Below are 144,179 nucleotides of genomic sequence, written 5' to 3'. Positions count from 1 at the left end.
TATTTGAAATGAATAATTATCAAAGCAGAAATAATAATGATAACGTTAATTCAACAACATTTATAACAGGAATAATACAAAGTATGCTAAAATGAAGTCGTAAACAAAAAGTACAGTACCTATATGGAAGTTTAAGTCACAATTGTGATAGCAGATATTTTTTCAAAAGAAATATCAAGTTCTGTAGATTCGTGGTGTTTTTAAACTAACAAGCTACTCTACTATGAAATATCGAATTCATTCCATATTTTGTATGTACATAATACGTGTGGAATAATCACGTTTCGTGTTGATCAGTTATCTGAATCTCATGAAACTCAACATTCGAATGTTTCAAATTCTTCTTCACAGCTAAACTGTTGAGGAGTTTCACTGATAATTATAATTTTATGGGAGAAATTCTTTAACACGAATCTAAATTTAGCTGAAGAAACGCACATCGGAAAAAATATTTACTATACTAATAAAAAGCAAACGAATGAACTACAAAAACGGCTGCACATGATCAGGTGAAAAATATCCAGGGAATAATATTTCTTTCACAGATGTTGACAAAAAAACCTTTTAGAAAGTTTTGATAAAAAATGAGAAACTGGAATGCGATTTTGTTTTGTTGAGTGGTGCGTTGTCATATGACTATCATTGTATTGTCAATATTCTATAGGATATTTTGAATTTTTTTGATATGGCCGAACAGTTTACATTCAATGAATATGCGGATATGCATGTATTTTATGGACGAGCATTTTGTAATGCTGCAGAAGCTCGTCGTCTGTATTCCGAGCATTTTCCCAATCGAACGGTACCGTCAAGAGAAACATTCGAGCGTGTCGATCGCAGCTTGAGGGAGACAGGTATGTAATAATTGATAATTAATTTGAGCACGTTGTTTATTTCGATATTATTGTAGGTACAGTTTTGCCAAAACGAGGTGGTGAGGGCGCTCCTAGGACTGTACGTACCGTTGTATTGGAGGAAAATATTTTGGAAGCCGTCGCTGATGATCCTTCAATGAGCATCAGAAATCTATCAGAACAGTTCCATACATCCAAGTCCACTATTCATAGAATAATTAGGGAACATCTGCTCCACCCATTTCACATCTAGAAGGTACATGCCATGACACCTCAAGATTTTCCAGCACGACTGGAATATGCCAATTGGTTCATGGATAGGCAAAGAGAGGATATGACTTTTATTAATCAAGTTTTATTCACTGATGAAGCAGGTTTCAGTAGAGATGGAGTTATCAACTCTCATAATCTCCATATATGGGCCGAAGAAAATCCCCATGGGATATTGCAAACCAAACACCAACGGAAATTCAACGTGAATGTTTGGGCTGGTATCATAGGAAACCATCTTATAGGACCATTCGTTCTACAGGACCGATTGAATGGAGAACGTTATTTGGAGTTCATACAGAACGATTTGAATGGACTTTTGGAACATGTTCCATTGCAAACCCGAAGAGATATGTGGTTTATGCATGATGGCGCTCCTCCTCATTTTAGTTTGATTGTGCGTGACCATCTGAACCATATTTTCCACAATAGATGGATTGGTAGAGGTGGGCCATATTCATGGCCATCGCGGTCTCCGGATTTAAATCCATTGGATTTCTTTCTGTGGGGGCATCTAAAAAGCCTTGTTTACGCTACACCTATTCACATAAGAGATGCATTGTTGAATAGAATAACATTACATTGTGAAGCCATACGAAACGACCCTGGAATGCTATTTCAAGTACAGAGAGGGTGTCTTCGCAGACTAAGAAAATGTATAGAGAGAGAAGGTGGTCATATCGAGCAGTTTCTGTAGCGGATTTTTCATTTCTGTTTGCTCTTGAGGCTCTTGAGTTTCGTTAGTTAAACGTGTTTGCATTATAAAAATTCGTTATGAACATTTTACCTATCATTTCCATTTTCCTTAAAAACTAATATTTTCGAATAATGGTAGACATCTCAGGATAAATCTTGTTGAATTAACGTTATCATTATTATTTCTGCTTTGATAATTATTCATTTCAAATAATGGTGGACGAGCGGGTTTGATGTCGAGTGAAACTACATTTTTATCAAGACCCGTTGCTCCGATCGACTTTCCACACGAGTACTTTTATTCATAAAATTGTCCAAGTAACCTTAATTTGTTGAAAACTATTGAAAAATATCTGTCATTTCAAAGTTTTGGGGTGTGGACCATCGGGGGTAGTCCGTTCCTGACTTTGTAGCAAAACAACTGACTCCTGCATGAAACCTCATCGAAGGAATTCATTTGTTTAGTCAATTACCAAAATTTGGATGATTTTGAATATTCACTTGAAAAGTTATCAAAGAAAAACATTTTTCATTTTGTAACTTCGAGGGCCCGTTACTTGGTAACGAAGGATTTTAGGAAAAAAAGTTATATGAAGTACTGGTGATATTTTGACCCCATCTATACATTCCCGAGAGGAAAAGAGGAAGTCCAGTGACACCCTGTATATGAGGTAATAAGCTAAAGGGGGTCAGTTCAAAACATGCTCGAAATGTTCGACTTGAACTTCTTGACATAAGAACAGCCAATCCGATATTTCACGCCGAACATTTTCGAACACAGTAACGTCAATATCACAAATATTAATTATTCTCTGCCGTATATCCAATATATCCAAGCAGGTTCAGTTTCGTACACATTTCGTTTCAGAAAACCCTATAAAAAAAAGTCCAAAGGTGTCAAATCTGGCGAGCAGGCTGGTCATTCGGTAGGACCTCAACGGCCAATCCAACGACCGGGAAAAGTAGTATCCAAGTAGTGTCTTACTTGTGTGTAGTAATGTGGTGGTGCTTCATCTTGTTGGAGTACAATATCCATATCGAATTTATTAGGATTCACTTCGACGATTTCAGTGATGAGAGGCTCAACAGTAGTTTCCAGCATATTCAAATTCAGTTCCCCTGTTAAATTTTTATCAATAAATAGAGGTCCTACAATATGGTTTCCCAATATTTCTGCCCAAACGTTAATTTTTTCTGGATATTAGATATGTATTTTCTGGAAAACGTGAGAGTTGGTGTCACTCCAATAACGGCAATTTTGTCTGTGAACATTGCCGTTTGAAAAAAATGTACATTCCTCACTAAAACAAATATTGTGGAAATAGGTAGGATGCCTTGCAATGGTTTCCGTCATGTTTTCGCAGAATTCTGTTCTTCGATCAGGCTCATCTTCAGTTAAATGGTGTAACATTTTAATTTTGTATGGATGATACCTATTCCTCTTCAGTAGAAGAAGACACAGTAGTGTTCAGGATTTACTACCATCTCACCAATAATTTGCACTTGCTGTTCTTCCGGAAGGGAAGGATGACTTGGGGCATTTTGTTATGTACACTACCGGTAGTTGTGAATTTGGATACAAGTTCCCTCAAATATTTTCTACAGATAGGACGAATCGGATTCATTGAAAATCCTTTCGGTCTCGTGAAAGTTATGCGTCGCATCGTGAATAAAAATCGCTTCAATTTTTTCTTCTAATGGACAAGAATTGACCATTTTAGAGATTGTTGACGTGGTACCTTTTTACTAGTGAAACCGAAAATTAAATGAGAATATTCTAACTGAACAATGATGTTCATTGTCGTACTGACATTTTTTGACAAACCTTATCGGGTTGAAATTGACATGATAGATAAAAAGGAATATTTCTAGAAATATCGATATTAATGTGTTTGTCTTCAGGAAATTATTAAATGTTCCGCCATTTTGTAGTAGGTGAAGATATTGACTTCATATTCTAGGGTTGTGAAGTATTCGTCAGGAGCTTCGAAAAGATGGATCACAAGACCCTCTTTCCATTTAATTTTTTTTCCCAGATGGCGCCCAGTAGCCATCTTGAAACTTTCATCTGTCAATTTCACTTCAAATTAAAGTATTCATGCATTAATTTCATTATCCCAAATTTCAATTTTTTGAGTTAACCCGTTCAAAAAATGAAAGGGGGGGACATTAAAGAAATGTACTGTATAATCTCAGACAAAATAATAGAGAGATTAGGATGGGGATTCGTTGTGGTACCACGAAACCTATTAAATAATATTTGTTTTGTCTCTTCTCCATCTCAGTGATAATTCTCACTAGCTTTTAAAGTTATAAATACATGAGTCTGCACAACACTCAAAACATTATTCAAATTTGTGAAATCATAATTGCTATCGAATATCCATTCAAAATTGATTTTACTTAGTATTTCTAAAACATGAAATTCTGAACCCAAACTAAATTTGTAGAAATTCGTCTTCATTTCTTTCTCAAATTATAGGTATTCTAATAATTCTATAGTATTATAAACAAGAATTAAACCATATAGAAACCTAAACGAAGTAAAATTTCTCGGACTAGTTGCCGATGAAAATATGAACTGGAAAAGTCACTACACTTATTTGAATAAAAGATTGAATTCTTTGTGCTATATGTTCAGAAGTCTCAAGCAGGTCCTGGCGGAGCCTCAATTACTATCCTTATATCACTCCCAAGTAGCATCTCGAATCAGGTATGAAATTTGTTTGTATGCCAACTCCACTTCAATAAATGACGTTTTTATCATGCAAAAAAGAGTTGTAAGAATTGTGGCCGGCGTTTCCTCCACGAACTCTGCTAGAGGACTGTTTGTTAAATATAACATATTGACATTATTTTCACTCTACATATATGAACTTTGTAATTATGTTCATGAAAATAAATTTTATTCAACAGAAATGCAAACCTGCATTACGTTAACACTCGTCAAAAAAATCATTTTCACATTCCATTTTGCAAATATAAAATCACTTATAACTCACCTGATCATATGGGGCTGAGAATCTATAACAGACTACCCCACGATATAAAAAATGTCAATGAATGTAGGAAATTCAACAAGATACTGAAAAAAATTTTAATTGAAAAATGTTTTTATTCATTGGATGAATATTTTAATATGTAGTTGGTGATAAGCCTGTTACTGTCTAGCTTATCAATCTTTTTACTTTTTTACCTTTTGTTGTCCCCACTATTCCTATACATATTGTACTATGTCTTTTGGAAAATAAATATTATTATTATTATTAATGAAATTATAATAATGGGACACCAATGAATAAGCGAAATACTATGAAATACATTGAATGTGCTATAAATCAAGTGGACATTGGACTCAGAAAAGCACACTACATTTATAAAAGAGAACAAAATCTGGGTTGATGGGCTGAGGGCGAACGGAACCAGAAGTACCAACTGAACGTTTGGTACCCCTGGTTCTACTCGAACACGGCTTATAGCAGCCCGATTTTTTTAAATCGTGACTCTAGCCGTGGAAACCTTTATTGCCAAACTATATTCAGATAACTAACTCGATTACATACATTTCAACCAATTCGTAGTTTTGGAAAATAATCTACATTCATTTGCAGACTACACAATCAAACATTTACTCAGAAACATGTTTCTGAATAATTCTAAAACTTCATATACATACATACACATCTAAAGGACGACTATCAAATTGCAATAACTCGTTTTTAGGTACTGTGATGGATGACTTATGTAGAGGAAGGAACGAGACATATATTTATTTTATCTCAGTTTGGGATTCAGTGAAGTATCTATTCTAAGTTATAGTATTATACAGTGTCACAGATAAAGTTCGCGACATACGGAAGTTTTTATTATTATTAGATAGGACAATTTGAATTCGTAGTTAGTTTGTGCTTGAAAAATGAGTAGAAAACAGCCTCTTTCCTTTTGTCATGTGAAACTCTATACTTGTCAAATTTGACATTTTTTTCGAAAATCCTCAAAAAATCTTTTTTTTAGAAACTTCGAAAAATGCCAAAGAAAAAAGTTCCTCAGTTTCCAATGTTCTACCTTTGTTTGCAAATGGTCTGGGCATATACATTTTTTGTTTCAGATAACCTTATAGAAAAAGTCCATCGGAGATGAGTCCAGTGATCTTGATGGCCAATAATCTCAATCACGTCCTATCTGACTGAAACACTGTTTCTCCGTTTAATGGATCGGTGCCCCGTCAAGCTGATACTACAAATTTCGTCTAACACTCAGAGGCAGATTATCCTAAACTTCAGACAACTGATTTATAATGAAGTTTCTGTGCATGTCTGCGTTCAAATCTTCTTTAAAAAAACATAGTAAAATTATTTGGTTGTGTAATAATCCACACCATACATTTGTATTGAATGAATATTGATCACGGCATTCTATTACAAAATATGGCTTATTGTTGGGCGACAATTTTGAGAACTAGATTTTCCGTTCGACATGAAAGTTGCCTCGTCTGTACATAAATCCTGTAGGAAAATGCGATATCGTTTTCTCTCTCTTTGAAACCAAAATGAAAATACTACTTGAATATGGAAATCTCTTTTTTTGAGAGTGCAAAATTCCTTTCACAGTTTCTTTGGCAACCCCTGTATCGTCACCAATACTCCTTATATTAGTTTTTCCGTTTTCAACAACACTCAAACAAACATTACATGTTACTTTATTGAATTATGTGGTTTCTCGAAGCGATTGTCCACAGAACCAGCTTCTTTGAATGTTTTCAATATCCTTCCTTCCTTCCTTCAATATCCTTGAATATTTTCTTCCTTGATGCCTGTGATTGAAAATACAAGTAACATCTTGATATGGCACATTCTCATTACATAAAGAACAATTTCCACTTTGTCTTGTGTGAATAAAAGTGTTTAAAAAAAAATCTGTTTTTCCGTTAACCAGCTGTCGCACCCCTACGAACAACAACCCTCAAAAGTCGAAACTTGTGCGAGGTCTTACCTTTTAACGTGTGATTCCTAACACGGGTTGGACGATAGCAAGTGAAGATCGATCGTTCAGACTAGGGCTTGAACCACCGACCAACACGGCAGTCAATTCGAGTGAGTGAACAAAGCACCCACGCCGAACCGCTTGGCTACCGACCAAGCGGTTCGGCGTGGGTGCCGAGTTGTTTTGTTCACACAAAACAACTCGATCCATTAATCGCAATAATTTGACAATAACCAAAACTAAAAATTTGTTTCAAATGCGTATACTAAGGGAACATTTTATTTCGATTTGAACAGTACCTAATATATTCTTCCCGACATGTTGCATTAGTCTTGTAATGTTTAAAATCACGAAATTTTATATCATGTTTAGTACAAATCACAAGAACGAAAGTCTTTTGAATAGTTCTGTAGGTCAATGTTTAGTTTCCAGAAAAGTATGATATTTCGGGTTAGTTTGTAACTGTTAGAAAAATAATCAAACTGAATAAAAGTTCTAGTAAAAAAGTAATACGAGTGTAATGAGAATGAACAGAAATATGTTCATTGACATTTTTCAAAATCCAAAAAAAAAGGTTTTTTTGAGGATTTTCGAAAAAAATGTCAAATTTGACAGGTTTAGAGCAACACATAACAAAAGAAACCGGGCTGTTTTCTACTCATTTCTCAAGCACAAACTGTGTGCTTGCAGTAAACTGCTGTGTGCTGGCAGTAAACAAATCTAAAGCAAATGAACTTTAAAAGTTCAAGCCAGTCTCGATATACCTACACAGTAAATTGAATAGACTGACGCCTATCAGAAATCAACTACTCCCCTGGCTAATACCACGAAGGGCGATGGATTATATCCGACAGGCGTCAGTGCAGGAATCTTCCTGCAGTTCATTTCTTTAGATTTGTTTACTGCCAGTCTTCAAGCGTAGTCCACTGACTAATAAGAAAGTTTTTCTTCCTTATTCAGAGGTATAGGGCACATTCCGGATATGCAGTTGGTTAGTACCTCGTCCACTAGATGAAGTGACATTTTGTTGTTCGCTCCAACTTAGGAAGAGGAATGAAATACTCTGAAAGAATTCCGATTTTCAATTATGGAATATCATTGACTTTAGATCGATGATGGCCACTACCTTGCACTGATGAGTGGCTAATGAGCCCGAAACCGGTCTGCAAGTGTGCCCGTTCCAAAATTGAAGGTCGACTCTTTCAGTTGTATTGCCAATTGCATATGCAGGAAATTTTCTGTGAATATTCCTGCACTGACGCCTGTCGGATATAATCCAACGCCCTTCGTGGTATTAGCCAGGGGAGTAGTTTTCTGATAGGCGTCAGTCCATTCAACCTACTGTTTAGGTATATTCGAGACTGGCTTGAACGTTTAAAGTTCATTTCTTTAGATTTTAACTTCCATATGTCGCAAACTTATGTGTGACACTGTACATCAACCAAACTGATTTCTCAATTTGAAAACTTTATACAAATATAAGGTAACTCCATTTGTTCTCAGCATAAAATATAAAATTAGTATTTCAATCTTAATATTGCCACGAACTCATAAAATCACACTTTTTCAACAAGACAGGATTGCACACCACTCAATCAAATATTAAAATTGTTGATCACATTCCAACGTTATTTCAAAACAAGGGTGTCCCACAGGGATCAATCCTTGGACCTATACTATTTTTGATATATGCAAATGACCTGATGAAATATTTTCAAGGATTGTCAACTATTCACACAGTAGCGTATGCAGATGACACAAATTTCATAGTGAAGGAAATTGATGTAACGACCCTACAGGAAAGAACCCAGGATGTACATAAACGAGTAAACATATGGGCAGAAAAAAATCACTTACCACTCAATAAATCTAAAACTGTGATGATGAAGTTCACAATTAGTAAGTGGCCCGAACATTTTGTTATCCATGAAAATAGGGATCTGCCAATTGAATCTTGTACTTCTACAAAAATGTTAGGCGTCACCTTGGACTACAAACTCACATGGACTCCTCATATTGAGACCCTCTGTATTAAATTGAGAAAAAACTGCTATGCTCTGAGATTCATGGCTAATTTTTATAGTGAAGAGATTTTACTGAGCTTATACTATGCGACCATAAACTGCCACTTGAGATATGGAATTTTGAATTGGGGTACCGGATCTGCTGCTGAAAGAATATTCATTTTGCAAAAATATGCAGTAAGAATCATTGCCGGTATTGGTTGGAGAGAATCATGTAGAAATGCTTTTAAAAATTTCAAGATACCACTGTTGCTGGTCTCTAAATTTATGAATTGTGTATATACGTTTATAGAAACAAGCATAATACACCTTTCCAGCAACATAATTATCCAACTCGTTCTAGAGGCAAACTGATGCCCAATATTCATAGAACAACTCTTTATCAGAAAAGTTTTCTTTATCTTGGACCAAAAATGTTTAATAAATTAGAAGAATCAATTAAAATATCACCAAATCTTAACATTTTCAAATCAAGACTAAAAAAGGCACTTATTGAAAAAAATTGCTACACACTTGACGAATTTTAAACTGTTTTATATTTTAATGACAAAATATCACAACTATGTGATAAAATTGACATTTCATTTTTTTTACATAATATGTATCATATTTTTAGATTATTGATTACTACAAACATTATACTCTGTAACGTGTCCTACCCTCAGACGTTTTCCTTGTCACTGTACGTATAACAATGTACTTTTTAACAAGGAAATAATAAAAAATTATTATTATTATTAAGTTTACCATCCTGAAACGGGTAGCTACCAAACCAATGTACAACGCATTTTTTTTTTCAATTCAAACCTTCTCCACCCAAGTGAGGTTTTTGAAATTTTTACATATCAATACTCGTGTAATCTATACACTGTTCGATTTTCGTAGTGAAAAATGTTGCTGAGTCATCCACAAATATTTTCAAACGTCTTAATTGATGTATGGTCTGACCAGTACTGATGAGAAGTGAATTGTTGGATCGGTCTGCAGGTGATCATAATTCAATTCATTGAACGCAGGTTCAACAACATTACCATATAATAAATCACCAAATGACAAACAAATTTCCAATACAGAAAAATTCAAAATAGTGTTAAAGAACTATTTAAATTTTACTAGTTTGGACTTCCATTGTCTAATATGATTCGAAATCATTAAATTAGAATGAATAGCTGAAATATCAATTATGTATAAGCAATAAAACGTGAAATGAAAATACAATAAAACAATTAAAAAAAAGTCTAGATAAAAAATGAAAATGACGACATAAAAAAAATAAACAAAAAATATAATTTCAAACCAAGTTACTTCACAACGTTTCAATTTTCATTATCTACAAATGTCTTCGGGTGACAACTGGACTATTCCTCCGAGAGATGACTAATTATTAGCTCTTGTTTTCAAGATATAGTATCATTATATTATATATATGTATATTGAGTTTTCAACAAATGAAATATTTCATTACCAACAGTTGGTACACATGTTTGTTTACATAAACCCCTCTCATCAGCTGTTCTTAAGTAGTAAACATAACCTATGTGAGTTTGTCAATTGTACGCACGTGGTTGCTATTGAAATTATCGTGTGAAGTTGATTTTTAAATTAATTTAAGTGCTGATCTGAAATGCTTCGAAAGTGTGTGAATTCTGTCGATAGCTTTTGCTATATATGTGGTGAAATAACATTTAAGGCTCAGAAACGTAAACTGACACCTATCGTTAAGACAGCCTATGAACACTATTTTGGTGTGAAAGTTGGGGACCAAGATAAATTATGGGCTCCTCATATATGTTGTAATTTTTGTTCCGTCATATTGCGAGAGTGGCTGAAAAATAAAAACCGGGCAATGGCTTTTGCAGTACCTATGGTTTGGCGTGAGCCTATCAATCATACAGACGACTGTTATTTCTGCTTAACTCCTCCCATTAAGCAAGGTTTATCTATGAAGAAAAGAGGAACGGTTAAATACCCTAATCTCCCATCTGCTCTTCGGCCTGTATCACGCTCAGACAATTTGCCAGTCCCTTCTCCACCCCAAAACTATGAAATTTTAGAGGAAGGTGATGAAGACTGTTTAGAAGGAGCAACCCATCCTTCTTCATCCTATGACCCTGATTTTGAGGTAAGCGATAGGTCTAGTGATCCGCACAGAATTAGTCAAGCAGAGTTGAGTGACCTTATAAGAGATCTTCGCTTGTCTAAGGAAAAGGCTGAGCTGTTAGGGTCAAGACTACAACAGTGGAATCTTCTAAAACATGATGTGAAAATATCTCAGTACAGACAGCGTCAAAAAGATTTGCTTCCTTTTTTTGAGAAAAAAGAAAACCTCGTAGTTTGTTCTGATGTTAATGGTTTGATGGACTGCTTGAATATGGATCACACTCCATCTAAATGGAGACTGTTTATAGACTCTTCAAAACTAAGCTTAAAAGCTGTACTTCTGCATAATGGAAATCAGCTACCCTCTATTCCTATAGGTCATGCAGTTCACATGAAGGAAACGTATAAATATGAAAACACTTCTCCAATCAATCAAATATGAACAACACAAGTGGCACATCTGTGGTGATCTGAAAGTCATTGCTATACTCCTAGGAATGCAATTAGGGTTCACCAAGTACTGTTGTTTTTTGTGTCTGTGGGACAGTCGGGATAGAAAATCTCACTATAAAAAAATGAACTGGCCTACACGAGACCTAAACCCTAATGAGAAAAATGTAGTTTACGAGCCTCTTGTAGATCCTAAGGATGTTCTCCTTCCCCCATTACATATTAAGTTGGGACTAATGAAAAACTTTGTGAAGGCCATGGACCAGGAAGGACAAGCTTTTAAGTACTTGAGAGCAAAGTTTCCCAGGTTGAGTGATGCTAAAGTCAAGGAAGGCATCTTTATTGGGCCTCAAATCCGTGAAATCGTAAATGATCCTGCTTTTGACATGATTTTAACAGGAAATGAAAAAAGAGCCTGGGAAGCCTTTAAGGGGGTTGTACATGGGTTTTTAGGTAACAAAAGAGATGATAACTTCACAGCATTGGTTAAAGAGCTTCTTCAAGCTTACCACCAACTTGAATGCAACATGTCCTTAAAAACTCATTTTCTTCACTCTCATCTTAATTTCTTCCCACAAAACTGTGGAGCTGTGAGTGACGAACATGGAGAAAGATTCCATCAAGACATTGCCTTAATGGAACAGAGATATCAGGGCCGTTGGAATGAAGCAATGCTTGCAGATTACTGCTGGTCTGTGTGTAGGGATGCTCCAGAAGTGTTTTGTAAAAGACAAGCTAAACAACAGCGATCTTACAATGAATCGGATGGACTTAATTGAAATTTGGTGGTACAAACTTCTTTTATTTGTCAAAACACTAAGAATAATGTTTTTTTATTTATTTTGTACTTAAAATATTCTAAAAGAAACATAACAATATTATTTTATGTACTTTCACTTTTCACGTATAGTATAACTACTCTTTAAGATTAAGTACTGTGTATCTCAAAAACCAGAGATAATAAAAATTTTTCATTGTTATTTTCGTTTTAATCACCCCAAAATTAGTAGAAATTGACTAATTTAGTGTAGGAAACATTCAAAAAATATTTTTTTGTTGTCTTGTGATAGGTCCCTCTCACCGCTTCACTGGTTGAGCGGAAGTTGTCCGTTTTCCGCTTGTCTACAGGTTTCAATATATTGCGTATCTCTACAATAGCTCGGCTGAATGCGTCATTGGACAACATATATGCAGCTTCTTTGAAATTTGTCTTAAACCAGTGTTCCTACCTGTGGATGATATCAGCTTGGAATCACTTGATGTTATGTTGATGAGTCCAAACATGCTCTGCTATTCACGATTTTCTGATTTCTTCTCGCTTTTTGTTTCTCTTGTGCTTGGCAATGCGGACTTTCAAGGGCCTCTTAGTTTCACAGTGCATCCGGTAAATACAGTTCTTAGAATCGCAGTCCGCGTTTGGTGGCTTGGTTTTCGTGGGGCTGTTACGGATGGTGGTTCCGGATCTGAAGAAGGTTCTGATGTACTTGAATCCAATTCTTCTTATCCTTTCCGACAATTATCTGACGTGTAAAAGAACAAGTACTGGTTGTAACGGCTTCTCTTCCTTGCAAGGCTCTTGCTATCTTCTAGCCAAAGTCTGTTCTACTTTGGAGTAAACATTCCCTTGAAGATCTTTTTGATGATGCCTAGTTCCTTCTCGAGACCATCCTTCGTATTACAGAACCCAAACGCACAATCTACTAGAGACGATTCCTCTTTTGGTAGATTGATGATGATTGGATTCGTGATTTAGATACTGTCACATATGAATAGAAGGATTTGGAAAAGCTGAATACACTTATTTGAATTAATGAATCGAAGAAGTTTTGTATTAAAGTGTATAATATTTTAAAATTCTTGAAAAGCGCTTTCGACTTTCGTCATCATCAGTGCTCACCTGAAAGTAAGTGATCTAGTTGAAAAGGGGAATTTAGTGAAATTGAAGTTGTAAAATTTTTTAAGGTTAAGAAATTTGGAAAAATTGTTTGAGATTACTTACTTGTCAGGCAACAGGAAGTATCAAGATAAGTGAATTGTACATTGTAATATTTGAATTATATAAAACAAAATAGGCTTATAGCCAAGAAAATACATTTTTGGATTGAGGATTATGAATTATTAATTAATCACAGTTTATTAATATAATTTATTCAATATTTTTCCTCTACATATTTAAGCAAACCCTTAATGGATCACTCCTCAAGTTGGTACCATTATTTTAACATGACACTTGACACATTCTGTCTCAAGTTGTCCTTCTTCATAAGATACTTTGACTGAACCAATCGTCTTCGGGTGATGAAGACGATTGTAGAAGACGATTGTAGATACCAACAATCGAAACGTCGTGAACTATCGTGACTTGGAATCTCTACACTTTTTTATTTTTATTATTTTCTTTTTTCATTCCTTTAATTTTTATTTATTCAATTATTATATTTTTACGTGTAGGTTATTTCACTATCATTTCATTTCATATCATTTTATATAGTAGACAATGGAAGTCCGAACTAGTGAAATTCATCACGAAACATTGTCAATCACCTTCAAACAAATATTTCTTGTATAAATAATTTTCTGTGCGAACCATTGTGGTTTCTTGAAATGAATAAATGAATAAAAAAAGGACGGAAAGGCCTGAATAAACTGTTACAAAGCCCAAACACTGCACTTTGATTACAACAATCCAGAATATATTCAAAACTTTTTTTCAGGCAGCTCAAGGATGCGATTAACCAATCCACTGTAAATAAACTTAATGAACCAGAAAAACTAGATGCCGTTACTGATACTAATGAAACTGATGAGAAGCATATTGCCAAATTTTCTGAGTTATCTTTGTTTGCTGTGAACAACGGAATATTGGAAAATGAAGTGAAATATGAAAAGCCAGTAGCAGTAGAAAGTGTATCGGAAAAAAGTGACGTGCCGAACAACAAAGAAGACAGCTGTATATGCCTCAAACAAAAATATACAAAATGTGGAAATTTTTGGAGGAATCTATTTGGAAAGGAGAAACCTTGTCCAAAGAAATGTGACTGCAAAAATAAGATACTGATAGGAAAGTGCAAAAATATTCTTGAGAAAAAGGTTAAAGGTGAGATTTGATTTTTTGAGCTTGTATATGAAGTGTTGAATTTTTTTACGAGTACATTATAGAAAATGAAACTCTTCTCATTATCATCAAATGGTTTGACAAAAATGTTTATATTATTGAACGTAGGTATGTAGTTTAATAGTTAGAACTGGAACCTCTGGCATACACTGAATTTTTTAACACCTATTGAACACAATAATTTCATCAATACCATCATCAGGGAATGATTAGTCTGGTAATCTACTGATGTGGGTCTAGTTATCTCCTGATAACTCCTCAATTAGCGAAATGCGTGTTGAGCATTAGTATTTTGTTCTGGTGTGATGACAGTGTTTTTAATAGATAAGATATACGAGGTGGTTTTTATTTTTATCAAAAAAGATGTAGTTATCGATCAATTTCTATTTTGTTCCCTGCAAAGTAGTCCCCCTCAGATATAATACACCTGTGTCAATCCTCAAAGCAGTTCCAAAATGCACTTTTTGGTATGTCTTCAAGCTCTCTCAGCGATTCAGTTTTAATCTCCTCAATCGTCGCAAAAACGCCGTCCTTTCATAGGTTTTTTCAGTTTTGGTGACAGGAAAAAGTCGCAAAGGGGCAAATCTGGTGGATATAGTGGCTGAGGCAAGAAAAACTACGAACTCAAGTTGTTTTCCAAACTACCTGAAGTTTTCTTTGTATTGCCTCTCGCAGGCGGCGCATAACTTCAAGATAATACTCCTTATTGATAGTAGGACCATGTGGCAAGAACTCCTAATGCACTATGCCACGGTAATCGAAGAAAACATTGAGCAAAACCTTGACATGTCATCGAACTTGGCGTGCTTTTTTTGGTCTTGGCTCTCCTGGGCTCTTCCATTGGGACGAGTAATTTCATTTCAATGTCGTAACTATATACCCATGATTCCCCACTAGTTATGACCCTTTTGAGCCTTTTTAAGTCAAAACCCAGCAATTTTGGAACGAACTTTGCTGCCACACGCTTCATTCCCAAAATTTACGAAAAAATTGCATAACATGAGTCAACCGATATGCCGACATCCTCAGCAACTTCATCTACTTTATATCGGCAGGTGTAGGCCAAGACTCGCCGAACACACACTCTTTTATTGACGATAACTCCGGGCACTCACATAGGACATGCCTGACAGTCTCATCCTCCTGTTCAAACATCCTGCATAAAGGTGATCCACTAGCCCTATATTATGGAGGTGTTTCCTTAGTTGACATTGGCCAGTCAGAAATCCTACTGTTGAGCGTAGATTTTTCCTGGTCATTGCCAGATATTTCTTCGGCGCCAGCTTACCAGGGTCGCCCAGGGTTATCCTGGCAAGATTTCATCCTTTGATTCCATCCCATCTCTTTAGGGATTGAGCATGGGTGTAACATTTGGCTGGTTTCGCAATTATCGAAGTCATCAGGCCGTAGATGCCACTAGGTCCTAAAATTCTTAGTCCAGCCGCTTCCTTGACTAAAGAGTCGGCAATGCGATTGCCTTTACTCCTGTCGTGCCCTCCAACTCACCTCAGGATAATGTTATTATCCACCGAGGCTTTGGCTTTTCATCGGTTATTAATGTGCTGGGACGTCAAGGGCAAGGGTCGCCATTCACATCTTCTCGACCTTCTATGAAAAGTTTGTACCACTTGTGAACAATTTTGTGACTCAGAGTACAATCACTGTAAGCCTCTGTCACCATTGCAAGTATTTTTGGGCACTTTATTTCATTTTCACACAAAATTTGACGCAAATTCAATGATCCATTTTTTTCAATAGCTGAAAATAGCCGAACCCCTCTAAATTTTATGCCTCTCGCCAACAACAAACTGAACATGACAAACATCTGAAATTGTGAACATATGTTCAGGACACGTCTACCAACATAAAAAAATTGAACCCAACCCACATTCAAACATTCACTTTATTTTTTTTAACAGACCTTGTGTGGTATTTCCAAAAAAAATCATTGGTTTATCAAAATTGTTTATAAAAATATATCATTCAACGATTTCAATTTGGCTATGCAAGATAACAACGAAATCAAATAACTACTGTGCCATTATTTTCGTAGTGAAATGCCACTATTTTTGGCATCAAAATGAGACTTATTTTCTGCTTTACTGCGGTACTGACGAGACTATTTTTTTTTAACCCAACAGTTAAAAACTAGAGTATTCAGATAAGGAACTGTCGCTCCACTGCAAACCCTCAAAAGTCGGAAGTTTTGTGAGCTATGGATTGAAGAGACCTTATCTTTTAATGTATCATACCTTGCACTGATACGTTGATACTCACTGATCTCGAAATTTGCATCCAAGTAACCCACATAATAAATTCGCCTAGAACGTACGGTAAAAGTCTCCCAATTAGTCCCAGTCAACCGTATATCTTTATTTTTTCTGAAAATCATCGGAAATGTGCTAGGACTAAACCTGCGTTCAAGTAGTATTTCATGAGGAAAACCCTGACCCACACTACCAGCTGATCACCAGCTTCAGATCTACCGTAAGATAATAATGTTACGTTTTTTCCCTCGGATTGACCAATAATTGACTACACCGAACAATAATCAAACTTAACTTCATTTCACTTCAAATACAATACAACGAACACTTCGATAAAACTTCAACTATTCGAATGTCTATCGCCTTACTGAATCCTTCGCGTACCGCACTGTAACTTCCCCTTGACTGTATCAATATGCTCGTGGCTAAGCGTTTATATATCGTAATCGAAGGCGGTAAAAAATTCGCCGAAATTCCATCGAAGTCGGTAGAGTAGCCGCAAGATGTCGGTGGGACTGGGCGCGCTCTTCGCCACGTCTCAATTGGTTTATGGCTACCAGTGGCGGCCGGCGTTATTTACTTAAGGGCATGATTTACAACAATGAAATACAAATTTTATCGATGAATGTCTTTAATGAAACGGACTGGAAGTGTCACAAAAACCTCAATTTCCACACGAAATAATAATTTTCTGACTATTGATCGAATTAAACTCTTCTGGAACTAAATTTATGAGCCGTCACAACCACTCACACTCTAGCCATGAGCAAAGAATTAATCAATAATAGTTGATCCCTGAAAATGTTCAAGGCGAGGGCGGTCTGATAAATACTTAGCCTACAAAAGAAACGAAAATTTTGGAAAAGTGGCGACTTATTTCCCAACATAGTCTCCTCTTAGCTCGGACACATTCAACTAATTGGATGCTAAAACTTCTTTAACCCGTCTACGGAAAACGTTTTCTGGAGCTCTGCAAAGTATGCCTCCGTGGCGGCGACAACCTCCTCTTTCGACTCAAATTTCTGCTCGACAAGTGACTTTATCAAAGTTGGAAAGAAATCGCACGGGGCCAAATCTGGAGAATATGGCGGATGAGGCAGCAGTTCGTATACAATTTCACCAATTTGGCCATAACGACGACGGTATGTAGTCGATATGGATCACACTTTTGTGAATCACAGAAAACGGTGGCCATCACCTTTCCAGCCGATAACATATTATTCGCCTTCTTCGGAGTATGTTTGCCGGGAAATTTCGTACAGGATATGACTCACGTGCTCTTCTGAGATGCCTACTGTGTAAGTTATCTCGCGCACCTTCAATCGGCGTTCTGCCAATACGCGATCGTGGATTTTTGTCAAGTTATCCTCCGTGGTAACCGTTTTTGGGGCATCTAGGCGTGGCTTATCAAAAACCGGTCACCATCGAAGGAGAAAGAGGGTACACAGCATCCAAAAACTATTTGATTTCGCTGAGCGATTTCCCTTTCAAAAACAAGAATCGATTCACCGACCGATTTTTTTCCATTTTTGTAAAATTCTCGGACACACCCGCTTCCACACGCGGTCAAAATAAAACTACGTGATCAATTTAGTTGAAATTTTGATAGTATTTATTGCACGATAGTAAATTCCTCTTGCGATAGCGGCGCCATCGGGAGTACCTATTGGACCGCCCTCATAGCTCATGGGAGATTTGTAAACGAATTGCAAATACTTTCGACAGATTACAAATCTATGAAAGATTAGAATTACACTTCTTACAGTTTTTTTCTATTTTTTTTAATTAATTTCATTTTAACTAACCCAACATTTTCGTAAAACATGCTGTAACTCAGTAACGATGATAAATATCGATATGAGCTTTTCACCATTAAGTTTGTCATAAAATTTGATCCACAGCCATCAGTTTTCATTTTTCTAGTTTGAAAACAAGAGATTCCCTTTGAAAGTGTCTGATTTGGCACACTCTGTGTCATCCTCGTCGAGAAATAAAACATATAAATTATGTTTTAAATATGTTTTCTCCGTCAACCAGCTATCGCACCTCTACGAACGACAACCCTCAGAAGTCGAAACTTGTGCGAGCTAAGGACTAACGAGGTCTTACCTTTTAACTTGTGATTCCTAACACGGGTTGGACGATAGCAAATGAAAATCGAGCGTTCAGCCTGGGGCTTGAACCATTGACTCACACATCGGCCAACTGACTTGAGTGAACAAAGCACCCACGTCGAACCGCCCGGCTACCGACCGGTTTGTTGTTGAATTAGATACTTATTCGACATGCACACATATCGTTGCAAAACAAATAAACGAAATTATGATTTGAAATTTTGTACTTCTCTACCTTCACAGTTCTTTGTTAAGAAAGAACCTGCGAAGTCGACGTCTCTTATAACCCGTGCCTTTGAGAAATTTATACATAGAATTTTATACAGAAAAGAAATGTTTTATTGACTTACTTCCTGCCGTATAATGGCCAATATTTTTCACGAATACAAAAAAGAAATTGTTGAGATCCATAATGATGTAATCGTTCATTTTCAAGAAACTCTTTCTGCAGGATCCAGAAAAATATTTGCTAATAAGATAGCAACTCTTCAAACAATTTGTGCAAATGTTTAATTTTTTGACTTATTCAATTCTCTTTGGAATGGACAGTTACAGAAATTCAGAATAGTTTGAAATAAATTTTCATATTTTTGTAACCGTGTCCATCAAATATAGTCAAATATAGTTTGAGGCATTTCTTGTATAGGCAAATGATGGTCTATCATACCTGACGTTCAAAGCTGACACGACTGTTTCATAATTTTTCTACTTATTCTTTACGAAATTCCCGAAAAATCAATTAAAAATTTCGTCAGGCTTCTTCAAGCTCCTTCTCAAATTTTCTTCTGACTCATTCAAGCTCCTTTTCAAATTTTCTTTCAATTCCTTCAAGCTTTCCATTGAATACTTTTTCGAATTCCTCTTTCGTTTCCTCAGATGATATTTATTCATGTGGGAGTTATGTTTATAGAACGCCATCGAACTCTTTCGAAGCCGGTGGAACAATTCCCAATAATTCGCGGCATTTCAGAATTTTTGGAGAAATACAAGTAGGGAAGTGTTTCTTAAAGGGTACGCCGCGGAGCCCTGGGGCGCCGTGGAACCTCTACTGGGGGGCCGTGGCCCACGGGTGTCTCAAGGTACAACATTTAACAACATAGATAACTGAGAGTAAAAGTAATAATAGGGGAGCCCAAGCGGGGATTTCGGGATTTACTAAAACGCGGCAGATTAATATACAGGGGGATACCTTGTATGCGGTTAAGTACCTCCACCAAATATGAGCCCCATATATAAGGCCACCTGTGAGGGATAAAGGATCAGATTAGTAAAAAAAAATTGATCATCAGAAATTCTCGAGCGCGTCAGATTAAGGTAGGGTGAGTTAATTACCTGCTAAAAAATATATATTCCAGTAATCTGACAATTTGAGAGTGACGTAAAGAAAAGGGAGGGCAGCAAAGTTGTAGAAAAATAACGTCATTTTGACATTCTCGAGCGTAGCAAATTTTTCTCTTATCTCCATTAATTGATCAATTGATTATAAAAAATTTAATTTTTTGAGCATTTTTTAAAAATTATTTTCTTATAAATACAAGTATTCTACTTAAAAAACATTTTATTTGCATGTTATTTTCTGAGCTTTTCAATTATTCAAGTACAATGAATTAAAAAAAAATTAAAAAAATATTGTTTTTGTCAGATTAAGGGAATCCCTCTAGATAATCGTCAGATTATGAGACAGCACGTCTAAAACATAAAGATGAACCATATATATCTTAATCTGACGCGCTTGAGTATTTCAAAATGGCAAATTTTTTTTGCACATTATAATAATGGCCGCGAGTTTGCGTCAGATCGAAATCGTCAGATTAATAATAATAATATTTTATTGGCAAGGATACATTGTTCAATGATACAAATTGTACGAGTCAATTTCCAAATAAATATAGAATTCCCACAGAAGGATATACCTGTGCGTGGGGTCTGCAGAAATTTGAATACTAATGAATACAATTTAAAATTTGTATACTAATGAATACAATTTAAAATTTGAAATATAAAATGGTATGAGTAAATAAATAAAAGGTAAGACGTTTTAAAATTATCAGAGCTTTTTTTTTGTTGCACTCAACATCCCCTTAGAAAATCTGACGCGCTCGATTGATTTTTTTTCCTTTCACTTTTAACCCTTACGTTCAGCCACCCACATCATGCAAACGATCAGATTAACATACCAACATTATTAAAAATGCGTAGGACATTGATGCTATCAATATCTGACGCGCTCTAGTATGTCCATGCATCAGTATTTTTTTACATATTTAAAAATCTATAGCCGCTTCCCCCACCGATGAAAAAGTATATATTATATAACATTTTTTTCTTCTTATCATCTAAGCTTTGCAACCTAATATGTCTCAATGACGCTCGAGTAAATCCTCATTTTGCATCGTGGGCTCCCCTGCTATAATACGTCGGTACTTATTAATAAAAATCCTCTGATAATATGATAATATCGGTAATTGTAAAATGCAATCCGTTCAGACAGCCACCTACCTACTTTTATTAATTAAATATCTAGTGTAGTCTTTACGTTCGGGACACCGCGATAACCTTCAAAAAACATAAGGTAGCCGTGAATTCGAAAAGTTTGAGAAACTGAAGTAGGGCTAAGTCCTTGACCAAGTCGCAAAACCAAAAATTGTTTTTATAAAAAGGTATGTTTTCAAAACTTCAATACTTTACTAATGGTGGAAAATTGTAGTTTATATCTTTCTTACAGATCATGGATCTTCCAGATCAATAAAAACCAAAAATGGTTTTTGTTGAATCGGCATATTTTAAAATTTTCAAAACTTTATTAATGGTGGAAAATGGTAGCTTATATCTTTCTTCCAGATCACATAATTGGTTTTATCTTCCAGTGCGAACCAAGAAAAGCAAGAAACTAAAGTGAGAAAAACTGGACCATATACGTGAATCAACGTCATGTTACATATTCAAACCAAAAAACACGTAATACATTATTTTTTTATTAGTTTATTTTCATTATAAGAGAACTAATGTGACTTGGCACATTTGATTCCAGCTGTACATATCAGAATTACGCGACAGACTGTGGCTGCTCATCTTTTTGAGGTTCAACTCAGTACACCTCGGATTTCACTGTTTATGAACTCTTCCACAAAGGAAAATCGAATCTCATTGTTTGAAATAAACAACAATACGACACATTAACAAAAATAGCTTGCCTAGTGCCGATAATCGAAATTTATACCCACCAAAAATCAAAATTTTAATTAAGTAATCATGTCGCTCACTGTTTCCACATAATGAAGGACTCAGTTTACAAATACACAAACAAAACACGAAATATAACTTTCGGATGTCAAAGTCCTTTTTTAAAAATTAATTTTATTGACAGAAATTGATGTTAACAGTATGAGAGCAAAATTATAACTGAATTACAAAAGTATTCTTCCCATGAAGATAAGAATGCTTGCACATCAGTTTCCCAGAATCGCGAGATTCTGCTTCAGCATGGTCAACGGTTCACATGGGAACGGGCGATATAATTCACGGAAACCTTTTGATCTTTCCACCTGCCGACAGGACATTTCATTGTTGACAAAAAATAGTCGCACGCGACACAAAGTTTTCAAAACGTTGCAAATTTTATCAACTCAATACATCATGAGTATTACTGGAGTTTTTTCTCCAACACCAAATCGTTATATTTAACACAAGAGGAAGATTAAACTTCCTCTTGAAGATGATCACTTGGTGATCGAAACACGTGTCGAGGTGTTAAAAATAACGATTTGGTGTCGGGGGAAAAAACTCCAGTAATATTCATTACTACACCAAACAGTGCATCATAAGTCAATACATCATGTTTGTGAGAATTTGCAACACTACCTAGAAATCCTTCTATTCCACCTTTGTTGATGAGTGGGTGGCTAGAAAACCGTGGATAACTTCACGTAAATAAATGCAGGTTTTTTTGTGTTTACTATTTAGTACCTGTCGATCATATTAGATATTAAACAATGTCGTGTCCAATCCTATAATAATGAGTCCAATATGGCCGGCATCTATAAAGGAGTACAACCAGGATCGCAGAAAGGAATGAGCTGGCCGAGTTCGTGCCGTGCTTGGCACTTGTAGGTGTTCTGATATGAACTTTTTGGTATGTCTATCAACTCTCACACGCCGTTCTTTCATGGGTCTCTTCAATCTTGAGAACAGGAAAAATCACAGAGGCCAAATCTGGAGAATACGGTGGCTGAATCATGATTACGGTGTTGTCTTTGGCCAAAAAATTAAGAAGAGGCAATGGCGAGTGAACAGATGCAAAAGCCGTAGGTTTTCTTCGTATTGCCATTGACGTCATTCAACAATTACTGAGTTTTTTGGTAAAAGTTTGACAATTTTGGAACGAATTTCGCTGCCACACGCTTCATGCCCAGAATTTCTGAAGAAATTGCATGGCATGACATCGCCAGCAACTTGTCTTATAGTAATTAGACGAATCTCCATTGCAATTTGTAAACATTTTTCTTACTCACATTACAATCACCGTATGCCATTGTCAACATTTCAAGTGTTTTTGAGCACTTACATCCATTTTTTAAACAAAATTTTATGCAAATTTTTTTATTAGCTTTTTTTTAATAGCATAAAATCGCCGAACATGCAAAACATTTCTAACTTTCACGCCTCTCACCAAAAAACTAGACATGGTGAACAGTGAAACTGTGAACATATGTTCAAAAGGAGTCAATCAACATAATAAATGAAAAAATAGCTAATTGAATATACTAGCCCGCGAAATTTGAACATTCTTTTAACTGACCTCATATATCTCAATCTACAAAACAAGAAACAAGACATCAGAACTTTTTATAGAGAATTTCATTAAAAAAAGAATAAGATAAGAACTAATTCATTATATCTTTCAGTATAATTCCAAAATTTTGAAAAATTATGAATTCAACAAAAAAAATATAACTTTTTTTGTATAATAGCAAAAATGCATCGAGCAAAACTTTTTTCATACTACATTGATAAATCCTGAGAATAAGTTCAATTTTGATACAGTAAAACTTTTTACTTCTTAAATTTGTTTTGACTTTCCATAGGCTGTTCTTCACAATAAAATAAATATCAGCAGATAGGACACTCAAGCATGTAAAAATAATGAAGTAGAAGGGCATGAGCCATATATTTAGATGTTCAAACATCTGATTCAACTTGCAAGTGTATCTTCATTCATATTGACGAGTGTGATCCTGTCTTTTTTTCATCATCCAGCATTAAAACATATTGGTACATTTTATCAAGTAGTACAGAAAAAATATATAGAAACTGATAAGTATGCAAAGACTGCCATGAAAAGTATATTGCTTGAAAATATTATTGTAGCCCTAGTCACAGAACACTAGGCACACATCTAATTCAGATATAAATAAATTAATTCAATCCCACATTGAATGATTCATGATCAAAGCAAAAATTGTTTCATCATTACAATTCCAACTTTATATCATTTTCAAAAATGTAGTTCAATAAATTCATATACTTTCTTCTGAAAAATAAATTTATTTTTGAAAAATTTTATAAGTAGAATATTTCCAATAAAATCATTTATGAAAATTGGGAAAAAATTAATCGGTCGTACAATTTTCCACGTTGATTCTACAATATATACTAGTAACACGGTACTGTAAGATTTTCACTGAACAATTCAGAAAACCACAACTTATGTTCCATTATATGACAGCTTCCTCAGGCATGTTCATACTAACTAAATTTAAGTTGAATTTAGTTAGTAATAATTTATGTTAGTATTCAGTTATATTTATAATGCTTTATATATCTTAAAAATTTGAATCATATGACCTTCTTCTTCCTACTTATTGACTAATAATTCAACCTATGTTTAGGTATAAACTATTTGAAAATGTTTAATCAATAAAAGAAAAATTTCACATACTCATTAAATTGGCATGTAATAAACTGATTTTCACATTAGAAAAGAAAAAAAATTCAATAGAGAGGAAGTATTCAATTCTATTTGGTCATTCAGTAAATTTTCAGAATTACTGAATCTATTAAATCTCAACCATTCCACATGATTTGAGTTTCAAATTTTTCTTTTCCAAAAGTAGCATGCCTTATTCGTGGTTGAACTCATTTCCCTCTGCCAAAAGATGGTTTAAAAATGTGGAAATTGGACTTTCCATTCAAGAAACTACTTCCATGTTCTTCAGTTCTTTGGGAAATTGTTCTTCCAGTTTGGCCAAGTACTTCTGATATATTCAACAATGAAGTTTTGTTTTCTTTGATTTTGATGAATTTGGTTCAAATTATTTTTTTGTAAGCCACGTCCAAGTCTTTCTTTTTCAAAAACAAACTATGTTATTGGTGGGTTCACTTCTAAAAATAATAATAATAAACATGATTTTGCAATTTTTCACAAACCATCTAATGAGGACCTTGTCAAATATAAATCCTTGACACATCACTATGAACCATAAGTAGCGGCATTCTGTTTTTTCGGTAATCAGCTGTCGCCCCCATACGAACGACAACTCTCAGAAGTTGAGAAACTTGTGCGAGCTAAGGATTAACGAGGTCTTACCTTTTAGCGTGTGATTCCTAACACAGTTGCAGAATCATTCCAGCTTCAACCAGATAAATTCTCTCGAGGAAAATATCTGGTCGAGGCGGGAATCTGATTCAGATACTATCGAATATTGTACTGAAAGTAATTTTCAGAGATCACCGAGTTTCATCATATGTGGTGGAATTTGCAGATACTTGATGAAAATCCATAAGGTATTCAGGTTACACTTTATTGTGAAACTTTCACTGGGCAGTTTACATAATAAGTGTTTTGCATTCTCATATGAAAACACTTGAGAAAGCTATTGTATAGCAAAACCATGCTGCAGTTTTGTGAACTATCCAGTGAAAATCAAGGTACACATTATTGACCCGTTTACCAGCTCTATCCCTCTTCAAGAAAAGATAGCAAACATCACAGGACATTGACATACTTTAGAGAACCCACCAATAACATCGGTCATTTTTAGAAAAAGGAATATTTGGGTGTGGTTTACAAAACAAATAATTTATTAAATACAATATAAACCAAACTTAAGTGTTGGATAGATCCAGAGTATATAAATTGACTTGCGGTTGTTACCGAAAACTCTACATTGCCCAAAGGGGAGATTCTTTTCCCAAAGAATACAGATGCATAGCAGTTTCATTAATGTGAAGGCCAATTCCACACTTGACAACCATCTTTTGGCAGAGGGGAGTGAGTTCAAGCACGATTATGTCATGTTACATTTGAAAGAGAATGCTTGAGAATTGATAGATTCAAGAATTATGAAAATTCAGTGAAGAACCAAATAGTAGAATTCAGTTAGTGTATATAGCCTGAGGAATCTAGTGTATAGTAAGGCATAGTTAACGATTTTGTAAACTGTTCAGTGACAATCTCACAATAAAGTTACTTGAATTAGTTATGGGTTTTCAACAAGTTTATATGATGGTAAATTTAGAACAAAAACATATTCGCAAAGTCTAATTATGATAAATTTTAGTCTCAAACATTAATATTTTCTTGAAAGTTTTCGAAATATCCAGATGGTTTATCACTGTATAGTATTGACAAGCAGTGGTGATTTTCAATCTTTCAACAATATGATCTCTTGTCTTATCTCTAGCCAATTCAAGTAATGAAGGCATTTTTGGTAAGTGTTCAACAATATGTGAAAACTCATCTTCATCCGAATTTCTGAATTCAAGATGTTTTATAGTGTTATAGAGCTCTACCAGAGGAGGATAAACCCAGTAGCTGAATGACCTAATTATATCTCCTCTAAGCAAACATAAATTTGTCGAAATATTATAAGAAGACGTAACATCATAGCATACCTTTTTCACACTACTTTTTATATCAAAAATTAACCTTGTAGTAATCATAAGAGGAGACCATTCACCAACATAGTCGATAAATAGTAATAATTTGATTAGTTCACAGTATTCATATTTTGAGTAAATCGTGTCAATAACTAAGATATCCATTTTGTAACCATGTTGAAGCATAATAAATGTAAATTTTGTTAGTTTATCTAGGACAGATTTACATTTTGAGTATTTATCGACTATCAAAGCCATATCACAACTCTTCATATTTTCTGCAATCACCGACAGTATCAAAGGGTCTGAATCTTCCATAATAACATCCATGTAATAACAAAAATGATTCTCATCCAGAATATTGGCCAACTCCACCAGAGTAACATATTTTGCTTCTTGGGAAGGCAGTTTATTCCATACAATTTTAAAATTTTCAGGATTTGGTGCCCTCAGGCAATTCGTGTAAGCTGATAAGTCAACTTTGGCTCCTCTCTTAATTATTTCTTCAACAAAAATATTATCGTGGGTCAGGGCCAGATCTAACGTACTTACCCCATCTTCAGTTAAAATATTAAATTCATTCACATATTCAAATAAAGCTTCTTGCAAAGCGTAACCTTCTTGGATGAGAGCTTTCATAAATGGGGTTAGGTTGAAGTTTCCCTGAATATTAGCATCTGCATTATAGAATAAAAGCATGCATACAGTTTCCAAATGACAGACATCTACAGCATCATGTAAGGGAGTATCACCGGTATAATCTGAACTATCCACTTTAGCCCCATTTGTAATCAATAATTGGGTGATGTTTGGAAACTGAACAGAAATATGAAGTGGTGTTACATCTTCATAAGTTGGTAGATTCACATCGGCTCCATTTTTAACAAGACACTGTGCCAACTCAAAACTGCCACTTTTCACGGCAAGAAACAGAGGTGTCTGTCCTTGAAAGTTCCTGGGATTTATGACTGTGTCTTCTTCAGCAAGGAGAAAGTTTATAATACTTAAACTGAAAATATATTAACATTAGGAACTGATGGAAATATATTTGGATTCCCTGATGCCTACTTTTTCTTTATCACAGCTACATGGAGTGGCGTATTTCCATGATTGTCATTGATGTTGACAGAGTGTCCAAATGCTATTAACTCCTTAATTTTCTCCAAATCTTCCATCACAACTGACCTTAAGACACCTGATACCAGAAATGGATCATTGTATTGAAATATCCGAGTTCCATAATAAATGTCGTTCTTGTAAAAAATAAAATACACTAAAGGTGACTAGGAAAAATGTTTCTCAAAAGATAAGATATATGAAAAACGGTTTTTTATACATACCTCAATAGGAAAAAGTTCTTCATCTTCATCTGAATCCATATTTTCTTAGACCTACGTTATACTACAGGCCTACCCCTCTATAATTTATAACAATTATATTTTTAAAGGTGATTCAATAGAGTTATAAGTTCTATAAAATAAATTGAAACTATCCCAAACATGGTATCATAGGTAGTGATAATCATGGATCATAGTGATTACGAATTTAAAATAATCGATAATTCGATTATCATAATTCAAGATATGTAATTAATAGACCATATTAGTTAGGTTAGGATTTTTTCGAGCACGAAATTCGAACTCAGGTCCATCACGGAAACCTGTCATTTAATTTTCCATGTAAATCTTATGGGACTAAAAATTCTTCGACTTTGTCGCCTTTTTTCAGATATTCAATCTTATTCCTTAGAACTGATTTTACATAAAAAAAGATGAAATGGAGTTTCTTTCACCTGTTTGATACAAAATAATTGAAAAATATGGATAATTTTCTATGAATTTGTCAATATAAAAATGCATTGCAAAATTCATGGAACGCATGTCTTAGATTGAAGAGTGGTATATTACTGGTGGGGCAACAAAGTTAGCGGGATATTTAAAATTCACGTGTTATTACCTACAATGTTGATCTTGAAAAATGTTATTTCGAAAATCTGAAAATGGTGTATTGTTTTGCTCCTGGATGTAACCATAGGTATCCAAGCAATTGCAACAAGTTTGCAATTCCAAGGAATGAAAAATAAACAAAAATATATAAAAATACTAATAACTCTCATGAAGTTGAGAATGAATTTTCCCCACTTAGATCTTGCCATTCGATTTAATTGCAGCCCAACAACTATTGCAAATATTTTTTTACTTGGGTTCTCCTTATACATAAAACACTTTACAGTTAGTTCATTACGAAACTCCCATCGAAGATGTAAAATCATATCAAGTCTCCCTAATTCTTTCTCATCATTTACCAAGTACAGGCTTATAATTGACTGTACAGAGGTAACAATTACAAATCCAAAGGATATAAACATGAAGAAACAAACTTACAGCAATTATAAGCATGCAAATACTTATAAAGTATTGGTGGGAGTTACCCCAAATGGCGTTATAGCATTTGTAAGTAACATGTTTCCTGGTTCAACGTCAGACAAGCAAGTATTTTTGATGAGTGAATTGAATAATCATTTAGAACCAGGATGTTTTAAAGCCTGGAGTGACCATTAATGTGCCTACATTTCTAATGAGTAATCAGTTCACTGAAAGTGAATCCATGAGGACATTAGAGATAGCAAGAGCCAGAAGTCATGTAGAGCGGACAAATGCAAACATTTTAGAATTTTTAATTTAATTCCTGGTTCAATGAAGAATTCTCTCCTCTGCAATATTTCAAGTTTTCTTTCTCTTGTCCTACACGATATAGTTTGAGTAATTCATATTTGTTACGTGTATTGAAATGAAAGGTGATTTAATTTGGGTTTTTCATATAACTATTTTTCAACTTTTTTTCTCTGAGTCAATATAAAGAGAATACAAACTTTCTATGCTTTGGCGTTGAAATAAATTGAGCTGAACAATTTCACTGCTATAATATCAACTTGTTACATACTTCTTTTGCATATGAATTAATTTAGGATTATTTCACAATATATCTGATATGAATTTTAATATAAAAATCAGCAAATCAATTAATTACATGTTTTCTCATTCATCTCAGAATACAAAACAAGCAGTAACTGCATCAAGTAAATGAAAAGCAAATGTGCTGTAGCTATATTGATATTTACAAATTGTCCTAGTTAATGTTTTTCTGTGATAATATGACTGTGTTGGCTGGAAGATTTATTGGTATTCACCAATAAAGTAGTTGCATTATTATAATTATTACGACTGTAATAAATATGACTGTAAAGAATGATATACGTTTAGTATAAAGAAACATCACATTTTCCAATATCAGTAAACAATGTCAAAATTCATTTACATATATTAAAATATAATATATACAATACAACATTAGCTTATATAAGTGAGATATTCATTCAAATAAAACTCTTTCAGTATATGAATATTTTTTCCCAACTCTTATCCTTTTAAATTTTCTTGATGGCAACATCAGCAGTGGTCCATAAAACTAGGTGACAATAGTCTCTTCCAGTAATGTGTAGCTGCCCCTGAATTTGATGATAATAATTATGATCTTTATTGGCAATATATTCACCATTTTCACTGAATAAAATGTCACTTTTCTTCCAATTTTCTGCCAAGGCGGAGTTCCTCAAGGTATATGGACACTTGACTTCAATTATTCCGTCTGAAAAAAACAGTCCATTTGGAGAGGCGCCCAAAAATCCACAAGTATGTAGCCATAGTCCTGTTCGCACGACCTTTGTTCCTGTTAGTTTTTCAAAAGCTTGAATTCCATTAATTTCATTCTGGCGTACCCATTGAATTTGTTTCACCCTTTCCAAGTCATGGCTTCCTGAAAATAAAATTCTGTAAGTTTACTAATCAATATATGGAAAAAATGCCAATTTTTTTTTTCGAAAATACTTTCATTGAAATAAATCATTTGATGTACAATATATACAATATATACATTAATAATAAATTTTACAAATAGTCTCTGTTGACATACATATCATGTATATCATTCAGAAACGCTTGATTCTGTGCCATTAGGCCTTAAAGTTATTAAACGCACCCCGTATACCTGGTTGCATAAAAACACTAAATGAATAAATAAAAAATAAACAAGTAAGGAAATGAAATGTGAACAATTTCATTATAAATATCACTGTCTACGTAGATTGTAAATTCAAAATATTAGTTGGTGTTGAAGTCAAATGATAAGAATTCGTCGATACTATAAAAAACGTTTTCCAGGCAGATATTCTTCATATAATTTGTAAACGAGGCTGTATTCCGGTATGGCTCTATGGTAATTTATTAAAAAAAATAGGACCATAATAATTTTTCGAAAAACGGCAGTGATTTGGTCTTGTGAATTCAATTTTAATGTGTTGTGATTATCTGGTGTTATGTGAATGAAAATCGTTTTGATTTAGATATAAATGAGGATGTTTTTTTTACATAATTTAGACACGAATAGACGTAAAGAGAAGGTAATGTAAACATTCGATTATTGAAAAATGTTGTTTTAACGTCTTCTTGATAACCCAGTTTGAAGATAACTCGCATAACTTTTCTTTGCCGTCCAAACACTCTTTTTGCATGAGGCGAGTGCCCCCAGAATACTAGGCCATGAGACATATGGGACAAAAAGTGAATGATAAGCAGTGATAATGGTTTCAATAGATGAAACGCAGATGCCCATTAAACTTCTAATAATACAAATGCTCGTTGTCAATGTTTTGCAAATAAAATCGACATGTTTTTCCCAAGAAAGCTTTGGATCCATTTGGAATCCAAGAAATTCAATCGATTCATTTTGGTCTATAGGCAGTTGTTTGTGTGTAAAAAAGTAATGTTGCGTTTTATTAGTATTCAATTTTAATACCTAGCATACTGGATTCCCTTATAAATACAACTAAGGAACTAAGAAAGGACGGCCGACTGGAAATCATCACATCTTAATTACACTAACCAATTCGTCATCAGGCCATATATAGATGTAGCTCCAGATCGTAAGCATTCGTATGAAAGCATTCATTGACATTGGATTTGTATCCGCTCCAACAGATAAAGTCCATGAGGAAGTGTAAGTAAACAAATATAAAATAGGTAGGTCAAACATTTTTATGTTGAACAATTTTATGGACGTAGTATTTACATACTTACTCAGGTTACACTACTTCCAACGATTCAATTATGTTTTTATCTGATCAATACCTTAGATTGCTGAGGAGAGTGGTGTGTTGACTGCTACCTAGGACCTTCCGAATAATTTTTTAAGTTTTTGGTACACAATCTACAACATTATCATCTTTTTGTTTCGATAAAACCGTTTAAAACATTTTTTTATTTATTTTCAAGTTTTTAGTTTCTAATTTTGTTACTCAATTCTTCTCATTCTGATAAGTTCATTAAATGCCTCACTATCACAAAGTAATATAAAATTCGCCATTTTATAGCTGCGGCTATCTTGATTTTGCATCTTTTTCAAAGTGACCTACTATTCTACTAGTCAAGCCCTGTCATTTGATACTCATATTGAAGATGATCACTTGGTGATCGAAACACGTGTCGAGGTGTTAAAATAACGATTTGGTGTTGGAATGTCAGTATTTAATGTGAAAATCAACTGAATTGGGTAGTTAGCAGTCGCTGACAGCCAGCGGTCGGGTCAAGTCGGCATGTACACCAAAATCAAATTCAATTAAAAATCTGGCTGGTTTGTCAGCGAATGCTACTCAGTTCTGTTGGTAATTAAATTGAATACTGACATCGTACTGCAATCGCCCTCTGGTGGTCAGTTAAGTACTAAAAAATTTACATGACAGGAAAATGCCACTTCTCAATACAGTTAGGGTTAATGAATAAAAAAACTTATATTTCAGTCAATTACGAGATTTTTACATGAAAAGTATACAAAACTGGAATTCATTATATTGGCAACCATTGGTTCATAGTCATGTAAAAAAGGAATAAGACCTAATGATAGTTCGAACTGGTTGTTGGTTCTGGGGTGATCGGAAATCCTGGAGTCAATTCTTTCTTGTTGGCAATCCTGCCGAGTTGGCAGCACTAATTGACCTTGCCACAGACACCTTGCTTCTAATGGGCTGGCTTCAAGCTTCAACGCCTGCTAACAGAGTTTTCCTATTACCTGGATTTTTACCACCGATTCCTAGAATTTAGTTTTCGAAATCTTCGCCTGGAAATTTACCTCTGGTTCATATTTTGAACGAGTCTGCCTTCAAAAAAAAGAAAGTAGCTGTTCAGTTAGGCTTTAAGAGGATCCTCTGGTTCGGATTTTTACGGTCTCGTGATTTTATCACGCTAGTTGCTCTCACGGTATTGCTAATAACAAAGTTTTCGTTGAAAAATGGAAAAATGTAGATAAAACTTCAAGATCCTGTGCCATTACTTTCAATGAAACATTTCTTTCGAACTGCGATGAAATTGCCTGTCATGAAATTAATATCTGTGTGTCCTTATTCAAATTATTTTTTATATTGATATATTCAGCTTAGAATATTTAAGAAAATAATCAAATTGAATGATTTGATACCATTAACACAAAGAAATTATTATCAAAGAGAAATCTCACAAAACTCGGGAAATTTTGCAAGCTTGTGGAAAGTTGTAAATTAAATTACTGAAACAAAATCAAATGAGCATGCAATTTTTTTTCTTGGTGTCATTGGCATCGACTACATTGGTCTGGGTACGCAATGTTAATAACTTCCCGAGCCACCTAGGGAGCATCATGGCTATTTCCAGTCCGTCAGCCAAGTAACGTTGCAGAACTATTCCAACTTCAACTAGATAAAGATAAATTACCTCGAGAAAAATATCTGGTGGAGGTTGGGATCGAACTCACTACCTACGACGGGCGCACTATACCACTGCGCCAATTCACCTCATGCAATTACTGAAATACCCAATATCAACTGTTACAAATCAATTTTTGAACCTTGCAAACCTTTTTTTTTACTTTTCGAAATCGAATGCTGAGTTTCCTGAACAAATTTGAAATTCCCTCGAAGAAGCAACATTGAAAATAAATCAGCTGAAGATGCTATTGCAAATGTCATCGCTAACGTAAATAATGAGTTAATGAAAACATTTCTGTGATGGATATTTACGTTGACCTCTGTGAAGCTTTCGACAATGTGTCACGATAAGTTAATGGATATATTGAAGAGCATTGGTTTTAGAAGAACCACATCCAAATTTTTCAATGGTATCAACTCAGATAAATAGTTATTTTTGGTGTTCGACATTTATTTAAATGGGATATTTACAATCAGCACGTCTCCAACCACTCCACAAACTTATCGCCGTGATCCAAGGCTTCATGTCGACTGAGATGATTTTCATACTCCATTAGATTTTTTTCAGCGTTGGTAACATCCAAATCTTCTTTCAGATGATCAGCTGCAGAACACGGCGGAAAGCTGTTTTGCATCTGATTTTTATTACAGTGACAATACACTCTTAAATTTTTTTAACCACCGTCGGGATTGCAGGAAAAAAATTATCAATTTTCTCGTGCTACAAAAACTAGCAAAACTAAAGCTCTGCCACGAACACCAACGCGTCGGGACGATAGAAAAAAATATGTTTTCTTCTACTATAAAAAACTCAACAACGACGAGGCGGGCGTCCAAAACGATTCAATGAGTATTCTGATTATTATTTCCCATTGTCTTTCCTTCACTAATTTTTGTTTCGTGGCGCCCTCATTATTGAAGTTTTTATAGTACAAGCAGCACAAAGATTTAACAGGGTTTATAAAGACACTTAGAAGATGTAGGTGTTTGATTTTCATCAATAGTGTAGATTTCGTGTATTCTCAATTTAGTTGTTCTGGGAAGACCATTAGAGTTGACACGCTTTTTAACATGAGCTTCTACCGATTGATATCCAAGATCTTCTATAAATGATCTTCTTGTAATCGGAGGTTTATCTTTATTATTATTATTTTGGTGTATTATATAGGAGTTAGTAGAAGCTATGTTCAAGGCACCATACAAAATTACTATAGGCCAACGCCGTGTATTTCTTGCACAATCGTAAGCTGCACATAATTTGTCAACGGTGTCCACTCCACCTTTTGTACGATTGTAGTCAATTATAATTTGTGGCCTATTTGTTTCACTATCAAGCGAATCATCTTCCCTGTGCCAGTTCGAGAGGAGAATTACATCTTTATTTTTTTTTCGGAATGTACGACAGTAGGGTACACTTTTCTTGATATCCGAATATAGTTGTTCCTCCAGGTCTCTTCATTTTCATTTCGTTAGGAATTTGTGGTTTGTTTTTTCTCAGTGTACCTGTAACTGTCAGCCCATAATCATTCAATAGTTTATAAACTAAGGCAGGAGAACTAAAAAAATTGTCCATAGTAACATTACGGTGTGAGCCCCATATGGGTTGGCATAACCTTGGCACTAGTGAAATATTGGATGTATCTAAACTATATGGACCCACTGATTGTGTACCACAATAGATCTCCATTTTAGCAGTGTAAAACATTTTTGCGTCTACTAAAGAATAAACTTTCAACCCATGACATGGGTTGACATGGAATATAGACTCTGAATCCACAGCGACCTCTAAATGACCACAACATTTCATCCACAGTTACATACTTCGACAGCGAGAAATATTTGGGCAACTTTTCATTTAGTTCATCAAAAAATTCTCTTACTGCTGCTAGTGTATCTAATTTTACCTTCTCTGTTCTTGTAGTAACATCGTCCATTCGGATATTTTGCAGCAAAAACTTGAACCTTTCAAGGGACATTGTCAATCCGAAAATCTCTATTCCCATGCCATTGGATCTGAACAGATCGCGTATATTTTGGCGACTACTTTTTGATTTTCCAGAAATATAAAGCAGCCCAAGTAGGGCTTTCAGTTCATCAATATCAGTGAGTCTGGCTGTTCTATATTCCTTAGAATATTGTTTCCTTTCTATTTGTCTGTTAGTGTGGACGACAATTCTTTCTAACATGGTGTCAGTGATAAATAAACTCCATATTTCAATTGCATTTTTTTTCTCTTTTGCTAAACCTTTTACTCCTGGTAACCTTGTTATAATATTATCTGACCGTGTTCTTACATCTGGATATCTGGTAAAATGTTTTCTCCATCTGGTGCCATCTTTGGAAATGAAACAAGGGATACGAACAGACCTGTTGGTTTCAGGTTCTGCAGCATCTTCTTCAATATCATCGTCGGACATTTCTTGCTCGGTATCCGAGTTTTCCTCCTAAACCAATAACTCATCCTCTTCTAGGCTACCGTCCCTGTCTTCAGATAATTCTATATCGCTATCTACCTCTTCAAAGAGCTGTTGAAATCTTCTGACTTCTTCCTCGTAACACCATGAAGACATTTTTATCTGAAACCATTAACCAACTATTAAAAAAATATAACATTTCCAAGAAAAAAAATTTTATCTTACCACTTTACTAAATCAAAACAGTTACGGGACGACTAACATCGTTCTTCGAGACGAATCACGTAAAATCTCAAATGAGGAAAACAGTCACAACATCCACCTATGACGCTTCAGCAGACACTGATCAGTTAGGAAGGTACTGAGAAGGGCAAAATTGTAACGCTGGCAATCGGGCCGTATTCGGAATAATTCGTAATCGTCGGTCTCAGAGAGGTACTGTTAGTCCCGGAAGGTTAACATATTTCGAAACATAAAAGGTGTTAGAATTTCTACTAAGAATTATAAAACAATTCCATCCCTATATTCTAGAATCAAAACCGCTGAGCGATGCTTTTTTCTTCGAAATTCGGCAATTTTGGAACGGACTTTGCTGCCACACACTTCGTGCTAAAAATTGCAAGGCATGAGCCAACCGTTATGCTGACACAATCAGTATCTTTCCTAAATAGTGGCTGGGTAGGCCAGGACGAGCATCGTCATTCAAATCTTCTCGACCTTCTGTGAAAAGAAAAGCTTGTAAACATTTTTCAGACTCGGAGTACAATCACCGAATGCCACTGTCAATATTTCAAGAATTTTTGAGCACATAGATCCATTTTTTACATAAAATTTGATGCAAATAATTACCGAACACGCAAAACACTTCCAACTTTTATGCGTATCACCAACAAACTAAACATGCTAACTAAACAGTGAACAAATGTTCGAATCGAGCCTAGCAACATAAAAAATCAAAAAATATGCCAATTGAATATACCTAGCCCGCAAAATTCGAAAATTCTTTGAACTGACCTATATATTTCAATCTAAAAAAAAAGGCATCACAAGTTTTTTTTTATAGAGAACTTCATTAAAAAAAGAATAAGGTAAGAACTCATTCATTGTATCTTTCAGTATAATTCTAAAATTTTGAGAAATTGTGAATTCAACAAAAAGAGCATAACTTTTTACGCATATAGCAAAAATGCAATGAGCAAAACTTTTATCATACTACATTGATAAGTCCAGAGAAAAAGTTCAATTTTGTTACAGTAAAATTTTTAATAAATTGATGAATGTAGCCATTACTACGTGGTAGGAGATCATAATGAAAAGAGAAATCAAAATTTTTATGTTTTTTACCTCTTTTATTTGTAACTAACATTACTGCAGTTTCGTCCTATATGGACATTCTCAAACTTATACAATAAAGTATAAGTTTGAGAATGTCCATATAGGACAAAACAGCAATAACGTTAGTTACACATAAAACTGGTAAATAATTTACATTTCTCTTTTCAGTAAAATTTTTACTTCTTGAATTTATTTTGATTCTCTATAGGCTGTTCTTCAGAATAGTATCAATATCAGCAGATAGGACACACAAGCATTTAAGAATAATGAAGTAGAAGGGCATGAGCAGTTTTAAAAGTTCACATATTTGAATGTTCAAATATCTGAGTCAATTTGCAAGTGTATCTTCTTTCATATTGACAAGTGTGATCCTGTCTTTTTTTCATCATTCGGCATAAAACATACTGTTACATTTTATCAAGTGATACAGAAAAAAAATATAGAAAATGATAAGTACGTGAAGACTGCCACGAAAAGTATATTGCTTTAAAACATTATTGTAGCCCCATTCAAAGAACACCAGGCACATATCAAATTCAGATATGAATAAATTATTCAATCCCACATTGAATGATTCATGTTCATTTTTAAGACAAAGCCAAAATTGTATCAACGTTACAATTCCAACTGCATATAATTTTCAAAAATGTAGTTCAATAAATTCACATACTTTCTTTTGAAAATTAATTTATTTTTGAAAAATTTTATAAGTAGAATATTTCCAATGAATTCATTTATGAAAATTGGGAAAAAATTAATCGATCATACAATTTTCCAGATTGACTCTACAATATATACAAGTAACACGTTACTGTAGGATTTTCACTAAACAATTCAGAAAACCACAACTTATGTTCCATTATATGATAGCTTCCTCAGGCATGTTCATACTCACTAAATTTGAGTAGAATTTAGTTAGTAATTTATGTTAGTATTCAGTTATATTTATAGTGCTTTATAAAATATCAAAATTTGAATCATATGACCCTCTTCTTCCTACTCAATGATTAATGCTTTAACCTGTGTTTTGGTATAAACTGATTGGAAATTTTTTATCATTAGAAGAGAAATTTTACAAACTCATTAAATTGGCATGTAATGAATTAATTAACAATTTCCACATTAGAAAAAAGATTTAATAGAGAGGAAGTATTCACTTTCATTTGGTTATTCAGTAAACTTTTAGAATTCCTGGATCTATTAAATCCCAAGCACTCCAAATGATTGACTTTCAAACATTTCTTTTCCAAATGTAACATGCCATCGTGATTGAACTCATTTTCCTGTACCAAAAGATGGTTAACACATGTGGAATTGGACTTTCCATTCAAGAAACTACTTCTATGCTCTTCAATTCTTTGGGAAATTGTTCTCCCAGTTTAGCCAATATAAAGTTCTGGGCAGGAACCACATGTCATGTCATATACTTCTAATCTATTCAACACTGAAGTTTTGCTTTTATTGATTTTGATGAATTTGGTTTAATTTTTTTAAACGAACTGTTATTGGTGGGTTCACTACTGAAAATAATAATGAACATGGTTTGCAATTTTTCACAAACCATCTTATGAGGACATTGTCATACAAAAATCCTTGGCACTTCCCTATCAGCAACAGGTAGCAGCATTCAATATTGTGCTTCACATCACAGGACATTGACATACTTTGGTGAGCCCACCAATTACATCACTCTTTTTTGAAAAAGGAATATTTGGACGTGGTTTACAGAACGAATAATTTATTAAAAACAATATAGACAAAACTTAAGTGTCGGATAGATCCAGAGTATGAGTTAACTTGTGGTTGTTGCCAAAAATTCTACATTGCCCAAAGGTAAGATTATTTTCCCAAGGAATAAGGGTGCATAGAAGTTTCTTGAATGTGAAGGCCAGTTCCACACTTGCAAACCATCTTTTGGTAAAGGGAAGTGAGTTCAACCACGACTATGACATGTTACATTTGAAAGAGAATGCTTGGGAATTGTTAGATTCAAGAATTATGAAAATTCACCGCAGGACCAAATAATTGAATTCAGTTAGTGTATACATGCCTGAGGAAGCTACAGTATGGTAAGGCATAGTTTGTGATTTTGTGAACTGTTCAGAGAAAATTGAATTAGTTATGGGTTTTCATCAAATTTATATGACGGTAGATTCGGAGCAAAAACATATTTGCAAAGTCTAATTATTATAAATTTTAGTCTCAAACATTAATATTTTCTTGAAAATTGTTGAAATATCTAGGTGGTTTATCACTGTATAGTATTGACAAGCAGTGGTGATTTTCAATCTTTCAACAATATGATCTCTTGTCTTATCTCTAGCCAATTCAAGTAATGAAGGCATTTTTGGTAAGTGCTCAATAATATGTGAAAACTTATCTTCATCATCTGAATTTCTGAATTCAACATGTTTTAAAGTGTAATACAGCTCTACCAGAGGAGGATAAACCCAGTAGCTGAATGACTTAATTATATCTTCTCTAAGGAAACATAAATTAGTCAAAGCAAGAGTAGATTTAACATCACAGCATACCTTTTTCACACTACTTTTTATATCAAAAATTAACCTTGAAGTAATTATAGGAGGACACCATTCATTAACATAGTCGATAAATAGTAATAATTTGATCAGTTCACAGTATTCATATTTAAAGAAAATTGTGTCAATAACTGAGCTATCCATTTTGTAACCATGTTGAAGCAAAATGAATATAAATTTCATTAGTTTATCTAGGGCAGATTTACATTTTGAGTATTTACCGACTATCAAAGCCATTTCACAATCGTTAATTTTTTTTGCAATCACCACCAGTGTCAAAGGGTCTGAATCTTCCATAATAACATCCATGTAATAACAAAAATGATTTTCATCCAGCAAATGGACCAACTCCATCAGATTAACATGTTTTGCTTTTTGAGGAGGCAGTTTATTCCATACGATTTTAAAATTATCAGGATTTGGTTGCCACAAGGAATACTTGTAGGCTGATAAGTTGACTCTGGCTCCTCGCTTAATTATTTCTTCAACAAAAATACTTTTGTGGGTCAGGGCCAGATCTAAAGTATGTTCTTCATCTTCAGTTGATATATTAAAATCATTCACATATTCAAGTAAAACTTCCTGCAAAGCATAATCTTCTTGGAGGAGAGCTATCATAAATGGGGTTAAGTTGAAGTTACCCTGAATATTAGCATCTGCATTATAGAATAAAAGCATGCATACAGTTTCCAAATGACAGATATCTACAGCTCTATGTAAGGGAGTATCACCAGTATAATCTGAAGGATCCACTTCAGCCCCATTTGTAATTAGTAATTGGGCGATGTTTGGAAATTGAACAGAAACATGAAGTGGTGTTACATCTTGATAAGTTGGTATATTCACATCGGCTCCATTTTTAACAAGACACTGTGCCAACTCAAAACTGCCAATTTCCACGGCAATAAACAGAGGTGTCTCTCCATGAAAGTTCCTGATATTTATGACTATGTCTTCTTCAGCAAGGAGAAAATTTATAATACTTAAACTGAAAATATAATAACATTAGGAACTGAAGAAAATATATTTGGATTCCCTGATGCCTACTTTTTCTTCATCACAGCTATATGGAGTGGCGTATTTCCATGATTGTCATTGATGTTGACAGAGTGTCCAAATGCTAATAAATCCTTAATTTTATCCAAGTCTTCCATCACAACCGACCTTAAGACACCTGATACTAGATATGGATCATTGTATTGAAATATCTGACCGTTCTGTTAAAAAATAAAGAATAAAATACAATAAAGGTGACTATGAATAAAGTTTCTGGAAACATCAGATATATAAACTGTTTTTTATACATACCTCAATGGGAAAAACTTCATCTTCATCTGAATCCATGTTTTCTTAGAGCTACGTTATAATACAGGCCTACCTACCCCTCTATAAAATATAACAATTAAATTTTTTAAAGGTGATTCAATAGAGTGGTAAGTTATATAAAATAAATTCAAATAACATTTCTCAAACATGGTATCATAGGTAGTGATGGACTAATTCGAATTTCGAATTAAAAATAATCGATAATTCGATTGTCATAATAGAGATATCGAATCGATTATCATGATAATTCGAATTATTCATCTTCTTTTAATTTAGTTATATGGTCGATGCTCATTGCATCATGCAGACGCATTTGACCATAGTTTGAATTAATTTGACATCATTTAATTTAATTTGTATTGCAGAATTCAAACATACACATTGAGCTTTTCTCGATTGTTTGTACCAGAAACACAACTGTTATATACTGCCATTTGTTGGCACTTCGCGATGTCATTTGATCGAGCAAGACAGCGAATAACTCTCTTGGCAGGAATGACCTAATTTGGTCATTGGTTCAACACGGGTTGAACGATAGCAAGTGAAAACCGAGCGTTCAGCCAGAGGCTTGAACCATCAACTCACACACATCGGCCGATATACTGAGTGAACATAGTACCCACGTCGAACCGCCCGACTACTCTATAATATTAACTGAATACATCTAATACCAAAGCCAATTGAGGATGGTTGGCACAAATTCAAAATGAATTCTCAATATATAGAAATGAAATAAAAAATTGTTCTTGGTTTACAGTAAAAATCACAGTTTAATCAAACAAAACAAAACACAAACGTAACTATGTCAAGTACATTACAGAATTGTAACAAAGTCCCAAATGTTACATCAATGTGCAAACAAACCCTAAGAGTCAAGTTATCACTTCATGGCCTGCTTGACTTGATATTGGCCATCCTGCTTGCCGCAATTTTATCTCCTGGAAAGAGGGCTTGTTGATAGAGCCTTCTCAAGCGATTTCTCTCTCGTATCAAGGCTTTGATACGAGGAGGAAACTCATTGTAGCTCTTCAGCGGACACTCCTCCCTGGAGGTGGCCGCTCGAAACGCATCATCCACAGAAAGCTCGAAACACTCAACATCCGCGTCGAGTTCGTCGGGAGAGCGAAGTGTCTCAGGAGGGGCGCGCATCTCTCCGAGCTGGGTTGTGAAAATATCCCAGTTCGCCTTATATCTCATGCGGTAATCAGGAGAAGGAAGATCATCGCCCAATACCAGGATTACTGGATTATGATCGGAGTCCAGTTCCGACAGAACGTAGATTTCGCTAGTCAGAGAGACGTTTCTGAGAAGCGCGATGTCTAGTACACCAGGCCTAGTCTGCCCGGATAGTACGTAGGCTCATCTGGTCCCAGCACAAGATATTCGTGCCTGTCAACATGCGCATGGAGAGCTTAGCCGTTTCGATTTGTGGCTCTGCTCCATGGTCTGCGCTTGGCATTAAAGTCGGCAGCAGCAATGGGGAATGTTCCTCAATTTGGGTTATTACAGCAAATGCAAGTTTGAACAAAATAAAGTTGAGTTTAATTCATGAGTTTTTCAAATTCACTTTGAAAAGTATTCAAATTGATCAAGTTGAAATAATTTATACGTACCTAGATATTCTACTTTAAAAAGGAAAACTATCTTTATAAATCAACAATTAAGATAAAATATAAATTATACTTCAATACCACCTCCACAAGCCACATAAACAACAGTTGTTTTGTTATTTATTTATATAGAGGAAGATAGGTTAGGTGCATAAAATGTCATATGCCACAGAATGTCTCGGAACTCGGAACATAAGTAAACAGAACAGCACACCTCTGAAATATGTTCTTTCATTGTCCTTTATTAGCTATAACCGATGTTGCCAAACGGTGAAATAAAAACGAATCCCTTTAAATGTTGAATGCATTATTTCATTACTCTTTTTTAAGTATTTAAATAATTTTTTAAAGAAAAAGGTTGAAATAATAAGTTTAAAATGCGTTGTTTTAGAGCTCTTTTATGAAAACCCGTTGATTAACGGGTGTGAAGTTATCCACAAAGTACACTGAGAAAAAATATCGCATTATTATTTTTTCATTTACCGACTCTGCACACCTACTATTTTTCAATATGATACGCTTATTGACTGAATTAGTAAAAAAACAGAGCCGTCCTAGTTTATTGAACTGTCTGAAGGGGTGAAAATATTTTTAAAAATCGTAACATGAAAACTCGACTTTGTACACCTACAAAATTGAGATATGTTATTCCTGATGATCTATTCGACAGAAAAAAACTTCATGTCATTGTTTTCCAGGCTGCAGGATATTAGTGTGAATCATCCTGTGAGTTGAGAATTAATAGTTTTAGTTTTTATATACTGATGGTGTTTTTTATGAACAGATAGCTCGAAGAGCAACGTATTGTTTTATGTATGGTAGTTGGAAAATATACGTAAAAGTGAAACCATTGTGTATTATTTGTAGTAATGAAATCACCCTCAAATTAGGGAAGAATACATCACAAGTTGCGACGAGTTAATTTCAAGTGTCAAGTAGTTGATGTTTCCACATTGCTGAGATTTTGTAGAAATCAAAATGGCAGTAAAACAATTAGCCGGTCATATTCAGGAATTCGATTCTATGTGTTCCGACTGGTCGGTGTATAAAAAACGTCTGGGAAATTATTTCACGGCAAACAGCATTGACGGTGAAAGTAGGAAACGAGCAATACTGTTGAGTTTATTGAATGAACCTGCGTATACATTAGTGAGTAATATGTGTATACCAAATGAACCGGAAACAGTTGAATATGGGGATATAATTTCCTCAATGGATGAACATTTCAAACCAATAAAATTAGTGTTTTTCAACCGAGAAAAATTTTTTAAATCAAGAAAAATGGCCAATGAAAGTCTGAAAGACTGGGCAGCACGGTTACGCAGTTTGGTGGCCGTTTGTCAGTTTGATGGTTCTTCCGAGATTGAAAAAGCATTAGTCAATCAATTCATTATCGGTTATGACAAGGGAGCAGTTAAAGACCGACTTAATGCATCCTCCAAATCGGCCAACCGCTCCTTTTTTTCAGCCGAAGTTAAGCAAGAACCAAGGATTCATTTCGCCGGCACGAATTCACTTAAATCCAGAGTAGGTAACCAGCCATATCCGTCAAATTCTGCGGCATCAAGGTCTCGAAGCAGCTGTTCCAGAAGAAACAATGGTGGAGGAAAAAACCAAACCCAATGTTCAGTTTGCGGAAGAAAAAACCACACGGTAGATATATGTTCATATCGTGACTGTTTTTGCCATTTTTTGCAATAAAAAGGGTCATTTGGCACCAATGTGCCCAAATAAAAATTCAGGTAGTAAAAATAGGAATTTTCATAAAAACAATTTTCTAGATTCTGAGGAATATTCATTATTTACCTTGAATAACGAAACCAAATCGGTTTCAATAAATTTATCTGTGGATAAAAAAATGTACACTTTTACTTTGGATACGGGAGCTAGTTTTTCTGTAATGTCGGAATCATTTTATAAATTAAATTTTAATAAGATATTGCAGACAACAAACAAAATTTTTAGTTTATATATATAATGACGATAAGATTAAACCTTTGGGAAATTAATTAATTGTGAAATTGAATATAAGGGAAAACTGGGCAACTTGAATTTTTATGTTATTGAATAATGACGGACCTCCTTTACTGGGACGTGATTTTATCAATTCGTTCGATCTAACAATTTTTAATATGGAGAATCCATCAAAATTACCTTTAGATTTGAGTTATTTGGGTGATAAATACAAGGACTTGTTTGCTCCAGGCATAGGTAAATTTAACAAAAGGACAATATCAACTAGACTGAAATCAGGTATGGATTTGAGTTCGAAATTTTTTAAAGCACGGTCTTTACCATTTTCGATGAAAGAGAAGGAGTTAGATCGACTTGAAAATTTACAAGTTATAGAGCCAGTTGATTTCTCTGAATAGAGTACACCTAATGTGCCCGTACTAAAAAGGGACGGTTCAGTACGCATTTGCGGGGACTTCAAAGTTACGATAAATCCTTTCATAGAAATTGACCCTTATCCATTACCAAAAATTGAAAATTTGTTCAGTAAACTAGCTGGTGGTCTCCACTTTACTAAACTAGACATGTCCAATGCTTATCAGCAGATTTGTTTAGATGAGACTTCGAAAAACTATGTTACAATTTCGACACACAAAGGCTTGTATCGATATAATCGTGACCCATTTGGTATTTCAAGTATACCATCCAAATTCCAAAAAAATTTAGATTCTCTATTAGTAGATTTGGATTGAGTGGTCTGTTTTTTGGACAACATTCTTATCACGGGAAAAACCAGAGAAGAACATCTTTTTCGTTTAAAAACAGTGCTTTCACGTTTACAAAAGGCGGGACTTAATTATCTTTCAACAAATGTAGTTTTTTTGAATCCAAAAATCGTATCTTGGACATGACATTAGTAAAGAAGGTTTCCATGCTTCTGATTCTGAAATTTCCGCTATTATTAATGCACCAATTCCATTCGATGTAACTTCATTACAATCTATTTTAGGTTTAGTGAACTACTATGGCAAATTTATAAAAAATCTTTCCATTTTGTTACAACCTCTTTACAATTTGCTGAAGAAAAATACGGTATGGAAATGGACAAATTCTTGTCAAAAAGCGTTTGAGGAAGTAAAAGAAAAATTAATTTCTCCTCCTGTTTTAGTTCATTTTCACCCAGAACTACCTATAAAGTTAGTTATTGATGCTTGTGATTACGGAATTGGAGCGTTAATATCTCATACATTGCCTAATGGGTTATATCTTATGCTTCCCGTACTCTTTTAGAGAGAAAAAATTTTGTATTTTAGAGAAAGCAGCTCTAGCAGTTATTTTCGATTTGAACAAATTTCATTATTACTTGTTCGAAAGAAAATGTATATTGGTAACCGATTGGTAACCGTGTTAATATTTCATTTTTTTGTTTTTTTGGTTGTTATTTGTATTTTATTTCATGGTAATTTCAATTTTTTTGCTCAATACAATTGTTATTTTTCTCCAGCAAACTTTTTTATTTTTAATTTTTTACAGTTTCTATTTTTACTTTTTACTATTCTTTGAATAAAACAAATTGTGTGTGACATATCATCAAAATTTTTTATTCGTTTTAAATACCTATAAGAAAAGCAGATATATTAATCGTATAAATATATGACCCAAAGGTACATCAATTCACAATTGAACTAAACGAATAAATCATCACCTGTTTTCCGATCTGGATATAAGCAACTAAAATTAATAACAATGTTCTCGCCAAGCCCGCTTGAGTTGACTAATTTCCATCCAATCTCTCGGGCCCCGCGTTTTTAAGGTACTGCGTTCTTTTTTCCACCCATGTCGATAGTGGTTTCTTACATACCCATTAATGCCATAATGTGTAGAATATAATATCGTTGAAATATCCGCCACGGCTTCTCTGGGTGGAGCGCATCCGGGACGTCCAATTTTCCATGACTGTAGTAATCAGGCTGAATTTTACCCATGGTATGGGTTATGTTGGCTCTAAGGACCGCTGTGGTTTGTCTTCTATTCGCATACACCTGCGGATAGAGGAAACCACATAAGAAAAGTCAAACGAGATCAAATCGTATGAACTCGGTGGCCAGTTCACATCACCTCCATGTGAGATGACCATGCCCTCAAATCGCTCTTGCAAAATATCCAATGTGGCATGAGCTGTATGGCACGTAGCGCAGTCTACATGTCGTTGATGTCCAGATCCTTCATTTGGTAATCAGCGACCTATAGTGTTCGCCGTTGACAGTGATGGTCTGGCCAAGGTCATTCTCAAGGAAATATAGACCGATGACGCCGCCAGTATAAAATTCACCATAACAAAATATAAGTTATACTCGTATTATTTTTCGTAAAATATAAATACTAAAAGGATTGTGAATCGTTGAAGAAGGGAACCTCATCAGCTTTCTGTAGTATGATGGGAGGGTGTTACAAACACAAAATTATACTGTAAGAAAAACTGTATTCATAAACTGTTTACAACTAATTAACGAGTGATCTGTCCTGTTTGGACCAACGTGTCAGCAATGCTGCTCCAAAGCAAACAATTTTTGTACGAAAATGACAGATGAAAATGTATGATTTTCGGCATAATTGTATAGCATCAATGGTCGCCAACACTGTCATCAGAATAATTGACAAGTAACAGCTTCCCGCATGATGCAAAAATGGAATAAAGCGATTAGCGCATGCGCAGACACTCCATCGTATGTTGAAATGTGAATATTTTGAAGTGGTTTTTGCAAATATATTGATTTAATCACTATTTGCATGAATAATAACTGAAAATTATGCATTCAATAATCTAGCTTTAGCTTATATTATGTATCAAATCAAATTACAACACAAAGTTTCCTAATACAAAAATCAAGCGGGGTGAGGTAAACTACCAATTACCAACCATGAATATTTATTCAAAATTCGTCTTTTCTCTTTTTTTACTGTGGATTTATTCTTCTTTTAGCGTCAGCGGTTTTCGATAGATTTGACTGATCTGAAAATTAAGTGCTCTGTGATCGTGATCTATGAGTTCTATGACAGACGGACACGCGGGACACTCCTATTATAATGAGACGGAAGACGGAGATAGACAGATTACTCGACTATCGAAGGACTAAGTGATTGAAATTTGTAAATATATCATGTGCGAATCAGTGTGGTATGCATGTACGAAAAAATATTGAATTGTATAGCAATTCGTACAATTGTAGAGCCAGGAGCAGACCTGCGACTAATTGAGTTCGCGGAAGAATGTCACTCGTCTGTTCGCCGCAGCGTTGCCAGACTCACTCAGTGATACCACATTCCTTCCCCACGAATGATAAGCTTATTCCTTGAAACTAACAGGGAGCCTTCTGTTTCTCGAAGGATTTCTTCGGGGCACCTGACTTGCGGGCTCTCCTACGTCGACTGCCTCTTCAACATCCTCAGGTTGAATTTCACATGGTATGTTGGAGCGATATTTTTGTTTGAGCCGGTCGCTTGATGATGGTTTGTTTTGTGTATCTTTGATTGGTTCAGCATCAGGGTGACTTTCTAATTCGTCAGCAGCACATTGTATATCCGATGGGTTTACATCTATATTAGGTGTTATATCCGAGACTCTTTTCCGTATTAGGTCGCAATGTTTGCGGCGTAGAATACCATCAACACTTATGAGATATGACAATGGCCCAGACTGCCTAACAAATTTTTGCGGCTTGGAACCCTTTCCTAATGGCCTATTTACCCATACATCGTCTCCCTCCGTAAAATCATGCAATGGAGTAGCTGAAGAGTCATGGTATTGTTTTTGAATGATTTGTTCTAACTCCATATTTTTAGTAACATCCGGTTTAAGGAAGTCAAATTGTGACTTTAAATGCCGACCGAACATTAGTTGACTTGGTGTTCTGTTGGTAGATCTTCTTACTTGCGAGTCTTTGTGACTGATTTAATTTTTGGTTACTGGCTCGCATTCGTTCTTTGAAGGTGCGAACAGTGCGCTCAGCCAGCCCATACGATTTCGGATGATAAGGGGTCACTTCAATATGTATTATTCCATTGTTCTTGCAGAAATGTTCAAATTCACTTGAGGTGAGTTGTGCTCCATTATTCGTCACCAAAAACTTGGGTAAACCCAGTCTAGCAAATATCGAACGAATAATAACCATCCACATTTTACCTTCAACGTCCAGATGAAGACGAGACCAAGGGTCTGGAGATACACCCCACGGATGTAGTGGTGTATTTATGCCGTTTTTTCGGGACAGTTGACATGAAATACATGTTTCTATTTCATGAATGATATCAATGTTGATATTTGGCCAATAAACGTGCAGTTTTGCCAGTGACTGCATAACAGTAATGCCTGGATGACCGAAATGTAACAAAGCTAATACCTCTGACTGCAAAATAGAAGCAAAAAAGCATGTTTTCTTCAAATGACAGTTCATCTCGTTTTTCATAGAATGGAATAACGTCGTTAGAGAGGTTTTTCTTGTCGGGCCAATATGATTGTACATATTTTATAACCTGTGAAAGTGTCTTGTCTTTTTCTGTTTGGGATTTTAATTCTTGTTTGCACATAGGAAGCTTCCGTATTTAAATACGAGCTATTACAAGACACTGTGTCACGAAGTAATTTCAGTATTAATTAATATTCGCGATTTGATTAGTTGTTTTGAGATAAAGGTGTCGTATACGATCTCATAAGTAGCTCGGTTGAATTTCCTACAGAATTACGGAGTTTCTTGAATAGACTGAAATATGAGGTATTTCAAGAAACTTTTTCGCGAAGTGATTTCGGTATCGATAAATATTCGCGGTTTGTTTCGGTTTGGTTGATTTGAGGAAACATTTCGGGTCGACAAGAGATTGGGACAGTGTGGGTAAAAGTGACTCTTTACTGTTCTTGGACAGGAGGGTTCCAGCATCGTTTAATTGGTTAAACGTATCTGTAAAATTCATATATATGTATACGTATGTGTTCTATATTTTCAAGTTGGCACCTAAGGTATTGTTGAAAACATATAGCTACGAATCGGGTTCCCTTTTTTATTACCAAGTTATAGCGTTGTAGGCACGTTATAATGGCAGGGATTGTGACATTTATGTGGGTAGTCTTTGCTGACTAGTTAGAAATAATATTACTGAACTATTGGGGTACACAGCATGCAAAACAATTCTTTTAATCAGGGAAACTACAAAAGTAAAATTACGCTTTTTTTCTGATCTATTCGGCCGTTACTTAATGGAGATCCATCGTAATTTCATAAAATACAACTCACAATTTGATCTCTAACCAGGTTAGAATTTTGAATTATAACGACTGACATGTGGTAGAAGGTCATTAATGTCACTAGTAGTACCAACTGTACTCTAGTTCATAGTGTAAAATTAGTTTTGTTTAAAATTATTATGATTAGATTAAAATGAGGTCTCAATTATACAATAGAATTGTTCAAATTGATATTATTATTGTAAAAGTTCTTGTCTATCGTCAATAAGTAGGAATAAATTTCACTTAGGTGATTAATGTCTTTTCTTTTGTTCATACAATTGTTGTTTTCGAAAATGTATGACATTTCTAGAAAGGACATCTTTACTGAGAAATTGATTCAGTGGTTAACACTTTCATTGAGTTATAATCCATATGGTGGTCAAACTTATGGTAGTCAAAGCTAAACAACATCTTTCTGAGTGTAACCTACAGTCACTTTTCTGCGAAGTCATTTTAGCACCTAAATAGATAAGCACTTTCTGATCATTCTCTTACTGATTTCAATTTAAGAGCCACCGGTAGACAACTGTTTCAGTCTATTGGGCATCGTCAGTACCGGGCAGGCGGTCCTCAATTGAAGACAAAATGTGAAAATCCAGAAAAGTACTTGATAGAAATAACTGCGTAAACGCAAGTGAAACATAGGTGGAACCACCTATTGGTGTGACACCCAAGTCAACTTGCCAAATTTTTATGTCAGTGTTGGTGGTTTGACCAATCAACCGACAGCTGCGGTAGCAGAAATTTGGGAAGCTAACCTGAAATGCCATTGGGAAACGAATCTACATGTTTCTAGAAATGATATGAATTCGACAAAGGTTAATGCAGTCAAGCTGCTGGAAAATAATTCTATGAAAATCAAAAGATGAATAGATAAGCACTTTCTGATCATTCTCATATTGATTTCAATTTAAGAGCCACCGGTAGACAGCTGTTTCAGCCTATTGTGCATCGACAGTACCGGGCAGGCGGTCCTCGATTGAAGACAAAATGTGAAAAACCAGAAAAGTACGACAAGTGAAATATAAGTGGAACCACCGATTGGTGTGACACCCAAGTCAACTTTCCAAGTTTTTAAGTCAGTGTTGGTGGTTTTGACCAATCAACCGACAACTGCGGTAGCAGAAATTTGGGAAGCTAACTTGAAATGCCATCGCACAGTCAAGTGGAAGATATAGTGCGGTATGCGAAGCGATCTAGTAAGGCGATAGACATTCAAATAATAGTTGGAGTTTTAGTTGAAGTGTTTATTGTATTTAAAGTGAAATAAAGTCAAGTTTGATTATTCATTGTAGTCAATTATTAAACAAGCCACGGGAAAAAACTTAACAGTTTGCGTCGGAAGTGGAATAATTAACTAAAAATTTACTGTTTTATGGTGAAAACAAGGGGTGTCGATTACGACGAGATGGAAGAGCTTCAGAAAATATTCGAGGATTTGCAAGCGGGCATGGCAGATAATGAAAATCGCAGAAAAGAGGAAGAACAATTACGCCGAAATGAAGATAGTGAATTAATTACCACTAGGTATTCAGGAAAAAAAAAGAAAGACAGAGACGTGCTGGTGAATATTCAAGAAAAACAGGAAAAACACAATCAGATGTACCTTCATCTATTGGAAGATTTAAAATCTTCCCAAGTGAGGGACTAGAAAAAGCAGTCGATGAGAAGCTTGAAAAGGAGAAGATGAGGGGTTGAAAAGAAATTTGAAGAGGAGCTTGAGAAAAAGCTTGAAGGAATCGATAAAAGGTTTGCAGAAGTTTTCTGGGAACTTCGCAAAGAACCACCGGACCCAAAAAGGTTTACTGTGGAAAAATGAAAATCGGAAACGACATCTTCCCCTTCTAGCAGTCACTTTATTGAAACTCCAACTTTCAATGGCGAATCTTCATGGTCAATTTATCGTAGACAATTTGAGGCCGCTGCGAAAAATGATGGATGGAGAAATGAGAAGAAAGCAACAGCTCTCATACTAGCACTACGAGGAAAGGCTTCCGAAATTCTGCAAAATATTCCAGTGAATAGGCAGAAGGATTATGAAGCAGTCGTATCAGCTTTGAAGGTCAAATATTGTAGTGAGCACCTTCAACAAGTCTACCAAGCTCAACTGAAGGTGAGAACTTAAGGTCCATCAGAAAGTTTGCAAGAGTTTGAAGCTGAAGTCGAAACGTTAGTAAGACTCGCCTACCCAGAAGCATCGGATAACTTCACCCACTGGATTAGTGTACATAGTTTCATCGGTGGGGTTCGTGACACGGAGCTGCAGCAGCCGTTGAGTATGGCACGTCATAAAAAATTGAATGAAGCCATCATTTATGCCCTAGAATTTGAAGTTGCTAAAAATGCTCCGCGACAAAAACGAAAAGTTCTAGTGAGGGCCACCAATGAAAAGGAAGACGAAGGAACAATTCGACTCATGGTAGGTCTTGAAAAACTCTTCAAGAAATATTTGATGAATAGAACTGCACCCAAGGCAAGAGGACGGCCTGAATGTCATAACTGCGGCAGAGAAGGCATTTAAGGCGGGACTGTCGATCTCGTTCAACATCCAACGAAAGAAGAGACTGGCGTTCGAAATTAAAACAACTGGAGCGTCGTGGTTTGGAAAAAATAAATTCAGCCTGCGTTAAGAGAGGTACATTGACCGCTGCATCCCAAGCCCCCATGTATTCGATTTCCATGATTGGACACAACAGTAACAGCTCAGTCGTAGACAGATTTCTGAATAATCTTTACTGCCTTTTCCCCATCGATACTGGAGCAACGAGGTCAGTAATGAGAGCTGCCATTTCCAACAGAACCAGTTTGAAGAACTAATCAGTAGTACCTGTTCTGGAAACAGACACTGGAGATAGATCGACAGTCTATGGAGAAGCTACGGATTCGTGGTGGACATAAGGAAGAAACTGTTGAAGGTTGGAAATGAGTAAGTTTTGCTTGACGTACCCTCTCAACCTTATGACAGCGCCAAGGTGGTTATACTGTAAGATTCCAGAATCTCTTCTAACAACAAGAAAATTATTCAAGCAGAAATTGCTGGCCCTGGCGGATTAAGTATAGCATTGATATAGCCGTTCAATGGTTCTGAATCAGAAATTATCGTGGCAGATCCCTCGTGAATGGTAACAATCAGACCATTCCAGAAGGAATAATCAACCCGCATTGATACTGGCAATGCCAAGCCCATACGCCAACCACCGAGACGTCTTCCCTTCGCAAAGCAAGACGAAGCTGCATCCATTGTTAAGAACATGTTGCAAGAAGGAGTAATCGAGGAATCAAATAGCCCCTGGTCGTCACCTGTTGTGTTAGTTACTAAGATGGATCGACGAGATTTTGCGTAGACTACAGGAGGCTTAATGATGTCACCAGAAAGGACAGTTAAACTCTCCTTAGAATAGATGACACCCTGAACATCTTGGCAGAGTGCAGATGATTCTCAATATTAAATCTGAAAAGCGGATATTGGCAGGTGGCAGTTTGCCCCGAGAATAAAGATAAGACTGCCTTTTCCACCGGCAATGGATTATACCAGTTTAAGTTTATGCCGTTCGGATTATGCAATGAACCCGCAACATTTGAACGCTTGATGGAGTTGGTGTTGAGAAGACTTACCTGGAAAACATGTTTGGTCTATCTTGACGACATTATAGTCACCGGAAAAAGTTTTGACGAACATCTGTCAAACATGAGGAGTGTTTTCACGACGCTACGGAATGCTCATTTGCAGATCAATCCCAAGAAGTGCAACCTCTTCCAGGAAAAGGTAAATTTCTTGAGATACATTGTGTCTTCAAAATGAGTTGAAACAGATCCAGAGAAAATCAAGGCAGTGCAAGAATGGCCAACACCGAAGAGCAAGTACGACGTAAAAAGTATCCTAAGACTCCTTAGCTATTTCCGGCATTTCATGAAGGACTTACTGCTTTAATAGAGAACTCTTCGCAGTGGTCAAAGCGGTGGATCATTGCCACTCCTTTTTATATGGCCGTAAATTTTTGATCAGGTCAGACCACTCAGCACTCTTCAACTTCAGAACACCAGAAGAACAAACAGCTAGGTGCATCAAAAAGTTACAAACTCACGATTTTGAAATTCAACATCGGAAAGGAAATGTCACGGAAACGCAGATAGCCTCTCAAGAAGACCATGCCTGACATCCGGATGCAAATTTTGCCAACGCCAAGAAGACAATGAGATACCCAGCTACCAGAAGAAGAACTTCCCACCAAACGTGTTAAGGTAACGGGCAGAGACTCCTTTATGGACAGCTCCCGCTTCGGGTTCCCTCTGACCCAGAGGGTAACAAACTGTAAGGGTCCCTTGTCCAGGGATACGGACAGACAATTTGAGGAATTACCTGACCATGGTGTGGTACGGTCGGTAACAGCTTCTAAGGGTGACACTTCCTTCCTGACGAGGCAAGACATCATCGTAGCGCAGAAGGAGGATCCCGCCTTGAAAACAGTACGAGAATGGATTACCGCAGGAGTGAGGCAGGAATAGCAAGATATTTCCAAGCACGGCCAGCAAGAAATATGTTACTGGCTCCAATTGGACTCCATGAGCATTCGAGATGACCTACTCACTCGGTAATGGGAAAGCCCGGATAGAACCCACAAATTCCAGATGATCCTTTCAAAGAAGCGTATCCTCGAACAGTTTCACGATGGTCGCACTGGAGGGCATTTCGGAGTAAATAGAACTCTAACGAGAGTGCGCGAGAGGTACAATTGGGTCAATTGCCGTCGAGACGTGGAAAAGTAGTTCAAGTGCTGTAACCTGTGCTCTTCGAGAAAGGGTCCGAAGCGAAGGCACATCCGGTAAAAGTACCTTATGGTTGTGATGGACAAATGGCCGGAAGTAGTAGCCTTACCCAACCAAGAGGCAGAAGCCTTGTTGCAGAACGTAATTGCCAGACACGGGGTACCCCAAGAAATACTACACACACAATCCGATGAAATGGTGAGGCATAATCGCACCATCAATAACTACATTTCGATGTTTGTCTCCGAACACCAAAGAAACTGGGATAAATTGGTTCCTCTTTTTCTGTTGGCATACAGGAGCTCCCAACATGACGCGACAGGTTACACACCATCTATGTTGTCAACTGGTAAGAAACTGAAGCTTCCGATAGATGTATTATGTGGCAGTCCTTTCGATGAATCTCAAGAGGTACCTCTTTCAGAGTATGTGAATGACCTGAAGGAGAGACTGGAAATTGTACACGATTTTGCCAGAACCAATTTACAACTTTTCAGCGACAGGATGAAGATAAGATTTGACAAAAAGTGAACTTCAAGGAGGGCGATGCAGTGTGGCTCTACCACTCTCAACGTCGGAAAGGTTTGTGTTCCAAGTTGCAGAGACCATGGCAAGGACCTTACTTGGTAACCAAAAAGATGAACGATCTGGTGTACAGAATCCAATTGTCACCCAGAAGCAAGCCTAAAGTTGTCCACATAGAGAAGCCGAGACCTTACATGGATCGTGATGTCCACTCTTGGAATGTTGTTCGGGGCGAACAACCTCAGGAAAGGGTGTAGTGTTGTAAATTATGTCCTAAAGAAAATAATGCCGGCCGCCACTGGTAGCCATAAACCAATCGTGACCTAGCTAAGAGCGCGCGAATGCACAATGTTCGTGCCGCTCTAGAAGCAGCAAGAATAATGCTACCGATTTCGATGGAACTTCAGCGAAATGTCTCCTGCATTCGAATACGATATATAAGCACTAGCCTCGAGCATATCCACAGTCAAGTGAGAGATACAGTGCGGTACGCGAATCGATCTAGTAAGGCGATAGACATTCAAATAATGGTTGAAGTTTTAGTTGAAGCGTTTATTGTATTTAAAGTGAAATAAAGTCAAGTTTGATTATTCAGTGTAGTCAATTATTGGATAACCCACGGGGAAAAACGTAACAATATGATCATTTTTTGGGAAAGTTTTTGGCTTTCTACTACTCCATCTTGATACAAAAAAAAATGTGGGAATCTTTCAAAGAAAGGAAAGAAGTAATCAATTTGAAAATATTTTCAAAGTTTTTGGCTTTCTACTACTTCATATTGATACAAAAAAGATGTGGGAATCTTTCAAAGAAAGGAAGGAAGTAATCAATTTGAAAATATTTTCTCTGGAAGATTCCCACATCTTTTATATATCAAGATGGAGTAGTAGGACGCCAAAAAACTTTCTTTCCCAAAATTAATCACTCATAAAAATATAACCCCTTCAATTCAAATATAATCATGAATTCAGAGCAAATTTTAATAATGATAAATTTTAGTCTCAAACATCAATATTTTCTTGAAAATTGTTGAAATATCCAGATGGTTTATCACTGTATAGTATTGACAAGTAGTGGTGATTTTCAACCTTTCAACAATATGCCCTCTTGTCTTATCTCTAGCCAATTCAAGTAATGAAGGCATTTTTGGTAAGTTCTCAACAATATGTGAAAACTTATCTTCATCCGAATTTCTAAATTCAACATGTTTCATAGTGTTATATAACTCTACCAGAGGAGGATAAACCCAGTAGCTGAATGAACTAATTATATTTTCTCTGAGCAAACTTAAATTTGACGAAAAATTATGAGCAGACATAACTTCATGGCATACCATTTTCATACCACTTTCTACATCAAAAATTAACCTTGTAGTAATCATAAGAGGAGACCATTCACTAACATAGTCGATAAATAGTAATAATTTGATCAGTTCACAGTATTCATATTTTGAGAAAATTGTGTCAATAACTAAGCTATCCATTTCGTAACCATGCTGAAGCATAATGAATATAAATTTTGTTAGTTTATCTAGGGCACATTTACATTTTGAGTATTTATCGACTATCAATGCCATATCACAACTCTTCATATTTTCTGCAATCTCCGACAGTATCAAAGGGTCTGAATCTTCCATAATAACATCCATGTAGTAACAAAAATGATTTTCATCTAGCATTTCGACCAACTCCACTAGAGTAACATATTTTGCTTCCTCAAGAGGCAGTTTATTCCATACAATTTTAAAATTTTCATGATTAGGTACCCTCAAACAGTTCAAGTAAGATAATGAGTCAACTTTGGCTCCACGATTAATCATTTCTTCAACAAAAATATTATCATGGGTCAGAGCCAGATCTAAAGTACTAATCCCATCTATAGCTAACACATTAAAATCATTCACATATTCAAATAAAGCTTCCTGCAGAGCGTAATCTTGACGAATTAGAGCATTCATAAATGGTGTTGACTTCATGTCTCCCTGAATATTGGCATCTGCATTATAAAATAAAAGCATGTATACACTTTCCAAATAACAGTAATCTACAGCATCATGTAAGGGAGTATCATCTCTGAAATCCAAAGCATCTATTTCTGCCCCATTTGTAATTAGTAATTGGGCGATGTTTGGAAATTCAACAGACAAATGAAGTGGTGTTACATCGTCATAGTTTGGTAGATTCACATTGGCTCCATTTTTAACAAGACACTGTGCCAACTCAAAACTGCCACTTTTCACGGCAATCAACAAAGGTGTTTGCCCATAAAAGTTCCTGTGATTTATGGCTATGTGTTCTTCAGCAAGGAGAACATTTACAATACTCAAACTGAAAATATAACATTAATAACTGAAGGAAATATACTTAGATTCCCCGTTGCCTACTTTTTCTTTATCACAGCTACATGGAGCGGTGTATTTCCATTATTGTCATTGATGTTGACAGAGTGTCCACATGCTATTAAATGCTTAATTTCCTCTAAATCTTCCATCACAACTGACCTTAAGATACCTGATACCAGAAATGGATCAGTGTATTGAAAAGTCTTGAATCCATTGTATGGCTCTTCTTCCTTGTAAAAAATAAAATACAATGAAGGTGTTTCAAAGTGATTGACAATGTTTCATGCTGAATTTTACTAGCTCGGACTTCCATTGTCTAATATGGTTCTAATGTAATTTGAAATTACTTCATGGGGTTTCAATTGTTAGTATCCACAATCGTGTTCGGGATGACATATGGAAGTCCAAAATAGTAAAATTTACAATAAAGGTGACTAGGAAAAAATTTAACAAAACATCAGATGTGAAAAACGTTTTTTTATACATACCACAGAGTGAAAACGTTCTTCATCTGATTCCATATCTTCTTAGACCTACCTCACAGTTGAATGCTGAAGACTGCTATACCTACATTATACTACAGGCCTACCACCCTTTAATTTCTAACAATATTTTTTGAAGGTGATTCAATGAAGAGTTTTAAGTTCTAAAAAATTATTTCAAATCATTAACAAACCAAAGGCGTTTTCTGGCGCTTAATCGTATTCGATCGTGTATTCAAAAACGATTCGTAATAACGTCTTTAATAATAAGATTCGCCAAAATGGAATGATTTAATTTGTCACCAGGGTTGTGCTGACAGGAAAAAATTTTGTAATGATCAAACCTGTGAAAATGTAATGAATTGTAATGACAGTTGATGTTGCCAACATAAACTTGGTGTAATGTAGAGAAACCCTATATTTAAATGACTCAATTTTCATATTTAGCCGTTTTCAAAAATAAAAGATTGAAAATGGGTGAACATTAAAAAATGAAGCACATTAAAAAAAATTATTTATTTTTTCGTGCAAAATCAAACTGAAATACTTCACGTAAAACATGTATCAAAGATAAAACTAGCATGTCACTGTCAGTGGTGACAGTGACAGTGGTCAGAGTTCAGGTTCAGAGTCAGATATCACTGATCACTGATGCCAGTTTGTGACAGGTTTCACTATCAACTGTCTGTTATATCTCTTTCTCTCTCTAGTTTGGGTGTTACTCAACTGTCAATTATCATTTCTCAACAGATAACAGATGTCTCTTAGCAATCTTAGCATACTTCTTCTCAAAATGGATGTGACCTGACCGCAGAAGTCATCTGTGACGTGACCTTGATTAGATTCAGGAAATGTAATGATTTTAGCTATATTTTGAAATGTACGTAATGATGTAATGATAGAAGTGAATTGTAATGAAATCATTACAATTGTAATGATCAGCACAACGCTGTTTGTCACATATCAAATTCAACAATGAAAAACTTTTCAATTTTCTCTAACCTCAATTAGAATTTATCTCTCTCTCTCTCTCTCCCTCTATATATATATATATATATATATATATATATATATATATATATATTTTTTTTGGATGGTCGTTGCTTCCCAACGATTATGGACATACGGAATTGCTTACTTACATATATCACCACGTTAAACAAGCGCCGAGCAGATGTGATGTTACGCTTTTAGTAGCTGCCATAGGACTGTGTGTTATTTTAACATTTTTTGAGGATTATTTTCGGACAGTACCTATTACATTGTTTTTGTATATTTCGATTGAATTTTTATTCAACTATACCAATTAGGTTTCTAAAACATTGAGTGTGTTATTGTGAAAGTCGTATTTTTTTGTGCTTTGGACATTTTTTAAACTGGTGTAACGAGTAGATGCTATATAAGACTCTGTTATTTTCTTCCGTTTTGAGGTTTGTTTTTCGCCATCGTGGAACTTTTTTTTTGAACATTTTTAAATTAAATTAAGGTAAAAATTGAAAATCTTCACATTTTTGTAAGTAATAGCAATAATTGTCTAACCATTAAATAACCTTGTAATTTTCAGTTAAAATGTCTGGTCGTATTTGTACAGTGTCAATTTGCGAAAGCAATCAGTTGACTTTAAAGAAAAGTGGTGTAACTGATGTAGTATTTCACACTTTTCCTATTGCTAAGGATATGATTTCTACAACTTTGCAAAAAGAATGGTTTCGTCGTTGCAGTAACGTTAATTACAAATAAAAGTGGTAAAAAACATAGAAATTTTCATTTTTCTTTTCATTATGATCTCCTATCACGTAGTAACAGCCATATCCATCAATTTATTGAACAATTTATTACTTATATATATTTTTGAATATTAAGTCCATAATCGCTGAATCAAGTTAGCCATAAATCCCTCATTCTGTCCCAAACTTTTACAGGTATGACTATACACCAAGGTATTTAGACATCACAAGCATAAGCCATCCAACTTGTGTCTATGCTCCAATGTTCCATGATTGGTCCCATGCAACCAGCAACACATTTTTTAACCCAACTTTTAAATACCTTTTTTTATTGTTTTCTGTTGTTTTCCCATTTTTCTTTATTGATTTTTGGGCCATTTAAAATTTGGATATGAAGTCAGAGCTGGTCTGTTTGACCATGAATTTTCAAAAATTGCACATACTACGAGGTAATACATAGAACAGAGATAGTGATCAAATTATTAATAATACACTTTTCTTTGATTTGTAGCACCAACTATTTTCATAACTCAAAAATTAGGATTTAAACATTATCCTCCTCCACCTAATTACGATGGTAAGATTCTCTCAATATTATGGACATGAATAGATATATAGTTTTCTTATAATTTAGGTGTGGAAATGCCTGAAAGACCTAAGCTCAGAGTTGTTGAAAGAGCCCCACAGTATCCACCAAATATAAGAGCCCCTAAAATGCAAAAAAAGCTGAGACTGATGAGAGGCCCTGAACCCATTCACAATTTTTTACTTCATAAACAGTATGGAGTGATGGTGAGAAAATTTCTTGCAGTTATCATTGAAACTGGATGCAACGTTATTTGAAATGTGTTATTAATTTATCAATAATTCAAAATATACTTCATTGTCTCGTTGACAAAGTCGCCTACAATTATAAAAATTAATAAATACAATCACAACATAAAAATACAGACATAAATACCAGTGGCGGATTTAAGGAAAAAGGCCCAGTGGGCAAAATTTCTTTAGGGCCCCCCCCCCTTAGAAAATTATGTTGTGTCAGGTGTTCCATGGAAAGTGAAAGACATATGTTTTAAGAATTTATTGAATATAAAAATGTTTTCATTTATTATAAATGAGCATTATAAAAGTTGTATTCTATTTACATCGAGAAAATTTCCATATTTTAGAATTTACGAAACCAAAATAAATTTTTAATTTTTGAAACCTCTTCTCGCTTTCTTCTCCGCGAAAACGTCGATGGTTGAATCCAGATCAATTTGATTGGCGACTTCCTGTTCAATAAAAAGTATACTGAAATCGTCCAATGCTTCTGCACTCATTGTAGAACGTTGACGATCTTTTACTCTTTTCAATGAACTCATTGTTCGTTCGGCGCTGGAAGTGCTGACGGGAAGGGTTAAGAACAAACGCAATAAACTGCAGCACTCCGGAAAACTGCTGATCAAATTTTTTTCAACTATGAAGTTCAAATATTGCAATGGACTATGCTTGTTAGAATCTTGTTCTTGTGAGAAATATATCTCAACAAAACTGATTAGCTCAACTTCAGGGCAGTTGTAAAAAAACTTGGATATTTCTCCATCAAATTGCACACATTTTTTTCAACTTCTTTTTCTTCCATGTTTTTGAATGATTCAGGTTTGAGAAATCCGAAAAGTGAGTTAATCTCATCAAAACCTTTGGCCCTTTCTTGTAACTCACTGCACATTCTGTCCAGAACTTCGAAGTACCCAATGCGATGTTTCGTTGCCATATCCAGAGAACTGTCCTCTGCTTTCTCGCCTGGCATTTTTTTCGTTCGTCGTTGTCTAATGATCGGAAAATCCGGATTCTTCCATCCCATCTTCTCCCATTGAGATTTAGCTTTCGAAACGAAAGAATCATACTTGCTCTCCTGACGCAAGTTTTGCAAGTTCTTCATCACATTTTCAAGACAATTTTGGGCCATCAAAAGATCAACTTCTTTTTTTTGTAATTGCATTTCAGCAATGTCAATGAATGATAGGACTGAATGCCACCATGTCAGATTTAGCAAAAATAGCCAATTGATCGCCGAAAGTAGAGAATTTGCGTCCATTATATCTTCTCCGGTAGCCCTTTCTCTCGATGTTTCTCGTTCTAAACAGTTGACAATACAGTCAAGATTTTGGATGATTGCTTCTACTGCTTTTAACCGTGCAGACCAACGAGTATCACTCAAGCCTTTGATGTGGAGTCTTCGTTTCTGTGATAGCGATTCGCTTTCGATATCTTCCGGTGGCACAGCACACTGTTCATCTCGTGTCTCTCTTCGACAGTCAGAGTTGGTCTCAAAAAGTTCTAGTTTCAATTCTTCCAGAAGTTGAATGCCGAAAGATTTTGTATTTTGAGACAGATTTTTGCTTTCATCCAAAAGGTTTTCCCATTGCCGATGAGACTGCGAGAAGTAGTTGAAAATTCGCTGTAATGTTCCGAAAAAGAGTTTGATTGAAGGGCTGGCGAATTTTTCAGCTGCATGAGATAGAACCAGGTTGAGTTGATGCGTTGTACAATGGATGTACGGAACGAAGGCCTTCTCTCCAACATATCTTCTGATAAGTGCTTGCAATCCATTCAGCTCTCCTGACATAACAGGCGCGCCATCGAAAGCTTGACCACATAAATGAATTTTTTCAAATAGATATTTTTCAAACAAGACCCCAATAATATCATGAGAAATCGAGACAGCATCCCCTTTTTTGATTCGAATGAAACATAAAAAACGTTCTTTGATGCATAGTTCCTTGGCTCCTGTCTCATATTTTTGGATTGTAACGTATCGCACCAATATAGCCATTTGGTCCAAGTGAGCAACATCAGTTGTTGAGTCAGCGATCAATGTGAAAAATTTTGCTTCTTTGCATTCATTAATAATAAAATTTCGCGTTTGATCAGCCAAGATATTCAATAATTCGAATGTAATCGTTTTGCTCAAGTATTTTATCCGATTCGAGGATTCGATGTGATCATGTAGAGTCGAGTTATGTCGGGAGATGAGTTTGATGATAGACAAATATATACCAGGATTTTCTTCATCCATTTTTTCATGATGACCTCGAAACGCGACACCCAAGCCAGACAAAGTTCTTATGGTATCAAAAAAAATGTTCAAGACGTAACGCCATTTTTTCGCTTCTTTGCTAATTTGTTGATTTAGTTGATGACTGATATCAGCTTTCTTGAGAAAACTTGCTGCTGCAACGGCATTCTGGAGATGAGCCTTGCTCAAACTGTGAATTGAAATGGATTGCTGAACATGTTTCCAATCCGTGTAACCAGTGCACCATATACCTTTTTTCGTAACCTCATTTCCAAATAGCCAGCAATAATGGCAATAAGCATAATGTAGAGTCGGTGAGTATGATAACCAAGGGCTAAGATCATTTTCGTCGAAAGGCTTCTGCATACGTTTATAATAATACTGCGAGTTGAAATGGCGCCCATTTTCTGTGAGTTTGAATTTGCCATTGGGCATATCAGCTTCTGTAGGTTGACAAGGGCCAGCAAGTAAAAGCATTCTTTTCTGATCTTCGTTCAAAATCCGATTCTTATAAATTGCTTTGTCATTGTTGAATTTCGATACTATTAGCGGTGCATTCGCAGAAAATAATAATTCAGATTCGGACATTGGTTCTTTATCAAATGAATCAGTGAGTGCGGAGTTATCTTTCTGTTCATTATTGAAAAACGACTGGTCATTAACACTTCTGTCGACGGAGGATTTTTCTCGACTAACACTAGTCTCAGGTCCAGCTTTTACCGGTTCGTTCTCCTGCTTGATTTCTACTATACCTTCGTCATTACAAATTTCTTGGTGGATTAGCGGCGATTTTGTAGCCAATGTTTCATAGCTTGATTCGGTATGTCTTTTGGTAGATGAACTGGCGAATAGGGATTCTTGTTCTGCTGGATGAAATTCGATTTCCGTGGAGCTTTGATCATCGTCGTTTTGAAATTCTACTGATGTTGACTTTGGTGTTGAAGTTGTAGTTGGAAAGAATTTGCTGACTTTAGTCTGCTTAGGGTCTATTCCAGCATTTTCCAATTTTCTTTTTTCTCTATTTTTCCTCTTTTCAAATCCACTTTTTTCTTTTGTTTTTTCCATGTCAGCTAAAACCATTAATACACAATTTTTGAATTACAAAGGAACAACTGTTTAGTGACAAAATATTTCACCGAGGCTACCGAGGCGAGGAAAAGTGAGGGTTAGGGATGTTGATTTTTGGAAAAAAATTGGTTTCGATTTTAGTTGATTTTTCCAGAAGAATCGTTTTGGACATTAATTTTGTTGAAGAAAAAATCGATTAAATCGAAAATCAATAAAAAAATAATTTCAAGCGATAATTAATGCTATTAAAGGATTTTTTAAAGGTATCATTTTCGTTGTGAGAAGAAATAATATTATAGGTACAGTAGAACTTGGATAATCCGAAGGTGAAGGGACCGATAAAAAAATTCAAATTATCTAATTATTCGAAATAAAGATGTTGATAGTTTCAGGTCAATCAATAATAACAATAGCATGCGTTGGGTAAAAAAATGTTCACTACATTCTAAAAAATAAATCTGCATTTGTGCTCTCAATGAGTGGAGTGCTTAATTATATAAATAAATAAATTTAATGTACATACCTAGAGTATCTGGAATCAAGTTGTTTGTTATCGAATGAATTCACAATTTACATTTCAAACGACTGCGGCACTTGTCAATAAACACTGGATAAATGATAAACGATTTCGATTGACACGGAAGTCAACAGAACTTGTAGAAACTACTCCAGTACAGTACTGTTCAACAACTTGGAGAAGGCTGATGTATGTCAAAAGATCCACCCGATCCCCCACTTTTCTACACATCGGCCTTCCCCTTCTCTAAGTTGTTGAACAGCATAGTGATAGCTCCCGCGCATGCGCGGGAGCACCCGGCCCGGGGGCTCCTTTAGAACGTTTTTGATAAGTCAGAATATTCGACAAACTCTGAGAAAATCGTAGACGGTTTAAATAACTGATTTATTACAAAAGTTATTTGATTTTATATTTAATAACCCCTGATAACAGGGGGCCCTGAATGACAATTGAACTTGTGCGGTCCACAAGGGAAGGTGTAACTTTTAGCATGAGGGGCCCTGAGCCTTTCGTCGGTAGGGCCCAGTGGGCAAGCGCGCTTTTGCCCACCTGTTAAATCCGCCACTGATAAATACATATACCTGAGTGAAATGAAGATTGTCACCAGGTATAACCTTCAGAACTACTAGAATGGGTTGAACCCCCAAACTCAGTGGATTCATGCACTCAGTATCAAGTGCTGAGTCACAAGTTATAGACTGAGAGCTCCTGAACCCTCTGGGTAACGATCTGTCTGTAAAGCTGAAAATTGTTTCATTGAATAGTCATACTTTGCTGAGTAGGTACTTTAACTATCATCTGGCAGAAATCGGCCTTGCACTTCATCAGCCCTTGTATCAGTCGATTCTGACTAGCATAGGTTCTTAACACGCAAATATTATAAGGGGGCGTAAATAAAAGGTGTAAGGTGACTCAATGATTTGAGTGACAGCATATAAAGACTGTTCAAAAAATAAGGTAAATGTTTAAATTTCGTGGACAACGTACATTGGATTAGCATTTTTTAATTTTTTTTGTTGTTCACAGTTTCAACTGTTTAGAGTGTTTACTTTCTTGGTGAAAGGCAGACAAGTTAGAAGTGTTAGAAGTGATTTTCTGCTATCAAAGAAAATGGATCAGAGAATTTGCATCAAATTTTGTATAAAAATGGAATTGAGTGCTCAAAAACACTTGAAATGTTGACAGTGGTATACTTGGATTGTAATCAGAGTCAGAAAAATGTTAACAAGTGGTAAAAGCTATTTACAGAAGCTATTTACAGAATGTTGAAAAGATGTGAATGATGACGCTCACCCTGAAAACCCCAGCACATTAACAACCGATAAAAATGTTAAGTAAGTGGAGAAAATTGTTATGAAGAATCCTCAAATTATTGTTAGAGAAGAAGCTGAAGATGTCGACATATTGGTTGGCTCATGCTATGCAATTTTTCAGAAAATTTGGGCAATCATCGTATCACAGCAAAGTTGGTTATGACATCAAAATCAAAGTCTAATCTTCTCAATGGAAAAGCCCAGGAGAGTTAAGATCAAAAAAAGCATACCGAGTTCGGTTAAATATCAAGGTTTTGTTCACTTTTTTCTTCGATAACCGTAGCGTAGTGCATCAGAGTTTTTGTTACATGGTAGTAAGGTCAACGAGGAGTATTATCTTGAAGTTATGCGCCGCTTGCGAGAAGCAATACAAAGAAAACAACTGGTATTGTATGTGTATATAAGTTGGTGAATGTGTATATCTTTGTATATGCAAAGAATAATTTTAATTTCAAATTTAAATTTTTCATATCATAAGTAGTGCACTGTAAAACGTGTGTTTGTTTTTCAATTTCATTTAAGTAATCATTTTTGACTTACCACATATACGCTATATATCACAAACGGTAAATAAATATTATTATTCATGGCTTTTGTATCACGATAATGAACCTGTTCCGTCACAGCTTGTTCATAATTTTTTGAAGAAAAACAACACCGTAATTATGCCTTGGCCACCGTACTCACCAGATTTGCCACCCTGCGTTTTGCGATGATTGAGGAGATCAAAATCGAATCGCTGAGAGCGCTCAAGTACATACCAAAAAGTGCATATCAGAACTGTTCAAGGATTGGAAAAGCATCCTCTGAGATGGGGACAAAAAGGAGACATAACTCAACATATTATGAGAAAGGAGCTTACTATCAGGCAATAAAAGCATATAGTTCTCTACCGAAGGAACTTAAAAATATCACGGTCTTCAAGAAGTTTAGAAGTTCAGTCATTTCTTATTTGAGACATAAATGCTACTATTCGTTTAACTGCTGGCTAATTTGAAATTTGTTACGAAAATCATTAATAAAATATGTAAATATGTAAATATTGTTTATCATGAATATTTTTGAAATTACAACTGTAATTTGTCGATGATGATACATTAAAATCTGTTTATTTTAAAGTTGGTAATTCCAGGGTAAATGAGAATTAACTTTTCGAAAGTTTGACTTTTGCTGTGTCCACTTGTAGATCGTATTGCAATAAAATTATTATTATTATTATTATCATAAAATAGAAATTGGTAAATAAAAAAATATTTTTTGAGAAAAAAAAATTCATCTTATTTTTGAACAGACCTCGTATAGAGATAAAAATCATGGGTAAAATGGGTTTTATTAATCATTATGCAATCTACATAAGTTTCATAATTAACATTGTTGTCATTTCACAAGTTCATATCGAAATCGTCACTACTAGTTTCTTCATGATCTTGTGTTTGACTATTAATTTTGCTATCTGAAAAAAAGAGTTTTGATACATTATTGTTGTGGATTTGACCGCGGTGGTAGTGCGCCCGACTCAGGATCGGAAGGTCGTGGCTTCGATTCCTGCCTCGACCAGATACTTTTCTCGATAGAATTTATCTGGTCGAAGCTGGGATGATTCTGCAACCGTGTTAGGAATCACACGTTAAAAGGTAAGACCTCGTTAGTCCTTAGCTCGCACAAGTTTCTCAACTTCTGAGAGTTGTCGTTCGTATGGGGGCGACAGCTGATTAACGGAAAAACAGATTTTAAACAGATTTTTAAACAGATTATCAATATTACATATAAGATTCAGTGCTTGAATGAATAAGGTAAATCATCCTATAGAATCAAAAAGATGTATGTTACTTGAAATGATCCCTAAACTTCACTTGACTTTACTATTCAATATACTCGTATACAGGAAGAAACTGTATCCTCCCTCAAACCATTAAAAACATAGGTGTCATTAATAAAATTCTGACCTTTACAGTCAGGTGTCATTTGTAATGATACAGTCCTTAATAATAATTGTTGTCACAGTTGACTCTTAGATAAATTGGAAAAATCATAATCAATGAATTTCTTTTTGAATACTTCAATACAACTTATGTTATATGTAACAAAAAACTTTTGATTACATGTATCATATTCTCAGTTATCATACTGTACATTTAATAATAATAATAAACTTTTTTTATTGCAAGTGAAAAGGTGAAGTAATACTTTTCAGTGTATTTCAATTTGTCACACAAACTTTCAAGCCTTGAAAAAAACTCCTATTTTTCCTCTATTATTTCAGCACAGGCTAACACCGAAGATGACTTTTGAAGGTGAATATATTTTTTAATAATTGCTGAGGTTTTTTTCCCTTTTATTGTAAAAGATAGATTGAAATTACAACTGGTAAATGCACGAAAGCCCAGTAAACTTTGACATGATAACGATCCTAATTTTACATATAATTCTGAAATAGATCGATAGATACTTTATATTTTGTCGTTGAATTTTTATACAATAGTACAAGACTTATCAGACTAGTCAATATTCATTTTCTCCGCACAAATATGCATATAATACGCCATACAATTATCCATTTCCTTAATTTCATAATGCCATATTCCATATAGATTTTCAAATTATTATTAACAAGGTAGACCATGTTTCCCAACATTATAACTATTAAAATGTCTGTGTCACACGTTTTTATTATGAAGTTAGATCACTTAAATGAAATGAATAAAAACACTTTTGTCTAAATACCACTGGAAAATTTCATTTATACGACCGGTTTCGTGTTTGATCCCATTATCAAGTATAAAACTGAAATCTGAATTTTGAAATATCGATTTATTTAGAATTTTCAGGTATGCTGCAAGGACAGGTACTTGAGAGACAGGATGCCAACTTAAAATACCACCATGAAAATTCTAGGGGTTGTTAAACTCATAAATTCAAGAGAGGAGACCTACATAAATCAAGTTGCTCGTTTAGGGGTATATATTTCTGGTTTTTAATTGATTTGTTAATTTCCATGGCCTCCATCAGATTCATTTTTCTCCCTTTATTACATATATGTAGGATTTTGAGGTTATCTTCATTCATCTTGTGGTTTGATTCTTGAAGATGTTTGTACATTGCAGATTTTTTGTCCAAACAGATCCTACCTATATGTAAAAGAAGAGAAATGAATCTGTTGGAGGCCATGGAAATTGACAAATCAAATAAAAACCAGAAACTTATACCCATAAACAAGCAACTTGTTTGATTTGTGTAGGTCTCCTCTCTTGAATTTATGAGTTTAACAACCCCTAGAATTTTCATGGTGGTATTTTAAGTTGGCATCCTGTCTCTCAAGTACCTGTCTTTGCAGCATACCTGAAAATTCTAATAAAATCGTTATTTCAAAATTCAGATTTCAGTTTTATACTCGATATTGGGATCAAACCCGAAACCAGTCGTACAAATAAAATGTTCCAGTAGTATTTAGACAAAAGTTTTTTTATTCACTTCATTCAAGTGACCAGGTATTACCATAAAGTAAACAAGTCATCAATCATACATATAAAGTTGGAAACATTACATTATATCACATATGTCATTTGGCATAGGTGATACACTATTTTTATATCAAGTTCTTCATAATTTTGGCATGATACATTACCATTTATGTCAGATGTCATATAGTTATTATAGACACAATATGAGTATGACATTCTTTGTAATTTAAATTTACTGTAGAATTCCCCATAAAGTCTTAATATTTCATTTTTGCTTCAATGTGCAATTAAAACAAAGTATATTTAGCAGTTTTAATATACAGACAGATTCTTTTAGCTGATCCCTTTATTGCTATCTCGGTAAGACTACAAAGTCGGGTAAATTGGACAAAACTTCACTATTTTGGGGGAATTAGAATAATCTCTTTCCAGATTGAGAATATCAGTGGTCGTTTCTGAAATATCCAGCAAAAACTATAATTGTCGAATTTCATTTTTGTGCTCTATGGCCTCCACTTCGAATGATATAATAAAGGCAGAGGAACTTTCAATAATTTTCTTTATTTATTTACTACAATCTGTTTCCTTTCTGGGAACATCAGCAGTTGGTTGCTGGTTGATGCTATCGCTCGATATGTGACCTGTGTCACATCCTCGTTGTTAAAACAGTAGTTATGTTTACTGTGATTGTATTAAATCTTGTAGATTACGGTGTAATAACTTGTTAGGTACAAACCAGGGAGTTATCATGTGTAATGTTTTATTTTGAAACCTGTGTATGATTTCAATGTTTGAATGGGATGCAGTATCCCACAGTTGGATTCCATACGTCCAAACGGGCTTCAGTTGTATCTTGTAAAGAAGTATTTTATTTTCAAGAGACAATTCAGACTTTTGTCCAATAAGCCAGTAAAGTTTTCGCAAATGATTACAAAGTTGCTTTCTCTTCATCAAAATATGTTTTTGCCAGGTAAGTCTTTTGTCCAAGTGCAATCCAAGGTATCTCACATGATCTGTCTGTGGGATCCCATATTTTTAAGCGTGACTGGAGGACAAGACCATCTTCTTAGGGTGTTTTTAGCAAATATGTAAGCTTTTTCGAAAGGTAACTTGTATTCATTATTGTTATCTATAATATTTTTAGTACTTATTCCATCCTTTTTGTATTTGGAAAATTTCCGTATTTCATTCCAATAGGATTTGCCTCTCTTTTCATGAACCGCTTCACATATTTGAATCCAATTGTGGGTTCTGTATTCTTGAATAAAATTCTGAATGTTCTTGTTAAACTTATTAATTGAAGCTTTAGACGTTGGATCTCTGTTTGCTCTATATTCACGATACATCTTCCTTTTTTTCTTAATCAAACTCACAATAAATGGGGGAAGTTCATGTGTACCGAAATTATATTTAGTTTTTGGTGTATATTCTATAATTGTTTCATTACAAAAGTCTTTTATGTCTCCATATCAGTTTTTTGGAAGTTGTAACATATGATTTCGTCTCCTTCTGTCTTTTTCTCCACGTCGAAAGATATTTTGATAGCTAAATGATCAGATCCTATATCGGGTGTTACCTCAACATTTGTAATATTTGATATAATGTTATTTGTATGTAGTAATACATCTGGAGTTGTGTCTCTGTTGCTTGGCATAATAAATTTTGGAGGAGTTGCCCATTTTTGAAGAGCTAATTTAATAATAATCCAAAAATAAAGTTGTAATTGTGTATCAACACTCTTTTATTTCAAAATGTTGTTCTCTTCTGTAGGCATTAGGAGGAGGCCGATTGAAATGGGGACACTTTGAAATGATGCGTCAGATTATTGGTCGAAAAATAGACGCCAGTCGTATGTTTGCCATCTGGAGAGTTGATGCACCATGGCAACCACTGACAAAACAGGGCCTAGGTACACGTATGGGAGGAGGAAAAGGTGCCATTGACCATTATGTGACTCCTGTGAAATCAGGTAAATCATCTAGATTATCCCAAAAACAAGCAGCTTTCCCATTCACCAGACCTTAAATACTTTTCTCGACTCTTGTTTCACCAACCAAGTTGGCGTCTTCAGGAGATGAAGAAAAAGGAAGACTCCAACTTCATTTGTGTTTGTTTTTGAATTTATTCTACGCAATCTAGCTTCACCGTCTATTCTTTTACATCTATCACTACATAGTATAAAACAAAGTCGCTTCCTGCTGTCTGTCCCTATTAGATGCCATAACCCAATTACAGCTAGATTTAGATTCGAACAAAAAATGTGGAGTTCTTTCATTAGACCTGAAGAAAGCATTTGATACTGTGGACCATAAATTTCATCTGAAAATAGTGCATAATATAGGTATCCGAGGTTTAGTTTATAATTGGTTTCAAAATTATTTAATGAATAGAAAGCAGTATGTCCATATAAGCGACATAATTAGTAAAAAATAATAATATGCGGGGTACCGCAAGGATCAATACTTGGACCTGTTTTGTTCCTTATGTATTTCAATTCTTTGGCTACAGTAAATTTATTTAATAAATTGCAAATGTTTGCTGATGACACCAAATTGATTTACAATGGAAATAGTGTACAAGAAATCAAAATAATATTTCAAAAGACCTTGATCAAATATTGAACGAACGTCATTTTTTGTGGAGGAAAATCAGTTTTTTATCGACCTTTTTCACATTTTAAAACTCATTTGACATCTGTCGAAGAAATTGAGAACTAAATAATCAGCAAAGAAATAACTGCAAATATCTTTGAATTTTCTGTCCATTTCTGAAGACGGAGGCAGATTTTGGCTTCCGAAACGTTAAGATAAGTATTGTATTATTTCTTGGCAATTTTTTTGATTGGCAAAATTGGCAAAATTGTTGAATAAATAGAACATTTTTTTTGTGAAAAATACTTTGATTTTACACAGTAACTTATCGAGGCAAACTAAAAAGTTTGCCCTTTCTACATTTGTATAAAGTTCTCCATTATAATTTTCATATTTTTCAGATTGTGGAAGGTACCAAATACCCAAAAAAGGTCGATAAAAAACCTTGATCAAATATCTTATGTCTTCAATGCCATAAAATGTCACTGAATTTTCAGAAATCTTCATATATGTTCATATCAAAAAAGTGTATATCAATTGATTCAAAAGATCCAATTAAATTCAATATTGAAAATATTAAATACCCCCCTAGTGCTAAATTTTTTGGTCTAATTCTAGTTAGATGAAATTGAATCATGGAGACAACACATTGAAGCAATAAGAAAAAAGTAGCTCCCATAATTGGAATTTTATTCAAAATAAGAAATCTTGTACCCCTAAAATACTTTAAATTGATTAATTTTTCATTAGTATATTATAATATTCAGTATCTTATATCAGTATGAGGAATGGCAACAAATTACTTATTGAAACCAAAATTATAAGGTGTATATTAAAATATTCAGGGAGATCAGTTGGAGTCGTATGCTCGACATCCACCTCCTCTGTAGACTCAGTGTCAGAAATAATTTTTAAGTTTACTCTGTCCATAAAAGTTCCACGAGTAGCTAGGGAAAGAAGGTCAATCATGGCAGGGCTCCGCATTACCTTGACAACTCGATGCCACGACGAGAGGGCGCCCGGTATTTCAAAGGTTCTGTAGAGACAGCTGATAGGCTCAGTGTCATTCATCCTCTCGTGACGGATACCCACACCTCAGGATTAAGCTATCGTTGTGCGATGGCCGGTTTGCTCAGCCCCCACATCCCAAGCTAATGCACTCCCCAAAAACAGCATGCACAGTGGTTCAGGCAGTGAAAGATGAACAGGACAGCCAGCCCGCCGAGTTGCGGCGGTATCGGCCGGGGGTCCGACGCCCGAAGGCCGATCTTCGCCCTAGAGCACTTTATAATTAGCAGCGATCGCACGCGTTTATATGTATAATTTGTATCAGCATTGCACCCGTGCCGAGCCGGGGCGGATCCCTAGTTAATTACATACAGTGTCACCATTAAAGTGCGCACCATATGGGAAACTTTTTTTTCGAAAAGTTTCAATGAAGTATAACTTCGGCACTTGTTTATGCTTTAAATTTAACTTAAAATGATGCGGCCAACTGCGACCCACTGACGTTCTGTGTTTGTCAAATTAAACTTTTTTTTTTGAAAAAAATTGAAAAAGTGCATTTCTAGATCGAATTTAAAAAATAGTTACTTGAAAAAGTTGTGTCTACGGCAATTATGCCAAATTTTATGCAACTAGGATAAAGTTAACGTTTTGCTTATTTTTGACAGATATCCCCTTAAAAAAACAAGTTCGGTTAATTGTCATCAATTCATGTATACATAACAAACTCATCATGAAGTTTAACTTTTCTGATGAATTTTTACTTATACGGACATTTTTAGAGAGAAATTAAAAATGTGCTATAAAATTTTAACATGACTGGTGCAAAGTTTTAATCACTTGGCTATTTTCTTAAACAAACGTCAGTACCTTCAATTTTAAAAAAGCAGACACAACTCAAAAACTGCAATAAGTATTAATAAAATTACTTGAGTTGAAATTACATTAAAATTTCAATATTCAGTATTTACAGATTATTATAAACACTAACTAAGGCGGTAAGGATGCTTAATCACGTTGAATAAAATTTTTAAGTAGGTCTTGACAAACAAAATGCATGCTATGGTAGTTGTTGTTGATTTACTTGTCAAATTTTTAACAGTTATTGTTGCAATAATGTTGTCTCTTCAGGAGAGAATAGAAATAGTTTTAATATGTGGTGAGAATACACCAAACGGGCAAGTAGCTAACATTTTTAATGAACCGCATCCAGGAAAAAATGTTCAACATACTACTGTGTCAAGGATAATGTCGAAATTCAGAAAAACAGGATCCGTAGCAAATCAATTTAAGAAAAAGCACACTCCAAGTAAATATGATGAGGATGCCCAACTTAACATTTGTTTAAAAGTTATTGAACACGGGCAAACGAGCATAACCGATATTATAAAAAATACCAATTACAAGAGAGAAAGTGTTAGAAAAATTTTATTAAAGAATAAATTTTGGCCCTACAAGCCAAAATTTATTAACACATTAAAAGAACGAGATTTTGATGTCCGTTTGGGGTTTTCATTCTGGTTTCAAGGAAAGAGAGAAGAAAATGTAAAGTTTCCGTATAAAATTTTATGGACAGATGAGGCAACGTTATCTTCAAATGGAACGGTAAGTTCTCAAAATTGCCGATGGTGGGCCCAAGAAAATCCCAATTTCACAGTTGAATGTGGTGATCAGTATTCCTTTAAAACTAATGTATGGTGTGGGATACTTAACGACCAAATAATTGGGCCATTTTTTTTAGGGAAAATTTATCATCCGTCGGTTATCTCAACCTTTTAAATAATGAGGTTAGTGAAGTTTTAGATAATATGCCTTTAAATATTAAATAAGACCTATGGTATCAGCTTGATGGCGCACCAATACATCACACGGTTGCTTTAAAACAGTCCCTCCAACAAATGTTCAGAGGCAAAGTTATTGGACGTAACTGGGAACATTATTGGCCACCTGATCACCCGACTTGACGCCTTTAGACTTTTTCTTGTGGGGTTACCTGAAACAAAAAGTGTACCGAAGTAGACCATTTACTGGAAAATACCATTCGCGAGTGCTGTGCAAATATAAATCCCCGATTTATTAAAAATGCAGTTACAGATGTCAGTAGAAGGACCATAATTTGTATTGAACGTTGAGGACGACATACTGAAATGTAGGCTATAAGTGTTTGACAACCTCATTTAGATCAATAAGTAATTTTTTGTACCCATTTGTATTCTCTATAATATTATTGTTGTTTAAAATTTATAATAATAATAATAGTTCTATCGAAATTATTTGTATCTGATTTTTTAGGAAAGTATGAGATACTTGTTAAATCGAAGCGATAACAGCTTTTTTATTGAATACTGGAAAAAAGTGAACAAATTGAACAATTCACTTTCAAAAAGTTTAAATTTATAACATATTTTGAAACAATCGTCCATTTTGAGCCACGCACAAATTAGGTCTATCTACAATTTCTCTACAAACTGGAGTTTGTAACGAATAAATAAAAGAAAAACTTCTGTATTTCTTCATGTCTTGGGTGTGATTGCATTTGTTGCATTTTTATTCACCACTTGCAAAATTCTCAAAGCTTTCTTCAACCCTCTGAAAATTCTATAATCGTACATGGAGCTTGTGTCACGATATTGAACTCCATACATTCTACAGGATCTAAAAAAATGTATATCACATTCATCCAAAATATAGAACATATTGTAATGAATCTGAAGCCGGCCCTGACCGATATCTCAGTCAGCAAACGCATGACTCATCGCGAAACATCGCGAAAGGTGTAGATGAGTCCCGAAATCCCTAGAGAGATGCGGAGCGATCGTTGCCGTTATAAAAAGGCGCCGCTTCTAGTCAGTCAGTTAGTCTGTACTTAGAAAGTGAATCGTGCGTTTAAAGAAAGAAATCTAACTGTGATGATAAATTAACCGTTAGTTGCTAAGTGTTGTACATAAATTAGTTGTGATAGTGAAATATTGTTAAAAATGAATTTGTTTAAGACAGTTAATTCTTTAATTCGTTACAATATTTATCATTTCCCCGGCAGACAAATTTATTTTGAAACAAAAAAAATATTAGTTTTTAACCATAAATTCACCTCAGTAATGAGTGAATGTCAAGTTTGTAACTATTCCTATAACATTCAAAAGTTCTTAGATCGATTTGATATGATTCAAGAAATAAGACTCGATATTTGTTGAGAGAAAGTTTTCAGGAAGAAGGGAGTGTACAAGAAGTAAAACTTAAGGAAGATAATGAAAATAAGCGATGATGTGAACTGTTCAAATACAAGGGAAATTTCAATTGATACATATCTCGAGAAGCCCAGACCGTATTTCCTTAGTTTTACATTATTACAAAATAAATATTAATTGAAGTTCGAAATCAAATAGAAGATAGAGTTAATATAGTGCAAAGTGAAATATTGTTTGAACATCTGCTGATAACTTTAAATTTTTTAAATTGTTTGAAAGTTTGGATTTTCAAAAGTGAATGAAAAGATTGTAATGAATTTTTCATACTTACGCAATATCAATAATTAGATACATTTCCGGGTGAAATGAAGTGTTCAATCATAGAATTTCAGCAACCTCCTAGTGTAGACTTTTCTGATATGACCTTATCCACAGAATGTTCTATTTAATTTCAATTTCCTGAAAAGCTCAAATTAAGTACTATAGTTCCAGTACCTAAGGTTACAAATACTAATGAAGTCTGCAATTTCCGCCCAATAAACACTTTACCACCACTTGAAAAAGTATTAGAACTAGCTGTATATAACCAATTCAGTACATATATTGAAAATAACAATTTATTAATGGAATATCAATCAGGATTCAGATCAAAGCATTCATGTGAATCTGCCCTCCAACTTACTCTGTCCAAGTGGAAACTATTAATTGACGAAAATAAATTTATAGTGGCAGTATTTTTAGACTTCAAAAGAGCTTTTGAAACAATCGACATTTCAATCCTTCTCTCTAAATTAGAATACTATGGTATTTCTGGCAATGTATTACAATGGTTTAAAAGTTACTTAGTCAATAGATCCCAATGTACGAAAGTCAACAATGTATTTTCGAGTGAAAGAAATATTAATACTGGAGTACCGCAAGGTAGTGTATTAGGTCCCCTACTCTTCATACTATACCTAAATGATATTAACTATATTCCAGACTGTGAATTCATAAATTTGTTTGCAGACGATACACTACTCGCAGCAAGTGATGTTAATTTAGATAATGCTATTCGCAAACTAAATATGAGCTTACTTAATATTACAGTCTTTCTGAACAGAAATAAACTTAAATTAAATGTTAACAAAACGAAAGCCATGATATTAACAACTCCATTTAAATATAATTCAATTGATAAGAATACAATCAATATTAATATATATGGCGAATCTATTGATATTGTTGAAGAATATAAATATCTGGGTTTCATAGTTGATAACAATTTGAATCTGAAAAAACACTTTCAATACATCTACAACAAAATTTCTAAAAAAATGTTTTTCTCTACAAGGATAAGTCGTCAACTAACATTTCAATCCAACTTAACAGTTTACCGATCAATAATTCAACCGCATTTTGATTACTGTGCCAGTTTACTTTTTCTGCTTGACGGAAACTGCATATCAATGCTACAAAAACTACAAAACAGAGGTATGCGAATACTGTTAAAGTGCAACAAATATACTCCTATTGCAACAATGATTGACGCGTTGAACTGGTTGACAATAAAAGACAGATTATACTATTTTTCAATGATTTTCATCTTTAAAATACTTACTGGTCAAATAGCACCTTACTTCAATGAATTTATCAGTTTCAACCATCAAATTCATAACTATCCTACAAGAGGTAGCAGTGACCTGTGGGTTTCAAGAACTAGTCTCTCAAGAACAATGAACTCGTTATTTCATAAGGGATTATTGAATTATAATAAACTTCCTATCAACATTAAAAAAAGCAATTCACTCCAACAATTTAAACACTCCCTTATGGAATATATACGATCACAGAATTATTAGATTAAGATCTGCATCTATTGTTTTCTTTTCATTGTCCATTTTCCCACTAGTACATTTTCTTATTTTCGCATGTTATATCTAATACTATATCTAACATCTAATAATATTATATATTTCGTCTAAAATTTTATTTAATATTCGCAATCATATTATCATTTGTATATTAGGATGTCTATTTTGAATAAAGATTATTATTAAAAAGCAGAAATAAGTGATCCCGAGTTTTAGTTTTCTCCTGCATGTATGTAAGGCAACTCGGTAAAATCATGTTTGTTCAGACAAGAAGGTCGCTTTTCGATTTCGATAGCCTCGCGAATCATCCGAGCTTATAGTGTTATCGATGTGGCGATGGTCTTAGTGATCGCTAAGCCTATATTGTGTCCTGTCTCTTGATGTTTGGACAGGGCTTAAGATGGGTCCGACTTTCGGACAGCAAGTTGACGTTCTCATACTCCACTTGTCATACGTCTATTGGTCTGGCCTACATATGATCTATGGCAATCGGAGCGTGGAATTTCTTATATACCCTGGGATTCATTGGCAATTTTGTCCTTGGGGGAACGGAGGAAATTTGATTGTTGGCGGTATAGATCGTTTTTATGTCCCGTTTTTTGAGAATTCGGCCAATTTTGTCAGTAACACCTTTAATCTAGGGAAGGAAAGCTTTGTAGAGAACATTGATGTCTTTTGGATCCCCAGGAGTGGATACCAGAGATCCAAAATTTGCCGAATTTAAAAAAAAAACAGGATATAAAAATGATATTCACCGCCAACAATCAAATTTCCACATTACTCCGTTCCCCTATGGACAAAAATGTCAATGAATCTCGGTGTATATATGAAATTCCATGCTTCGATTGCCATTTAACATATGTAGGCCAGACCAACAGACGTGTGACAAGTAGAGTATACATACATCAACTTGCTGTCCAAAAGTCTGCCCTGTGTAAACATCATCAAGAGACAGGACACAATATAGACTTTGCGAACACTAAAACCATCGCCACAGCGAAAACACTACAAGCTCACAAATAAAATAAGAATGAATAGCTAAATTACAGTTAAAAGTAGACTCAAAATAATGAATAGAACTTCTGAAACAACTTATACCATATAAACAAACAGGACAAGTTTTAAAATGAAAATCTCAAAAAAGCGATTTTTATCAACATTTATGATAATCATGGCAATTTAACTTGTTTGATTGTTTACCTTGTTAGTTAGGGATTAATTACTGATACTTCTCTATTTGGTGAATGTTTTGTAGGACGTATCATCCTGGAAGTAGGAGGTAAATGCGAATATAAAGAAGTAGAACGTTTCTTAGTAGACATAGCTATGAAATTACCCTTCAAAGCAACGGCTGTATCTCAGAAGATACTCGATGATATGAGGAATCAAGAAAAATGGGAGGAAGAAAATAATCAAAACCCTTATACCATGAAATATCTAATACAAAATAACATGGGAGGATGTTATAAGTGGTTATCTCCAACAGATATGAAATATTTTGGGAAGTATGTTTAGATACTGGATAGGACCATCCATGAGTTGTTTTTCTGTATTCTGTACAGTTTTACTGTTCAATGGTGAAAAGTACAAGTGATTTTAATTATATAGAAAGCTTCAAATATAAAAAACGATAGGTATAAGAAAATATGTGTATCATTTTGAGTTGAATAGACTTGCCTCAAATATATTTTCAGTACTAACATATAAGAATAATATTGAACAGGTGATTTAAAATCTACAAATTTTCGATAACTTAACTATGAAATTATATAAAAAAAGGGGGGGTTTATTGTCTAACAGGAGTAATGCCAATTACAAGACAAATATAATCAAGTTCACAGCTATGAATAAGTATAAGTAAAATTTAATACGATAGCATGTAAAATCAGTAGACTAATAGAATAGTATATTATACAAACACTGATACATACATAGTGATTAAAAAAAACATATACTGTAGAATTCTAATTGAATTGGCAGTGTGCAGAGTTGAAACACGGTGTTTTGCCTTCATGGATTGTAATTATTTATTTATTTATTTCAACGGACAAGCCAATTTTTACAAATATCTTTTTATAAATTGTACATGTGCTTACAAACTAAAGATACATCAGATGTTTTTAATCGATTTTTTGAAGGATAATAATGATGAATTGAACAATTCCAGGTTAAGTTGGTAATGATTTGCTGATTTCAATATCCTACATATTGTTTCATTCTGACCATAATTGGTTCTACAAAAAGGAATTTTAAAAATATCACTATTTCTGGTTCTTCTATCATTCACAGAGAGAGTAGTACAAAGCTCAACTATTTCTGGATAATCAATATAGCCGTTTAATACTTTGTGGACAAACACAAGATCTGTTTCAAGTCTCCTATGAATTAAGGTGTTCATGTTCAATATCTGTGAGTAGTTATACTGTCCTCTATTTAATCCTAACTGAAAAGCAACATATCTCAAGAATTTGTTTTGACACCCCTCTAACAACTCAACATCAACATTATAATAGGGTGACCATACAATGGAGTTCTACTCAAGAATGGATCTCACTTGTGCACAATAAATCAGTTTTATAGATTCGACACTTAGGTCTCTAGCAGAACGAAGAGTAAAGCCTAACATCTTACGGGCTCGAGATGAGGCTTCCGTTATTTGGTACTTAAATGACATTTTTGAGTCAAAAACGACACCTAAATCTTTTATTTTATCCGTTACTGCTAAATCATTCCCATTGATTTTATACGAGTAATCATATACATTATTGATCCTTGAGAAAGTAATTTTTTGACACTTATCTGGATTCAAATGCAAAAGGTTGACGTCACACCAGCTAGAAAACTACCAAATCACATTGAAGTGCCTGAGCATCTGATATATTTTGTATTGATTTGAACACCTTTAAATCATCTGCAAACATTAGAAATGAGCTGGAGGTAAAAACAGTGGAGACATCATTGATGAATAAATTGAACAGTAATGGGCCTATGTGGTATCCCTGAGGAACACCTGATGGCACATTTATCGGTTCAGATATAGAGTTGCCATATTTAACGTATTGAACTCTATTGTAAAGGTAGTTTTCAATCCAATTTAAAACATCTCCCTCTAAACCCAAGCCATTCAACTTATCAATCAGTAGGTTATGGTTGACTCTATCAAAGGCTTTAGAAAAATCTGTGTATATAGAGTCCACTTGTAGCCTATTTTCAAGATTATTTATGATGTAGTTTTCATAAAGTAATAAGTTCGTAGAAGTTGATTTCCCTTTGGTAAAACCATGTTGTTGATTGATTATGATGTTTCTGAAATCGAATGAAAGTTTTCTAGTGATTAGACAGTCCAGCATTTTGGGCAACTCTGACTGATTGCATATGCCTCTATAGTTTTTAATATTGTTACGAAGTCCACTTTTATGAACTGGTTTGATATAGCTTTGTTTCCAAAATTCTGGGAATATTCCTTTTTCAATAGTAAGATTGAATAGCCAGTGTAGTGGTTTTGCTAGAGTATAAATACAATTTTTAATCAGGTGCAAGGGTATCTTATCAGGACCTGTTGTTAGTTTAAATGGTAGTTTCAAAGCTAAATCTATAACTTCCTTAATATCTATATTATAGTGGCAGACGTCAGCTACATTTTGAAATTTGAATTTGGGGATTTCATTGACTGTAGTGCTGTCATAAATTGTTGAGAAAAATTTTGAGAAAAGATTAACTATTTTATTAGCGTTATCAGTAGAGATATCATCATAAACCATACGGGAAGGGAGATTGTAAAGTTTCTTCTTATCATTAATATATTTCCAGAAGTATCGGGGATTAGTTGACATATTATTTTCGGTTTTTGAAATATATCTACGATAGCACTCATCTCGTAATTAGACTTGCTTACAAATTAACTTGTCACGAATTAAACGTATATTTGAAACATCCAAATGGAACAACAAAAATATAACAATCTGAATAGAAACTATTATGAATTTTACAGATGTTATATTCTGGGGATTTTAATAACACATTAATTCTCGGTATAGGCAAATATTTTGTTGTTAGTCCTATGGGTTCTTAAAATGGATTGTGCACTAATTCAATAAAGTAATACAAACAATTAGGGTAGTACTACCTGTTTTAGAATTGGCTATGTGATGGAATCGTCCGATACATGATGAAAATCCATAACGTATAGAAACACTCCATTTTAAGACTCACTAAACAGTTTTACAAAAACGGAACACATGTTTCGCTATCAATAGCTTCTTCAGGCGTGTCTGTACAGTACAGACAATTAGGAAAATAATTAAGAAAAATGTCCACTTGTAACATATATTTTTCTATGTTGCTAATAACCCTTGTGGTGGATGCAACGATATTTCTAAATAAAAAAAAAACGATGTGGCAACGCTGCAAAAAAGGTTATGATGTGATATGTCGGGATTCTATTGTCAGTAAATCGATGTCAGTCAGTCAATATCTTGTTTAAATGGGTATTTCTTACTCCAGCACTGATAGAACCTCAAATAAATACATAAATTACAGCATCATCAATGTTCCAAAAATTTATTATTAAACACGTTGAAAACTTTAAGAATTATTCTAATCGATGCCAATCCAATACTTTTTTGCATACGATATCCGTTACTGATAATAAAAATTCACAATAAATACAAAACATATTTTTCCCTAATGATTTTAATTGAACAATTCGACGACCATAATCATCGTCGTTTGTTGTAGGTATAGTCTCCATAGTTGCAGAGTCTGATTCACATATTTATTATACGTTTTTTCGGTAACCCCTTTACCTTTCCGGTGAAATATTTTATTGTGACTTGATAAATTCAATTCAGACATTTTTTGTAGATGAACATGCATAACCAATAACTTTCAGAAATGAATAAATGTTTGTTCTATAGAATCTTGTGCTGATTCTCTAAGTCTGACGAAGCCGACATTTACAAACGGTTCGGAGCCAATGGAATGTCACCACCATGTTTACCAGTAACTTCTTCAAGTACAATAGGTTTCACATTGATGCTCAACTTACTATAACTTGAAGTAATATAACCTATAGAAGAATATGAAAAAAACTAAAAATAAAATTGAATTTATAGAAATCATATGGTTTTGACAAACTGCCTTGCAGAAATCCATAAACTGTATTTCACATTTCATGGTAATTTAAAAAACTCTGTTTGTTCGTTCAACAATGGTTAGACTTAACTTTCTCAATTGTCACTTTTCAATAAGTGTTAGTTACAGCTGCTGGACTGAGTCATAGCCGGTGAGAAGCCCCTCCCTCAAGCTGTGCAGTAGATGTCATAGCCGGTGAGAAGCCCCTCCCTCAAGCTGTGTAGTAGATGTGTAGAAGTCTGTTATCAGTCTGTTAGATTTTTCGAGCCGTAAACATCCAAATTCAGGACTATTCAATTAGTGATGGAATTTGAAAGTAAATTGCCATAAACATATTTTAAATAGTCAAACTCGTGAAGATTTGATACGATTTCTCCCACCGGTCATGACTCAGTCCGGTAGCTGTAGCTTCAAAAAATTTCAAATTGCATGTTTTGAGCTGAAGAAAACTAATTCCATATATGCTTGCCACCATTCAGAGAATGAATGTGAACACGATTTTAACATGGACTAGGACATATTACATACAGAAAATAAAGGACCTGTTTGCCAAAATTAATCATTTATCTAATTGAATTTTGACATAAAATGCCAATATTGTACCTGTTTCCTAGAAGTAATTATTTATTGTATGTTCATTCAAAATCTACGTGCTTCACCAGATTCAATCATACAATAATTTATTTAATAAGTTTTGCCCTAGATGCTGATGGAATTACTCTTTCTGTAAATAAACATTTACTGAAGAGAGTTGATAAACATCTGGAAGTTAACGGAAATATTTTCGAACATATTTCGGAATAGTTTTTATGTTTTGTGTGAAAAGACAATGCAATATTTTTGAATTTTCGCTCTTTTATGAAACATTTACAATAAAGATTTTTATTTCATCATTTATTTATCTAAAATCCTGTCTTCAATACAAACCATGACGGCAAACTAAAAGATCTAGTAAACTTTCTGTAACTGTTCGAAATGAAGATTTCATAGCCCATAGTTTTATGATGGACATGCACATGTTTTAATTTTTCAAGAAAAACTGAAATATCTCGTCAACAGTTGATTTTTGATATAAGGGATGTTTCATGAAAATGAGTCAACATCATCTCGGAATTCCAAAACTATCCTAAAATATGTTCCATTTGAAAAATTGAGTTTGGCCCATATTATATCTTCAGAATTAGCCATGGATTCCGAACACCCTGTATAACATTTTGGAAATGTTACTCCTACAAGACGATGGACTGAAGTATTTTGATGAATCAATAATATTCTATTTATGCATTCTATCAAACTTTTGAATGTGATGGGAGAATCACTCAAGAGCCAAATACCTAGTTTTTATTAAGTAAACAAATGAGAGAAGAATTCCTTTTTGGTATGTGGTGTATTACATAAACTTACTTGATAAAATAAAAACTAATTTGATTTCTTGCGAATGGGCATTGAGTTCAGTAGATGTAAGTTTTATATATCAAGAAATCATTGATAATTGTTCTGCAGTTATCAACAATATAGCACCAGTAAGAATATGTCAATTTAAAAATAGTGTATCATGGTTTGATAATGAAGTAAATAGTAAAATCAAGGAAAGAGATAAAGCCTATAAATCATTTATTGAATCTTCACCAACTGAAAAAGTAATCAATTGGGATAGCTTTAAAATACTCAGAAATTAAGTTGTGAAAAAAGAAATGTATTACTGGAATAAAATTGACAGATATAGAAACAATTCTCAGATGATGTGAAAAACATTAAAAGTCCTTGTAAAAAGTAGTAACGAAAACTCATTAGGTCAGGTACAATTTGATTATAATGGAGACTCGTACATTGTCGAAGAAGAGACATCCTTAGTTGAACATTTCAACAATTATTTTGTTAATAGTATTAACCAGACGATCAAGAGCATTCAAAGTGATGAAGTGTGGTATAATTGCGATTCTAACCTTTACTTGCCTATAACTAAATTCAAAATGGTTTCATTAGGAGAATTATGTGATATTATTGCTTCATTAGACAATAAATGTAATACATATGAAATCCTAAATGCCAAAATTGTTATTTCAAAGCATCTGTTTTTAAACACAAATATACAGTGTGTAACAACGAAAACTTAACAGAGCCGTTTTTGAATATAAAAAGTAAGATTTTTAAAAAAGCTCGGACACGTCGATTTCTAATTAAAGGGGGACACTTTTCAGACTAATCAGATTTTTTTGTAGTACGCAACCCCTCGGAGGGGTGCGTTCGGCGACCCTTATTTAGATAGGGAAAGTAGGTCGAGTGGCACCTTGTTTTAAAGGTCTTTCGAATACCTTTACAACTCTGTTAAAAGAAAATTTTTGTAACGATTAGTTTTCGAGATAATTTGAAGTTATAATTGCCATGTTAATAATACATTAGACAGACCACTCGGTAACTTGTATGCCTAAATGAAAAAAAATTTTGAGCAGTTCTTCTTATCAGTTTTTTGTTAAATAAAATCCCTTTTTTGAAATCAATACCCACTCTTCTTCCAGTTTTCATTAGTACATCGTTTGATTGTTTTGTTTAAACGGGTCGTGTATTGTTATTTATTTAAAAATGCCTTACACTACTGCTGAAAGGGTTTCAGTTATGGCTTTATTTTTTGGCAACGACCAAAATGCTAATAAAATATCAATTTTATTTAACGAGCAAAACCCTGATAAACACCTAAGCAGAAATCACGTTCTGGATTTGGTCACAAAATTCAGGGAGACAGGTTCGGTTTCAAATAAGAGAAGAAATGTTCAGAGAAGGGTAGTGAATGACGATAATGCGATTGGAGTGATTGGTCAAGTCATCGCCAATCCCAGAGGTTTATCAGCAATGGCCGGAATAAGCCATATGAGCGTATGGAGAATCCTTAAAAACCACAAATTCCATCCTTACAAAATTAAACTTGTTCATGAACTCAATGAGGATGATTTTGACCGAAGACAGGAGTTTTGTGAGGGCATGAGTGAGAGATTAATGCAAAATCCCGAGCTGATTTATAACATCTGTTTTTTGGTCGAAAGCTCGTTTTATTTAAATTGTTGCGTGAACTGTTACAATTGCCGTTATTGGTCGGATGAAAACCCAAGAAAATTCGCAGAAATACATACCCAACATCCCCAAGAGTTGAATGGCTGGGCCGGAATATAAGGCAATCATCATATTATAGGTCTATTTTTCTTTGATGGAAATTTAACCGGTGATTCTTATTTAGACCTTTTTGAAGAGGCAATACAACCTTGTACAGTTGAAATAATTGAACAGGATCCAAGATGTCATGATGAATTTATCCATTTTCAACAAGACGGTGCACCACCCCAGTATGCCCAGCAGGTTTGAAATTTTTTAAATAATCATTTTGAAGGACAATGGATTGGCAGAAGAGGTCCAATTGAATGGCCAGCACGATCACCAGAAACAGTTTTTTAAACTTTTCTGTGTCATCAGCATTCAAGGAAATCAGCAGGTTGTATTCGTTGTGTAGGTAAGTTTTTAGTATGATTCACTTTTTTATCGGAAGCATAAAATATCCACGTCAAAAGGCAACCTTCATAAGGAGGTGCCACTCAATTTATTTAAAATGTAAGGGTGGTAACCAACCCCATCCCCCGAAAAAAACTCCTCGTAATAAACAAATAATTCTTACTTTTTTATGAAATCAAATGGACATGTATTAGCAGGTTGTTATAAAAAGCAAATATTTATTTTTTTTATGAAAGTTCTGAACGTAAATTGTACCTTAAAAACAAATTGATTTATTTTAAAAAGAGTTGAGCTCAATAAAAATACCTTTGAATCTTCAAATTATCGCGAAAACTAATCGTTACAAACATTTTCTTTTAATAGAGATGTAAAGGTATTTGAAAGACCTTTAAAACAAGGTGCCACTCGACCTACTTTCCGTATCTAAATAAGGGTCGTCGGACGCACCCCTCCGGGGGGGTGCGTACTACAAAAAATCTGATTAGTCTGAAAGGTGTCCCCCTTTAATTAGAAATCGACGTGTCCGAGCTTTTTTAAGAATCTTACTTTTTATATTCAAAAATGGCTCTGTTAAGTTTTCGTTGTTACACACTGTATTAGCCTATAAAACAATTATACAACCACACTTTGATGATTGTGCTTCGATTTTATACTCTTTCAATTTGAACAAACAGGCACAACTACAAAATAGAGGAATGAGAATTACATTGAGAGGAAACCGATATACTCCCATAATTACAATGTTAACAACCCTAAATTGGCTTTCGGTATCCCGGAGACTTTTATACCAGACAATGTTATTTGTGCATAAAATTGTTAATGATTTAACTGGAACATATCTTAAAAAATCTATTTGTTTTAATTATGATATTCACCAATATTACACTAGACATAATCTTGACATACATATACATAGAACTAATACCAAAATCAGTACGAACTCAGTATATGTCAAAGGTTTTGATACATACAACACATTGCCTCATTCAATATAATCAGTTTCAACTTTAAAAAGGTTTAAAAGTGATCTACTGCATCATATTTATAACAAATGTAACTGAAGGTAATACTAATAAGATCATAAGTCATGAGTTTTGGAATATTAATCAATTATTTGTTAGTTATAATTTTGTTGTTGTATATTAGGAATGTATCCTACTTACCAAATAAATGTTATGCTATATACATCAGAATCATGCCAGATATTGAAAAATGTGAAAACATACAGGGTGATACATTTGAATTGAAGAAGTTAGTACGAACTACCGGTATAACCGGAGGGTTGGAAAAACCCCATTATTTTCATTCGACAAAGAATATTAAAAAACCTGTATTTGCCAATTTTCAGGATATGAAACCTTTTATTTCCCAAAATCGCGCTGTGCCCTGTATAAACATGAAAATGAGAAACTCAAGATTCAAGATAATCATCAAGATACTAGGACCTACCAACAAATATCATTTTAACTGCTTTTCTGAATTTGTTGAACACTGTTCTTTCTTCAATTCGGACTGGTAGATGATTGAAAAGTTTCATCCTGCTGTCTACCAGTATTGTATGTATGAAGAAAGTGGCGACACACCAGATGAGTGATTTTTATTTATTAAACAGATAGTTTTCAACATAAATACTGTGAGCTATAAAAAGAGGCTTTATGAATTCCTGGGAGCTGCATAGCAACCTGAGGCAAGCTTCTTGCTGGAGTTAAGTGTGTGATTCTTAAAATTCAGTTTATTATCAATATTTAACCCTAGAAATTTATAATTACATACCCTTTCTAAGCAGATCACAGGTAAGTTGCAGTGGAAAAAAGTATACTGGTTTTATCGATATTGAAAGATAACTTAATACAGTCGCTCTATTCTTTTATTTTTTTGATGTCTTTGGAGATGGCATCATGAAGAGTGGGAACGTCCTTATTGTGCCATAATAAGATGGTGTCATTGCAAAAAGGGTGATTTTGCGTGGCCGTTATATTTATAAAATCTAAATGATTTATGTAGATGAGAAACAAAATTGGGCCAAGGAGCAATCGTTGAGGAAACCCACATTTGATGCTCTGATCAGAAGAACACTCGGTTGTTTAAACTATCTGTTTGCGGCATGATAGTAACATTTGATGGTGTGATCGGAAGAACACTCGGTTGTTTAAACTATCCTTTTGCGGCATGATAAATATGAATGGAACCAGTGAAGGATGTCTCTGAAGCCATACTGATGCAACTTATTCAAAAGGATCTTATGATTGACACTTTTGATTACTTTAGATAGGTCTAATTAAGACAACATGGACTCCGAATTAACGAGAAGTGAGGATTTTATTATCATTAAAAAAGCTCAAGATTCTGATTTTGACTAGTTTTTATACGATTTTAGTAAGGGTAGGAATAAGTGCTATAGGCCTGTAGTTTGAAGGGACATCGTTAGGCCCCCCTTATAAAGAGGGATTGTGAGAGTCTTCAGAAATTATAGGTACTCACCAGATTTAAAATACTGATTGATAAGTTGTGATAAAACAACTAAGGTTGAGCAAGGTTGACTCCCAAATATTTTAACAGAAATATCGTATATACCGTTACTATTCTTGTTTTTGATATTTTCAGTATCTGCTATTAATTCATCCAGGTTAGTTTCATAGGGAGGAAAACTTTGGGATATGTAAATATTGCAAAGAACTTACAGTGGATGATATATATTCAGTGAGATCATTCGATATGGTGCAGTAGAAATTATGTAACGAATTGGGCTCTACAATTGAATGTTTACTGGCCTTTTCTCTGAGATCATTGATAATGGACCAGCTCTCCTTCGATTCATTTCCATCACTTTCTAATCTTTGTTGGTAGTAGATCTGTTCAGCATGCTTTAAAGTTCTGCTGTAAATTGAATTGTATTTATTAAAGTAATCAATACATAAAGTTTTGGTATAATCTAGAAATTTTCCTTTGTAATGTAATAGTCTGAGGTTCTTGGCAGAAATATAACCATTTATCAATCATGGTGTTTTATTTTGATTTTTTGTAGAGGAAATGATTCATTAAACTTTTTTAACTACCTATTGTAGAACGCCTTGAAGGGGTGAAAATTATCTAGACATTTCCACACAACGTTGATAAAACCTATCGTAGTTCTGCTTGCTAAATAAATTACCCTTTTTTTCACATTTGCCGGCAATTTTGAAAGCTATAGCTTCATGATCTGATAGCTCAGAATGTAAAACAGAGCAATCAGTGTTTGTGAGATCTAAATTATCTACTGCAAACATAATCTATTATTGAAGACGAGTATTGGGAGGTACGAGTGTGACAGTTTACATGCGTGGTTAAGTTGAAAGATGTGAGTACGAAAACAATAAGGTACTTGTTGAGTGGGAATCTTCAAAATTGATATTAAGATTGCCAGCAAGAATAATCCATGAATTAATTGGTAGTTGCAAGCAAGGCCATAGCCAGGGGTTTGGTTTGGTGGAACAGTAGAAAAGCATGAAATATAGAAATAACGAAAGAAAGAAAATTTTGTACATGATCATATATATTTATTAAAAAACCATTACAGAAATATTAACATCTTTTTAGTTTTCTAGCTTTCTTTGCGGTATCGATGTCAATTCTACGGTGGATTGACATTAACGACAAACCGTTTAGTCGTTCCTGGCTTGTGGAGTTTCTTAAATAAGTTTTGAGGCGTTTCAGAGAGCAGAAAGTCCTTTCAGGGGTACATGTGGAAACAGGTAGTGTCGCCAAGATCTTTGAAAGGTTGTACGCACATTGCCGTAAGGTTTTTCCATTGTGTTTCGGGGAAGTTTTTTCAATATTCTCCTTCAAACACTTGGTTCGTTTTGCCAAGGAATTGATAAAATTTCTAACGGATTTTATAATTCCAATTGTATCTGTAGAGTAGGAAGGGTGAGTGTAGGCCCACAGCACTTAGGTCACATATGACCCATTGTACATCCTCCCAAGGAGTTATCCTACTAGGCCATCGTCGATTCTGTCCTTTCCAGGAAGGTGGACAGGTCACTAGTAGACATCTCCTTTATATCAGCAGGTGTAGGCCAATACTCGCCGAACACACACTCTCTTATTGACGATAAAACCGGGCACAGGACATGCCTGACAGTTTCATCTTCCTGTTTACACATCCTGCATAGAGGTGTGTCCACCAGCCCTATATTGTAGAATTGTTTCCTCAGTTGACAGTGGCCAGTCAGAAATCCTACTGTTAAGCGTAGATTTTTCCTGGTCATCGCTAGATATTTCTTCGGCGTCAGCTTCCCAGGGTCGCCCAGGGTGATTCTGGCAAGATTGCATCCTTTGATTTCATCCCATCTCTTTAGGGATTGAGCATGGGTGTAACGTTTGGATAGTTCCTCAATTATCGAAGTCATCAGGCCGTAGGTGCCACTGGGTCCTAAAATTCTTAGTCCAGCCGCTTCCTTAGCTAAAGAGTCGGCAATGCGATTACATTTACTCCTGTTGTGCCTTTTCATCCACCTCAGGATAATGTTATTATCTACCGAGGTTTTGGCGATTTGGTGACACTTTAGTACTAGTACACGTTGTCTTCTGTAGTTCTGTTTGAACCACGTTGGTATTTTTTCCCATTCCCCACTTAATCCTTAGGCTTAGTGATCTGAAGTACACTCCACCTTCTTTGGGTTTTGAGCCATCTGTATATATGCATTTGTAGCATCTGACTCTTGTTCTGACTCTGTGTTTAACATGTTAGGAATCACACGTTGAAAGGTAAGACCTCGTTAGTCCGTAGCTCGCATAAGTTTCTCAACTTCTGAGAGTTGTCGTTCGTATGGGGGCGAAAGCCGATTAACGAAAAAACAGATTTTTTTTTGTAGGGTTTATTAAACACAAACCTGGGTACAATTGCATCACTGGTTGCCTGCAGCAGAGGTTGCGAAGTGAGCGCTTCTTGCCATAGGCTCAGCCTCAATTGACCCATTCCTACTTCAAGGTTTACACCAGCCGAGCACAATCGTAACATGACCATTAACGCAACCTCCTTAACATATTGGTCCAGAGGGGTCAGGCCAGTAATCAATTCCATTGCCGCGGTTGGTGTTATTCTCATGGCTTCTGTGATGTTTAAACAAGCCAATCGTTGTATTTGATATAATTTTTGGATGGCCGTTGCTTGTAGAACTTTCGGGAGGGTTAAATCCCCTTTGATCCCCCCCTGGCTACGGCCTCGGTTGCAGGAGTAATGAATGCAAGTGTTTCAAGAACAAATTTATGTCCGATGAAGGAGCCTTATAAATGCATATTAACCATAATTTTACTTCTCAGCAATATATAATGCAAAATTCGAAGGTTTTTTCTAGAAGTAGTTTATTGAACTCATCAATGTCTGAAGCTAGTTTTTTAAAACATTTCTTATGTGGTACTCAAATTTTAGTGTTCCATTTATTAAAGATAGCTCATCCAATACTATTTTGGATGAGCTATCTTTAATAGTGGTCCCCCCTAAAAGTAGCTCTAGTAAGGTATATTTGAAAGTGAGTACTTTCGTGTGTCTTGTATTAAAGGCTGATAGATTGGCATCACACCACAGTTTTACGGTTTTGAGAGCACACTTCAAACTGTCATGATGGGTGTTTATATTCTTTTCATGCCACCGAATTGTGGTGTCATTGGCGAACATTGTGAATTTGCCGTTTTTGTATGCGAGACATTTATGTGAAAGAGAAAATCGATGGGACCCAAAGTTGATCCTTGAGGTACTCCACACTTGCTCCTTGAGGTACTCCACACTTGACATCTTATATAAAAGAGTTTGTCCTACCTACCTAATGACACAATAAACAGAACGTAAAAATATTTTGCGCTCTTCTATAAACACGGCAATAAATGGAACGTGAAATAAAAGTGTTTTGAGTTTTGCTATTCACCCAAAAACGCAATAATTGATCAAAATTTGATGTGATTTCGTATTCAAATCATGCAAAACTCTCTTGCATTGTATGGCGCATTTTTTATTTTGTCCTCACACTGTAACGTTATTATGATATACACTTAACGTACCCCATGCTATTTTGCAATGTTTCCTTCATTCTCCATTTGAAAAGCGGTACTTACATTTCATTCAGAAACATTTATTTTTTTAAATATTGTTTACAATCATTGTTTTTTGAAGGTAAATCGACAGGAAAAGTTCCAACTTCCATTTGTTCTTCCCATCGTTTTATCCACTCATTGGGACAAATGGCTTTATAAATTTGGGAAAATTGGTTGCAGCAATCGTTTCTAAAACAAATAATTTTCTATGAACTACCAATATTTGTGATAAAACTTATTCTGATTTTGAAATCAGTTTCACAAGCTCAGAAAATTTAGATACTCCTAATCAAATTACCCATTCAACAATATGTTTATCGTGTTTCCTTGGAAAAATGATGAATTTCAATTTCAGTAGTGTAAATAATTTCACGGGAAGAAATAAAAAATTGTTATTCGCATTTAAATGCCAACACAGTCACATTTGTGTCCATAAAAAATATTAGGTCAAATATATAGGTATATATTAGATTTTCAAATGAACTTATTATATTTTCTATATGTGTGGGGTAAAGTTAGAGCTCTGAATTTGATCTTACCCGTCCCCTAGGAGTCTTTTACATTTATGGAAATCAACAAAGGTAGCAAAACACCATTTGGTTGCGTTACAGTTGTGATATCTTGCGTCTTGTGGGATGGTTTTTATTTGCGGTTCCTTGTCGCTCATTGTGAATTTTGAATAATTACTAGAGTTGATATTTTTAGTTTCTAATAACTCATTGATTTTTTGACATTTTGGCTGATGTATTATCTGACTTCATAGCTGACTAGACTGATGTCCAACTCTACAGAAAAATACTTGGTATTTTCATGCATCTTGTTCTACAATATAATTCTTGAATGTGGACGTTGAATGTATGCGTTTTGTGATCGGTCAGTAGGTCACCACACATTTCATTATTTTGGGCTGAATTTATGCATATTTGTTGTTGTTTATTCAACAAGTTCCATTTAACATGCACAAAAAGATCTGTATTTGTTCATACATTTATAACGGCTATATTAGTACCATCTGTTTTAAACTCTAAACCCTAGATATCTTTTATCGGAAAGTTTGATTGTACCTAATGAGGTTAATATTTATGTTTTTGGTTCCAATCGGTTTCTTTCATTTGTGTTGTATACTAAATAGGTAACTCAAAAAATCATTTTCAAATCCTGTTTAATGGAGATTGTTGGTATTATAGACAATGTCTTAAACTGACTGGACACGACTGAACTTTTTGTATTGATGGGCTCTTTGAAATATGTTTCAGATATACTTTCCATACTTCTAAAATCATTTGTTGTCGAATTATAACTTTGTATTGTTAATATTAGGACTATTCCTATTCAATAAAGGCAACTTACTTACAATTTGTATAGTCTATAAACAAAGATATTAGAATTAGTATTTCGCCAATACTATACTCAGTTCTTCCATTGTCTACTAGATGGCGAACGAAACATTGTTTGAATATCAATAGTTTTGTATATCAACCTTCTTTATTCTACTCCCCTTCTTATGTTTCAACTATGCCAGCGCCATATATGAATAAGCCCCATCGCCATCCAGTTATTTGGCCATAAGGTTGACAGACTATTAACATTATAAAATAGTATATATATGGAGTGTTAGTCCACAGACTATTATTATTATTTAGACAATGGTTTAAATAAAGATGCATAGAAACCCTGGTCTTTGGACGGTATCGCTCATGCTTTGTCCAAAACTCGTATTTTATTCAGATCATTTAATTCATGGACCATAATGTGAAAAGTATTTCATCTGACATCATTTCCAAACAACATTGAAAATTCAAGCACTTGTCTGACATTGTCAAGCAGTGTCACTTTTTAGTGTACTCAGCACCTCTGTGAATGGGAGGCTAAAACTTACAGGATCTCTTCATTATTCTTGTATCAAGAATGCTGTAGGTCTAGAGGGGTCCATGTGATTACATAGGAATATTTTATGAATATTAGTTCAAATAGTACAGTAATAGTAATTAGTTCATTGATTGACTGTTCAGGACGTTTAGGTGATTGAACTCATGTTTTTCTGTTAAAAGGTGGTTTGCAAATGTGGAATTGGTCTTTCTATTCACAACACTACTTCTATGCTCTTCAATTCTTTGGGAAAATGTTCTCCCTTCTTGGCCAATATACAGTTTTGGGCAAGGGCCACAAGTCAGTTTATACACTCCTGATCTATCCGACACCGAAGTTGTTTCTTATTTTTAATAAATTTACTTAGACTACCTACTATTCGTTCTGTAAGCTACGTTTACGCATTCTTTCTTCAAAAAACGGGCAATACTACTGGTTGTTTCACCCAAATATGACAATATCCTATAACTGACGTTATCGCATCTTAAATTTGGGAAGACCTGGTCCATGGCTTTCTTTTGTAGTTTTTTGGAAATAATGAAGTCTATAATATCTAGCTTATAACTGTTGTTGACCGCAATTTGTTTGATCAAACTCAGCTCTCTCTGGAAACAGTGGAATATTCAAGAGTCTGTGAAGCATATTAGGTATTGAATGTAGCAACTTTATGCTGGTAAGGGTGTGTGGAGGAAGTATGTATGATAATGTCCATGTAAGATGGATTGTGGAAAATTGCAAATTCTTGCTTATTGTTATTTTTCGTAATGGTTTATTCAAGGTAATTTATTGAATTATTTACCTCCCTCTCAGTAGTGAAGGGTGGATGGAATTGACATATTTAATGAACTTGCCTAATTGCCTATCTGTATCAGTAATACAAACTAAGATATCATCTACGTATCTGTACGTAGTACAAGAAACTGTTAGTTAACTGATTTTTATGAATTTCATATTCTATGTTATCCATGAAAATTTCAGCCGGAAGGAGACTCAAAGGATTCCCAATTATTAGCCCTTCAATGCACGAATAAAATTTTTCGTCAAACTGGAAATAATTTTGATATAGACAAATAGTAAGTGAATCTAAAATTTCCTGTTTTAGCAGATTCAGGTGGTTTTTGTCTAAGAGACACTCAACCAGTCCAATTATTTCAAATGGCGGAATACTGGGAAATACATTTTGGACATCAAACGATATTAATTTTGCGTTATCAGGAAGAATTACGTTTTTAATCTTATCCACTGATTGATAAGAACTATTTATACTAAATTTTGGCTTGAAATTGGTATAAGTTTGAATCAATATTATAAGGATTTCTGAGATTTTTTACGGTAGGTGTAAAGTAGATCATTGCCTAAGACTAGAAATGTGAATAGAGAGGGCGTACGGTAATTTTAACAAGCAGCCCATATAACAATGAGTTGCAAGAAGAAACAATACACCAAGAATACAGAAAGCTACAAAGAGCTTGAAAAGCTACTATTGAACCAACCCCAACTAAAACTGCCAAAAAACTTAAAACTGAAATAAAGAAACGTGAAAAGAAAAGTGACAAATATACTGACGACGATGATGACACAGATGATGACCCTGAATGCTTTCACTGTGGCGAAGTTTGGTCTAAATAAAAACTTGAAGATGGTTGGATACAATGTTCTAGTTGTAAGCGATGGGCCTATGAAGCGTGCTTGGATTGTGATGACAACGATGACTTTAATTGTAAATTTTGTTCCTCAGAATATTTCCTATTAGGTACGATTATGAATGAACGAATACAAATGAAGAGGTTGTTACTTACATTATATAGATTAGTAACTAAAAGTTGATTTAATTTGTTATTAATGAACAATTGAGAAGAAGCTAACAAGTTAAGACTTGATTTTGCGATTAATATAAAAGGCTGTTGATAAGTTAATAAAGACTGTTTATGATAAGTAAACGTAAGTATATTCAGATTAAGAAAAATAAAAGACTGTTGATTGTTGTGAATTGATATGTAGAATTACAATACTTTTTGAGTTAAAAACTGTTGTTTGAGTTGAATATTTTTTCCATGCAAAATTTCAATAAACCTTTATTGAAATAACATAATTTTAATGTTTTATTTGAAGTAGGACACTTTACCCGACCAGAATAGGTAAAGTGGTCAATTTCCCATTTCGACTTCAATCTTGAATTATGCCAAAATTATCAGAATATTGGTCTGTAAACAATATAATATTTAAACTTAATAAGTACACGTATAATAATAAACAAACAAACTGTAAAAAGGTTGGCATTTATTCGGTTGGTATAGGTTCAAAGCTTAGGGTGGTAACTTTACCCTACCTTCCCCTACCAATATAGATAACATTACGAGATGAATCAGTCAGTTCATTCATAAAATTACGACTCTATGTCACGAATGAGTTGAATCTTCTCATGCCATCGATGACAGTGCGTAATGACATTCATTCCCTTATTTGATTGAATACCAGCCTTAGAAATCTTGTTTAAATTGAAAGGGGTTTATTTGTAGAAGCGATTGATTGTTGGGAAATGAAGGTTTTGGCTTTCTACTTCTCCATCTCTATAGGTACAAAATACACCTTACGAAGTCGTAATATCCAGTCATCGGAAATTACTCAGGATTATAAACCTTTGAAGAAGCTAGCCACTCGCGCCAGCGAAACGTCAGGAAGAAATTCTAAAAATTGACGGCCTTCAAACCCGAAATCTCATTTCAGTTTTTGAGGGAATGTCAAAAAAGGTTTCAAATGCACTTTTCGTTTTTATTCATCCAAAATGATTTCATGTTAAAATATGACAAAGAAACCACTTCTTATTCTATGACATTTGTAACTCATCGTGGAAAATGTAGAAAATTACATATCGAAGATATATTATCAATAATACTGGAGATCTATATCAACACCAAACCGTTATTTTTAACACCTCGGCACGTGCTTCAATCACCAAGTGATCATCTTCAGTTTAATCTTCAGTTCAATCTTCAGTTTATTATTTCTCTTGAAGATGATCACTTGATTGAAACACGTGTCGAGATGGTGAACATATCGGTTTAGTGTTGGGATGAAACTCCAGTAATTTCTTTCTTTCTTCACCATTTCTACATCAAAGGTTTCAAACAGTGCATCACAAGTATACAGGGTGTTTCAAATTCGATCCTCACCATTGGGATCTCGGAAACTATGAGAGATACATTCACCTGACTAACAATATACCGCTGAGAAAGTTCTGAAATTCCGAGTATATCCGGAGATATCCGGAAAAAACAGAAAATTCGGAAAATGGTTTTTATTTTTTTCTGGCTATATTTTTTGAAGTGTTCGAAAATAAATTGCACTTTTATGTTGCCACTTTTTCCCTGATACATAATGGTGTTTTCAGATTTGTTATTCGACGTTTCGTCTTCCGGCCACATCATCAACTTTATTTTTTCGTATGGACGCTACATTGGATTCATTCTGTTTTGAATAAAACCATATTTTACTTTTTCAATGATGGATCATAAGATATCATTCTTTTTCGAAAAATTGGAGATATTGAAAAAAAAATCTTATTATAATAGGCTTTGTCTTTGATGTTTCTAAATTTGACTTTCGAATTATTACACTCAATTACATTTTGTTATTGTACAAGTCATTGAATTTTTGGCGAAAAATGGCTTTCACGAATGAAGAAAAAAGAGACATGATACATTACAAATACGATAGAAACAGTGTTAGGACATCGGAAATGTATTTGATATTATATCCCGAAATATGACAACCACATCGATCTAGGTTCAAGTTATTTGATAAATGAGGTATGTATGAGGTGAGTTTCAATAAAAATTAATAATTTGCAGATAAACATGAACCCGAGGAAATCTACACGTCACGAAATGAATATGTGTCATACAAGTGCTTGGAGACATCTCAAAAAAGCAGTTTAAAATGTTACAGAATACACATATCTCAAAAATTGCATCCAGGTTATCCTGAACGGCGATTAGAATTTTATAATTGGCTAATAAAAAGACCTGATTTTTCTGTTTTCCTGAAAAATGTAATTTGGACAGATGAAAGCACTTTTACGAATTGTGGGATATTCAACCGGGATAACGAACACACTTGGAGCATAAACAATCTCAGGCAGTTCCGAGAAATTTGACCTCAAGCGCGATTTAGTATTAATGTGTGGGCAGGAATTTACAAAGATAGAATTTTGTGTCCTCATTTGACGGAATTCTGAATGGAGAAACCTATCACCAGTTTTTAATGTCGATTTTCAAAGACTATTTTGATGATCTACCGCACGCTACCAGACGAGTATCTGATTACCTGACTGAAAGGTTTGGTGATAAATGGATAGGGAATAATAGGCCGGTGAGGTGGCCAAGAAGGTCTCCAGACTTAGGTGTTATGGATACATTCTTATGGGGTACACTGAAAAATAGAGTTTATGGTCAGAAGGAATATTAAACTATCGAGGATCTTCAACACAGCATTGTTAGAGAGTTCGGAAGATTGAAATTAATCGTGCAGTGAATAATATTCGCAGAAGGGCACAGTTGTGTTATCATGAACAAGACCAGCATTTTGAGCATTTGCTGTGATTTACTTTTGTTTTTACATTTTAGTTAATTATTGTTATTTGTTCAAAGTTTTATTTTCATTGAAAACGACACAATGTCTAATTTACCTCATACACACCTCATTTATCAAATTTTAATTGTTGATTCTGTCTCCGTATTTTTTCCTCGGCTTTTCAAATGAACCAAAATTGGTGAGATTTTGATCCAACATAGTTCGATGTGGTCGTCTTTCGGGAAACAAGTTCAAATACATTTCCGATGTCCTAACACTGTTACTATTGTATTTGTAATAAATTTGTAACATATTTCTTTTTTATTCATTTGTGAAAACTATTTTTCGCCAAAAATTCAATGACTTGTACAAATTATTCATTTTTATTGAAACTCACCTCATACATACCTCATTTATCAAATAATTTGAACCTAGATCGATGTGGTTGTCATATTTCGGGATATAATATCAAATACATTTCCGATGTCCTAACACTGTTTCTATCGTATTTGTAATGTATCATGTCTCTTTTTTCTTTATTCATTTTTCGCCAAAAATTCAATGACTTGTACAATAACAAAATGTCATTGAGTGTAACAAATGTAAAGTCAAATTTAGAAACATCAAAGTCAAAGCCTATTATGATAAGAATTAATTTATTTCAATATCTGCAATTTTCCGAAAAAGAATGATGACTTATGATACATCATTGAAGAGGTAAAATCTGGTTCTATGCAAAACAGAAAGACTCCAATATAGTGCTCATAAGAAAAAAGTAAAGTTGATGATGGTGGCCGGAAGACGGAACGTCGGATAGCAAATCCGAAAACACCATTATGTTGCGGGGAAAAAGTGGCAATGTTGAAGTGCAATTCATTTTCGAATTTTACGAAAAATCAAGCCAGACAAAAATAAAAACCATTTTCCGAAATTTCTTATTTTTCCGGATATCTCCGGATATACTCCGAATTTCAGAACTTTCTCAACGGCATATTGTTAGTCAAGTAAATGCGCAACTTTGGCCCGCAATTCAACCATCTTCGTATCTCTCATAGTTTCCGAGATCCCAATGGTGAGGATCGAATTTGAAACACCCTGTATATTGTCAAAGTGACTCAATTGGGTTTAAACACAATCGTTCAGTCAACATTTTACAAATCAATCAGTTATATTTTAACAATATGTGTGATTGATGACTTGTTTATTTTATGGTAATTCATGATCACTTTAATGAAATGAATAAATTACTGACGCTTTTTTTAAGTTGGCTCAACCTAGTATATGACTTGTTCTCCTAGTTTTTTGGGAAGAATGGGGTCGATAATATTCACTTCGAAACCATTGTTGACGGTAATTTGTTCCATGAAATTCTGTTCTCGCTGGAAATCACTTTCGAACAGTGAAATATTTAATAGTGGGTGCGACAGCTGGTTAATGGAAAAACAGAAACTATTGCATGCTACTACTTTATGCTGACAGGGATGTGCCGAGAAATTACAGTGTGACACACTTAAAATTAAAATACCCCTGTCATTTTTGAAAGCAGTTGTTGTAGAATTGGCCGCGGTGGTAGTGCGCCAGACTCACGATCGGAAGGCCGTGGGTTCGATTCCCGCCTCGACCAGATATTTTTCTCGAGAGAATTCATCTGATTGAAGCTGGGATGATTCTGCAACCGTGTTAAGAATCACGCGTTAAAAGGTAAGACCTCGTTAGTCTTTAGCTTGCACAAGTTTCTCAACTTCTGAGAGTTGTCGTATGGGGGCAACAGCTGATTAACGGAAAAACAGATTTTAAATAGATTTTTTCAAACAGTTATTTGTCTTTTGGTACATGCATAAACCTTCATGGGACGCACTTTTCGCAATACTTAGCCCGAGTGACAGCCTTGAATTTAGCGTACTGCGATCTCGCAAAAAAGGGTAAGTTCTCAATATTTTGTTTCGCGTTGGAGATACCGAAATAAGCTATTTGGAAAAGTTGATTAGAAATCGATTTTGATTCTACATAACGAATTTCAACCCAAAATTCAAAATTTTTCTCTAATTTTCATGTTCAAGTCCGATTTTCAATTAATGGTTCTAATGGCTACGAAAATAATAAATTCGTTATAATATAGGATTGGGAACGAAAAACCTAATATCCTTTATTATCAGTTACTGAAAAGCTACAGAGACATCGGGAAAAATAAATGACAATTAATGAAGCGAATACAACTGGAAATGAAATAAATACTAATACTGGAAGTCAGTTCCAAAAATTGTATCCCTCAACTATCTCGCCCTCGATTTTGATACATTTTTCAATTTTCTATCATTTATATTTCTATTATTTTTATTATTCTATTATTTCCCAATCTCCTAAGTTTTGGAATACTTATTTCATGGTAGGCTTTCCACATTCCCTCGAAAGTTCTTGTGAATTTTTTGGCCTAGACTAGCAAATCCTATTCTTGACAGTTCCCCAGGAGTGAAAATTCATTGTAGTTATCTTGAAATTCTAGAAGATAATCCAGATGAATTCGACAACTTGGAAATAACGTTTCAACAAGATGGTGCTCCTGCACACTATTACGGTGCAGTAAGACGTTACCTAGATGAAGAATATCGTGGTAGATGGATTGGACGACGAGGTTCGATCGAATGGCCAGCTCGGTCACCGGACCTTACACCATTAGATTTTTTCTATGGGGGTACTTGAAATCTAAGGTTTACGCTACAGCACCTGACAGTATTGCCATTCTGAAACAACGAATTGTTGAAGAATGTAGGGCAATTTCCGCTGACACACTGGGACGAGTACGACAAGAGTTTAGCAATAGGATGCATTACTGCCAGGAAGTAGATGGAGCACATTTTGAACACTTATTATAAGAACTGGTTCTTAAATCTTTATTAATTAAATGCGAAACTATAATTTTCGTATTTCTTCAATTTATCAATCAAAATCAGCCGAAACCCAAACAAAATTGGTATGACTGAATAGGTATTTTCAATACCTTTCAAACGAGCTGTCACTTGCCATAGGGTCCCATTTAAAATTTTTGGTCACAGTGGCCTTGTGACGTCATTTATGACTATTGCGTCACCTGTTATGACCAGTTAAGAAGCCTACATCCGTTTATTTCCACCCTCCAAATTTCATTATTAGAAGTATACCCGTTCAAAAGATACGAGGGGGGGGGACTTTTGACTAGCACTGTATAAGTATATATACAATCAAAAAAATATTTGGGGATCATCGTGGATCAAACACTGAATATAAAAAAACATTACAATTATATTCGCAATGAAATTGTTAAAATACATTTTTTCTTTGGCCGTGTAAACAGTTGCTTATCGTTTCAGACTTTCATTACAGGTTTTAAATCAATCATTCAACCCCATTTCGATTACTGTGCTACTTTACTATCACAACTTGATGCAAATTGTTTGTCTGCATTGCAAACATTGCAGAATAGAGACTTGAGCCGTATTTTAAGATGTTATAGATATACGCCTATTACAACAATGTTGGAAGTTCGGGATTGACATTCTGTGAAAGACCGTCTGTTCTATCTTACCATGGTATCCATCTTCAAAATACTGTCTGGTAATGTGCCCTCTTATTTTGACCAATTTATTGTTGATGAACAAATTCATCATTACTCCACTAGGGAGAATACCACGTTTGAACTATACACAATTCATGAACTCCTTATTCCAGAAAACGAAGTGAATCTACCATGACATTCAAAAAAGGACTTACCAGTCATCTGAAGATACAACATCCACATTCACATTGATTTGTAATCAATATTGTTATTTTTTCTATTCATTGAATGCTTGGATGATTCCGAGCATACATATTTTATTGTTATGAAGTTGGACTGTACCTTTGTCCATCCAATTTTAAAAATATTTTAGTATATTAGGATGCCTAGATGAAATAATAATAATAATAGATAAGCAGGCATGGCCATTAACACCGTTGGCCTTTGGTGAGTTGCGCCACCACTTACCCGAGCAATTGGTGCGAAACCGGACCGGCAGCCCTGGCGCATAACAATTATTTGCCTACCGATGACAACCCTGGCATTGACAACTGACGCTTTAAGTGTACGCATGAGCTAAGAGATAGCCTTATGCATTGCTACGGGAGTAATGATCCCGCGCGAAGAGGGTACATGGCGAGATTGCATGCTCTGTGGTGTGAAACACATCCGGAGCATGCCGCTTTTTCCGCCCAAAATCTTAGGGATTACGTATCCTAACTTCGGCGGCAGGGCTATATAGCTCCTTCTCAGCCTGCTAACGAAGTGGTAGAAGTGACAGTTCTACCACCCGTTGGCACGGCTGGAGAGGAGACTTGCATCATGCTACCAATGGTGTCAATCAGAACACGCAGAGCAATCCACAGAATTAGCCCCTCAAGCCACAAGAACTGGCTTGTTTGGATGCGGAGGTTCATAGTATTCTAACAGAAGAGGCTGACATCTGGCAAATCAACACCGCCGTGTATAGCATCGTCCAAATGCTTTCCGAATCGGAAGGAAGAAACCCCGGCCTTGCGATTAGGAAGATTGAACGGCGTGTACACAAGATGGAGGCTAAGATCACGTCGGTGAGACAACAGGCGTCTCGTATCCAATGTGTGATGGATTACAGGGCGGCCAACAGGCTGCCAAACAACGACGTATTCATCACACTGCGAGGCGTGCTGCTGATCACCAAACAGCACTGCCTTGATAGAATATGAATGCTAGTGGCTGCTAAGAAGTCACTAGTGAGGCGAGCGCGAAGTATCGCGGAAAACCTTATGTTCCGCGAGAAACCTTCTCGCTTATTCCAAGAGCCTCCACGTGTTGCGGATAATCTGCCGACCGCTGATCAAGTGGGATTCTTTTGGAAGGATATCTATGGACACCCGCAGCCACTCAACTTAGACACTCCAGTCCTAAAGCAGTTCGAAGCTTTCAACAGAGAGCTCCGAGAGCCTAAGCTCAATGAACTGCGCAACCCGATAACCCCGGATGAGTCGCTGGATGTGAAGAGAACCTGCTCATCGATAGACGTGTAACGCAGGAGTCGATAGAATATAGGCGTAACCTCTCTATGGCCTGGATCGATTACCGTAAGGCATTTGATACAATATCGCATGAGCTCATCTTGCATTTGCCCAGATGCCTTGCGGTACCCGACGAAATAGTCAGATGCATTGAACAACTGATACCACTTTGGCGAACTCGCTTTACCATAAGGTCTGGTCAAGCCAGAGTCAAAACAGGGTGGGTCACTTTCAAAAGGGGTGTTTTTCAGGGCGATTCTTTCAGTCCCCTTCTCTTCTGCATCTCACTATTGCCATTATCCGTTGCGCTCAGAAATACTTGAGGGTATAACTGTGGCACCTCCGGAAACTGGAGGCACAAGGCCCCCATTTGTTTGATATGGATGATCTTAAACTTTATGCCTCTGGAGAGAAGGATCTCCATCAGTCCTTGAAGGTGGTGGAAGAGTACACAATGCTATCGGTATGAAATTCGGGATAGACAAATGTGCAATGGTCCATCTCAAAAGAGGACGATGCGATGATTCAATTTGGATGCCAGAGAGACGTATACTTACCTCGGGGTGGTACAACGCCACTCACAAGAGGCAACAGCAGTGAAGAACTCTCTCCGCAGCAAGTATCAACACAAACTTCGACAGATCTGGTCATCGGAACTGCCGGGAAAGAAAAAAGTTGTTGCTTGCCGTTCCAATCTTACACTACTCGTTTGGAGTAGTGAAGTGAACTCGGGAGAAGCTGTATCAACTCGACGTAAAGGCCCGACAAATGATGCATTTTTATACGAGTTTGCATCCCAAATCATCCGTTTCACGGTTGTACTTCCCCCGACTACAGGGAGGCCGTGGACTTTTGAGTTTGTAGTGTCTACATGACAGAATGGTACTGGAGTTCGGATCCCCTTCTCTGCATGGTCCGTGACTATGAGAGAGCAGGAATTGGAGAATTTATCTTTAGGACAGGTGCGTGAGTAGCTGATGAACTTGGTTTAGTTTTCGACACTGAACGTGGTGACCACAACTCTGTCATCCAGTAGGAACCCGTTAAACAAAAAGCTCATATAAAAGACACAGAGATCACCTTACTTCTGCGGAAACACAAGGATGAGCCAATGCATGAGGTCTTCTTTATTAACATTGGAGACCTTGGCTTATCAAAGCGCCTGACTTTCGCTTTCCTCAGGTCGAGTGGGCTGAAGTCGGAAACTGAGGAGTTCATCATGGCTTGCCAGGATGGTGTCTTCAACACTTTAGTCTACCGCAGTCGCGTGATGGCTATAGATGTTCCTGACACAAGGTGTCTGCCGCGAGGCGCCCGAGATCCTAATGCACTTGCTATCAGCATGTTCAGCACATGCGGTCTTGGCCTATATCCATCAACATAACGAAGCCCTAAGAGTGCTATATTATCATCTACGGTACTCTTATGGTACTCACGAGACACCGGTGTTGCCGCACGTTCAGGGAGATATTGAATCCGTTGTGAGGAACGAGAAGTGCCCACTTTATTTGAACTATTCGACTATATCAGGCTTAGCTTATAAAAGCTAAGCCTGATGTAGTCCATCTCGACCACCACAGAAAAACGATATTTGTCGTGGAGTTTTCAGCTCCTGGAGAGACGAATATCGTCCGAAAAGAGGAGAAAAAATGGATAAAATACCGAGATTTTCTCTTCGAACTCCGCAGACTCTATCCAGACCACTCTGTCAAGATGGTTGTTCTAATTATTGAAGTCCTTACCAATGACCACTCCCCACACCGTGTTGTGAGTGATCATTGGGTGCGAAAATTATGTGCCCTGACTAAGCGTAGTGAGCCAAGAATGACAGCCTTCTGTATCTGTCCGACTAAGATTTCTGTCATAGTGCGGCAAGCTGCACAGGAACGAAATAATCTCAGGGTTTTTAGACTGTGGCTTCTGCTGCACTGGCTGGAATTCTTTATTGGGAATAAATTTTTCTTTGTTTTGATGATGACTTCACAGATTAGACTATTTTCGATCTACAACTATAAATGACCATCGGTAATATTTCACATACATAAAACAATGAAAATAATCATAAGAGATAGTCTTATGAACTACTCATCTATAAATGACCGTGGCGACCACTATAAATCATTCAACAACATTTTATGATTTGGATAAAGCCAAAATGGTTCATATATTTTGCGAATCGAGATCAGTCGTTGATTTGCTTTACCATGAAATTAGCAAGGTCATCATCTTTCAGCGAACGAAAATTCGAGAGGCTATTTCTTTTTTATAAATTTGCAACACAAAAACGCGCATTCCGATATCGCGAATAATTTTTAATCCAGTGTGCGAATTGTAGGCAACCCGTGATGTCTCTGCATGCATAACCGATTATCACCCTTAAAATAGTTAGAACTGATACAATAATTTGAACACAAACTCCTATGAATTCAGCGGAGTCTAGTTCACTACGCAACAACTGACAATAATAAACTAGCTCATCAACTCAAATTAAAACTTTCAACGACAGACATATAAGGATAATTCAATTTTAATAGAAACAAGAATATATAGTAAATAAGTTCCAGTTCAAAGCCGGTATGATTTTGAGATTCGAGCGTAGAGGGCATCATTCCACCATGATTCCATCATTATTATTATTATTAAGAACGACCAAAATACAGGAGTATCTTGATTTCAATTGTGTCACACTGTATGTATGACAATTTTCATATAAGATGATTTGCGGAAAATTGCAAAATCATATTTGTCAATGAATTTCAGTAATAGTCAAGCCTAGAAAATTCATTGAATTATTTATCTCTATTACATAAAGACGAGTTTGTTTATCGATCAATATTTTTTGCACGAACCGAATACTGAATCCCGTGTCAAATGCTGCCAGGTGATCTAAATAAAGAAATGTCGCCAAATGTAGTCTATGAAAGCGTCATGACATATCGCTTTCCCTCGAGCACGGATAAAATAACGATATATAGTGCTGATGGTCTGAGGGTTGACACATCTCTATTGATTTTTAGCGAATGATTTATTTTCGTCGTCGATTCTCTCATGGAAATTCGGCTGATTGATAGTACCGCCCGCACCGCGTCCCATAAACAAATTATATTTAATTTCGTTTTGAGCCCTTCAACTGATGGATGAGATTCATTTGATTAATTCATAGGAGTTATCATGATTCTATAGTAAATAAAGGATGATCGTGGTAGATTGAAAAATATTTTGGATCTATCGAAAAACTTGAAATATGAAGGCTGCACATCCTAACATATGATAATACTAATCACTTCATTATAATCATTAGCTTGTTTCAAAAGTGTTGTCCATTTGAATGCCATGTGCTTTTGTAGATCGATAGATAGTTTTGTACTCTGTACTTTGACGCTGTTCATTTTCTTCTATTCTTTAATTTTTGGTCTCTTTTGGAGTTGTTGTCAGAATCACAACACGGCTTCAGAGAGAATATGTCCATCCAAGAACCAATAAAAAAACTAACCTAGCAAATTTATTCATGTTTAGATGAATCAAAACCTTCTATTGCTGTTTTCGTAGATCTTAGGAAAGCTTTCGACACCGTCGACCACTCTATCTCACTGAATCTTCTGAACGATATGGGAATTAGAGGTATAGCGAATAATCTTCTCGAAAGTTATCTTTACAACAGAGAGCAAATGATAACTCTCTTCCAGAATATGACATCAAAATCTCCAATACGGAAGTCATCAAACCCACAAAGAAAATAAAATATTTTGGAATAATTTTAGACAGAAATATCAGATGGAACAACACATAGACCACATAGTTAAAAAGGTACGTTGCATATTTAACAAATTTAAATGGATAGCAAACATACTCAATCAAAAACAAAGAAATTATGTTATATAAGAGTATAGTAGAGCCCCATCTGAGATATGGTATACTTGGTTGGGGTGGAGTGTCGAAAACTCATCTACATTCCCTTGAGGTTATGCAGAAGAGATTTATCAGATGTATCCTACGGAAAGGTTACGACTACCCTTGCGATCTACTTTAATCAAAATCTGGAATATTTGATCCCAGACAGCTATTTTTTATAAATATTACTGCTGTACAGCATAAAAACAAAAAGGAATTAACTACTTATCACCATAAATATGCTACACGTCGAAATAATAGTATCGTCATACCATTAATGCTTAAATCAGTTGGCAGAAATCCTTCCGGTATTTAGGACCAAAACTTTACAGTTTTCTTCCTGAAAATTTAAGATGCGAAACAAATCTCAAAAAATTTATGACAAAGATTAAATCATTTGTCAAGAATATACCACGAGCAGAGATATATAGACAAATACTTACTTCCACGATTGTGGATATATATTGTGTATTGATTTGTTTGTAGTCTGGAATCGTCATGATTGAAATCTCTATATCCATGGATTGTTTGATTTATTTATATTATGTCCAAATGTGTCCAGTTCAGAGTTATGTTTTTATTCATACTTAGTACCCATTCAATAGGTACATTAGTTTATTTTGATTCTTCATATTCTGTTTGAATATGTCCAGTTTTATACTTACTTATCTTACTTATTACTAACACTATCTCTGTTGAATATTTTACCTTCCATCCTTTTTATATGGTATCTAGATTAGAAAGTTAAAGTAAAAACATCTTGTATCAAGGAATAATGAGTGGAGCTTCGGGGGGGAGCAGCATGATCCATCGGTTAAAAAGAAAAAAATTGCAAGTAATAATAATCAAAATCGGACTGACGAAATAGAAATAGATTCCAATGAAAGAATTGATAGCGGTGATAGGGAAGTAAGAAGCATTCTTAGTAACATTTTAAAAGATAACAACGCATTTCACAATATGGACATCAATATAAAAAACAAATATAAAACACAATTTTTAGTGTAACAAATTATAATATAATATTGACTTATCATATGTACCTAATGCACCAACAAACTATTATTATTATTATAGTGACAAAAAACCAGAAACCCTTTTTTATCAAAATAACAACCTTGGACCTTTCATTGTTATTGTAGAAACAACGGAAAATTCCGGTAATTATATTGGTAGATTTAATCATCTTAAAATAGCCAAAAATGTTTTTGATTTACAATTAAAAGACATAGTTAAAATTAAACCTAAAGCGATAAATAAGATTGGGGTTGTAAATAATGAATATATTGAAGAAAGAGATATATATATATATATATATATATATATATATATATATATATATATATATATATATATAATTGATAGTGTAACGACCGTATGTATGTATAGAATAGTAGTTTTTCGGGGATTCGGTCTGATTAGAATAAATATTTACTCTTTTTAGCTGCCCGAGCTTTCGCTAATGTTTATTAGCTTTATCGAGGGCTGTAATATAAAAAGGACATGATAAATATATATATATATATAAAACATAATAACGGATAAAACAGAATACCTGTGCTATTTGAGAATATTCAATTTGAAAATTTCAATTTTGAAAGAAGTCTTCAACATCAAAATGACAACTTTTTGACATTGAAAAAGTATTTCACATTATTCAATGTCAAAAAGTTGTCATTTTGATGTTGAAGACTTCTTTCAAAATTGAAATTTTCAAATTGAATATTCTCAAATAGCACAGGTATTCTGTTTTATCCGTTATTATGTTTTATATATATATATATATATATATATATATATATATATATATATATATATATATATTTATCATGTCCTTTTTATATTACAGCCCTCGATAAAGCTAATAAACATTAGCGAAAGCTCGGGCAGCTAAAAAGAGTAAATATTTATTCTAATCAGACCGAATCCCCGAAAAACTACTATTCTATATATATATATATATATATATATATATATATATATATATATATATATATATATATATATATATATATATATACCATTTAATCAGGTTACCGTGTTAGGAATCACACGTTAAAAGGTAAGACCTCGTTAGTCCTTAGCTCGCACAAGTTTCTCAACTTCTGAGAGTTGACGTTCGTATGGGGGCGACAGCTGATTAAGGGAAAAACAGATTTTAAACAGATTTTTTTAAACATGCGAAGGGATAGTTAGAAGGATAGATAAAATGATTTATAGAGAATGATAGGGAGCCCATACAAGATATTAAACATAAAAAGAATAAATAGAAGAGAAAAAGAGGGAGATAACATTCAATACAAACTTACCAATACGATATTAATAACTTTTGAAGGAGTTATATTGCCAAGACACATAGATTTATGCTTAATGAACTATGAAGTAATTCCTTACATTCCACCAGTAACTCAGTGCTTTAACTGTTTAATCTATGGTCATGTTAAAAAACAGTGTAAAGGCAAGAAAAAATGTTTTTCTTGTTCAGAAATACACAATTCTGATGAAGAATATAATGAATGTAGTGAAACTTATTCTTATTTATATCTAGTACTTATTTCAATAGATTTATTGGTTTTATTTATTTATATTCTTTTTAAATGTAGCTATTTTGAATTCATACCTTAGTACTCAATTTAAAGCATGAATCTCATTCAATGTCAGATTTAGTATTCTCATTCCTTAGACACAGGCAGATCATTTTGCTTCGTAAGATGTATTTCATTTGTTCACTGTTCATTTCTATATGTACATGTATATTTACTGTAAACAATCCTAAGAAAGTGAATAAATACATATTATTATTATTATTTTCAGCGTATTGCTATAAGATGCCGTTGAGCGATTTAGGCTAATTTTCCTCTACGAACTCAAGTTGAACGAACCAAAGCGCTGCCGAAACAGCACAAAATATTAATCAGGTATTTGGCAATAATATTGTTCAATATTGGTGTGCGAAATTTTGTTCTGGAGATTTCAGCCTCGAAGATGAGCCACGAAGTGGTCAAACTACAGTAAACCAGGACGAGAATTTGAGGACCCTGTTGGAGACAAACCATCACAAACAAAGCGTGAGATGGCGGAATAAGTAGGCGTCAGCTACCATACGTTTTTGATGATTTACAATGTAATGGAAAGGTAAAAAGCTTGGAAAGTAGGTGCCCCACGATTGGAAAGTAGGTGCCCCACGATTTGAAAGATCGATAGGAGTTGTCACGTTCTGAGGACTGTTCTTCGCTTTTGTGATCGTCACGTGTGATAAATAGTTAATCCTCTACGACAACAGGAGACGCTTAGGACAGTGGTTGGACACCGATGAGCCACCCGAGCCCTACCAGAAAAATACCATGGTTACTTCCCGTGGGTTGGGCTACCTATCGGGCGCGTCCCCACGTGGAGGATAGGGAAACGGCCAGGGGACTGGAGGCCCTGTCCGGGAAGCTAATGTGGCCTCACGGACGGGGTCGCCGGACTCCTGGTCAGTGGCAGAAATAAGTAGGGTGAGGGGAACTAAATCTCCCCAAAAGTATTTGCAAAACATGCCACCGTGGATCAGCCTACCCAAGCTAAGGTGCCGACAGTTGAATAGCCGCAGGGTAATATGCGGTTACGAACGATCCCCTTGGGGAACTGGGCGAAACCTCATTGTAATCAGCCTACCTCTGGTAATGAGGGGCTCAGTCAGAGGTGAACAACCATCCTCTTGCTACTCGTGGGAACACACATGAATGAAAAAAACACAAAACATGAAAAACAAAAACCAATTCCGAGGCTGGACAGAAGTGCTCACCTCCATCTGAAATGGTAGCTGGGGATTTACAGAAATGGCCACCTCAATCTACCGCTTGAAATGAGGCTGGACATAACAAATCACCTCGTGATGTAATACAAAGGCCAAGGCGTAAGCGCATTTGCGGCGCCGAGTCCAAAAGGAGAAAGAGAGCGAAGGAGACAGGAGTGGCAGCAACTATAAGTGCACCCTCCTCCTCCCCTACTCCACCTCCAACAGCAAGGGTACTTCCTGCGGCGGGCGCCAAGAGCTCCGCCTTGCATAAAGGCAAGCAACCGGCTGCACCTGCAGGAAACCTCCCTTACTTATGCACCTCCATGGAGGGAATCCCAAGAAAGTCGAAGAAGCTGCGCACCGACAGTAATGTCGCTGCACCTTCCAAAACCTTCGCGGATGCCACCGTGAGACAACTCAAGGTTGCAAAGAGAGTGTGTGTTCGGTGAGTCTTGGTCTATACCTGCCAATATGAAGGAGATGTCGTGACCTGTCCACCTTTCTGGAAAGGATATGATAGACGATGACCTAGGAGGACAACTCTTCGTGTAGATGTACAATTGTTAGCGACTATTATAACCTTCATAGCAGCGTCCTATCGTGAGGAAATCGAAGGGATGTACCGAAAATTGTATCAGCAGCAGCCGGCACTGATCAATAGAAGGGGTCCGATTCTGCTCCACGTCCACACGTTTTACATAACAACGTCCAAATATTAAACGACTTGAGCGTGGAAGGTCTACCCCACCCACCATATTCATCAGACCATTCGCCAACCGACTGTCATCTTTTTAAGCACTTCGATAACTTTCTCACCGAAAGAGACTTCGCCCCGGCAAAAACGGCCTCCGTCGACTTCAATGAATCTCTAGCACACAATTTTTATTGCAGTTCAAAGTAGACCCAGAAAACCGGCCAAAACATCATGTGACAACTATTATACTCCAGGGTTCATAAGCGGACCTAATTATTGTCTCACTAATTTTTACTAACGTTTTTTCAAGAAAACATATCAATTCCTGAAAATATTAGAACCGGACAGAGTTTTCGGAATGTCTCTTCTTCACGTTGCAATAACCTTTATGCGTTTTACAATTTGAATAAACATATTACATTATCGCTAGTGTGACAACACGAAATTAAATAATAAAGCATTCTTGTCCCTGATGCCTAAAAGCTAATTCAAGAATCCTGATAATGAATTTTCCTATTCAAACTATACAGCGTGATTCACGGTCCACGGTTGTTTAGACGTTTATGGTAGACGCAACGCAGGATTTTTCTGAAAATTTCACATCCTACATTTCCTTGCCTGTTCTATCGATCCAAAATATTTTCAGCATTGCGGCATTCCTAGCAACTTTATTTTTTAATTGAACACTCCGTATATTAACACATTTTTGGAATCGCTTTTTTGTTATAATACTTTTTTGTTGATGATTTCCTTTACCTATCTCTATCGGTTTTCGAAATAAAAAATAATTTGTGCTGAATATGGTCCAAAACATAGTACTAAATGAACTCAAGTACATCAGTAGTCTCAATTCATGAAAAGTTAATATTTTGATGCTAGTTTGGAAAATCTGAAAATATTCAACCAACACCAAGAAATCGATTCCATATCATAAAGGGCGTGCTAAAATTACTATTATTTCCATTATGCAAAAAAGTGTTCAAAAGTTAATTTTGTCAAAAGAAACCCCCCTGTATATTACTTGACATATTGAAAGATGATGAAAACTGCTTTAAGATGATACATGTCCTTATACCTAAATCATAAAACAGTGGAATTATGAAGTTTATAACAGTAGGGTTATTTCTGTGAGTAATTTACAAATAGTTAACGACGGTGTTTCAAAACTATATCGATTATGAAATTATTTATTATACATGAAGTTATCAAATCATTGCAGAAAATTCACCCAAATATATCCTGAATTAACACCTTAACTGCGGCTCAGTTTCCAGGAAACAGCTGTACCAAAAATCAGGCATTTCTAGGAAAAAAGTAAGATTTTTCTGGGCTATAATAACATGTGAAAGTACAGAAAATAACAGAATTAGGATGATTTAAAATAAAAAAAAATTGAAGAAAATATCACATTTTCACAATAAATGCTGGAAATGTCCATCACATTCTGAACATTGTAAAATGTCCTTTTGTACGCGACCTGTGGTTTGCTTTTTCAATTTTATGGGTCTCCAAATCTTCAATACACCGCAATATTCGCCATCCTATTTCTTCTTTGGCAGGCACTGGAGTACTGTACACCCCTTCTATAAAAGCACTCCTTAAAAAAGTCAAGTGGCGTGAGATTGGGCGTTCTCGGTGGCCAATCCCACGGCCCTAAGCGTCTAAACGAACGATTGTCAAACATTGCTTAAAGTTTTCTGGAAACTTCCTGGGTGGAATCAGCTGGCGCTCCATCCAGTTGAAACCACAAATTCCTATAATTCTCTGAAGGCAAATTTTCGAGGAAATCGGTAACAGTCGTCCTTAATATTTGGGGTTATCTCTCTGCATTTAGTGAGTCTTCCTGAGTAAAAGGTAATTTTATTGTTATTCAAAATACAGAAAACATTCAGGTGAAATTTTTATTGAAAACCCATTTCTTTCATCACATGATGATTATGATCAGTCCAGAAATATACATTTGGTTGAGTTTTCTGCAAGTTCCGACAATTATTCGATCACTTTGTTCATGTGTAATAAATAATTTCATAAGAACTTCGTTTGAATAATCGATATTTGCATTCATTTTGGAAGATATTCTGAAACAACGTCGATAACTAGATAAGATATGACAATTGAAATTCTAAATCCGTATGCAATTATAACTACTGTCATGAAAATTTATTTTTGTCAAGTTTTAGAATTCAAAATATCCTCATTTGAATTACCGGGGGTGTTACCTCCTACATCCACCGGTTGAGGTGCCATCCGTGGAGTTAAGAGTTTTCCGAAATGACTTGTCTCCATCTGTGAGATGTATCTCTGCTGAAGAGATATACCGAGGGCATGGCTCTGATGTGGTAGACCCCCTTTCACTAGTTACCTTTGGATCTTTTATGAACCATGAAGAAACCAAAGACTCCAACTGAGAGCTCCTCTATTCTCCAACCCTTGATCATGTCAATGAACCTAGGTAGCTAAGTAGTACAGTCAGGAAGAGACATACGACTCCTTTAAGAGCAGGATGTTTTATGAATCTACTTGTACCAAATTTTGGATCAGCAGATGCAGAATATGACGAGGAAACAAATTTCCTCTCAGTAGGTCGGTAAACGTATTGTTAAATTCAATGTATCATCAGGTCTAGCTCTTACTGACAGGTGCCCTTACATGGGAAGGTTGCTGCAGTTATCAAGGTGGGAATCTTGGCGCCTTGCATATCTGACAACCTCATTATCGACCAATCAACTGGAATCTCTTCAGTATGCAGTTTTTGCTGTCACAGATGACTTTCCAGAAGGTGGTCCACAGGTATGATTCCAGAGCTACCGATTCTTTTAGCTAACCTTCTGGAAAGTCATCTGTGATAGCAAAAACTGCATACTGAAGCTACGGTTAGCTAAAAGAATATACAGATGGCTCAAAAATCAAAGAAGGCTCAGGATGTGGAGTGTACTCCAGATCACTAAGCCTAAGGATTAAGTGGGGAATGGGAAGAAATACCAGCGTAGTCCAATCAGAACTGGCTGGTATCTCAATCGCCACAAAAGAAATAACCAAGAAAAGAATTTCTGGCAAAAACATAACAATCTGCACTGATAGTAGACAAACACTATTAGCCTTGAACAGACACCATGTTACTTCAGGGCTAGCACTAGAGTGCCACCAAGATTTAGCCAAAGCCTCGGTAGATAATAACATTATCCTGAGGTGGGTTAAAGGGCATGACAGGAGTAAAGGTAATCGCATTGCCGACCCTTTAGCCAAGGAAACGGCTGGACTAAGAATTTTAGGACCAAGTGGCACCCATGGCCTGATGACTTCGACAATTGCGGAACTAGTCAAATGTTACACCCATGCTCAATATTTAAAGAGATGGGATGAAATCAAAGGATGTAATCTTGCCAGGATCACCTTGGGCGACCCTGGGAAGCTGGCGCCGAAGAAATATCTGGCGATGACTAGGAAAAATCTACGCCTTACAGTAGGATTTCTGACTGGCCACTGTCAGCTAAGGAAACACCTACATAATATGGGGCTAGTGGACACACCTCTATGCAGGATGTGTGAACAGGAAGATGAGACTGTCAGGCATGTCCTGTGCGAGTGCCCGGAGTTATCGTCAATAAGAGAGTGTGTGTTCGGCGAGTCTTGGTCTACACCTGCCGATATAAAGGAGATGCCTCCCAGCGACCTGTCCACCTTCCTGGAAAGGACAGGATGGTCGACGACCTAGGAGGACAACTCCTCGGGAGGATGTACAATGGGTCACATGTGGCCTAAGTGCGTGGGCTTACACTCACCCTCCTTACTCTACAGATACAGATACAGATAGCTAAAAGAATTAGGAGAGCGTTTACTGGCTGATGGATGCAGTTGATCTCCCTACCGCTCTGAAGCATTACAGGCTACACATTTGAGTTGTTTACCTACCTGACAAAAGTAGTCGCAAACTGATCGTCGATCTCAGAAGATTGAGGAAAATATACGATGGTCTGTCAACCTTGGAATGAATTATTCTTCAGGAGAAAATCCAGCTCCTGATAGCATATAATCTGTGCCTGCTTCACCATGGAATAAATAAGGTTGTAAAGTACCACTCTTGCCAGCTGTCCTGTGAAAGGTTGGATCAATTTGGTCGAGTAAGAATAGGTGAAAACCACAATAATTCTTCGCGGATTGCAGTGTAGAGTGGAATAGACTCACCATCTTTTGAACCTAACTCCATAGTTATCGTGTTATCCCGTGTTATCGTGTTGTCCGGTTCTAACAGAATATTTTCGGGAATTCGTATCTATTCTTGAAATGCCGTTAGCTTAAATTAGTGAGACAATTATTAGGCCCGCTTATAAACCCTGGAGTATTATAGTCGTCATAGAAATTTCGTGATATGGTTATGATTGTTTCAAAAATTTTGTTCGTTTTTATGTGTAATTTGAAATATAATATCGCAATTTAATCGAATCAGTGCACTTTTTCCCACGTGAAACAAGTCAACATCAGGCCGTACCCATCAGCATCAAGGCCGTACCCAGAAAATAATTTCGGCTTTGGTTTGGTGGAACAGTAGAAAAACATGAAATATAAAAATAAATGAAAGAAAGAAAAGGGTGTTACATGATCATATATATTTATTAGAAAATCATTACAGAAATATAAACATTTTTTACAAAATCAAATTTACTTTTCTAGCTTTCTTTGCAGCGAACAAATCAATTACCTCCTCGGTGTCGATGTCAATTCTACGGTGAATTGACATTAACGCCAAACCATTTAGTCGTTCCTGGCTTGTGAAGTGAGTTTCTTAAATAAGTTTTGAGTCGTTTCAGGGAAGAGAAAGTCCTCTCAGGGGTACATGTGGAAACAGGCAATGTCGTCAAAAAGTTTGTGAATGTTTGGAAATAAGGACTGGTTGCATTCTCCGAGAGCTTTTATAGCACATGTTGGTCGATCTAGTTCGGATTCTTTCAGCCATTTTATCCGCCACATATCTAATTCAGCATGCACAAAGTCCCATCCTAAATATTTTTTATAGAACTCAAAGGAATATTCTTGATATTCATTATTGATTTGTTCTTTGCAACACACACAAGGAATTGGCTTTATGATTTTGGAATCTCGACTGAAGCTGATCAATGAAATCATCCAAAAGTGGAATCATTATAGTAATTCTAAAATAAGTTTCGGTATCTTTTGTGCTGTAGTTTACCCTATGCTCTTGGCGTGACGTCATTCGCCAAATTTCAATTTCTTCTTTTACAGTACAGAGCAAATTCTGTGCATTCTGGAAAAGATTAGCAAATTTTGAATCAATATTTTGGCGAATATCTTCAATAGTCTTCATGATTGAATCGACATGTTGTAAAGCTGCTGCCAAATCGCAAATGGGAGATTGAGGTATTTTGCATAGTGTCAGTGTGTATGGGAACAACATTCCTAAGCAACATAAGCTTATAACAAAATTACTTGAAATGACTGATCTCAGAAAAGAATTAGCCTTTAACGATGTTTCACAATCCATGTCAGTGCTTAATTCGTCTAGTGTATCAACAATAGCTTTCTAGATTTCCTTGAATCTTAACGACCCATCATGATTTTCAATCCAACGGGTCTCGCACATTGCCGTAGGGTTTTTCCATTGTGTTTCGGGGAAGTTTTTTCAATATTTTCTTCCAAGCACTTGTTTCGTTCTGCCTGAACTTGATGAAATGTCCAACGGATTTTATAATTCCAATAGTATTCCGAATAGGCTGAACTTGGCAAGAATAAGCCAGAGCTTAATTCAATGAATGTGAGCTGCAATGGACGTATAAGGCTTCTGGATGTGACTCACGAATTACTGCCTGCACACTTTCAAAACTTCCTTTCATCGAAGAAGCTCCATCATATCCTTGTCCGATTAAGTATTTGCAATCTACTCCCAAAGATTTCAATTCAGATAAAATTTCATTAGCTAAATACTTTCCTTTTGTATTCTCAACTGTTACAAAAGTTAAAAAATCTTCACGCAAGATAAACACATTATCTTTTGGCTCGGCATATCTCACAAAAATGGACATTTTTTCTTGTTGTGAAACATCGGTAGTTTCGTCAATAAGGATTGAAAGAAATTTCGCAGTATTCAATTCTAGCACTTTTTTTTTGGGACTATTTCACCACAAATTGCAATAAGGTCATTTTATATGGTCAGGCTCAGGTAGGTAGCATTCAACATCAAATTTTCTAGATGTGCTCCACATCTGCTTCTCATCCGTACGATAGCACGAAAGTGTCCATCATTTGTTTCTGGCTCAGGATCATTGATTTTTATAGGACCTGAGTCGCACGTACCTCTCAAAGCCAATTCCTGACGTCCACATAATTTAATTGTTTCAATAATCGGAATGAGCCGTTTCCGGTTATTTGCGCTAAGTATCCGCTATCAATCCGACTCATTATATTTGGTTGAGATTTATTATACACCTTCATTAAATTATCAGCAAATAACACAGAAGATTTGTGATACTGGCTTTCACTGTGATGATTGAAATCATGTATAGCATCTTTCCATTTAGTGAGTGGCTTAGTAACTAAGGATTTCAATTGCTGATGAGAGCCTTTTCCTGCACAATCTCTGGCAAATAATATACAGTATTTGCATAAAGCACCTTGTTGCCCTGTACTCGTGTAAACCAACCACGGGAAGGGTTTAATCCATTTAATTTTAAATTTTAGCCTTCCTTTATCGTCAGTTACTGGAAACATGAATGTCTTTTCTGGCATCCAAATTTCAACAATCTGTACTTCAAATCATCATCAATTTTTATGTTTGATCCTATTGTATCTCACATCTAAAAACATTATCCACAGTCCCAGGAACGGCACCAGAAGTACTAGAATTACTTGTAGCAATATCGCTGTCGAGCCTTCACTGGCTTCACTGTCAGCATCAAGTTTATATTTTTTAAACAAATATTTGAATAATGTATTTTCTTGCGTCCTTTTTGCCATTTCAATTGTTGATCGACCTGTAACAAATTAACAATTATAAAAAGGAGCCAAGTATTAATTCCATTTGTACAAAAATACTCACTTCAATTAAGATTTTAAAGAGAATGAATACCAGTGAGTAGTCTACTATTAGGCATCAAATTCTTTTAATTCAAATTAAAAAATCATATCATTACTCACTTTCACTTAATCTAATTCATGTTGTACATATTGGCAGTCGGTAATGTCTTCGATTTTATAATATAGGTTCAGGTCGTCTGCAAATAGTAGGCTAGGAATATTCAAAGTGGTTGCCAAGTCATTACTAAAAATAAAAAATAAAAGAGGTCCAAGATTAGAACCTTGTGGTACCCCAGACATAACTACGTACTGGGCCGATTTGAAAGATTCATATTCGACGAATTGTTTTCTGTTAACTAGATATGATTTAATTAGAGTAAGCAGTTAGTAAGAAAGTCCCAATTTTGTCAATTTGCTGAGAAGAACGTAATGGTCTATTTGATCGAAGGTTTTTGAAAGTCTAAATAAACAACATCGACTTGTTTCTGCTTGTCCAGGTACGTACAGAGATATTGATTTAAACATGCAAGATTTGTCATACATGATCTTTGTTGTACGAAACCGTACTGAGTAGAAGAAATAACTTTTTGAATATGGGAGTACATAACATTTTCCACACATATGTCGAAGAGTTTAGAAAAGTTACATAAAATTGAAATTGCCCTGTAGTTTGTGATATCGCTAGATTCGCCTTTTTTCAATATCGGACAAATTCGAGCCGTTTTCCACAGCTCAGGGATGGCACAAATTTATGAATTTAAGTTGAATGCCTATTAGAGGTATAGAGAGAACGTCGATACAGTCCATCATCACAAGACTGGGAAACTTGGCAACGCCTGCGGTGAGTTTATTTCCTAATTTTTTTGAAGCAGTAATAATATTGATTTTAGATATGACAGGGATGTTTAATGTATCTAAATCAGAATCATGAGAATTAGTATATTCTTGGTTTCGGACTAGTATATTCTAGTCCGAAACCAAGTATACACTTCTGAAGTACTTGGCGAATCCATTGACAATATCTTCAGCTTTATCAAAAATTTCATCATGAAATTTCATTATAACTAGTATACGCGTATGACCTTTTTTACTGTGTATGAAAGACCAGAAAGTCGAGCTGTCAGTCTGTAAATTGACTATATGCTGCTTTTATTTTAGTTTTGACAGTTTTTCTTAGATCTGAGAATTGATTTTGATAAAATGCTGTTTTATATTTCTTATAGAGAGTCATAGTTACGACCGCACCGGGGGGCCTGGGGGCCGGTTAGGCCCCCCAGACGTACCTTGGCGTTGGATGCGATCGGGCGTGGAGGGGTGGATTTTCGGGAAATCCTTGCGGGTACCGCCCCTCACCCCACACCAACAGGATTTCGCAGGGCTTCCTCTCGCTCACCGAACCCGGAATTGCTTCCTTACATCTACTTAGTGTGGCTAACCAAGAGACAGGACCATCGGCAGCGTTCGACCGAACGTTCGTACAAGTTAACTAAGCTCTTCTTTCGCCAGAGAGTGCTCGCGTCGCACACCTGCCCCCGCCAGCCATGCCAAATCAATTGGGAATATGGTCCCGGAAGTGGCCAGCCGGGGTCCTAAGCTCGGATACTAGTAGCTCCGTCCATCCGGGTTCCGACACCTCAAGCGTCTGCCTTGGTGCCCTCCAAGGCTAGACTCGGATACTAGAGCCCGGAAGGACCGCAAGCCCCGACACCTCGAACGCTTGGATCCGTACAGAAGCAGGCGAGGATCACGGAACAGCATAAGCAGTCCAGTGCCTCATAATGGGGCTGCAATGCACCCATGAATGGATTACCGCAGCCCTGTATCCCTTTACCCGCTAGCGGAGCCGCTGCCCCTAAGAGGCCAACGCCAGTTGGAGATGAGGCTCACTAGCCTCCAGCCGCGAGCGGGCACTCACCTCCCCCCTAGAACTCATGTTAGGAAAGTTCCCTTTCCAACGTTTGATGAGTAACCGTCGAGGACTCTCACGAGCATCCTCTACCACACATCATATGTCGAAGATGTCGCGCCCATTACCCGTATAGGTGCGGGATAGGGCGGTTCATCAACAACTTTTGGGTGTACGCCGTGTGGTCTGCACCGCATACCCTTACGTTACCCCAAGGGGCACTCATGTTAGGAAAACTACCTTTCCAGCGTTGGATGAGTAACCGCCGAGGGCTCTTGCAAGGCACCTCCCCCACACATCTAGCTTGAAATCGGCCAACGCCTGTTGCCCGCAGATGCGGGATAGGGTAGTTGATCGATAACTTTACTGGGTGAGTGCCGTGTGGTCTGCACCGGGGGACTGTCAAACACCCATAAGAGAGAGACAGTGATCCCCCGCCACTCACCCAATTTCTTTTTCTTTATATGGCTGATAACATCGGCGTCGAATCATGGGGGAAAGTTACTTGTTTTTAATGTTCTCAGTGGAACTGTTTGAAAAAAGATGCTGTGTAATTTTTGATATAATAAATTACATGCCGAGTCGATGTCAGTACATTCAGAAACGTCACACCATTAGGTTGTTCTGATCAGTTCATACATAGCTGGAAAGTTTGCTATTCGAAAATTAAATTGGTTAATAGCATCTGTTGTATTAATAGCAAAGTCATTGATATGAGGAGTACGACAGTTCAATGAAATAGAAAGTGCAGGATGATGAACGTCTATGTTAACAAAAGGTTGATCACATTTCTAGACGATACAATCGTCACATTTGTTTATAACTAGATCCAGTTTGCGATTATTAATATTCGTCATCGAGTTGTACTGTTGAGATTCAGTTGCTTGCATGAAGTTGAGGATATACTGAATTTTGGTTTTTTGGGATATTGAAGTCACCAATTGATAGAAAATTCCCGTTAGTAACACAATCAGAGCTCTCCAGAAAATCAAATAATGTTTCATAGTGAATATTGGGGCAACAAGGAGGTATATAAACTACAATAATATTCAAAGTAAAGCTGTCAAGTACTAATTTGGAGCCTACAATATCAACTTCAGTTGATATTGTAGGCTCCTTTAGTAATATTATTGGTTACCAGATCTCGATCACATCGGAATACATTATACATTGATGGAAGATTTTTTGATTGAACACATCGTGATGAAGATTAGTCTTGACCTTTTCTGAGTTGAGCTGACGCCCAATTCTTCCGCCCTCCAAAGCACCGTTTGTGATGGGTCAGTCTCCACCAGGGTTCTTAAATCCTCATCCTGGATTACTGTCGGTCGACCACTTCGGGACTCATCTTCGAAGCTAAAATTTCCAGAACGAAATTTTGAAAATTTGCAAACCAATGTGGAACAGTGCGTTCCTTAGCACTATCATTGCCAAATACCTGGTTGATTTTTCGGTCTGATTCGGCAGCGCTTTGCTTCAATTTAGGATCAGCTGAAAAAATGGCCTATAGGGGAGAGTGGGGTCAATTGTAACAATTTTGACAACGTACGATTTTGCTCGCAAATTAAATATTATATTTTGATCAAACGAAGCTCTACTGATGAAATAAGCATTCTTTATTAAGGTCAAAATATGTATTTAACTGAAATCAAACACTTTTTGAATTTAACACGTCTATTATGTATTTGTGTCAAATGTTACAATTGTATCCATAAGGGGGTCAGTTGTAACAGATTTAGGGACAATTGTAACGCAATAGAAAATGACAATAAAAAATACAAAAAAAACATATATTCAGGTAAAACAGTGGGTTAAATGTATGTAAAAAAGTAACTAAACTTATCCATCCAACCACTACTAGAACCTGGTGGGACGCTATTTGAAAAAAAAGATTTATACTTCTTTCTTGGGAAAATGAAAAGTGGTGGAATTGAATTTCCCAGTGCATTAACGGCTATACAAACAGTAATTAACGTTCCTCTCTCTCCTGATGTTATAGAACCAACCTGTTTGTAGCCTTTCATAGCAACTACCTTTTTTGGCCTTTGCACAGTTGTTACCCCAGTTTCATCAACATTATATATGTTTTGAGATCCGAACTGGTGTTTGTCCATAACATTTGACAAATTATCAAAAAATTTCTCCACATTTCCTTTGTTAAAGTTAATTGCCCTGGCATGGCTTGTTGCTTCAGGCGCTCTTATTGATAATGTGGGATTTTTTTTTCATAAAATTGGTAAACCAGTCTTTGGAACCTATTTTGGTTTCATGCCATTTAGGAGGAATATTGCGGCAGTTTTTCTTTACAACAAATTGGTATAGAAGTGATCGAATATCTCTAGGAGTTAAACCAAAATATAAATCCGCACTTCTGCGTATCTTCTTCATTCAACACCTCATTATGTGGATGATAACACATCGTTGGAGCAATACCTTCGTGTTTTATCTTTTTGGCATATCTATGCAGAGTGACATGGCAAATATTTAATGATCTAGCAGCTTCCCTGACACTTGAACCATTATCACTTACGAGAACCATAGCTGCTTTCATTAGTCTTCTTTTAAAGATGTATTACTCTTTACCAAAACGCAGTTCGAAATGATATGTAGGTTAGATAATTAAACAGACTGCAATGTCCTATTTATCGAGGTTCTTGTTGACATTCGTTTGGAAATCGTCCAATCTGTTTAGTTCAACCTAATAATTTTGAATGTAACTGATGTTCTAGTTTAAGTTTTTCTTATAACTTAAAAGCGGAGCATTACCTAATGGATTCGAGAATTTGCAACTTTGTTCTTTCACTTTGATCACGAAAATGCTTCAGATTCATAAAGCCAAAGCATCACGTTTTGAGCTTTTATAAAAGTATTCTGTGTTCGGTGGAGGCTGAAGGGCACAACTTTTCACACAATGAAAGCAGACTCCGGTAACATGACTAGACAACGAAAATGCCGGTGATCGTTTGAAGCTAGCACGTCAGCTGTGTATAATTCATTGCAAAATAGAAACCTCTGGAGTGTAACTTTAAACAAAACACAAGAGAGGCGCCCAACTTTCTGTAAGTTTAATTTGATCATTGAGGAATGGATGGATATCCGTAAGGATTTGTTTTCATACCAGATCGTCTTGAAACTCGGTGGCAGACTTTTGTTCTCGGGAGATGGAAGTCTGACATTTCACCAACTGTGCAGATGGGTTTCCTCTTAGTGTTAGGAGGATTTTCAGATTATACCAAGTACATTTCTGAAGTAAAGACATCTATAGAGAATTATAATATTCCATAATATTTCGTTACGTTAATTAGATGGAAATCCACATGTAATAGCTCAAAACAAATAGAGCGAACAACGTTGTTATGTGGGTTATAGGAGATTATGAATGGACTGCTATGCTGATCGAAACTCTCTTGAAGTTTGACTTGATTGATCGAAAAGATACATTGAAACAGTGTGCCACGCCTTTTTTATTAATATTCCTTTGAAATGAGCTGAATTATTTTTTTGTTGAATTTCAGTGATACATCAATTAAATTGATTGTTGATAATTTGCATTCGGCGCCACGGTTAAACGGCGTTTTGTGGTACTATAAATGAAATAGCATGTTGCCATATGTAACACTTGAATTTCTTGATAAATCCGCTCGATACCAGCGCCCAATTAAAATTATCAACAATCGTTTTAAATGTATCTTTCGAATACAACAAACTTTTTGAATCATCAAAAAATTTAAATCTTTGTCAGAGATTAGCTTTTTAAAAAGATTGATGGAATAAAATACTTGCTTGAGAATGTTTTGCACAAAAGTTGTGACCAAATTTTGAATTGAATGCATTAAAGTGAATGTTGGAAATATTCAATACTTTCAATAAAATTGAAGTATAACAATCTTTATTATTCATACAAATATATTTAGTACGGAAAATTAATTTGTTATATTTTCAGATAAACGAAATTCTATTTTTATTATCAACAATGTTTTCATGGGAAAACTTTGACAGTCATTCAAATATATTTATTGAAATTTTATTCCCAAACTTACTTTTTGATAGTGAATTTGAAGTTTCATTTTAATTCTATGCAACGCCGTTTTACTTTTTATTGTCACAAATATTTATTCCTCAATTTATTCACCTAACAATTTATTTGTTTGAATTTAATCGATTCATGCATTTGTTGGAAACATTAAAAACGATTGTTCGCAAAATTTGTTCTATTTTAAATGACACTTGATTTAAAATGTTACATGAATAAAATTGTTATTTCAATAAAATAGACTAATGAAATAACTTGAAGCTTTTATTGATTCCGAAGAAAAATATTGTTTCAGAGTATTGGAAAATATGACTGTTGAATTATATGGTACGCTGTTTTACTTTCTATTGGTATTTTGTAAAAATGAATTGTTTTGATTGTTGCTTTTAGGTGATACATGAATTAAATTTATTGTTGATGATTTTCATTCGACGCTGCGGTCGGACGGAATATTGTGTTACTATCACTAGACTATCATGTTGCCAGATTTAAATCCAGCTTCTGAAAGAATCCGCTCAACGCTAGCGCCGAATCAAAATTATCAACAATCGTTTTAATTCATGTAACTATAATTATCAACAAACAATTTTATTCATGTTTCACAGAAGTTGTGAAACAACAACAACAAGTTGTGAAGAAGTTTATCAATTTATTTTCAACAAGAACAAAACCAGTTATTACAGTTCAGTTGGCTGATAAAGCAATTTCAAGGTTATCTAATTATTCATTTAGTTAACAATATACAAACAAAATGTCGAAAAAATAAGTAGAATTTCTAATAATACACAAAGTAATCCTTGGTGAATACTAGAGGTATATCTTAATATAAATAATATTGCTCTGTTTTGAAACTCACAAAATACACCTAGGCGTGTAACGCCTGTTTTGTGCTTTTTTCCCACTCGTTGATGAGGTATTCAAATAGTGTAATAACATATATCAAATAACAGCAGTAGTTGAGTATAAGTATGAGAATGTAGATGAAGATGAAAGTTAAAAAAAAGAAAAAGAATTCTTTTACTGAAAAACCAAACAAAACAAAATGGGAAGGAAGGGACAGCGATCGGTTTTGCAGGATTATGAGGTGAGTCTTTGGATTACTTTTTTTTTTTTCCTAAATATTTTAAATGTCGTCGGGTTCTCTAGTGTATAGCTTAAGGGTGGTTTTGAATTTACCCATTTTCTTAATTTTTTTGTACAGTTTGGGTCCGAAGAAAAAAACGAATCTTTGTGTATGACTTTTTTTGAAGAGTGGAATTTTGATATGTAAATTTTCGACGGATCTTGTTGTTTTGAGAGTGTTATAGTTGAATTTATGGATGTTCGAGAACATCCATATCAAACATTGGTAGCTGTATAGGGATCTAATGTTGAATATTTTAGTTTCTCTGTATAGTTTCTCCGTTGCGAAACGTCTATCTCTTTTGAATTTAATTTTCAGTAATGAGTTTTGAGTTGTTTGAAGGTAATTAATAGCATTATTGAATGCGCCTCCCCATACAACAATACAATATCTGAATATGGACTCTGCTAATGAGTTATATAAAATTAATATATTTTTTTGTGAGAGTATATCTCTAAGGGTGTAGAATTTAAACATGAGAATTCTCATTCTTTTTATAACTTGGGCAATGTGTTCATCCCATCTCAAATGTTGATCAATGACTACGCCGAGATATTTTATAGTATATATATATATATATATATATATATATATATATATATATATATATATATATATATATATATATATATATATATATATATATATATATATTGTTTTTTCTATTGTTGGGCAGTTGCATATTATATTCTTAGCGCAGGTGGGCTTGTGTATTCTGAGATTATTCATAAGCGGTTGGTCATCTGAGTTTAGAGAGAAGCATATGAATTTTTTCTTTTTTATATTCAAACTAAGCAGGTTATTATTAAACCAGGCTTGCAATTTTTGTAGGTCTTCCTCAGCTTTCTTAGAAATATTATGCCAACTCTCATCTCTGAATATTAGAGCAGTGTCATCCGCGTAACAAATAACATGGCTATTGAAATTTTGTATTTGGGATATAGCGTTGATGTATACAAGGAACAGGATTGGTCCCAAAACGGTTCCCTGTGGTACACCAACAGATATTTTTAATAGCTCGCTGAGTTGGTCCCCGATTTTAACTTTTTGTGTACGTTGTGATAAATAATCCCGCAGCAAGTCCAATGCATGGCCTCGAATTCCGTATAAAGAGAATTCGTTCAATAAAATCTCATGTGAGACGGTATCGAATGCCTTTGCTAAATCGATCAATACCGCCAAGCACTTAGATAATTTATCTAAGGTTTCCACTGTCTGACCTATGAAATCTATTATGGCATTTTCTGTGCTGGAGTTGTTGACGAAACCAAATTGTCGTTCAGTCAGTACTTGATATCTATTGAAAAATTCAAGGAGTCTTTTTTTAAGTGATTGTTCAAAAATTTTTGCGAAATTATTGATAACAGAGATGGGACGATAATTATTCATTTCATTTCGATTTCCAGATTTAAAAACGGGGGTGACTCTAGGTTCTTTCCATTGGTGCGGTATATTGGAATTTCGGTAGGATAAGTTGATTATATGGACCAATGGTTTCAATATATAGAGGTGTATATTTTTAATAAGGGTTGCAGTTATCCCGCTGGGCCTGGAGAACAATTATTCTTGAGCTTTGAAATTAATATTACCACCTCGTTTTCATCAATAGATTCGAGAAATAAGGTCGCCGTCACTGAAGATTCTTTCAAAAAGTTCCGTGGTAAAGTACATTTTTCAATTTTTTTTGCCATGTTCAATCCTATATTTGTAAAGAATTCATTGAATAAATTAGCCTTTTCTTTATTATTCACTGTTCTCTTTAATAATTGTGGTATTTTCTATATGATTTTTGTTAGATTCGGTGTTGGAAATCTCCTTCATTATTTTCCATGTCTGTTTATAATTGCCAATAGCTTTATCAAGTTTTTTTTTAGTATTTATTGATTTTTTGTTCGTAAGTTATTGAGTTTGTTTCTATATTCTTTATATTTCTTCTCGAAGTCTTCCGAATATTCGTTCAAAAGTTTTTTTTTCAGGTTGTCTCTAGTTTTTATAGAAGTTATCAAGCCTATTGTGATCCATGGTTTCAGTTTGCATATTTTCTTTATTGAAGTAACAGTTTCGGTAGCTTCCTTTATATACCTATTTAGTATATTGATAAAAGCATCATATGATTCTTGTGTTTCATTGTGCTGTAGTACATTAACCCACAGTTCTTTTTCTAAGCGAGATCTCAATTTTTCATACCGAACCCTCTCATATGTGTTAATTTTCTTTTGTGTTGGGGTTGCAAGGGTGGGTGTGAACAGATATATGAGGGTTGAATAGTGATCTGTCATATCACTGTGTATAACGGATGATTCAAAGTTAATTTTATGTAGTGATGATTTGCTTCTTTTCAGAAAAATATGATCGATAATCGATTTCGATTCCCGAGTTTCTCTTGTTGGTTCATTATTACAAAAAGTGAAACCATTTTCGGTCATTAGGTTTTGGTAATGGTTAGTGTCCTGGGAGACTGTATCTGATAAATTTATATTTATGTCACCCAAAAATAATTCCACTGCTTGGCTACTAAGATTCAAAAAATAGTTTTCTATATCATTCAGGTAAGTTCTTACGTCAATAGAAGGGGGTCGGTATGAGGCAGTAATACCAATTTCGACTTTTTCACCCAGATTTCCTGCTAGAAAGGTTATTCTTAGTAAGTTTGTGTCGGTAAGAGAAGTAATTTGCGCGGTTGCCGCTAAAGAGTTTTTTGTGTAAATTATTAGACCATCGTTTTGGTTTGTTTTCGATTCATTGTAATGACCTGTATAATTAGGTATAATGAAATCACTTACCGACTCAATCCTCCATGTTTCTGAGAGCACGATGACATCGAGATTATTAGAATCTTCTTGTAAATATACCAGAAGTTCATCAAAATGTTTTTTTATACTGCGTACATTGAAATGAATAACTCCTATATCACCTATCTTTCTGACCTTTCCTTCCCTAAAGTAATCATGTATATTGTCAAATGTTTTTTTTTTACTTCTTCAAAATTGTCTAGAGATTCTAAGATGTCTAGCATGGTATGGGGGTATGAGTATTCTGCGTTTTTCTGCACCCCTCCGAACAGTTTTACATATGTACTATTAAAGATACAGTTACTATTTATTAATAAAAGAAAAAACAATGATGATCCGAAAAACAAAAATGAGGTTACATACTGAATATATAATTCGACAAAGGAATAGAAAATGTCTAGATATTTTCCAGATCTTCTCTACATTTTAGAATGAATATTTTGTTGTCCTCATTTACGTAAATCTTTCCTGAATATGTCCACACATTCTTCATCTCGACCTTTTCAATAGCTTTTGTTAGGTTTTCTACTCTTGTACTCGTAAGATCTTCTTTGATGATTACTCCAGTCCCTATGAGCATTCTCTTCTTGGTGAAGATTTTTTGTTTAAGATCATAGTTATTTAGTTTAAGGAATATGCCTCTTGATTTATTTTCTGCTTTCTAGCCCACCCTGTAACACATCTCAATATCATGTTGGGAGATGTTGATGGCCATTTTTGGCCATTCGCCAACCACTGATGAAGAAATAAAAGTTTTCCTCGGGGTCAACCTGATGATGGGTCACCTGAAGATGCCAAGCTACAGGGATTACTGGTCTGCAAAAAATGAACTCCGTGACCATTTTATTAGCAGTGTTATATCGCGTGACAGATTTTCGGGGTTGCTAAGCAACATCCATCTGAATGACAATTCGGTTCAACCTACAAAAAATGATCCTAACTATGATAAGCTTTATAAAGTTCGTCCACTTTTGTCAAAACTCCGCCAAACATTTATGTCTGCTCTAGAACCACATGAATTCCAAGCAGTTGATGAATCCATGATAAGATTCAAAGGGCGCAGTAGTATTCGCCAGTACATGCCGAATAAACCCATCAAGCGGGGCTATAAAGTGTGGGTCAGGTCAGATTCGAGTGGTTTCATGTGTGATTTCGAAATATACACTGGAAAAGTCGATGGCAATACAGAAAAAAATTTAGGGATGCGCGTTGTGAGGAATCTTACTCGCACTTTGGTTGGAAAACACCACAAAGTGTTTTTCGACAATTACTTCAATTCTATTGAACTTCAACGGTCGTTGCTATCGGAGGGGGTATATGCGTGCGGAACATTCAGGAAAGGCAGAAAAGATTTTCCAGAATTGAAACCTGACAAGGATATGAAACGAGGTGACATTGATTTTCGCGTTTCCAGTGATGGTCTCGCTGCATTGAAGTGGATGGACCCTAGGAGTGTATTGTTACTAGGAAATTACCTAGATCCTTCACTTATAGAAGTAGTAAGGAGGCGACAAAAAGACGGGGCTGTTTTGGATATTAGATGCCCTCGAATGGTTGTAGAATATAACTCTTATATGGGATTTGTGGATAAATTCGACATGTTGAAAAGTATTCATGAAACAGAAAAATCACATAAATGGTGGCATATGATCTTCTTCTATTTTCTTGACGCATGTGTTGTAAATTCATTCATTCTCTTTCAACAACGTAGTCAATCAAAAAGCCTTACTTTGAAGGAGTTCCGCCTAAATGTAGCAAGAGGTCTTATTGGGGAAGTTGAGCCAAACAAACGCGGAAGACCTTCCAATGAAACGCCTCCCAATAATTTCAAGAGGAATGTCCTTTTGGAAGTAAGACAAAGCAAAGCATGTCATATGCCAGAACGATCCACAAAATTGAGATGTGTTCTTTGCAGTACCAAACAGAATGGTTCCCGCACCATGTGGAAATGCGCAACTTGTAAAGTAGGTCTGTGCATAAAACATGACAAAAACTGTTTCGCTCAATATCACGCAAAGTAGATTCCATGAAGTTGCTATGTTCCTAGTGATTACATAGGGTGACCACATCCTGCAGGATAATCCTTATGTTCTTAACTCAAACCAAATATTTTGTCACCTTCAATAATCATACTTTGCGTAAATTTTCATTCAGTATAATTGAAAGAATGCTTGGACATATTCGCTATAGCTGAATAACTAAAATAATGGTACAAATTACAAACTTTCAATAGTGTGCCTTTGCCACTATTAATGTATATTACTTTGTTCATTGTTTTCAGAATGACATTTCAACTACTTTATGTCTTGATTCAGTGTGTTTCTTAGTGAGATGCCGCATTCGAGCGAATTAGTTCGTGTCAAAATTGTTACTTAAGTCAATGAGGGATGCAGACGAGAATATATTGCGTGGCGATTGCATATCCATCAATCGACTGTTTCTCGTACTGTGAAGTGATACAATGAGACTGGGGAGTACAAAAGGCGGCCTGGTCAAGGACGTGAGAGTTGTACAATGCCAAGAGATGATCAATATTTGAAAATTCAATCCTTGCGAAATTGCATACTTACAACTCCGCATCTCAGAAATGATTTACTGTGACAAGACAAGTTAACATGAGTGTCAAAACAGTAATAAGAAGACAAAATGGTTTAGACTTTCGCGGCTGAGGTTTTCAGTGTCACTGTTTTTCGGAACGGGCTCGGAGAATATGTGAACCAGAACATCTGGAGAGGGAACTGAAATACCTTGAAGTGACCTTGAGATCGAATGGATACAGTGCCATGAAACCGAAGAGCACACGTTTCAAAAAGCGAAAAAAGATCAGATGGTTGCACGCGCATATCTACCGTTTATCCCTAGGGTCACGGACATAATTGGAAAACTATTGGATGAACACGACATCGAAACAGTCTTCAAACCCACGAGGAAGATACAACAAAGCCTCAGGTCGGTTAAAGACAAAAAAGACCCATTATCACCAGTAGAGGTCTATCGCATACCGTGCACTTGTGGGAAAGTATATATCGGAACCACCAAATGATCCATGGGAACAAGACTGAAAGAGCATAAAAGGAACTGCAGACTAGGCCAAGCGAACAAGTCAGCTGTGGCAGAACACGCGCTTAGTGAAGGAGACGACATAATTTTGTTTGAAAATACAGAACCAATTGCCCCCAACCAGGGATACTATAGCCGACAGGTACGGAAGGTAATAGAGATCCACAAACACACGGAGAATTTTAACAGAAAAGAAGAAGCGGTGAACCTCAATCGAATATGGAACCCCATTTTAAGGAATTCGAGAATAACGAACGGAATGACAACAGGCAGCAAGATTGTTAATGTTCCAGGTTCAAGTACAGTTTCAAGTACAGGCACAAGTGTAGGTACAAGTACAGGTACAAATATAGGTACCAATACAACTGATTACCTGACAAGGCATAACTACGCTTTACGAAGCCTAAAAGTAAGTCATCGGACAGCAAGACATGATGGTTAAAACTCTGAAGAAGCTAGCCACCCGCGCCGGCGAAACGTCAGGAAGAAATTCCAAAAATCCAGGGCTTTCAAACTCGAAACAGTGACACAGTAATAAGAAGACTCAAAGAAGTTGGTTTGAATCGAAAATGCCGTGTCAGAGTTTCTAGGCTTGTCCTACGTCACAAATCTAGACAATTACAATTAACCATATCCCATTTCAACTGAAATGAACATCAGTTAGGGAAAATTTTTTTCATAGATGAAACAACAATACAGTTATGGAAACCAGATGGACGTGGTCGAGTATACAGAAGATCTGGAGAACGGTTCGCAGAATGTAATCTTGTTCACAACGTTAGCTTTGGTGGTGGTTCTATTATGTTGTGGGGTGGCATTAGTTGGGAAAGTCGCACCGAACTTATAGAGTTGAATTCAAAAGTGACTGCTGACTATACGCAATATCTTTGAAGATCATGTTTTATCTTACGGCGGCTTCATTGGTTACGACAATTTCGTGCTAATGCATGATAATGCTCGTGTACATGCTGCAAGTACAGTCACCCAGTATCTTAAAGTTGTTGGACTTGAGGCAGTGGAGGGGCCACCAAACAGTGCTGACGCAAATCCCATAGAATATTTTTGGAACATTCTAAAAAGACATACACGAGCACGAAATCCAGCTCCAAATTCAATTGCAGAATTAAGAATTGTTGCACAGGTAGAATTGGATCGAATTCTACAAGAAATCATCAAAGACCTTTTGCGGAGTGTGCCCAGGACGATGCAGGCTATCGTTAGAGCTATGGAAGGAAATACTAAGTATTGAACTTTTATTATGTTACCTCAAAGAACTTTTATTTTGTCGTCGTTGTTGCTTGTTCTGGTTAAATATTATTAACAAAACTAGTCTATTTCATAACTTCTTCAAATGTGTCATAAATCTTGTTTAAAATATGGATTATTTGGCAATCAATATACGTTAAATACTTCAGCATTTACTATTTAGTAATGGAAACTGTATATAGATTCAGACAAATAGAAATAAATGTTAAGTCATGGCAATATTTTTGTCTGTGAGTGTATAATTATATCCAATTTTATCTAGCTCAGTGGGTTAGGCCTACTGGATATACCACGTAAAGAAAATGCGCCTCCTGACTAAAATATAAGTGTTGATAAAATGATAAATTATATGAATAAACATATATAATAGGAAATTAAGCGTAATGGTTCGTTTTTTTCGTATTCTTGCGAGTATTCAAGAACCCGGTCAATTTCGGAACGCTGTAAAACTCAGATAAACAAATTCGTAGTGGAAATTATTTATTGATAAACTCTCTATAAGATTGCTCTGATGTCATTTTATTATGAAGTGACCAGTTCATTAACATCAGGATCTGGGTTTGTGCATTGTCCTCAGGTGGTTGACGGAAATGCAGGTCTATGCTGCTTCTAATTCCTCTGAATGAATTGGGGCCACTTTTAATAACTCTAACTTCTTGATATTGTGGGTCTTGTACATTAGCTTATTATCTAGGGTGGCGCCTGAATATCCTGAATATGTCACCTTGTTTGCCAAAAAATATTTCGTTTGTTAAAGACAACGTGTCTTAAGGTGTACAGCAGAATGGTGTCGTAAGCATACATAGTAACTTGTTGAACCAAAATCTGAAAGAACAATTAGTTCAGGCCAGAGTTACAGTTCGATAACCTCTTACATCAGCAGGATATTGTTCGATGACCCGAAGACGACATCAATTATTTTGCTGATATCTGCAAAGTCGGCAATAATTTATGTATAAATAGGTTCAATTGATTTGTAATAGCCAGTACTTATATTTTATAGTTATTAGTTGTTACTCTGTTCAAATAAAAAGTTTTTAAAAACCCTTTTGTGTGAACGAGAAATATAATTGGCGCAGTCGGTAGGATAGTGGAAGAGTCCTTAGAAGATCCTCGTCGCTCTCAAACGTTTATCCACTATTCTCCCGAACCAAGTTCCACCGAGAAGCAAGTACTCCAGGAAGAATTCCGGCCGTAGACAAGAATACCTCTTCACTATCGTCCGTCAAGGAATATCTACATAGAAATAAGTTTTTGGTGACAGAATATGCAACGAGCCATCATCGTCATCCTGTAAGCATAAATGAACTCAACTTCATCAATTGCAAATACTATTTTACGTCCCCCTACCTTAGTTTTACCAAATTCACCTTCAAGTATCAATTCTCGCCCATCCATTATTCCTCAAACAATTGACCAACCTTTAAATCCCATCAACATGGCAAAACAATTCGACCTGAAGAATTTTTGGATTGTACCCGAATACGATGGAAGCCCAAATGAGTTATACCAGTTCATCAACGTATTAACAATGATTCTGAACGAATATTGGAATACTGAAGACCCCGGTTGTTTTCAGAACCATATATTGATACAAGGACTACTCAACAAGCTACGAGGCAGAGCCAAAGACGTCATCTCAGTTTATGGATGTAGTGACTGGAACAGCATCAAAGGAACTCTAATCCAAAACTTCGCCGACCAACGGAATGAAAATTCCTTAACAAGAGATTTGGTAAACCTGCGACAAGACCAGAACGAAACACCACAACGTTTTTACGAAAAAGTCATGGGACTTTTAAACACAATATCAAACTATATCGAATTACACACCGCCGATGATACGATAAAGATGAGCAAGAAAAGCTTTTTCCAACAACAAGCTCTAACAACATTCCTAGCCGGACTACGAGAGCCCATGGGATCCACCATAAGAGCAATGAAACCAATAGACTTGGCAACAGCAATGCAGTACATCCAAGAAGAAAACAATATCCGTTATCTACAAAGGACGTTTGGACCCTCACAAGTCCCCAAGAAACCTGTCCAGACCCAGCAAAAAACTGCAAATCACCAATATGCCCAACAATCAATACCACAGCGGATGTACCAACCCATGCAACACTTTCAACGACCCGGACAACAACAACCTCATCAGGCAATGGGACTCCAACCACAATTTCAACAACCGACCTTCAGACCACATTGGCAACCAAATACTCAACAGAAACAGATGTGGCCTTCAGTCCAACCACCACGTTTTGGACAGAATCAACCAAACAGGCAGAACGGACAAGAACCAACACCAATGAGCATCAGTACCAGAAATACTTATGGAGCACCAACGAGGAGCATGAGAACCCAACCTCAGGCAAGACCAAATTTCAATCCAGCTCCCATGTTCAACATTGAGCAACATGACGAAGACTTTGGATACGAAGCAAACCCCTATTACATTGAAGAAACCTGCTCTTATCCCAATCAAGAACCGACTGAAGAATTCCAGGTTCAAGAAGACCAACAGGAACCAGATGTAAATTTTCCATTGGATCCAGGACAAAACCAAGAAACATAGTGGAACTGCATACATTCGACGATAAGAGAGAACTTCCTTATATAACCATTGCAAATCCTCCCCTCAAACTCCTCATTGACACCGGATCAACAAAATCCTTTCTCAATCCTGAATTAGCTTTCCAATATTACAAGGATTGCATCAAAAAAGATCCCTTCGTCGTCACTTCCATTTTCCAAAACTATTCTCAAGATTACAGTGCAGAAATTCCCATATTTCCTGAGTTTAACTCAAACGGCATTCTGAAATTCTACCTCTTCAAATTCCACAAAACTTTTGATGGCCTCATTGGACTCGACAACCTGAAATTTCTCAAAGCTGAACTGAATTTTCCTGAATCCTCCCTTTTAACCGAATACTCCTCTCTCCCAATCCAGTACTACGAAACCAATAAGACCCAGTTCTACTCTATTCAATTGGAGCCAGACAGCGTGACCCAAGTACGACTACCGGTGAAGGAGAAGAATGGAACTATCATGATACCAAGACAGAAACTTCAAGGCGCTTACATCCGTGAAGCTCTCACTGATGCCCGTGATCATCTAGCCTGGACGGAAATTGTCAACTTCAGTCCAGATAAACTCCAAATCGTTCTAGCCGAACCAGTACGCAGCAGCCCAATAAATCTTCAAGAGCATCATATTTATTCTGCTGACATAATCCCATCAGGAAACAGAGACCCAATCAACAACATGGATGATCTAATCAGAACAGACCACCTGAATCCAGAAGAGGAGATGCATATCAGAAAATTATGCAGAAGATATGCTGATATTTTTCACCATCCAGATTCCTCACTCACATTCACCAATCAGGTCAAACACCATATAAAAACCAGAGACGAAATCCCAGTCTACACAAAATCATACCGATATCCGTATGTACACAAGGAAGAAGTCAAGAAGCAAATAACTTCGTTATTGGACCAAGGAATCATCAGACCTAGCCAATCTCCCTGGTCCTCACCAATTTGGGTCGTTCCAAAAAAACTGGACGCCTCTGGAAAAGCAAAATGGCGTATCGTTGTGGATTTCCGCAAAGTCAACGAGAAGACAATCGACAACCGCTACCCTATTCCGAACATTTCTGACATCCTCGACAAACTGGGAAGGTGTCAATATTTCACTACCCTGGATTTGGCAAGCGGATTTCACCAAATAGAGATGGCAGAGGAGGACATCCCTAAGACCGCATTCAACGTCGAAAACGGACACTATGAGTACCTGCGTATGCCGTTTGGACTGAAAAATGCTCCAGCGACCTTTCAAAGGGTTATGGACAATGTCCTAAAGGGTCTACAAGGGACTATCTGCTTGGTTTATATGGATGACATAATCATCTTCTCTACATCTCTGCAGGAGCATATGGTCAACCTCACAAAAGTTTTCCAACGTTTACGAGAAACTGGTTTCAAAATACAAGTAGACATATGCGAATTCCTGAAAAAAGAAGTCAGCTTTCTAGGACACATCGTCACTCCAAATGGGATAAAACCAAACCCAGCAAAAGTCAAAGCAATCATGGATTATCCTGTACCTCGAACTGTCAAAGAAATCAGAGGATTCCTAGGACTTCTAGGGTACTACAGGAAGTTCATCAAGGACTTCGCCAAGACTACCAAACCGTTAACCTCCTGTCTCAAGAAAGATGCCCATATAGAGCATACGCCAGAATTCCTAAAATGTGTTCAAACTTGTAAAAACCTGCTTACCAATGAACCACTACTACAGTATCCGGACTTCACAAAGCCCTTCAATCTGACCACAGATGCCAGCAATTTCGCCATAGGAGCCGTTCTATCCCAAGGACCCATAGGAAAAGACAAGCCAATAGCTTATGCATCCAGGACCCTGAACGAAACTGAAATGAAGTACTCTACCATCGAAAAGGAAATGCTAGCAATAGTTTGGGCCACCAAATATTTCCGACCGTATCTTTTCGGCAGAAAATTCAAAATTCTGTCAGATCACCGTCCTCTCCAGTGGCTCTTCTCCTTGAAGGATCCAAACTCAAAACTGGTCCGATGGCGCCTGAAGCTAGAAGAGTATGACTACGAAGTGGTCTACAAAAAAGGCACAAGCAATACCAACGCCGATGCGCTCTCCAGAATAGAGATACATACAAAGGAGCTCCATGAAGCAAACTACGACGACGACAAGGCATCTCTATTCAACCATCCTCCATCAGAAGTTCCTGAGTCTGCAGATGACATCATCAACGATCTGTTTAAAGATTGCTTTCATCACCATTTTCCTGAAGATAAAGACCCCATACTGCAAGAACAAGAAATTCAGAATGAACCCCCAACCGAAGGAGACAAGGAATGCGTGAACCTGAACCCGGAAGTTACCCCAGACGAAGATACTAGTGGCATCACCAACCATACAGCCAGAGAAAGTCCAATATTAGAAATACCAATATCAGAGAAACCTCTCAATGTCTTCAATAACCAAGTCATCTTCAAACGAGTAAACTATAACCCAGCAAGAACGGTGATAGAAGAAATATTCCCGAATAAAAGAAGATACCATGCTCAGTTGGGAAACGACAATATGGACGGAAATGTTTTTAACTTTTTCAAAGAATATATCAGCCCGGGAAAGAAATACGCTTTGATGTTCGAAGATGAAGAACTCTACCCCAGCATGTGCAGAATCTTGAGAGAGACATTCAAGAATTCCTCTTTCGATCTCATAAAATGCAACCGCCTTTTGGAAGATGTCAGTTGCTCAGCTAGACAAAAAGAAATAATCAAGCAGCATCATGAAGGAAAAACAAACCATAGAGGAATCACTGAAACGGAAACTCGGATCAAAAGATTGTATTATTGGCCCAATATAAAAAAGGATATCGAAGAAGCTATCAACTTATGCGAAACTTGTCAAATCAACAAGTATGATCGAAGACCAGAGAAGCCAAAGTTCATGCTGACACCTACCCCAACGAAGCCTCTTGAAATAATACACATGGATACCTTTCAGGCTAGTGGACAAAAATTTCTGACGATTGTGGATGCATTTTCAAAATATGGCCAGGCGTATCCAATAGAGGGATGTAATGCTATCAACACTCTCAATGCTCTCTTAGTATTCATCAACCATCATGGAATACCACATATGATCGTCACTGATAATGGAACGGAATTCAAAAATGGACTGATCCAAGAATTTGTTGACACACATAAAGTCAACATCCACTATACCACTCCAGAAAACCCTCAGTCAAACGGGATAGTCGAGAGATTCCATTCCACATTGATCGAACACTTGAGAATATTGAGAGATACGCATAAGAAAAGAGACATCAAAGAACAGATGCTCTATGCCATCCTAGGATACAACAACTCTATCCATTCAGCAACAAGACAAAAACCTATGGATATTCTGAACGGACATCTCAATAGTCAAGACCCATTCGATATCGACATAAGACGAGCCTTGATTAACAACTACGTCCAACAACACAGGGAAAAAACGAAGGAAATATATAGGAAAATCAACGAAGATTTACAGAAACAGAAAACAAATATCATAGAGAAGAGAAACAAGAAAAGAGAAACTCCTATTACCTACAAACCCTGCACCAAGGTGTACACAAGAAAAACAGTGAAAAGAAACAAACTGCTACCACCCTTCCTCCCAAAATCCATCCAAAAAGACCAAACAGTAACTGTCGAGACAGAAAATGCAAACGTCCATAAGAAAAATATAAGACATTTGCCTAATAAGATAACTAAATTCTTCGTCCCTTTACAGTCTTCATCTGACGAGAGGACAGGAGATCGAAATCCAGAACCTCAAGACAAATCCAGGACTACTTCCCCTCAAGATGGGACAAGCAAAGATCAAGACTAGTACGCACGACTTCATCCACTACTACGATCTTCAACCCATCCACGAAGAGATATTCGCTATAGAATCCCAATATGATGCCGTCTCCACAGCAATTCGTAACGGACTAAGTGACCCTTATTTCTTCAACTTGCAAAATTTCGATCAAGGACTGAAGTACCAACTGAAAACTGCCAAGGAAAAGCTACAGACTCTTTATCCTCTCAGTAGACCCAAAAGAGGACTCATAGATGGCTTAGGAAGTGTGATCAAAGCAATTTCTGGAAACTTGGACCAAGAAGATGCAAGGAAATATGAGAATGCTATTGCTTCCCTAGAAAACAACCAAAGGAACATAATAAGTCATGTGAACCAACACATCAGTTTAAACACAAGAATAATGGAAAGCTACAATGAAACCATCTCTCTATTAACACATAATCAAGATACCATCTCAATAGAAGTCAAGAGAATTGAAACCGATCTCAATAGACTCGTTTTTGACTTCAATCACTATCTGGAAACCAGAAACGTATTGGATCAAATCAACCTGATACTTCAAGTTATTTTACAAACACTGAATGACTTAGAAATGGCAGTATCCCTGGCAAGGATCAATACAGTCCATAACAGCGTCCTCAAAAGCGAAGATTTGAGTTGGATCGTAAGGACACTGCTCACCTACCACTCAGAAAACCAGTTACTCTATAACCAGGAAGACGACATTCATAAATACTACGACGTCACCAAAATAGACGCCTACTACACAGATCATAAAATCATATTCATTCTTCATGTTCCCTTAATATTCCCTGATACATTCACCTACTTCCACTTATTTCCCATTCCTACACAAAATTCGACAATAATCATTCCACCAACTCCTTACCTAACAGTCAGTCCCTACCTCTACCAGTACCTAAATTCACCTTGTGAACGAATTGGCCTGGATTACCTTTGCGAAGAAAATTTCCTCCAAGATACTGGCAGATCCCCTGACTGTGTTACCCAGATGTTGGAAATAACAGATGAAGAAGCAAGATGTGAACACGTTCCAGTTTCGATGAATGCAACACTGATTCTGGAAATGTCAGAAGCCCATTACATAGGAATATTTCCACAGGCCACGAAGATATCTACACATTGTTCCAGTACGAAAGTTATGGTTCTGGAAGGAGTGGATCTGATAAAACTTCCACCAGGTTGTGAATTCAAAACCAACAACGAAGCCTTCATAAACTCCAAAAGTGTCATATTAGACGAACCCCTCACTTTACCAAATATCAAGACAGCTCACATCAATTCCTCGCTGAAATTCAAACCATTGAAATTAGATAAGATTCCCCTGGATAAACTACAACATCTGACCCTAGAAGAAGAGAGGTTACAACTCATCCCAGAAGAAACCAGACAATCTGATAATAGCCATTTCTGGATGACTCCCATTTACATTTCAATCACCATCTTCATTCTATACGTAATTTACAGATTGAAAAGGCAAACGAAGAAAGAACCATCCAATGATGATCCACCAGTTCCCGAACACGAAGCATCATCTTCAGTCTTGTTCGTCCCTTACAAGACTTCCCCAGGGGATGGAGAAGTTACAGTTCGATAACCTCTTACATCAGCAGGATATTGTTCGATGACCCGAAGACGACATCAATTATTTTGCTGATATCTGCAAAGTCGGCAATAATTTATGTATAAATAGGTTCAATTGATTTGTAATAGCCAGTACTTATATTTTATAGTTATTAGTTGTTACTCTGTTCAAATAAAAAGTTTTTAAAAACCCTTTTGTGTGAACGAGAAATATAATTCCAGTCTCAACTCGCTTACACTGTAGGTTAATGAACTGATACCTTCTGGCTGATACCACGAAGGGCGTTGGATTATATGAGACAGATGTCAGTGCAGGATTCTTCACTGAAGTAATTCCTGCATATGCTGTTGGCGATACACGTTTCAATTCATGGAATACACTCGCAGACCAGTTTCGGGCTTGGACATTGGTCAGTGTAAGGTAGTATCCATCATAAACATGAAGTCGATGATTTTCCATGATTAAAAATCGAGTTCATCTCAGAGTATCATGTATCGAACAAGGCTGAAGCGATCGGTTGGTTACTTCGTTCACGAGCAGATGGAGCATTGACAAATATGTTATTTGTCGTTCTTCCATTATGCCCTACATTAAAACTACATTTCTTGCATTACATGAAAGTGAAATATGGAAAGAATCTCCACCTTCAGAACTATGATTGATTTCATTTCAACTGTTCTATAATCCAAAAACATTCTTTAATCTCTATGGTTATAGATTGATATTGTTGATATGACGGCATTATTTATTCGAAAAATGAGTCGATTCACAGAAGTTTTTCAGCTTCTTTATTTACAATAATACAAAAGGAAGCAAATCTACTCAAAAAATAATCTTTTTGAATATAATGGGTGTTTCACCAGATTATATGTCTCAAACTTCTCGCATAATAACGAATCGTTTGAAAGTTTTCTGTTAATCTGATAGTCTGTCATTGTGCAACAAGTTATATATATATATATATATATATATATATATATATATATATATATATATATATATATATATATATATATACAGAGTGTTTCTTAACTACGGTAAAAAACTCTAGAGGGTGATTCGTTGGGTCGTTTTAAGAAAGAACGTTCCAATGAACATATGTTCTGAGTTGCTTCGTTTCTGTGATACAGGGCGTTGAAGGTAAAAAAAAACGGTAGGTATTTATAAAATATCATAAATATCCTTACACTGATCTGATTGAAATATGCTATAGTTATTTGAAGTAATAAGGCACTTATTTTGCCCGAACTAGATTGAAATTGTTACTTCAAGTGGCGTCTCAGTGGGCACGACTGTTACGTTTAGTTGTAAATAGTTGGACGCTAATTTTATTAAATTAGGACAACTCTATTTGTGAAACACCCGATATATAGTTTCAGCCGACTCGATAACTTTTTTTGAAAAAAAAGGATGGTGGTGTTCCTATTTCGACCGTGTGGACGTGGAATTAAGAGCTTTTCACGAATTTGCTTAGTAGCTGGCCATAGGAATCTACACATCACTAGCAGCTAGATCAGTACCGATCAGAAGTTTTATTAATGGTGTTGTTTTTGCGGGATTCTGACATTATTGTTTACGAAAGCAATGAACCTCGCTGAATAGGTGTTTCCGTATAGTTTTGTCTTCGCCTTTGTATAAGAGTTTAGTTTGTAGTATAAGTGAAGAATAAATCCGTTGAACAGGCGTATTTTGAAAAAGCAACATTCAACGTTTTTATTCTTGTTCCTTTGTCGTATTCCACCTTATTGTTTTCGCGTATCTGGATTGTTCAGTAGTTTCATTTCAGGTTTAGGCTAGTCGGTGCGAAAGAAACTACTTGGCGCCCTTGTTATAATTTTTTGTACATATTTATACTTATCTGTCTGATTTAACCCACGGCCCTTACGAGCAAGCACATTACTTGCCGTACACAAAAAAAAAGGACAGAAGTGTTATTCCTAATGTTTTGAAAATAAATGTCTCTGATAGATAATTTTTTTTTATTATTGAATTTAATGTAATAGAAATTGGCGCCCAACGTGGGGCCAACTGATGTTTCTCGGTCAGGTAAAAATACTGAAAGACATTTTGTCAAGTTGCATATGTGGGAATTCTAAAAAATAGGTTTTAATCCGAAAACTGTAGCAATAGTGACTATTTTTAAATTTTTATAATCTGTTAAGTGTTGACTGGAATGATTCTTTGAGTGTATCAAATCTGATAGACAAACCCAATTGAAATATGAATATTTTTTAGAGCTAGCTAAGGATAAATCATGAGAAAGTTTCTATTTTTTGCCGTTGGAACATCTATTTTAGCGTAGTTTAGAAATTATAAGGTGAAAATTCTCGTATTTAGGCTAAGCTGTACTGAATTATTTTCGCTTTCGTGTACAACCTGTGGCTTCTTATTTATTTAAGCCCAACAAATCTACTTTCAAATACCATTTAGTGGCCAGTCATTTTTGTTTACCCGCAACTGTAGAATTCGTTAACTTTAAGGTTGAGTTGTTAAGTTACATT

General features: G+C 35.5%; 5 protein-coding genes across 14 annotated transcripts in view; 2 read left to right on the top strand and 3 right to left on the bottom strand.

Annotated features, from left to right (window-relative positions):
• The window catches only part of LOC111514221 (uncharacterized), a 23,816-nt gene extending 1,965 nt beyond the window's left edge, over nt 1-21,851 (top strand). Inside the window, exons 2-3 of one of the 2 annotated variants that reach the window (XM_074180198.1) lie at nt 14,092-14,474; nt 21,741-21,851. In XM_074180198.1, coding sequence (XP_074036299.1) covers nt 14,092-14,474; nt 21,741-21,772 — 415 coding nt within the window. In that variant the 3' untranslated portion in view covers nt 21,773-21,851. Of the gene's footprint in view, nt 1-14,091; nt 14,475-21,714 lie in introns of both variants that reach the window. The other variant, XM_074180197.1, reaches the window with a different exon arrangement.
• A 3,380-nt stretch (nt 21,852-25,231) lies between these two features.
• Nucleotides 25,232-28,421, bottom strand: LOC111507943 (uncharacterized). 5 transcript variants are annotated; one of them, XM_074180201.1, is made up of 4 exons: nt 28,092-28,421; nt 27,820-28,034; nt 27,304-27,760; nt 27,116-27,254 (listed from the first exon to the last, which is right to left on the bottom strand). In XM_074180201.1, the coding sequence occupies exons 1-4, from the start codon at nt 28,128-28,130 to the stop codon at nt 27,249-27,251; spliced, it is 717 nt and encodes a 238-aa protein (XP_074036302.1). In that variant the 5' UTR covers nt 28,131-28,421; the 3' UTR covers nt 27,116-27,248. The 5 variants fall into 5 exon arrangements, with proteins under 5 accessions (XP_074036300.1, XP_023019099.2, XP_023019098.2 ...); XM_074180199.1 differs by having other exon boundaries at nt 25,232-27,760; nt 28,092-28,418; XM_023163331.2 differs by having other exon boundaries at nt 25,232-27,760; nt 27,820-28,024; nt 28,092-28,415.
• Nucleotides 28,422-37,963: 9,542 nt separating this feature from the next.
• Nucleotides 37,964-41,670, bottom strand: LOC111507942 (uncharacterized). Of its 3 annotated transcripts, none has more exons than XM_074180203.1 (4): nt 41,538-41,670; nt 41,142-41,219; nt 40,881-41,050; nt 37,964-40,821 (listed from the first exon to the last, which is right to left on the bottom strand). In XM_074180203.1, exons 2-4 carry the CDS (start codon nt 41,175-41,177, stop codon nt 39,474-39,476), a joined length of 1,554 nt encoding a protein of 517 aa, XP_074036304.1. In that variant the 5' UTR covers nt 41,178-41,219; nt 41,538-41,670; the 3' UTR covers nt 37,964-39,473. The 3 variants fall into 3 exon arrangements, with proteins under 3 accessions (XP_074036304.1, XP_023019095.2, XP_023019096.1); XM_023163328.2 differs by lacking the exon at nt 41,538-41,670 and having other exon boundaries at nt 40,252-40,415; nt 40,475-40,821; nt 41,142-41,480; XM_023163327.2 differs by lacking the exon at nt 41,538-41,670 and having other exon boundaries at nt 41,142-41,484.
• Nucleotides 41,671-55,826: 14,156 nt separating this feature from the next.
• Nucleotides 55,827-58,596, bottom strand: LOC111507941 (uncharacterized). Of its 3 annotated transcripts, none has more exons than XM_023163325.2 (3): nt 58,125-58,596; nt 57,679-57,866; nt 55,827-57,622 (listed from the first exon to the last, which is right to left on the bottom strand). In XM_023163325.2, the coding sequence occupies exons 1-3, from the start codon at nt 58,155-58,157 to the stop codon at nt 56,275-56,277; spliced, it is 1,569 nt and encodes a 522-aa protein (XP_023019093.2). In that variant the 5' UTR covers nt 58,158-58,596; the 3' UTR covers nt 55,827-56,274. The 3 variants fall into 3 exon arrangements, with proteins under 3 accessions (XP_023019093.2, XP_023019094.2, XP_074036303.1); XM_023163326.2 differs by having other exon boundaries at nt 57,679-57,862; XM_074180202.1 differs by having other exon boundaries at nt 58,174-58,596.
• Nucleotides 58,597-60,109: 1,513 nt separating this feature from the next.
• mRpL16 (mitochondrial ribosomal protein L16) lies at nt 60,110-83,925 on the top strand. Its single transcript, XM_074180195.1, has 5 exons — nt 60,110-60,294; nt 60,357-60,422; nt 60,480-60,637; nt 71,036-71,234; nt 79,158-83,925. The coding sequence occupies exons 1-5, from the start codon at nt 60,237-60,239 to the stop codon at nt 79,415-79,417; spliced, it is 741 nt and encodes a 246-aa protein (XP_074036296.1). The 5' UTR covers nt 60,110-60,236; the 3' UTR covers nt 79,418-83,925.
• Nucleotides 83,926-144,179: the final 60,254 nt, after the last annotated feature.

The sequence above is a fragment of the Leptinotarsa decemlineata genome, unplaced genomic scaffold (genome assembly GCF_025532065.1).
Source record: "Leptinotarsa decemlineata unplaced genomic scaffold, Ldec_3_MD MMD2_tig00026294_RagTag_RagTag, whole genome shotgun sequence".
Taxonomy (NCBI): Eukaryota; Metazoa; Arthropoda; class Insecta; order Coleoptera; family Chrysomelidae; genus Leptinotarsa; species Leptinotarsa decemlineata.
The sequence above is the reverse complement of the archived record's forward strand: the minus strand, read 5'-3'. Positions and strand labels throughout refer to the sequence as shown.

Bases quoted from the DNA above. Each gene is read 5' to 3' on its own strand.
- LOC111507943 (XM_074180199.1), bottom strand. From the start codon at position 28,130: ATGGATTCAGATGAAGATGAAGAACTTTTTCCTATTGAG. The intron at 28,035-28,091 runs GTATGTATAAAA...CATTTTTCCTAG, and splicing joins AAGAACTTTTTCCTATTGAG to TCACCTTTAGTGTATTTTAT. The intron at 27,761-27,819 runs GTAGGCATCAGG...ATATATTTTCAG, and splicing joins GTAGCTGTGATAAAGAAAAA to TTTAAGTATTATAAACTTTC.
- LOC111507942 (XM_074180203.1), bottom strand. From the start codon at position 41,177: ATGGATTCAGATGAAGATGAAGTTTTTCCCATTGAG. The intron at 41,051-41,141 runs GTATGTATAAAA...ATTTTTTAACAG, and splicing joins ATGAAGTTTTTCCCATTGAG to AACGGTCAGATATTTCAATA. The intron at 40,822-40,880 runs GTAGGCATCAGG...TTATATTTTCAG, and splicing joins ATAGCTGTGATGAAGAAAAA to TTTAAGTATTATAAATTTTC.
- LOC111507941 (XM_023163325.2), bottom strand. From the start codon at position 58,157: ATGGAATCAGATGAAGAACGTTTTCACTCTGTG. The intron at 57,867-58,124 runs GTATGTATAAAA...ATTTTTTACAAG, and splicing joins AAGAACGTTTTCACTCTGTG to GAAGAAGAGCCATACAATGG. The intron at 57,623-57,678 runs GTAGGCAACGGG...TTATATTTTCAG, and splicing joins GTAGCTGTGATAAAGAAAAA to TTTGAGTATTGTAAATGTTC.
- mRpL16 (XM_074180195.1), top strand. From the start codon at position 60,237: ATGAAGTCAGAGCTGGTCTGTTTGACCATGAATTTTCAAAAATTGCAC. The intron at 60,295-60,356 runs GTAATACATAGA...TTTGATTTGTAG, and splicing joins AAAATTGCACATACTACGAG to CACCAACTATTTTCATAACT. The intron at 60,423-60,479 runs GTAAGATTCTCT...CTTATAATTTAG, and splicing joins TCCTCCACCTAATTACGATG to GTGTGGAAATGCCTGAAAGA.